Source organism: Vicugna pacos, chromosome 2, assembly GCF_048564905.1.
Source record: "Vicugna pacos chromosome 2, VicPac4, whole genome shotgun sequence".
Classification (NCBI taxonomy): domain Eukaryota; kingdom Metazoa; phylum Chordata; class Mammalia; order Artiodactyla; family Camelidae; genus Vicugna; species Vicugna pacos.
In genome coordinates, this window is record NC_132988.1 from 86,880,109 (window position 1) to 87,006,342 (window position 126,234).

Sequence of the window (126,234 nt, forward strand, 5' to 3'; positions counted from 1 at the left end):
GCTTCCCTTTCAATCAACCTTCATAAACTTTGAGAGCCTCATTTCCATTAAGTCGGAAATACGCGCCACCAAGAGTCACCAAGAGCAAGCCTAGGCAAAGTGAGCTGGAAATCGGTTCTTTTACTCATCACAATATCAGTTAGCCCCTTAAGACAGTGACTTTTACCTTTCTTGGGTCAATCAATTTGATGAAAGTTCTACGTTCTCTCACTTATACATATCATATGTGAGCATTTTTCTTGGGAGAAAACCAACTTTATTACCATAATTATATAATTTTTTCTCTCTCTCTCTCCACACACACACACATTTTTTTGCACCCTTTCAAAAGGTTTCTGACCTCTGCTCCCTCAAAAAACACCTACACTGGGGGAAATTATATTAACTAGTCAACTGGAGGCAGAAGAGACTGGGGTTGGGAGACCAGATCACAAAAGAGAAATTTTACTAGATTCATCCTGAGACAGGTCATTATACTCAGTGTGAGGAGGACAGTAAGTCATCAATATGCAAGAAGCCATTGCAGAGGTGAGAAGTGTCCTGACTAAAAGTAGGAGGTTGGAATTCGGGGCCTTCACCTGAGGGAGAGGATGTGGCATTAGAAAGGTTGGTTGGTCCCTCCCCCTCTCCCTTTCGCTAAGGAACTGTGTGACTTTAAGCAAATCATTAATCGGTAGATTTCTTTTCCCCTTGAAAGTGGAATCTTGTCAGACTTCTCAGACGATCAAAAGAGAGAGAACATAGGAAGGCATGTTTTCCGGTCTCCAACAAGTATGAAGTATGATGATGATGAGTGCACTTGCCATTCCCTTAGCTTCATCTTCAGGCTGCCTGTCCTGCCAGCTCCCAGCTCCACTGTCACCTCCTCCGAGAAGCCTCCATGACACCTAGATCTGTGGCCGGCTGCCCCCGCCACCCGAATTCCAACCTCCTACTTTTAGTCAGGACACTTCTCACCTCTGCAATGGCTTCTTGCATATTGATGACTTACTGTCCTCCTCACACTAGACTAAAAGCTCCTTGAGGGCAGAGCCCTCATCTTGCATTCCCCAGGCCTTTAACAAGGCATGGGAGGTGGTGGACACTCAACATTTTGGTGAGTCAGAAGAGCAGTGGTTTAAAGCACAGATTTAGGAGGAGGACTACGGGGATCTGAATCCTAGCTTTTCAATTTACTAGTCAGGTGACAACAGGCTGGTTATTTAACTTCTCTATGCCTCACGTTCACCCTCTGTAAAATGGAGATTTCTGATAACATAAACTCTACAAAAATGTTAATACATATAAAGTACCTAGAACAGCGCCTGGGACAAAGTCAGTCTTACCTAAGGGCAGTTTTCTACTCTTCAATGGGTAAATAAAGTGTCACTACATTAATAGTGAGGACACGTGACCCTGTAAGTGTATAAGATATGCTCTGTTGCTTTCGGTTCGACAGTAAAAATACACATTCTTTTGGTAAAACTCGTTGCTACGCTCGGCCGCGCCGCATCACCCACCTGGCTCGCCACCACTCAGCGGAAGGGGAGGTGCGATCCCTAATTCCGACAGAGTCCCCAGTCACCCACAGGTGGCACTGCGCGGGGTTCTCTCGGGCCGGCGGTGTCCGCGTCCTCGCGGGGCGGCTCTCCGGGGAAAGAGCCAAGGAGAACACCAAGGACGCTCCTGCGACGTCCTGGAAACTCCGGCTGAGTCGCCGGAGCCGGGACGCGCGTCCGACCCACTCCCGCCTCCCGTCTGAGAACCGCAGCGCTGCCGTGGAAACCGGTCGCTGCCGGCCTCGGTGAGCGGGGGCGGAGCGATCGGGGCCGGGGCGGGGCCGGGAGTGCGGGGGCGGGGCCGGCGGCGCCAGGCTCGGGGCTCGGGACTCGGCGGCGCCCGAGTGTCACCGTCTCCACGGCTCCGCGCGGCCGGTGCGCTCCAGCCAGGTAAGGGCGCCGCGGGCCGGCCGGGGTAGCTCCGGGACGGCTCCGGGACTGCGCCACTCCGGGCGGGAAAGGGTCAAGGACCGGGATGCGCGCGGCGAGAGTAGGCTTCCACAAGCCCAGAGACTGACCCTCGTGGAACGAGGAAGGGTTTTCTTCCCTCCGCGCCGCCGGGAGCGCGAGCGCGCCACGCCAGGTGAGGACCCCTGTCTCCTGCGGTTCAGGAAGGGACAGGTGCGCGTCCCGGCGTAGCCGCGCCTTCCGGCGGCCGCCGCCGCCTCTCCGCCTCCTGAGCTCCGGCGCTGGCCTCTTCCGAGGAGCACCCGCCCCTTTTCCCCTTGGGCCCAGGCTGCCCGGCGGCAAGTTCAGCATTGGGTTCACTTCCAGCCGCGTCGCGGGGCTGATTCCCCTTGTCTGTTTGGGCGCCAACGCAGTGTTGATTGAAAGTTGGCAGAATCCACAGAGACTTTTCACAGTTGGAAATGTCCAAGTGCCTCACCCCACCAGCCTCACATTTTTTACCTGGGAAGTTGTGTTTGAGTCTTGAAAACAGGGGTTCGGTGAATACATATACTGGAAAAAGCTAAGGTCTTGACTCGGGAGTGTGCGCTTTCCCGCGGATCCTGAATTTTCCTTTTGATTTGATTTGTTTAGTTTTCATGGAAGAATAACACGTTGCTGTGTATCAGGTTCGTAAACAGTCTGATCTATTGCCATTCTTTGGAAACTGGAATATTTGATTAGAAAGGTAGATCTGAATGTTACGTTGGAACAAAAGGATGGCTCGTGGCTAAGTGGGTTTGAAACATATCCAAAATAGTTAACTGTTTTGAGCATATACCCTGTGTTTTTCCAGCGAGTGCCCATTTTTCCTCTTAGGAAATTTCTGAGAATCTACTCTCTTCTAGATAATTCTCCACTGAAGATCTGTAGAGGGAGAGTTAACCCCAAGAAACCAGTGGGTTTACCAAATAAGTTCAGGATTCAGCAGGTTAGTTTGTGATGCTGGTAGCTCAGTTGGCAAGAATCACACGTAGTATGGAGTGTCATGATTTATAAGGAAAAAAAGTGTGTGTAATTTTCTCATTTTATATTTGAAAATATTTTTTAGTTTAGGTACGTTTTCATAGTTTAGGAAAGACCTGTACTTTCCCAACAATCCAGTCTGCTCATTGTATTCTCTTGCCAGCTCAGGATGCTGACGGCCTTGTGTTTATGGTTTATGTTAATGATTTTGATGCTTCCCACAGGGTGTGTACATTTTGGTTTGTAGAACCGTACAGGACGAGTGTTGGAAACATGCGAATTGGTGCAGTGCTCTAGTTGGCAACACCTTTGCCCCACATAGGTCCTTGAACTAGAATTTTCACGTCTTCCCAAAAAGGAAATAAATAGAATATTAATATATGTTCTAGCACTGTCAACCTGTTTACCTACTTATTCTGTATCAAGATAGTCATCATGTTTTCTTAGCAGCTAGATACTTAAGGTCAGGGGCTATGTCTTATTAAATCATAGTAGAGCTCAGAGAATGGTGACCTTTGCTTCCCAAGTTGACCTTGACAGGGTGGCTGATGGGGTTTTAGGCAGTGTCTGGCCATTTTTTGCTTGGAGGAGAATTGCTGGTCTTCCTTTCTGTATACAGAGTGCTGGGAGCCTGGGCCTTGGGCCTCCAAGCACACCTCTGCCTACAGGTTCCTCCATGTTGACTCGGTTGGTGCCACCCTTCCCCACCCCAGCTCTTCCAGTTCCTGGGCTTCCACCCTACTCCACCCGTCCTGGGTTCCCACCCTAGGGAGAATCATCTTACTGTTCAGGGCAGAGAAACTTGGTCTACATAGCTGGCAGGGCTGTTGACCCTCAACCTGGTGCATGATGCTCAGTAAATACCTGTCGATGGTGCTGTCACTTGTTTCAGAGCCCCTACTATGCTCTCTTTCTATCTAGTCTACACAGGCAAAGTGGAGTAATTGAAGCTGAACCCAGATAAACTGCTTTGGGGGCCAGCGGCCTTGTTGGATTGGGGTCATAAATTGGGCATTGGAGTCTGTTAGAAAGGAGTGAAATTGGTCCAGCGTTACTGGCAGTTCTAAAATTACCCTGTCCCATGTGATTATGCCAGGAGAATAGCTTTGTTGGAAAGGACCCCAGAGGAGAGAGGCTTAGGAGTTGCCTCCACCTCCGAACTGGCCACCTGGGCTTGCTTTTTCATCTCTGTCCTAGCTCAACCAGTCCTGCCTTGGATTGGATTATACCTATTAATTTTCCCATTGCATTGTACTGTGCAGAGCTCAGGTGACCACCGTTCCTGGGGTCTGGATATAGAAAAATGACATTTCCTTTTGTTTAGGGGAAACAAGGGTGGAATTTTCCCAAATTGTTATTGGGGAAACAAAGCAAAAGCAAACAAAAAAGAGGGTTGTAGAAGCCAATTTTTTTTTTGTTTTTTTTTTTCAGTTTTAAACTTTTAATACAAGTTACATTTCTTCCTCTCCAGAAACAAGCACTTGTGATTCTTTGAGCTGATTATTTTGGTATTTATTGCCTGTGATTGATACTTCTTGCATTTTTCAGTTTGAAGCATTATCTGTTGACTTTCCATTGTGGAAAATGATGACCTGGCTCTTTTTCCCTCTAACTAATCCCCAACATAACCACAACTTCCCTATTTTCCCATCTGTGCAATAGCTAAACAGTAATTTTGGTTAATTGCTTTGTTGCTCACTTGTTTAGTTTTTAATATACTCATCATTAATTCAACCCAAAACTCTTGGCCAGTTTTCTACATCTTCCGTCAGATGCATTAGGTATTCAGTCAATTTCATTTTCTCGAAGAAGCTTCCCTGAGTCTCCTGGGTTGCTCTAGCCTGGACTGATTGCCGTCTCTGCATGGGACACAGATGCCACCCTGAGGACCTCCTGTTGTCATCCCTCTGGGGATCCCCATCATTTCTCTCCTGCACTGGATCTCCTGTTACCTCTAGCACATGTCTTTATCTTGTAGACTCCCTCGTTTTGATTTATCACATCCTCAAGGAGCTTTCAGGTAATGAATGCACAGGATGTCTTTTTTTTTTTTCTGTTCATTGTGTCTATTCATATTTTGTCTATTCATCTTACAAAAAATGCTTGAAAATACCTCTTTTCCATGGACAATTAATAGTTTGTCTGAGTATAGACTTCTAGGATGGAACCCTTGAAGCATTGTTCCACCATTTTCTAGCTTGTGGTTTGCTGTTGAGAAATTCAGAATTGTTCTGATTCCTTAATTTTTGCCTGTAACCTGTCTACGTATTACAAACCTGTTCTTTCTGGAGGTTTATAGAATTTTCTCTTGCCCTTCATGATCCTGGAATTTTCATGATGTGCTGTGTTCTGGGTCTGGTTTCATCCATTGTGCTGCGTTCTTTAAATCTGGAAATCTCTCTCTCCCTCAGTTTTGGAAATTTTCTTGCGTTATCTCATTGATAACTTCTTCCTCTCTACTTTCTGTCATGTCTCTTTTAGAAACTGTTACTGTTATTGTTCAGATGCTAGATATTTTTGGCTGGATATTAGGTATTTTCTTACCTTTTCTTTACTAATATCCATCTTTTATTTCTTGGTTCTACTTTTGGGGGGATTTTTTCAATATCATCGTCTACTCCTTCTACTAAGGTTTTCACGAGTCTAATCATATTTTAAATATTTAAAATTAAAAGTCCTTTTTGTTCTCAGAATATGTATACCTACGTATTTGTGGCAAAATCTCTCTTTAGCCCTGGCTTGAGTAGTATATGGCTTACTGGTCAATTCCCTTTGTCTAGAGGGACTCATTCTGTCACCTTGGCCTCTGAATGTTTTACCTTTCAGTGAAGCTCAGTTTCTCTAAGTCTAATGTTTTCATCTGAAAGGTGGACCTGATGTCATTAGCAGCCAAGTTATCATTATTTCCTTCTGGAGGCCAGTTTATCACACAATTGCCTTACCAGCAGAACATCCTCTCTTCCCATTTCAAAGCTCATGCCTTTCTTGGAATGTGCACCAAGTTCCTGTTTCTGGCTGGGCTGAGCAGAGATGACTGAACTACCCTGCTCCTCGTGGATGATCACAACTTTCCCAACCCTGTTTAACCGGTTAAGAGTCATTCCTCAGGCTCCCTTAATGCAGTGAGATCTTCCAGCCTTGTCTCTTGGTAGCTTGGCATCGATGTGACTTATGCTTATACACAAAGTAATGATGACAAGAGTCAGCTTCCACTGAAGCAGGAAGAGTATTGTTCCCAAACCATCTTACCTGTGCAGAAGCAGCAGAGCTCTATACTCCCACAGTGGCGGCTGTGCATTGGAAATACAGAAAACACGAGTGCTGGCAGTTGCTCCAGTGGAGCAGGTACAGTGGTGACTTGCTTTCTGAAGGATGGCAATGAAGAATAAGATGGTTAGAAAACACTTACTCAGCAGGAACCCACTTGGTACCATTACGATCGAAAGCTCGCCCAGTGGAAATACCTGCAATGCTCATTCCTCTCTGTGCTTCCACTGGCGTCCTTCCCTTTCCTAAACAGAACCTTTGGAGCCATTGCAACCTCTTTTTCCCTCTTTCCCTTTTTCTGAAACAGTGTAGTTTTTCTCTCATGTGCTATGTGATTAACAGAAGTTCTTTCTGTCTTCTGGACAGAAGAGCTGGATTGTGAGCTCTCCTAGGGAAGAGCACATGCCTGGTAAATACCAGATAATTGTGAACACATGGCAGTTTAAAAAAATGTATATATTTGGTCATAATTATCCAAGTTGTATCTGGTCATCTAAATTCATCAAATTCTTGATTAGACTTTCACTTCTCTTTGGTTATATAGACTGAAGCCATAGTATATTCAGTTGAAGTTTTCCCAAGTGTATTGTTATTCATACTATTTGGAAATAATCCTCACTGAAAACATTCTGGAAAGGACATATTTATTATTATTATTTTCCACTCGTGTATTTCTTCTTACCGTAGTGTTGTGACTGTCTTATTTTTTACGGCTAAGAAGAGTGGCTTTTGGAGGAGGGAGGGAAGTGTGTGCTGATTAGGTTGTCTAGTCTGGTAAGTTTTATTTATTATTATTATTTTGTTTTGAGTTATAGTCAGTTTTGAATGTTGTGTCAATTTCTGGTGTATAGCACAAATTTTCAGTTATACATAAATATACATATATTAGTTTTCATATTCTTTAGTCTGGTGTTTTATATAAATTTCTAAAGGAGGCAGATCTCTTTGGATTTCAGCAATATATATTTTTTCCTTTTGTAACTACATGCCATTGATTGATTGATTGTCATTGGAAACTACTTTATCTATTCCCTTAATTTTTTTTCTGTAAAGCTGAAATTTTATTTTAAAATAAAAAATTACAAAAAATCATCAGATCACTTATTAAGTATGTCTCTTTTTTTTTGGTTCTTAAGGCCATCTTTGGAAGCACGTAGTCTTTTTTTTATTGCAGTATAGTCAGTTTACATGTGTCAATTTCTGGTGTACGACATAATGTTTTAGTTATGCATATATATATATATACATTTGTTTTCATATTCTTTTTCATTATATGTTACTACAAGATGTTGAATATAGTTCCCTGTGCTGTACAGAAGAAACTTGTTTATTATTTTTAAAGGTTAAGAGGTTTGGAAATGCTTAGCTGTAGAGTATCAAAGTGAAAGACTTTTAATGGTCATATACTATATGAAATACTTATAATGTAGAGCTGCCTGTCAAATATCCTACTCCTTTGGTCTTTAATTTTTGTGAAGTTCTAATTTTTGTGAAGTTCTAGCCTAATTTAGTGTAGGAAAGACTTTTCGTGTCTTCTCTTTATCCTGAGTAGAGTTCCAGCAGTGTCTTTCTGTTGGCTATTTCCTTAGAAGCTGTCATGCCCTCATGTATTCCCCCAGTATTAGGTTTCAACCACAACTTGTAGGATCTCACATGACTACCCCCAAAATTAAATTGTGGCTTTTTTCCCCCTACAAAGTAGTGATTTCAATGTTTATTTTTCTGCAAATATAATTTAAGCATTCAGTAAAGTTAGTTTTTACCATTGGGGTTATTTTTGTTTCATAGAAGGCCCTTGGCTTTTTTATTTTCCCCCTTTGAGGGATAAAAATGCTTGATTCTTTAACCATGTAAAGAAAGAGAAATACAATTGAACTGAGTAACGGATGCTGTTAGATATGTAAATTTAGGTATGAATGCTTAGAAAAATTTTTTTAAGGAATGTCAACTTATTTGCCACATATTTCAACCAGTTATAGAAGCGTCGCATCCAAGAATTCTTAGGTTCTGGAATCATAGCTGGAGGTTTCTGGGCTCAGAGCTGGTGGCGTATCCCTTTCCCTCCCCCAGACGAAGGATCGATCTCCCCATGCCACTGAGATTCCCCATCTCTCACTGTGCTCTCTGAACTCTCCCTGCCATCATTAAAAAAAAAAAAAAAGCCATTTTACAGAGTTTTATATATTCATTGTTAAAAAACGTAAGCAATACTGAAGCTTACACGAAAGAGATTAAAAATGACTGTAAAACTATTCCAGGGAGAATCTTGGTGAACTCCTTCTCGGTCATCTTTATTATCATTTGACTTTTCAGAAATCTTTAGCAACTTTCTAGCAAGTAATTAGCCTAAGGAGCATTAGGTGCAACCATTTCTGTAACTCCAAATACTGTAATCTTTACGTATATGTATGTGTGTGTGTGTAGGGGTGTGTATGCAGCTACTTTATGAGGTTATAATTAGTTCAGGCATAGTGTTCTTTGGGTAACATTATTTCAAATAGACATTTTCTTTTAGGAATGATTATCATTTAATAGCTAGGTGACAGTCTGTCATGTTAACATGCAATGATATTTTGACCAACTCTCCAACTGTTGGACATGTGGTTTTTTTGTTTTGTTTTGTTTTGAAGTAAGTAGTGTTGCTATACATTTTTCTCTTTGGGGGATTGTTTCCTTGGAAAATAGTTTTCAAAATACCACTCTTGGATTAAAGGGTTTCTAGTTTCTGTTAATCATTTTCAGAGGGACACAAAATAATAATCTGAAAAAGCTCACTGGCTAGCTGAAGTTATATAAAGTTTCCATACCTCTTTTTGTACCTTTTGGATTCACAGTATCTCCTTTGTGTGAAAGTTTATTTTGAGTTATCGAGGCTGTGTATCCAGCTGTAGATCAGATAATAAAGCCAGGGTAACCTGACAGGTTCATTTGTGAGGCTGTGTCTGGTTGGTAAATGTCTGTAGCCTCATTTTATTTTGTTGGATGTCTGGTTGGAAAAGTTTCCAGGGATCAGTAGCAAAAAATGGAGAGGTTTTTATGGTATCTGTGAAACTACATTTGCCCTTAGTACCTAGTCTAGGTTTCATGAACCTTTCTGTAAGCAGGGAAAGGCATTATGTGTTCAGCAGAAAATTCCAACCCTCCCATCTGTTTCCCCATTCCTGGACTGCATGAGGAAGTAGGAGGGGCAGGGCAACCAGTAACAGGAGAGAATTCTGCGTTAATGTGGTTTCTTGATAAAGAACTGGAACGGAGTAAATTCTTATTCAGAGTTTTCCCCTGACGTCTTTCTGTCTAAAGTTTAAAGCCTGGTCTCAATTTTGAAGTCAGCTCTTAATTGGTATTATGCCATGCCTTGGGTTTTCCATCTATTAAACAAAGCGTAATGACACCTAATTAACAGTCCACTTCAGAGAGGTTCACGGCCTAATGCTTGTAAAGGACTTTGAGCTTTTCCCAGGCTATTTCATACGCACTCATAAGTGATGAGATGGCTTGTTCTCTTTAGTGGAGGGTATCTATATTATGCCTATTTTATAGATGAGTAAAGTGAGCCTTGTAGAGGATAATGGCTTGCTGAGAATCAGATGGTAGATTTAGTGTAGTGTCTGGAAATTTTCTTGGAATCACAAGTGGAATCTAAAATAAATTCTGCATGAGTGTATGTGTTGAGAAAGTGGATTTTACAGTTTTTAGGCAAATATGATCCTTTGGGAGGATATGCTCCTCCCTTGTAAGGGAGGAATTATGTTTGACGAATTCACTAGAGTTCTTCAAGGGCATTAAATAATTATGGAAGCTAGGGATAAACTGTGATTTTCAAAGTGATCTTGAAAAGACCACACAAAGGCTATTAAATGAATTGAATCAGTGGGAGGCTGGGAGAAATGTCTTTAAAAGTCAGGAATAGGAAGAGGATTGGAAGACAGAGCAAAAGTTAAGCATAGATGGACATTTCTCAGGATGCAAATGTGAGTAAACTAGTTTAAGTATTATCGTTTTTAAAATAAACCATGGAGAATAGGGAGTACACAGTGTAAACTCCAAGTTTATAGTCAACATGAACCTTTTGGGACACTAAAAAGCCAAATTGCTGGTCTCAAGTTTACACAAAATGGCAGGGAAGTGGTAAAGAATGCATTTAGGTAAAATGAATCCATCCGTACTATGCAGATGGATGTTCTAGTTCTTACTCAGGAAAGAGATTCAGATATTACTGTAGACTCTTAACTGAAGACATTGACTAAGTGTAGGATTTGGAACAAAAAAGCTAACTAAATCTTAGCTGTTGTTACACATAATTTAGAAACACCATCTGACCCCATTTCATGATGCTTCAGCATCTAATATAGTTTCATCAATGTACCTTAAAAACACAGTGGACCTAAGACAAAGCAAATATGTAAATTGGCACCTTCTTAATTCCCAAATAATGCCCCAGTCACCACTAGTCATTGACTGAGCACATAAATTGTGCCAGGCTCTGTGCTTAAGCTCTTTATATTGGATTATCTCATTTAATCATCCCGGCAACTCCCTTCATCAGCAGTTTACAGATGAAGAGCTTGGAACTCAGGGAGATTCAGAGAGATTTGGTTAAGTGGTGGAGCCAGAGTTCAGAGCAGTGTAGTCTGACTTCAGAGTGTACCCTGAGGACTCTGCTGAGCTGCACACACTGAGCTCTCTCCCTGTTATTTTCCCTTCTTGTAAACAGAGTGGACAACCTAGAAGAAAACATAAAGATCTACTTCAAACAAACCTAAAAGCAACCAGTTCCTCTGGGTATCGTTCCAGGCCCCTCAGCACTATAGATCCTAAGATGTCTTCATAGCAGCACTGTTGAAGAGAAATTAAGTGAATCCTTTATGTAATTTTAAAGTTTCTAGTAGCCCCATTAAAAAACCCAAAACACAAAAGGTGAAGTTAATCTTAATTGTATATTTTGTGTAACCCAATGTATAGGAAATACTATAATTTCACCATGTAATCATATAAAAATTATTAATAAAATACCAGAAAAAACTCAGGAGCTTGATATGAGCAATACAGTACAATGCAGTACAATTCAGTATCTTACAAGGTGCAGGGGAAAAAGTAAAATGTACTCCAACCAAAAAAGTTAATGGAAACTCTTTATATTGTTTCAGTTTAAAATTTTAAATTAAAATTAATTAAAGTGAAATACAATTGAAAAATTAGTTCCTGAGTTGTACTAGCCACGTATCAAGTGTCTAATAGCTATTTGTGGTGAGTGGCTACTATATTGAATAGAGCAGCTCTGTAGCAAAAGTTCTTCTCTGTCTCCAAAGGCCTGGGGACTCCCAGGTACTCCATCCCCACCCTATCCCTCGACCCCTGTCAGTCCTCCATGTCATCTTTCCTGCCTATGCCCAGGGCTGCCATGTATAGTTGTGCAGGTTATAACACTGCATAACTCTGGAATGTCATTCACATTGTCGATCCAGTAGATTTGTTTACTGTGGCACATGGAAGTAAAGTTTCTAAAGGAAGAAACGCTTTTTTGTAATTCACACAAAGGCATTTTTGCGGGGGTGATTGAAGTCCTTTTTATACTTTCTTAGCATTCCAGCAGTTGCGCCCAGGTTTGGTTCTCTAGTACACTCAGTGCGTTCCCAGTGCCCACAGCCTGTGGCTGAAAGCAAGGAAGCAGCTTCAGTCAGCACTCCCACACCCCCCAAATAATGTCACAAAGCCACAGTCACCTTGGAGCCATGCATCTCATTCATAATTGTATCCCCAGTGCCTGGCATGTGATAGAGGCTTAACACATTTATTGATTTGAATTGTTATCTCAGAGTTCACTCAGGGCCCCTGTGTTGTATCCTGAGTTGCCCTGATGAATCTTGACCCGGGACTGATTTATCCAAGTGCTGACCTGGCTGTCTCTTTCACCGAGTTACAGCTCAACTTTCATGTGGTACCCTTGTTCCAGATGATAATTGTCATGATTGTTACTATTACTAATAACAGCATTGATCACTTTATGGCAAATGTTGTGCTTAGCAGTGTATGTGCTTTATTTCATTTCATCTTTCCAAACACCTCTAGAAGGTAGGTACTATTATCCTGTTTTATAAGGAGGAAACTGAGGCACTGAGAAATTAAGTAATTTACCTGAGGTCACACAGCTAGTAAGTGTCAAAGCTGAAATTTGAAACCAGTTCTGTCTGACCAGCTCAAAGCCCTTCTATGGTTTAAGTAAGGAGACTGGCCTTTTTTGGTCTCTGGGGCCAGGCTGACCAGTGATCACACTGTCTAGAGTGAACTTATTATTTGTTTGCCCAGACTTCCTTCCTCTGGGGGACCTCTCTGTCCACAAGTCATGTGGTTTGGGTGGGGCTGACACCAACCCCAGCAGTGGTCATGTGACTCAGCTTTGGCCAGTCTGAGACGTGCCTCCTCCACCTGACCAAGTGATCGGTTCAGAGGTTAGCACATGACCCAGGCTCCCTCAATCAGGCTCCTTTCCTGCTCCAATTTAGGAAAGGAGGCATTCTTTTCCTTTGGGATTTTTTTCTTTTTGCTGCTGGAGTGACGTAACCTGGAACTCCTGGTGGCTGTCTTTCTACTACGTGGAGGAAGCTGTTTGAAGTAGGAGAGAATGTACGAGGGCCAGCATGCAGTGAGAAGTAGCGCTGAGCGGTGGTGAGAGCACAGACAGCATCATTTGAACCCCAGGATTCAGATGTGACTGAAGCATCCCGGCACTTCTGGTTATGTGAGCTAATACACGCCTTTGCTTGTTGTCGTGTGCTTAAATCTAGTTATTTGCCATTGAAGACCCTGCGTAATATATAGACTTTGCAGAGGTTTTTGTCTTGGATTCCCCCTCGCCATTCTCTGTCTACCTTTTGGATGAGCTCACTACTTCTCGGGCCTTGGTGCCTACTGCTGTCTGCCCTGAGCCTGAAGGGCTTTGATCCCTGTAGACTCTGTGCGTGTTCAGCTTGCTTCTTCCCTTTCAGGTCTGAGCCCTGCCCTAGTGAAAGGAGATACCACACCCAGCTCCTTCTCAGTATGCCCCCAACTCATTGCCCTCACGGCTCAGCCCACACACAGGGATAAGGATTGTGCCATGAGTGAAACATTAGAGAAATCTGTTCTTTGTAGACATTAGAAGAATTACTCATCAACCTCCTTTTGAACATTGATCAAAGACTGTTGAATGCTTAACTCATCTGGCCTCTGACACTATCTGGGATCTTCGCCAGTTCAGGCCAGAGCTGTGCCTCATATCCCCAGTTCCCTTGGCTCCAAGCCTTTCTTATCAGCTGTCTTCTTATGTACTCTCAACTCCCCTGTGATTCTGAGCTTGCATCCTTCTACTGGCTTCCTTCCCAAATCTTTCCAGCGGCCCTCTGAGGGCATTGTTCCATTGTGAATCAGCATTCCCACACCCTGGCCGCCTCCCAGAGTCAGAGCACTCCCTTATCTGCAGCTCTCTCTGCTGCTGCCTTCTCCTGGCTTCCTCAGGCTGCTTTCAGGTCATGCCAGAACCCATTCTCCTTTAGAGCTCCAGCCATTTGTGCAAATAGCCTCCTGGTTTCTCCTTTTATCACCAACCTCTTGGTCATTCTCCCTGGGAGACTCACCTGGTTCATGGGCTTCTCTCCCAACTCTGCCATCTCCGCATTCACATATACAACTAACTTCACATGTCTGCGGTAAGTTGTGCATGTGCCTCGAGGTAGTTAAGGGGAGTAGCTAATTGTGGCTGGAGTGGGAAATAAGGGAGACTGCTTAAAAGTGATGACCTGTGATCAGGACTTTAAAAAATGAATGGGATTTAAACAAGGAAGGACTCTTCTTGGCAGAGACAGCAACTCGAACAAAGGCATGGGGATTTGAAAATGTTTACTTGCTTGAACTCTTAGAAATCAATCATAAGATGGGAAGAGGGAACCCCGATTAGATTTGACATGATTATATTTACTTAAGATTAAGGAATAACCCTAAGAAGGGTCCAATGTGGAGAATAAAAGAGAAGAACCAGCCTTTATTATAAAAGGGAGAAGGATTTTGAAATGTTTTCAGGCATAGGATTATACTGTAAACTTCAAGACTGAAACCTTGTTGGATTGATTATAAAGGAAGAGGAATAATTAAAGCGGTTTAAGAAAGTTCATAATATGACTAAGGATATAGAAAGAAGGGATAGTGGAAGAAAAGGTGGGAGGATTTGCAGAGCAGACTGGGATATGAGGGAGCAGGACAGAGAAACCAGGCAGGACGTCTGCTGCTTAGGAGGTGGGAGAGACTGAGGCCCTGCCTGGCGACGGGTGGTTTGAAGGTGTAGGATGCTGGGAGAAAACAGCCGCATACTAGATATGGATCAAATTAGTTGGCCTTTTAATTACCTTATATATAAAGAGAAAGATGTTTATTTCATCATGGTAAAAATGACTTAAATTACATAAGCTTAAAATGTTTCTCAAACTGTTCTGTAGATTACTACAACTCTGGGAGATGTTAATAAGGTTCAAAAGAAATAGAATGAGTTCTGTGATCAAATAAGGTTGGGAAATACTGTATTCTGTATGATTCACAGAACCTATTCAGATAATAACTGTTCGGAGAATTGTGCACAAGGAACCAGTTTGACATTGTTTAACCCAGCTTTTCTTAAATGTATTTGTTCATTCATTCAGCAAGCATGCATACTATGTGCATGCTATGATAGTATGTTTTGGTCACTGTGCTGGCTGCTGGTCCTACAGTGGAGAATTAAATCAGCACATGTCCCTGCCCTTGTGAGATTATGGTCTGGTGTAATCTGACAGGTTCCTCATGTTCTGGGAAACACAGTTTGGGAAGCTTTGAATTAAGTTGTTTAGATATTCTTGTTTGTGCTCTGGAATGGAGCAGAGTGATTATCTGCCTGCCTACTCTCTGCCTCCATGTCTCTACATTACACCAATCCCCCCACTTCTTTGCAGAATGTTTTCTGCACCTCCTGCCTTGAGGGTAGCAGAGCTGATGATAAGGTCACTTTAAGGTCTCGGAAGTTGGTGACTTGTCCAAGATCACCCAGCTAGTTGGTGGCAGAACCAGGGCCAGAACCCAGCTCTTCAGACTCTAGGTCCTGTACTCATTACATTTTTGGTGAGAAGGGACAATCTGAAATGCCCAAAAATTGAAAAAAAATTAGGTTGACTCATCAGGTTGAGTGAGATACTAAGGATTATGCCATTTACTCAGTAGTAGCAGGGCTGGTTTAGATACCACCACCACTACCACATCCACCACCGTCACTGTCATCACTGATGTTGAGTAATCACTGTGATCCATGTACCACGCTGAGTACTTTATATATATTTTAGTTTGTACAACTCTGTGAAGTTGTAATTATTCCCCCATTTTATAGATGAGGAGACAAGCTCAGAGAGGTGAGTGGTGTATTGACGTTCATGTAACAAGGAAGGGGCAGAGCCAAGCTTCTGTTCAACGCTCTTTTCAGTGTCTGCACTCTTCACTTCGCTTTATGTTAGGTGAAATTTTTTTCTCTGCTTCTAGAATTCCCTCTCAGAATCAGTCTGTCTTTTCTCCTTTGCCATTTCAGCTAGCCTGGCTCCTTCTCTTTGTAAAAACCTGATTTCAGAAAGGATCTGATCATTTATTTATTCCATGTCAGGTAGCATTCATCAGATATTTAATGAGTACCTACTATGTGAAGGGACTGTTTTAGGAGCTGAGGATCCTTCAGTGAACGTATAGACTTGGTTCCTGCTCATGTGGAATTTATAATAAATGGGGAGATCACACGATTAAAAATAAATATTCAATAAAAATGTCACATAGTGATAAGTATCATGAAATTAAAATATGGATCTGAGAGTGACTGGTTGTCTACTTTAGGCTGTGTGGAAGGCCTTTTTGTGAAAGTGACATTTAGGTTGGTGTTTGAGTTATAAGAAGTTACTGGCTAGAGACCAAGCAAGAAGGAGCGGGTGGGATGATTTTCTAGGTAGAAAGAACATAATTTGCTAAGACTTCCCCATGCCATGAGTTTGTCCTGTGTGAAGGACAGGAAGAAGGCTGGTGTGGTTGACTCATAGTGGCCAGGGGGAGAGTGGTACTAGATGTGGTTGAACAAGGAGGTGGTATGCTAGGTTAAGAGATTAGGTTTTAGTCTAAGTGCAGGGAAGCCATTAGAGGGTTTAAGCAGAACTGAGGACATGAACTGATTTATAGTTTTAAAACTTTGAGTTGATTGATGAATGGGAAAGACTTCTAAGAAGATAAGGAAGGAAGCAACGAGACCTGATAGAAGGATGTTGCAGTAGTCCTGACAAGTGATGATGTCTGTGTCAGTTATTGCCACAGTAATGCCATGTAACAAACATCCCCATAAACTTAGTGGTATATAGGAATAAGGATTTTTTTTTGCTCATGAGTCAGTAGGATGGCTGGGTAGTTCTGGGCCAGGCTTGGCTGATCTTGACTGGGCCTGCCTGTGTCTGATCAGCTGTGGATCAGGTAAGCAGATCTGCCATATTGCCTGGCTCCTCTGATGTGTTTGGGAGGGCCAACTGGCTGTTGCCTGTCTAGGATGGCCTCAGCTGAGATGGCTGGGACAACTCTTCTCTCCTCTGTGTCTATGTTACATCCCTGTGGGAGGCTAGCCTGGGCTTATTCTCAGACTGGCCCACTCATAGTCTCATGGTGACCACAAAGAAGCAAGAAAGGAAGTAGAAATGAGCAAGCAGGTTTTTAAGCCTTAGCTTGTGTCAAATTTGCCAATGTTCCATTGGTCAAGGCAAATTACACGAGTACATCCACAGTTAGTATGGGAGAGCATTGCCAAAGAGCAGAGACACAGAGAGGTGTGAAAAGATACAGGGAAGTATGAAAATCAGGGCCATTAGTGCAATCAACCTATTACACTAATGAGAGAAGAGTGAAGTAGAGACTTGACTATTCAGGTTTAGAATATTTTGGAGGTATAGTCCAAAGACCATGCTGATGGATTAGACTTGAGGTGTGAGAGAGAAGAATGAATCAAAGATAACTCTTAAGACTTTTGGCTCAACAGCTGGGGAGATGGTGAGACCATTTATTCAGATGGCAAAGACTGGATAAAGAGCAAATTTTAGGGGACTATCTAGCTTTCTGTTTTAGCCATATTATGTTTGAGATGCCGGTTGGATATTCAAATAAAGATGTCAGGTTTGCAATTGGATATATAAATCTAAGGTTCTTGGGGAGAGGACAAAAGATGTAGAATTCAGAGTTATCAACATATAGGTGGTATTTAAAGCCATGTAACTGGGTGAGGCCACCTCTGAGGAGTGTAGAGATGAAAAAGCAAAGCAAGCCTGGGAGAGAGCCCTGATGCACACCAGTGTTTATAAGTAAAGCAGAAAAGTAGACACCAGCAAAGGACACTGAGAAGGTACAGCCTCTAAGATCAGAGGAAAATCCAGGAAACTTTGTGTCACAGAGAACCAAGAGTAACGAAGCATTTCAAGGAGAGACTGGTCAGCTGTGTTGAACACTGCTGGAGGTCAAGTGATACAAGAACTGAGAAGTGACCACTGGGTCTGGCAAGAAGACTGTTCCTGGTGACCTTGGCAAATGCGATCTTAGTAGAATGATGAAGACAGAAGCCCAACTGAGCAGTCTGAGGAAAGCACATGAATTGAGAAGCAGAGACAGCAACCCTAATCCTATCTTCCAAGAGCTTTTGCTGTAAAGGCACTCAAAAGTGGCATGGTGGTAGGGGGTGAATGTGGTCGAGGGGATGGTTTATGTTTGGGACATAAGTGATGCTACTGTACCAAAGGGGATGATGAACTAGAGAGCAATCAGGTGCACTGAAAAGAGGAGCAGACCACAGGTCAGAAATGTATGTTTGAGACTGCAAGAGAGGATGGGACTGAAAATTTAGAGGAAGCTTAGTCAGTGTGTTGCCTTCTTCAGGGGTATTTGGGTGCTATGTTTTATTTCTAATTTTGGAATGAAAGGGTATATTTACCACTGGAACAATTTCAGCCATCAGCCAAGGTAGGGAAGAATATGAGTCCTGTTGTAGCACTGGGCAGATTGAATGCCCTCCGCTAGGCTCACTCAGCTACCATTGTAGAGGAGAGACCTCTCTGGAATTATTCTTTCTGTAGGTGGTTCTCAGTGTTTCTTATAATGATAGTAAAGCTGACAAATTCAGTTTCTTAGATTTTTAAAAAATTGAAGTATAATTGATTTACAATATTGTATAAGCTACAGGTGTACAGTAGTTTCTTAGATTTTGATATGGGTAGTAAGTTGGGCAGGTCCTGGGCAGAGCTAAGAACGGAATGTGAATTAATGAGCCACTTCCTTGTCCAGGATTTTGTACTGGTGTGTCAATGCTATGATCACTATAAAGTACTAGTTGCACCCAGCAAGTAGGTATTACCATTTATGCATACACTAGCAGACTTTAAAAAAAGGTGATTGGTTAATGTACTCCAGTAGATCCTAGACCAGGCACGTGTTCTGTAATTCCAGCTGAGTGATAGAAATTTCGCTTTTTATGCTTTTTAAGCCAGTGTAACTTTAATTTTAAAGTATAATGTAAAACAAAAATATTAAATAAATGGTAATTTAAAATGTGTCTTGTATAAGTTCAAGAGTACATTTGGTGGTATTTAAGCAACTATTTTCATCATCCTCCCCAGAGTTTGTGCTCTGTGTGTGGTGAGTGAGGATGGTGGTGTGAAAAAAATGCAGTACCCTGTCTTACAGTGTCTTCACAGCCTTGGGGAGATTTTTGTTCAATTCCTTTGAATCTCCTTTGCTGTTTTACTCATTTAAGATAATGGTGTCTACTCATGTAATTCATACTGTGAACTGAGAACCACCTGTCACCGCTCTGCCCTTTACAGCTTTCTGATTTGGTGGCAATAATACTGAAAAGGACATCTGCTCGGGTCTTCGTAATTCATATTTATAGCAATCTGAGGACTGTTAGTTGAATGTTAGCAGAAATATCATGAAGTTAAGAAGCAAGACTTAAATCAGATGAAGTCAGAATCTCAAAATGTGCATGCTTGTAATGTGAAGCCATAGATCTTTGGGACTGTTGGTGTTTTTCAGATATATCCTCCTGAGAGACTTAATATAATAAAAAATACTTGGCCTATTAGGAATGTCTATTAGCCCTAATGTTTTTTTACAGCAGATATATTGATCATTATTATTATTATTAACGTAATATTTACATTTTTGTCAAATACTGGAGAATAACTGTTAAACTGAATTCCATTCAACTTTTGCAGAAACTGAGCTTAAGTTAGTGTTTAAAAGGTAGAGATCAAGGATCATATTATCTGTTTACCTTTTTCTATATTTTATTTCTGTTTCTTGAGCTAGCAATAAAATAACCTATCTAGCTCAGCCCACACAGAAATGCTTTTATAAGACTATATTTATCTAGCTGTAATCAAGTGTTAATATAAGAAACAGCCAGGTGAGGAATATTTTTTTAATTTCTGCCCAAACTTCTATTGAAGATATATGACATAATATCTTTCATTGTCCTTTATGATCCCATAAACTAGTTTGTCTTTAGAATTAAAGACAGGGAAAGTTTTTCTTTTGATAAGTTGTTGTGTATCTTAAGATAACAAATTACTGTCCTATGAAGCATTATGTTATCCTTTGTTCCCTGGATTTTGAGACGCTCCAAATTTAATGCTGTATTTATCAGCATATAGTAGCATTGTAGCGTATGTGCATTTGACTTGAGGAAATTCAAACTCCATAGGTTAACAAAGAAAAGAGAGAAAGAAACAACAATTTAAAGAGAGTAGGTGCTTTTATTCACCGTTCTACTCTGTGAGCATATACCCCAGAGGGTGTGTGCATTGGGAGTTGCATGGACCTCTTGCTGCCTTGTCCGCCTTAGTGCCCAAAGCTTTTTCCATGAGCATCTCAGTGCTGAATGTTATTTTAGTCATTAAAGGTTGCTCTTTCATACAAACTGTCCCTTGAATCCAAGCCATCTACTTTATCTGATGCTAAACCAGAATACCAAAAATCTGTTTTTCTCTCTGCTAGATTATTAGATTGTTTGCAAAAAGACCTCCATGATTCCTCTCCAGGTATCTACTCCACCTCGAGGAATCACCTCCCATTCTGACTCTGGGCTTGGCCATGTGACTTGCTTTGGCCAATGAGATAATAGCAAAGGTAAATCATTCAGAGATGTGAAATGTGTTGTGTATTGGGGCTTGTCCACTTATTGCTCTTAGAATCTTGGGAACTATACATATAAACCCAAGTTGTCCTGTTGAAGAGGCACATGGAAGAGAACTGAGGTGTCCTGGCTGATAGCCTGCAAGTGCTAGGAATGTGAGTGAGCCATCCTAGACATCCAGAATTACCCACCCAACAGAATTATGAGAAATAATCCATTTTTACTGTTTTTATGCTAGTAATTATGGAGTGGGGTTTTTCGGTGGTTGTTACTGGATATAACTTCCAGTGTTGAACATTTTTGCTGATGCTGGTTGACATTTCTGCTAATGCTCTGCTGCAGAAGAGACAGAGTGGCTGTGTCTTCTGTGGAATATCTGAGGTTAATTTTGATTAATATTCAGTTTTTACTATGTGTGCTGATGTGAGAACCAACCCCCAGGTAAGCTTTGGTTCTACCTGGTTTTTTTCTTCTTTTTGGTTTCTAATTTCTCCTTTTACTTTTAATTCTTATCTGTGTATTGTTTACATGTTGTGTTTTTTCTTAAATTTCTTTTAATGAGAATAAATTCAGGTGACAAAACCCATCATTTGAACCACTTTAAAGAGTACAATCCAGTGGGTTTTAGTATATTTACAATATTGCACAACCGTCACCACTATCCAATTCCACAAGATTTCTATCTCTCACACACACACAAACACACACACAAAAAACCCGATACCCTACCATCTCTCCCTTCATCCCACCCAAACAGTTATCTGCTTTCTTTCTCTATGGATTTGTCTATTCTGGACATTTCATATAAATGGAATCAATAAAACATGTGGCCTTTTGTGTGTGACTTCTTTTACTTATTATAAGATTTTCAAAGTTCATTCACGTTGTATTCTGTATCAGTACTTCATTCTTTTTTATGGTGGGATAACATTCCATTAAATGGAGGTACATATTTCATATACACATATATATAAAACACATATCTCCATTCATCAGTGTTTGGATATTTGGGTTGTTTCCACTTTTGGGCTATTATGACTAATGTTACTATGAGCATTAGTATATAAGCTTTTATGTATGTTTTCAGTTCTCTTGGGTATATTCTTAGGAGTGGAAATGCTGGGTCATAACTTAACTCTATGTTTAACTTTTGAGGAACTGCCAAACTGTTTTTCACAGTGGCTGCCCCATTTTACATTCTCACCAGTAGTGTATGAGGGTTCCAGTTTCTCCACATTCTTGCCAATCCTTCTTATTCTACCCTCCTACCCTCCCCCCCCTTTTTTTTTGTTATAAGCCATACTAGTGTGTGTGTAATAAGATCTCATTGTGGTTTTGATTTGCTTTTTCCTAATAACTAATGATATTGAGCATCTTTTCATATGTTTATTGGCCATTTGTACATTTTTGGAGTAGTACCTGTTTAAGTCCTTTACCCACTTTTAAATTGGGCTTTTAAAAAATTGTTCAATTGTAAATGTTCTTTATCTATTCTGGATACAAGACTCTTAGCAAGTTTCTCATTTGCAGATATTTTCTCCCTTTCTGTGAGTTGTCTTTGCACTCCTTTGATAGTGTCCTTAGACGTACATAAGTTTTTAAGTTGAAGTCCAATTTATCTGTTTTTCTTTTGTTACTTATGCTCTTGGTGTCGTGTTTAACAAGCCACTGCCTATATAATGTGTATGTGCAGTAAAACTGTAATAATTCTACCTAATAAAACTGAAAAAGGGGGAAAAATTTCAAGATTCAAAAAAAAAAAACCCAACCAAAACCATTGCCTAACCTAAAATCATGAAAATTAACAGGTATATTTCTTTCTGAGAGTTTTTGTAACTTTAGTGCTTACATTAAGTCTTTGATCCATTTAGAGATCATTTTTGTGTATGGTGTGAAGTAGGGGTCCAAATTCATTCATATCCAGTTGTCCCAGCACCATTTGTTGAAAAGACTACTCTTTCCTCATGGAATGGTCTTGGCATCTTAGCTAAAATCCATTGACCATAGATGTATGATTTTCTTTCCGGACTCTCAATTCTATATCGTTGATCTGTGTATCTGTCTTAGTGTAGTTCCACACTGTTTGGATTACTGTAATACTGTAGTAAGTTTTGAAATTGGGAATGTGAGTCCTCCAACCTTGCTTTTTTTTTCCCCCCTCTGAGGTTAACTTGGCTATTGAGCATTACTGCATGAGTTTTAGGATCAGCTTGTCCATTTCTGCAAAAAAAAAAAAAAAAAAAGGCAGTTGAATTTTGATAGAGATTGCATTGAATCTGTAGAGCCATTTGGAAAGCATTTCAACCCATGAACATGGATGTCTTTCTGTTTATTTAGGTCTAATTTCTTTCAGTAATATTTTGTAGTTTTCAGTGCATGAGTCTGACACTTCCTTGGTTAAATTTTGTTCATGTATTTTTATTGTAAGTTGTCTCAGTTTCTCTCTGGATATGCACAAGATATAAATTAAAAATCAATAAAAATAAAATTTTTTAATATAGCCTGTCAGCTATTTAATGTAGCCAGACTTTTACTATAGAAGTCTAGGAGTAAGGACACTGGAGTTCTAGTCTCAAAAGTATTATTATTATTATTACTACTATTACTATTACTATTTTTATTATTTTGGTTACATTTCTTTGCTTTTGTGAATTCATTTATAAAATGCTAAGGGACTCTTGGACATTTTAATTTCTAAGTGATTAGTAGTAACACTATAAAAATTAATTAAAGATGGCAAGACTGATAGCAAGCACTTACATGACACTTACGTGCCAGGTACTCTTCTGAGTGCTTTATGTGTATTAACTCACTTAATGAAATTAAATAGAGTGGGGTGCAGTTTTAAAAGTTAAAGGGCTATGTGATTGTGTGTGTGAAGAAACCTTATCTCTTAAATGACATTTAAAAAAACATAGCCTAGAATTCTCAAAAAATAGCAATGGTGAGTGGTTAGTTTTTAATTAAGATATTGATAATAGTGTCAATGACCAAAGAAAGGAAGATTTTTTTTGTCAACTCAGCTTTTTTAAACTCCAATATTTATACCTTTCAATTGAGAGGTTTGGACCTAATGGTTTCTAGTTCTTGGAGTGCCCAGCTCTCATTTTCTGTAATCAGATGACCTGGATACAATACGTCCCTGTCCTCTGTGTGGAAGCTGAGAAGAAGGATGTTGCAGGGGATGGGTCTTTAAGGCATTGGATGGGTCAAAACCCCACTAGAGTGTAAGCTCCCAGAAGATGGTGCCTGTATTTTCCATTGCATTGTTGTATCCCTGTCACACTGCCTAATATAGAGTAGATTTTAAATAAATGTTGTTTGGTTGAAAAATGAATGAACAAATAAACACAAGACTGGAAAGAAATTGTTTTGGATTTTGATTTCTTTTTATTAGTGGAATTAGCATTCTTTGGGTGGGGATGGGGGAGAGGAAGGATTATTTGAAATAGAATGTATTTAAATTAATAGAAATGGCTTTTACTGTTAGTTTTTCTTTAAACTCACCTTGCATTTCATAAGGCTGAGCCCTTGCACTGCGATGTGGCATTGGCCCACCATCTTCCAGAGGTGACAGCTAACTCAGCCTTTAGCCCGGCTCAGACGTCATCTTCTCCAGTTATCTTTCCACCTGCCGCCTCTGGCAGGGCTGAAGCTTGTATCCATCTGTGGTATAATGCTTACTGCATGGTAATGGTATCATTGGCTTCTGTTATGTATGCCCTTTTTCCTAGACTGTGGACACCTTACTGGCTGTATCTTATGCTTTATTTTGTGTCCCAGACCTGATAGCATATCTGGCCCTTACTAGATGCTCAGTTAACAGCTGTCAAATGTGTAGACGTGTATCAGTTCAGAACAAAGATATGGCAAAACCATCTGAGCGGTTGCTTCTCTGAGTATTTGCTGTAAGAAAATTTACGTGCATCTTCTGATTTATGCCTCTTGATACTCCTATAAGATGTTGGTATCATTATTTTCTTTTTAAATAATCTCAAAGGAATTAAGTAACTTGCATAAAGTTATACAGCTAATAAATGGCAAAGCTAAGATCTGGAGCCAGGTCAGTCAGATTTGAAAGTTCAGTTTCCTTCTACTGAATCATGTTGCTTAGCCAGAAGTTCCAACATAAGTAACTGGTGAAATAAGATAACAGAGGGTGACATAGGGAAAGAAATCTTTAGGATAATGTCTAAAGAACCGTTGTTAATGTCTTCTCCTGCTCTGTCAGGGGACAAGTTAAAATTTTGTGAGTTAGTGTATCAAAAGATACAGGCCTACCTTCTAGGTGGTTGAATTTTCTGTGTTTAGTACAATAGTAAAATGGGGAACAAGTGGGTTTTTAGAATGTTGAGCCACATAGAATTTTAGGGCTAGAGACTAGGTCAGAGATCATCAGCTTCAGGGCATTAATCTACCGATAACATCGTGGGGCCTCAGAGTTTGTGAGTTTTGCTTTCAGTTGTATTGTCAGTTAAGGGCAGAGAAGGTTCTTCTACATCGAGGCTCACTTTTATGTATTAACAGGGGATTCAGAGTGGGGAGGGGCAGAGACCTGTCACATGAAAGAGCTGAGCAGGCAGCTGGGAGGAAGCATTGTCATTTTCCACCATCAGAGATGTGTGAGACTCTGGCCTGGGCCTCTGGGATGAGTAAGCTCTGAGCTACCAGCCCCTTCAGAAAAAAGAACCCCTTGCACAGGGCAGAATTAATCCTCAGGAACATCTCAGAGGAGAAAAAAATCCTGTTAGGTTTTTGTTAATTTATGACTCAAAGACCCTGATCGTTTAAAATGCAGACAAATATACTTTTGAAAGATATTTTTTCTTCAAGTCTGTCCAGTGACAATGAGAAACTAAAAATAGTGAAGGGTCTGAAATAGTTACTTCTGTTACCTTTGAGGTTTGGCTTTTGAAGTAAATACCATTGAGGCTTAAATAAAGTGAAATCATTAAGCCATCCAGTACTTACTGACTACCTCCTGTGTCTTAGCAGTGTACTGGTTGCTAGATTGTGCTGAATACTATACTTTCTTTTGCTTGATTTTTGTTAAGATGGAGTATTCAGAGGGGAAAGAACAGTTGGAAATATGCTTTTGAGAAATTGCTTTGAAGTAGAATGAAGATTCATTCATTCGTACATTCATTCATGGAGGGGCAGCTTTATTTATTTATTTGTTTTCATGGAGGTGCTGGGGACTGAACCAGGACCTCATGCGTACTAAGTAGCACTTTACCACTGAGCTATACCCTCCCCTGGAATTGAGAGTCATATGTCTGTGTAACATATGTATATACGTGCATACACACACACACATATATTAACTAATTTATTCTGTTTGGGCTATCTAAATGTCAGTATTGCTTATTTAAGTAAAGCTGATTTTCACAATTTTACACAGCACTGGAAAAAAATGGGGCATCTATTTATAGACTATGGTTTTTCAAATGGAATGTTCAGGTGCACTGAAATATGTAGTCATCTGTTGGTAAAACATGATATTGAGATTTAATGCTTGGATATCACCCCAGTAGGAGAAGTATCTAGCTTCAAAATCTTTGTATGGTTAGAGGATGCTTATGAGTGGGAAACATTTGTTTGCTTTGGAGAAGGTAGTTGAAAGTAGTAGGATGATGGTGAAGTGAAATTTCTGTAAAATACTAGATTTCAGTTCAAACCGTTGACAAATTTTGAAAGTTCTATGAAACCATTTCTCAATTCTTTAACACCCAGAATGGCATTGTTTCTTTCCAAAGATTTGTATCATGTATATTGAATAAATGTTTTTCCCCTTGGAAATATATTTTTAATTCTGCAATTGAATCCAAATAGACAAATTATTCTAGTTAGAATTTATTTTAATTTCAGCCATATATACCTGGAATGCATCTGGCCTGTAAAGGGAAGAATATATAGTTCAAAGAGTCATTTTTCTATAACTAAGACTATTTATTGCTTTTCTGTTCAACCTTTCTGTACTAATAAAATACTCAAAATTAGAACTCATAATGAAGAGCCAGTATAAAACTTCTGAAAATGACATAGTGAACCCCATGTCATTTTAAACTATTTCCTGTTTATGATTCTTATTAAAATCAAGCAACTTTTAAGAAAGACTTTTCATATATGTTATACATGGAAGTGATTATACAGACCAGAGCATTAACAACTACTTTTATTCATGTGTTGATGTATCTCTAACCATCTGTCAAAATTCTGTCTGTATGTCACATCCTCATTGAAGTGGTCCACCGTACTTTGAAGAGGGGTAATTGTTTCCTCTTTAGTGATCATGTGCTAGTGATTTCTAGGGACTCTTAGTGTTCTAAAGCGCTTTGCCCAGTATCACTTTCATAGCCCTCTATAGATTTTATTGTAATGCTTTGTTTTTAAGTCTCTTTTATCTGTGCTTCCCTAGAGCAAAGGTCATGTTTTTCTCATCTTTGTAACCACTTCATTGCCTCATGTATAGTTCCTCATATGTCATTGCTATGCAGTGAATGCCAGAATGAATGGTTATAAAAATGTCTGAAACTATTCCTGTGGACAAATTGGTTCATAAACTGAATGTGGTGAAATGATTGATGAGTGAAGAGGAGGAAACATTTAAGGGAATGAAGAGGGTTGACAGGGATTAGAGATAAATGAAATGAGAATGAGGTAGTCACGAATGATATAGTATATTAATTATATGTTCCAGTTATCTATCGCTGTATAACAAACTACCTTAAACATACAGGCACACAATAACAACCATTTTATCACACTCATTGATTGTGTAAGCTAAGAATTTGATAGCACACAGTGGGAGCATCTCTTCCATGGTATCCGTGCTCTCATCTTGGAACACTTGGTAGCTGGAAGTGTTGGACAACTTGGACAACTCAGGCTGGATTCATCTGAGAATTTCCTCACTCATATGTCTGGCTCCTGGACTGGGATGATTTGAAGGCTGGGCTCAACAGAGTTCTGCACTAGAATACCTATATGTGGCTTCTCAATTCAGTGAAAGCCTCTCTCAGTATGATGTTGAGGTTCCAAGAGGGACTGTCCAAAGAATGAGAAGTCCACAAGAACCAGGCAGGAGCAACTTGGCCTTTTCTGGCCTAGCCTCAGAGATTACGTAGTAACTCTTCTGCTGTACTATATTAATTGAAGGAGTCATAAGGCCACTCAGATTCAACGGGAGAAGTATCAGTGAATTTCCTTCTATTTTTTAAAAAACAGCAGCATTATATATCATAAATGATCTAGATGGTGACCCAGTGATGGGTAGAGCAAAGAACAGGAAAGTACATTATCAGTTTACTTCATTAGAGGTAGGGTGTATGAAAAAGATCCAGTTTCATTCTTTTGCATGTAGCTGTCCAGCTTTTCCAACACCATTTATTGAAGAGACCATCTTTTCTGTCACTGTATGTTCTTGCCTTCTTTGTTGTAGGTTAATTGACCATATGAGTATCACTTTATTTGGGGGCTCTTTATTCTGTGCCATTGTGCCTGTTTTTGTGCCAGTGCCATACAGTTTTGGTTACCATAGGTCTATAGTATAGTTTGAAACTAAGGAGTGTGATACCTCCGGTTTTGTTCTTTCTTAAAATTGCTTTGACATTTTGGGGTCATTTGTGATTCCATACACATTTTGAATTATTTGTTCTATTTGTGTAAAAAATACCATTGGTATTTTGATAGAGATTGCATTGACTCTGTCGGTTGCTTTGGGTAGTATGGACGTTTTAATGATATTGAATCCATGAGCATGGTATATTTTTCCATTTATTTGTGTTGTCTTCAGTTTCTTTCCTTGGTGTCTTATAGTTTTCAAAGTACAGATCTTTCATTTCATTGGCTAAATTTATTTTAGTTGTAAAAGGGATTGTTTTCTTCATTTCTCTTTCTGATAGTTTGTTATTAGTATATAGAAATACAACAGATTTATATATATTACTTTTCTTATACCATATTAAGAAAGTAAACTCAAAATGAGTCAAAAACTTGAACATAAGACCTGAAACCATGAAACTCCTAGAACATATAGGCAGTGATCTCTTTGACCTCTGTCTTAGCAGTATTTTTTGGATATATCTCCTCAGGCTAGGGCAGCCAAAGCAAACATCAACAAATGGGACTACATCAAACTAAGCCTTTGCACAGCAAAGGAAACCACCAACAAAACAAAAAGACAACCCACTAAATGGGAGAAATTTGCAAACCATGTATTTAGTAAGGGGTTAATATCCAAAATACATAAAGAATTCATACAGTTCAATGTAAAAACAGCCTGACTGAAAAATGGGCAGAGGCCCTGAATAGATGTTTTTCTGAAGAAGACATACAGATGGCGAACAGGCACATGAGAAGATGGTCAGTACCACTAATCATCAGGGAAATGCTTATTAAAACAATAATGAGATACCACCTCACATTTGTTGGAACGGCTATCATCAAAAAGGCAAGAAACAACAAATGTTGAGGATGTGGAGAAAAGGAAACCTTGTGTGTGATTGGTGGGAATGTAAATTGGTGCAGCCACTGTGGGAAAAGAGACATATTTCTATGTTCATTGCAGCACTATTTACAGTAGCCAAGGTATGCAAGCAATCTAAGTGTCCATTGATTAATGAATGAATAAAGAGGATGTGGGATACACACACACACACACACACACACACACACACACACACACACATGCATGTACTTGGAATACTACTTTGCCATAAAAAAGAGTGAAATCTTGCCATTTGCAGCAACATAGATGGACCTGGAAAGTATTATGCTAAGTGAAATAAATCAGAGACGGAAAAACAAATACTATGTGATTTCACTTATATGTGGAATCTAAAAAGCAAAACAAACAAACCAAAACAAAACAGATATGGACACACAGATTCAGAGAATAAACTGGTGATTGCCAGAGGAGAGGGGAGTGAGAGGGTGGTTGAAATAGGTGAAGGGGATTAAGAGGGTCAAATTTTCGGCTATAAAACAAATAAGACACCAGGGAGCAATACACAGCATAGGGAATATAGTCAATGATACTGTAATAAGTTTGTATGCTGACAGTAACTTTTGTGGCGATCGTTTCATAATACGTAAAAATAGTGAATCAAAAACATTTTACATGATTAATATTATTTGAAATTTGAATGACTTTGTAACTCAGATACTAAGTACAAGTAATGACCGTGTTGACATAAATTGATTTATTTTTATCAGAAACGTTTTGTCACTTGTTCTAATATTTTAATTGCCTAGCATGGATAAATTTTATTTTAAAGAAGCTAACAAAAGATGGCTTGCGTATATACAGAGGGGTACCTCTTAAGAAATGTTTTATTTCCATTAATTAAAGTTTTAAAAGTTTATGTAAGTAAAGAAAACAGTGAATCACTGTGTTGTACACTTGGAGTTAATATAATACTGTCTGCTAATTATGATTCCATTAAAAAAAAGTCACTGGACATTTTCCAAACAGTAATTAGATCATGGCTTATATCCATGACACTTTTTGAATGTAGTTTGCAACTTCTAGTTGTTACAAGTGACGTATGAGAATGTTTTCTCTGGAATTAGTATTTTTATCAGCCTACTTTTTTCCTCTCAGAGATCAGGTATATAACAGCTGACATTTCAGTTTTGGAATTTCTTCATTCACAAGCTTCAGAAGGAAGGGTAAATAATTCTCCGGTCGTATTTGCCTGCTTGTTTCAGTGTTCTCTGTGGTTTCACTTGCGATGCGTACCTTCGGGGAGCTTTCTAATGATTCTTTTGTAGGAAGGCAGCAGTTAGGGTCTGCTCACTTTACCTGACTGACCGCTGTGCTTTGGCACTTAGTCAATCTGTACAGAATTTTCTTTTCACCATGCTGCAGCCTTGAAAAGCTAACTTCTGCTTTCATGAAATTTGATCAGGGGAGAAAGGAAAGGAAAGAGAGGGGAGAAAAGAGGAATTATAACAAGGACAAATGTTGCATAGACTGTGGTTTTATTTTTGGTTCTGGAAACCGCATATTCCTGTTGGGGAAGAAATAGTATCACATCATGTTATCATGAAGCTCTGCTGACTCAAGAAATCATTGGAAGAGCTTTCATAATGAATTAGATCGTGTAGTAGTAATATCCCTAAGGAAGCAGAGCCCACACCCTTTTTCTGCTTGGATTTGTCTGCCTTGTTCTTTTTTTCCCCTTCCCTCCCTCTCTTCTTCCTCCCATCTTTTTCTTCTCTTTCTTACCAGTCCCAAAATGTTGGATGACAGGGATGTAGAAAACCATGTTATTCCCTTAAACATATTTTTAAAACTTTTTGTTATGGAAAACTTCAAAGACAAACAAAAATAAGAAAGTGTAATGAACCCCTGTGTGCCTCACTTAGCTTCAATAGTTGTCAACTCATGAGCAATTTTATTTTGATTATGAAGCAAACCACAGATATTTTATCCATAAATTTTTCAGTATGTATCTCTAAAAGATAATAACTTTTAAAAAATACAGTCGCAAGAGCATCACCATACCAAAAAACTCCAAAACAACCTAACACTATTTTGATATCATCAAATAAAACTTACCACAAACCTAAATGTCACCAATATGCAGTTAGTATTCAGGTTACCACAGTTGTCTCACATTTTAGCGGGTTGGGATGTCTCTTAAGAGTTTTCCTCCTCAATCTCACTGTTTTTGTTCTTGAAATTCTTTGTTAAAGAAGTTCGCTCATTCTGTAAAAAAACTGAACGCAATAATGACTTGGGTTCTTTATTCCTATTTTGAAAATAATAGGAAAATAATTTGTTGACATAGATGAATGTTTTACGTTGAAAACAGTTTAGATTAATGTAGTCAAGAAATATATTGGTATTAGATTACTTTATGTATTATTTCCAAATTTTATGTTTTCTCCTAGTGAAAGTTGCTGAAAATCACAGTACCTACTTAGAAACTTGTTATTCATGCCTTGTTTTCACTGGTTATTGTTTCTTTCTGAATTAACAAGAAGCAGAAAGAAAAATATTTGTTGTGTATCAGAAATTCTCTCACAGGAAGAGGATTAGTGCCAGAATATTGTCATTTAAAGTGAATCCACTTACATTTCATAGTGACTAGTGAAAAAGGGAAAAAAAAAAGGCCTTATGATTCATACATTATCTTGAAAAATAAAGTGAAAACATGTTTATTTTATCTCATATATGGCACCATTTAGATTATAATTGTTAACTCTTAGAACAAAAAGGGAGTCAAATGTTAGTTTTCTTGAGAATTTTCTGATGAAAATGCGTGATAAAAAATTTTGACTTCCTTCACTTTACATTTGAATTTGTCAGCACAGATCTAAAGAGGGCCATGTTTTTCAAAAGCATTAGAAAGCTTTATCAATTTTTGCAGGGGTGTATCATGAGGTAGAATAAAAGTTAAGTCACTATAACAAAGAAACCACCATACGTCATTTCTAAAATAAGATAAAAGTGTGTTTATCTCTCACAAAGTAGGTGAGCAAGTCTAGACTAGGGGGCAACTCTGCTCCATGAAGTCGCTTAAGGGCTAGGTTCCATCTTGTTCCCTCCTCTACTCCCTACAGTGATGTCTTCAATGCATAAGGAAAGTTGAGTCTACCATGTGCACTTTCCAGCTGGTGGGGAGGTGGAAAATGCCCAAAAAATCCAGGGAAAGTAGCTTGTCTGTAAGTTAGAGGTGACCCTCATATCCCTGGCTGCACACATCCCTTTTGCTTTAACTTAGATGGCCACCTCTAACTGCAAAGAAGGCTGGGAAATACCATCTCCAGCCCATATGGCCAGGAAGAAGGGGAGAGTGGATGAGGACAGGGGGTTACCAGTGGGGAAGGGAGCAAAAAGAAGTCTGCCACCGTGCATTTTAGTATTTTAAGTGTAAATCATCTTTGACACTGTTACTGTGTTATTTTACTTTATTTTTACTAGCTAACTAACTTCAAGATCCTTATTTGCCTGTGGCATTGAGTGTGATCAGAGTATTTCTCCAACATTACTCTCATTTTCAACTTCTTGAAAACTTTCATCTTCTAAATATTTGATATTGTTGACTGTTTGATTCCTTCCTTCAGTCAGAGAGAATGACCAGCAAAGAAGCAGAACGTAGTAATGTGGAAGGAATATTTAATTGGGACCTATGTAGGCAGTTGGTTAATGAGCAATTTTTATGTTATGACATCTTTTGTTTCTGTCTAGAATCACTTAACTATGAATCTCCTGTATAGTTAATATATTTGTTGATGCTTTGAGATATTGTAAGCAGATAGGGTCGGGGTCCCTGGAGGAGAACTAGACATAACTTTCTTAACCAAGGAGAAGCCATTTTAGGCCTAAACCATTTTGTGATCTCAGCCTGCTGTTGCAGAATAGGTCTCAGTAGTTAATAATTTTAAGGGAGTGAAAGAAGATAAAAACAGCTATTACCAGGCCAGGGAGATAACTTAGCCATATTATCAGTTGTAAAGACTCCCAGTTATGTTTCCGATGTAAAGATGAGCCTGAAGCACATTTTTGAGCTGTTCTGCAGAGTTCAACCCCCGCCTTGAGCACTCAGCCACCAGATCAGCTGGAATGATAATGTTGACCTTTGCTGACCCTCCTGACTTCAATCAACTAGGTCCCAGACTCTGTCAACTTTTGCCTCAATGCTATGCTGAATTCTTGCTCCAGCCCCAAATTGCTGCTTAGGGGAAATACTGCTGTGGGAAATATCCCCGGTGTTCTCCTTACTTGCTGCAAGTAATAAATCCTTCCTTCTCCTGTGCTTTGGTTTGGTTGTGTCTTTTTGGCTCAACAGCCACCATGAGGCGAACCCAGTTTTTAGGTGACAGTATTGCACGTGGTTTCTTTTCTCAAAACTTTTTTCTCCATCCGTTGTTATTTTTCTCCCCCCCTCCCCTTTCCCTTTTTAGCAGTCAGGAGGCTCTCCAACCCAATCACAGCCAAAGATCACAGTGGGGACCTTCAGCGTGAAACCCAAGCCTATCTTAAAGAGTACGTGTTAAATCAGTCATTGTACCTGTATTATATGGACAGTAAGAAACAACTATTCTCAGTGCAGCACTGCCGAGTCTGCTTCCAGGTTGACGTGCCCCGCCCAGTCCAGCACCGCAGTCACCCACCATGTGTCAGTGGGCTGGGTGGGGACTGCATTCCTGGGAGAGATGAGATAAGTCAGCTAGCCTCTGTAACTTTTGCCTTTTGACTTTTGAGTCTTCTCTTATCTAGGTTCAGTAGGTCAGCAGATGAGTTGGGGGTTTGAGGATTCTCTTTTTTAAGTAGACCCACAAACAGTTCTTTTGCTTTAAGTCCTTCGCCACTTTTAGACATACCATTGGTTGTTTCCAGGCTTCTCCCCAGCATGTTTATTTCCTTCCAGTTTCTAAAATTTTCTTATCTCCTGTCCTGTTTTCTGTTTCTTTGATAGTTAATTCCTTTGTGACAACAACAGCAGAACTGATTTAATGGGGTTTCAGGAGGGAGCCTAGGCTAAAGTGTACCCTCAGCCCTCCGTCTTTAACTGGAAATCTCCATGAGGAGAATTTTCCTTCATTTATGTGACCTTTAATAGTGTTCTTTGACCAATGGGTTATTAAAACAACAACGAACTTTTAATTGTATGGTACAGAATGCTGGAGGGGGCCCTTCTCCTGGGACCAGGAGACTTCTAGTCTGGGTTTGTGTGTCTTTGAGCAACTCATTAAACTTTCTAAACCTCAGCTCCTTAATTTGTAAGGGGATGGTCACAGATTTAAGTGATGGCTAAGATTCCTTTTGACTCAAACGGTATGATTCTATATAAGACTATTAATCTCTTATACAAAAACGGTAAGGTTTTTTTTTCTTCCCTACACATTCTACATGAAGTACTTCCCCCGTCCTGATGTTGAAACCTTCTGCTTCTAGTCCTGCGGATGAGCCATGCCCCACTTATCTTCCTGGGCTGTCCAATGTCTGCCCTTTGTTTGATAGCTGTGCTATTGCCTGTTGGGCTGGGAGTTCCATATTTGCACGTGGCCTGTTCTTCTGGAGTGTAGCTTGCTTTTCCCTTATACACCACTCTTGAAAGTTGTCATCTTTACCCTACATTGAAAATATGTTGCACAAAGTTGAGAAGAAGATTTCCAAATAAGTCATATTTACACATCCACAGTTTTTCAGGAACAAAAAGATAGAGTGTCAAAATTTTGATTTAAAATAAAGATGACCAACATAGATGCCAAGCAACAAGAGCTTTTCTCTGATTTCTCCGCTTAGGAGAATAGATCAGTTGGGTCTGTTATCCAGCTGCTTATTGAGAGGCTGCTCTAAACACCAAGTGTGGTATAAAGAGAAAGTGTAAGCGCCCAATCTCTTCACTTAAGAATGGGGCTCTCAAATCTACCAGCACATTAAATCCTGATGCCCTGGGACTCACCCCAGACTAATTCAAAGTATCTGGGCGTGGGTTTTGGGCATCTACATTCTAAAAAAATTCTCCCTACGTGATTCTAATGTTAAGGTTGAAAATGATTCCTTTAGGAGCTTAAAATCTAGGTGAGAAGTTAGAATATGTACATCAGTTGCTACAGATCATGGAAGATGATGGTGAGCTCTGTGACGGTGATTCAGAAATCACGGGCACAGGAACTGGATGGTTTTTAATTAATTGGAACCATCCAGAAAGGCTTCATCAGAGAGGTGACTTTTGAGCTAGCAGAGTTTTCACAGGTGGAGAGAGGGGATTTTCTAGGACAGGGAATGGATGCTGACTATTTTGACTAGGGTGTGGAGTGTCTGGGGAGCAGTGGAAGTAAAGATTGGATGTTAGGTTACAGCCAGATTGTGGACATTCTCCAGTGTTTTGTCTAAGGAGTTTTGACTTCATCCTGCATGTGGTGAGAAGGCCTTGGGGAGGCACTGAGGATTTCTAGTGAATGCAGTGGCAGGATAAAAATGGTATCTTTGAAGGTTGATCCAATGGGAATAAGGGGTATGTAGTTTGAATAAAGTGAGGCAGGAGCCAGGGGTGAAAGGAAGACCAGTTGGAAAGCTACTGTTATGACCCAGATTATGATGCTTTGAGCTAGGAAGAGAGCATTGCAATTAGGAAATAACAGCAATAAACATTTGTATAGTGTTTTCATTGTAAGTGAGTTCTCTCCCACATCTCATTAAACCTCACTAATAACCTTGCGGTATTTACTTCCATATTTTGTGAATGAAGAAAACTGAAGTTCAGAGGTTAAGCTGTTGTAAAGTAACTTTGCAGAAATTGGAGGGCCTGACTGGTTGATGACAGATCGGTAACAGGGAATTGTAGGGGTGCTTCTGGGGTGTCATGGCGGGTGTGAAGTTGGTGGAATTCCTCACTGGCAAACTGAGGGTCAAGTTCCTGGCTCTGCTCTCTGATAACCGCTTATGCTCTTCGCATGACTCCTGTTGCCTCTCTGGTTTGATATGCAGTGACTTCTTGTAAGGGTGTGGTGGAGCGAAGGGAAGAAAGGGCTGTTGTCCATTCAACGTGTCTCAAGTAAGAATCTTTGGACCATTGCTGAGTATCTCTGATTTTCAGAGAGTTAAATGTCGTTGAATTTAGACGGCTTATTAGTGTAGGTGTGGATAGTCTGGTTGTGGGGGCTCCAGATATAGGGCTGAGGAACTTATGCAGATGAGCTCTGCCCTTAGTAGGCAGGGAGGTACGGGGTTAGCTGAGGGGCTGCTGTGTGAGGTGGGTTTCCTAGATGAGCTGAGGAGGGTTAGCTGTGGCTGGGTGGGCTTCCTTTTCTCTTGTGGTTGAGACGGGCTGCAGGGAAGAGAACTGTAGTGTAGAAATCAAAGAACATCCTCGTGGCTCTGGTGACTAGGATGCTTGATCTTTATATCTTTTTTTTAGGTTCTACGTGTAAGTGATATTACAGGAGTTTGAGATTAACAGATACAAACTGCTATACATAAAATAAACAACAAGGTCCTACTATATAGCCCAGGGAATTATATTCTTGTAATAACCTATAATGAAAAACCTATAATAACCTATAATGAAAAAAATATATATATGTATAACTGAGTCACGGTGTTGTACACCAGAAACTAACACAACGTTGTAAATCAACTATACTTCAATAAGAAAAAAAAAAGATTACGTCCTTATTAGAGCTGGAGATTGAATTCTGTCCACCACTGTGGTAATTCATTTTGTACTATGTACTCATCCAGGAACCTGAGGCAATTTAAATATCAGCCTAAACCAGCCGTGCAGGTGATGCACTTTTCCATCTGAGATAATTGTTTCCCTGCAATCAAGTGCAGAAGAGTGTGCCACCAAGCTAAGGGATGGTCGGGAGGTACAGAGGAGTGAGTCATCATCACGGCAAACCTTCATTAGATTCTTGTGAAATGCTGGGAGTTGGAGGAACAGGATGGGGCTGAGGGAGAAGAAGAGGCTGAACTCTTGTGCCCTGGGCATTTTCAGTCCGGGTGCATAGAGTAACCTAACAGTCATCAGCTCCACCTATGCTCAGAGTAAAGTCTATTTTGGTAATTTGGAATGACAGTATCCTTGGATAATTTACATGTCACATTTTATTACAACTGTTTATTTTCTCACTTTAGAACACTGGGATCTTCAATGGCAGGAGAAACAGCGATCAGAAGACCGAGATGAATTGTAACACTATTCTAGAAGAGATTCTTATTAAAAGGTCACAGCAGAAAAAGAAGACATCACCCTTAAACTACAAAGAGAGACTTTTTGTGCTGACAAAGTCCATGTTAACCTACTATGAGGGTCGAGCAGAGGTAGGAGACAAAGTTTACTTTGCTGCTTTCTATATTGATAGTATTTTATAATACTGTTGTTCCCCACACCCCTAAATGTTATGGAATAAGCTTTATGTTAATAAAGCTAAGGTAATGATTTGTTATCATTTGGATTTGAAAGATGAAGTTTAGGATATGAATAGAAATTATTCACAAGTCTTGAGTTATGGGTTTAGTATACATAAGTGTACATTTTATATCAGCCTACTGAATTAACTTGTTGGAGAAAACAAATTCCTACATCAGTTTTGGATCATTGTGAAATTCATTAAGTATACTACGTACCTGGCTCTTTCCTGTAAACTACCATATTATGCATCAGAGTCTTCTTTAGCACATATAAACTGCATCTGTGTCCATCACTTTATATTAGTATTTCTTCATTACTAAGTGAAAGTTACTTAAAACTGGTTAGTGATTTGGTGGACCCAACCCATTACTGAAGTTCACCAACAGCAGAACTATTCAGTGTTTTTGTGATGAGCAGCTACTGCAAAGTTCCTTTCACGGAAGCAGGGAGAAGTGGCTCACTAAGGACCTGGTCAGTGAGCATGTGGCTTGGCGTGGGGGGCACGTTGTCAGCCAGCTCCAGGCTTTGCTGTTGTTGTAGTCTCTGGTTTACCACTAGATGAGGTACATGCACGAATATATAGTGGTGCCTGGCCCACCTTTTCCTCCTGACATCTTGTGAATGTGTCATCTAGGACTACGGGTCTAGCCATGTGCCTCCCTTTTAAAAATATTCCTGGGTTCCAGGAAATGGCTGGAGAGACTGGGTTCCCTTGTTGACCACATACCAGTGTCTAGCTGGTTACAGTGGATTGTTGGCGATCTTGATGTTTGCTTTTATTTTATTTAATTCTACTTTTTTCCTAGAGCAGAATCCTCAGAAATGGATTTACTTGTTATTATTTTGTTTCTGTTTTGTTTCGTTTCCACTAATTTCTCCCTGTTTTGGTTCCCCCGATTCAGACAGAATGGCATTGCTTCTCCCTGGTGGTCCTCAACTCTGTTAGTTTCTGCTGTGGCTTGTCGTTGTGACCAGTGGAATTCTGTAGGTTCATGTGATTTATGACTATCGCCCTTTACCTACCTTCCTGAATCCCCAAGTGCTGAAGACCCAAACTTCAAAAACTCTTTCAGTTGCAAAACCTGACCTTAGATGAAGCTATTTTTAGTCTTTATTTATCCTACTCAATGTGAATTTTTTGCATATATGTGTATACAGAAATATTAATGTGTTTAATTATTTAGGGGTGTCCCAGTTCCTGCTGGGAGTGTTATGTAATATATGGTATATATGCTATATTACATTTATTAAATCTGAGAAATTCAGGATTCCAAAAGAGTTTCAGATAAGACTAGAAATATGAATTATTTTAAAATCTGAAATATGGTTAAGGGGAAACATTAATAAATTTTGCTTTATAATAAAGATTTGTTATAATTTGAACTTAAAAGAATACAAATACAGCAGTGAACATGGTAAAGCGTGGTCCTTTACTAACTGAAAAAGCCTCAGAAACCTACATTATTTGCTTAGAAATGTGGACTGATACTATTGGAAGACATTGCAATTGTTAAGTCACTTTGAAGATGATAAATGATGATATAAAGATGATACAAGTTTAAAAGTGCCCTAATTACTTTAGCTTAAGTAGAATAAAGAGAACAGTGGGCCCCCTCTTATATCAGAACCTGGCCCACTGTCTTGCCTGGCAGTAGCCTCAAGCCACTAGGAAAACCAGAAAGGGCAGAATGAGGAGGTTGTCATAACATGTAAAAACCCAGCCTCTGACACAGCATTGATTTACTGTATAGCACAAGGAATTATAGCCAATATCTTGTTATAACCAATCTTGGAATATAATCTGCAAAAAATCCTAATCACTATGCTGTACACCTGAAACTAAAATAATATTTTTCAGTCAACTATACTTCAATTAAAACAACCCAAAAGAATCCATCTCCTTTCTGGCTACTGATGACTGGCCCAGGGAGCCTAGTCCTGTTAGCTGGTCCTGCCTTAACCCCCACTCCTCCCATCAGGTGGCCATGTTGATCCCTCCTGGATGCTGTTCTCAGGCACTGAAGTTCATTGGCATACCTGTGGCCTTCAGTTGGGAATATGGTTGCAAATTTGTTTACCTCCTACAGTTAAAATTAAGTAGTTACCTTTACAAAAAAAGTTAGGAATCTTAAGAATCTGAAGTCTTGAGAAAATCAAGTTCTGACAATACGGGGCTGAGTTCCTTCATGACAACTCTCAGCCTGTTTTCTAGGTAAGCCCAGTAGCACTTTGCAGTTGTGTTTCTTCCCTCCTGGGGTTGACGTGCTCAGTTCTTTGATTTCCATGGGTGAATGTTCTTATTTCCATCTCCCTCTCCCTAGAAGCCATGATCCAAAAAACACTGTGATGTGGGTAACCCATGAGAATCAACAGGTATTCTAAAAATAATACTGTGTTAAAAATATAAGACTCTAGGTGGATCAGAAAAACCATGGGGACCATTCTGGGGTAGCCCCAGAGATACTTTACTTGTTCATAGGCTACAGATGGATCTTGTAGCTCTGATTTCAAGTTTCTTTGAAGCAATTAGGTGACACTAGTCCTTTATTACAACTCTCAGTTGATCACAGTGTGAGTCAGGCATCGGTTTTCTCCTGGTTGTTTGGACCCCAGTTCCTTCAATATGATGGTAACAAGCTTTTATTGAAAATTTTCCTGTTAAGTAAGTTCATTGTACTTTTTGAAGTCTGCTGAGAATTCTGTTCCAGATGATGAGAAATGTAGTCAAGCTGTTTCTTCCAAGTCAGTTGTTGGAAAACTTGTTTCAGTGGCCGCTGTGGGCCATTCTTTGGCTTGTCCTCCTTGCTCTTTCTCACTTAGCTCATGTTTCTGCATCTTCTAGTGAACTGATGGAAGATCTTCCTAGCAATTCATGTTATTTACTCTCACTTATCATAACACAAAACAAAGGAAACTGTGGTCTTGCTTTCTGGTCCAGGAACTAAATGACACATGGGTTAGATCACTTGACATCCTGCTGGAGCCTCTACGTGGTTTTGAGATGGAATCCAGGGAAGAGCAAGGCTGGAGTTTAGTCAGAAAAAAGACCCATTAAATAACAATGAGAAAATGAGGAGTAGAGAGATTTCTATATGTTGAAATGTTGAATACAAAGAACTTCAAGTAGTAGGTAGATCTGCAGCTATCGTTAGCCAAGAAATCAGGAAGTTTTTATAGCTGGACTTTGGTATTACCACTGTGGTTGGTTTGTTGAGTGTAACAGTCCTCTGGTATGGAAACTGGCAAATGGTTTCTACAGTTGAGGGGTAGGGAGACTAGTTGTGTCAGGGATCCCCAAGGCCACCCCCAGGGTCGATGATTCACTAGGAGAACTCATGGGGCTCAGCATGTAGTTGAACTCAACAGGTATGATTTATTTCAGTGAAAGGAGACAAAGCAAAATTAGCAAGAGAAAAGGTGCATGAGGCAAGTCTGGAGGAAACCAGCCACAAGCTTGCAAGAGACCCTTTTCACTGGAGTCACAAAGAGGATGTATAATTCTTCTACCACCAAATTGTGATGGTTGTGAAATGTTTTCTAACTGGGAGCCTCATTAGAGACTCAGTGCCCAAGGGTTCTGTTGGAGGCTGGTCATATAGTCACCTTCTGTCTAGGCATGTACCCAAATTCCAGACTCCAGAAGGAAAGCAGGCGTTCAGCTTAAATCATAGTGTTTGTACAGTTTATGCACAATGAGCTATTCTTATCAGTACTGGGGATGGTAGGATCCTCTGCCTCTCAGATTCCAAGTTTCCAGATGCCAGGCAAGGGCCAACCTTTTTCAGTCTCAGAGGCCTGTTATGTTAACTCTTTTCTGCACATTAATAGTAACTATGATACAGTTTATTGAGTACAAAATACAGGCGAGGCACTGTGCTAAGTACATGCATTATTTTCTTTATTCCTCAAAATGCTGTATAAGTCTTATTAGTTCCCTCCATTTAAAAAATGAGTGACGTGAGGCTCAGGAAGTTAAAAAACCTGCACAAGGTCCGATACTAATGAATTGCAGGGCTATTCTTTCAAAGCCCACCTTTGAAACAACCTTGATATTCCAGGGAAAATTAGAAAAAAAAATCTATTGAATCTCTCTGTAACACAGGTAAAGTTTTATTTTAAAACTTTGAAGATATTTTTATTTGTTACTTTCAGTTATGTTTTTTAAAAACATTTTTTAATTGAATTATAGTCATTTTACAATGTTGTGTCAAATTCCAATTTAGAGCACAATAATTTCAGTTATACATGAACATATGTACATTCATTGTCACATTCTCTTTCACTGTGAGCCACCACAGGATCCTGTATATATTTCCCTGTGCTACACAGTACAATCTTGTTTATCTATTCTACATTTTGAAACCCCAGTCTGTCCCTTCCCACCCCCCCGACCTCCTGGCAACCACAAGTTTGTATTCTATGTCTATGAGTCTGTTTCTGTTTTGTATTTATGTTTTTTGTTTGTTTGTTTGTTTGTTTAGATTCTGCATGTGAGCGATCTCATACGGTATTTTTCTTTCTCTTTCTGGCTTACTTCATTTAGAACAACATTCTCCAGGAACATCCGTGTTGCTGCAAATGGTGTTATGTTCTTGGTTTTTATGGCTGAATAGTATTCCATTGCATGAATATACCACATCTTCTTTATCCAGTCATCTGTTGATGGACATTTAGGCTGTGTCCATGTCTTGGTTATTGTAAATAGTGCTGCTATGAACATTGGGGTGCAGGTGTCATCCTGAAGTAGGGTTCCTTCTGGATTTATGCCCAGGAGTGGGATTCCTGGGTCATATGGTAAGTCTATTCCTAGTCTTTTGAGGAATCTCCATACTGTTTTCCGCAGTGGCTGCACCGAACCCTGCATTCCCACCAACAGTGTAGGAAGATTCCCTTTTCTCCACGGCCTCTCCAGCATTTGTCATTTGTGAACTTTTGAATGATGGCCATTCTGACTGGTGTGAGGTGATACCTCATTGTAGTTTTGATTTGCATTTCTCTGATAATTCGTGATATTGAGTATTTTTTCATGTGCATATTGATCATTTGTATGTCTTCCTTGAAGGACTGCTTGTTTAGGTCTTCTGCCCATTTTTGGATTGGGTTGTTTGTTTTTTTCTTATTAAGTTGTATGAGCTGCTTATATATTCTGGAGATCAAGCCTTTGTCAGTTTTACTTGCAAAAATTTTCTCCCATTCCGTAGGTGGTTGTTTTGTTTTACTTATGGTTTCCTTTGCTGTGCAGAAACTTGTAAGTTTAATTAGGCCCCATTTATTTATTCTTGCTTTTATTTCTATTGCTTGGGTAGACTGCCCTAGGAGAGCATTTTTGAGATGTATGTCAGATAATGTTTTGCCTATGTTTTCTTCTAGGAGGTTTATTGTATCTTGTCTTATGTGTAAGTCTTTGATCCATTTTGAGTTTATTTTTGTGCATGGTATAAGGCAGTGTTCTAGCTTCATTGATTTACATGCTGCTGTCCAGTTTTCCCAACACCATTTGCTGAAGAGACTGTCTTTATTCCATTGTATATTCTTGCCTCCTTTGTTGAAGATTAGTTGACCAGAAGTTTTTGGGTTCATTTCTGGGCTCTCTATTCTGTTCCATTGGTCTGTATGTCTGTTTTTGTACCAATCCTATGCTGTCTTGATGACTGTAGCTCTGTAGTATTGTCTGAAGAGAGTTATTCCTCCAGCCTCTTTCTTTTTCTTCAGTAATGTTTGGCAATTCTAGGTCCTTTGTGGTCAGTTATGATTTTTTAAAAAATATTTCTTCATGGTAGAAGAAAATTAACACTAGACAGGGTTTTTGTCTCATCTCTGCCACTATGTAATTGGACTTCATAAAACAATGTTCTTCAATTGTTTTTATAGTTTAGAAATTACTTTAATGAGTAAGAAAGAGAAAGAAAATGCCATATGATATTGCTTATATGTGGAATCTAAAAAAAGGACACCAATGAACTTATCTACAAAACAGAAACAGACTCACAGACATAGAGGACAAACTTATGATTACCAGTGGGTAAAGGGGGTTGGAAGGAATAAGTTGGGAATTCAAAATTTGCACCTCTTGGGGAGTGATGAAAATATTAGCTATCTTGATTGTGGTGGTGGTTTCATTGGCGTATTCATCTACCAAAATTCATCAAATTTTACATCTGAAATATTTGTAGTTTACTGTACAGGAATCATACCACAGTAAAGGTGTTAAAAAAAAAAAGACATTACTTTCATGTATATTGTCTATCTCTTTACACCCTTAACTCCTCCTTTGCCATCATTACTTCAACCCAGCATACATCAGATCTCTTACCAACTCCTATGAATTCTCCTTCCCTTCATTGCAACTTTATTGCAGCTCCCAACTCCATTCTCTTGGTGGATCGCTGCTCTTAGTTGATTCTACTCTTGGACCTTCATCTTCAACTATATAACCATTAGAGGGTTATTTAAAACCTATAGCTTTACATCTGCTCTAGGATGAAGTTAAAACTTCTTGGTGTAGAATACAAGGTACTTGATGCCTGTTTTCCTTGTCTTCCCTCTCTCTTTCCTCCACTCCCAGCTTGATCTTCTACCCACAGTTACTCTTTCACACTGTGCCTTTGTTAATATTGTTCAATAACTGTGGAGTGATATAGCCCTCTACCTGCCTGCCAGGATTTGTCTATCCGTTCACTATTTTACCCATCAAAAAATGTGCTGAGTGGCTGGTAAAACACTTAGTTATCTTGTCTGACTCAGCTCAGTCCCCACCTTCTCTGAAGCCTTTCCTGTATTCCTCTCACCAGTGGTAGAATCCCCAGTCCACCTCAGCCCTCTGTGCCCATATTTTTATTGTGACATCTTGGTTGTTTGACTTTATTTACATACCTGTGTCCCCATTGGACTTTCAGCTCTTTGAGGGCAGGGTTCGTAGCTTTCCTATCTTTGTATTTCTGGGGGTTTAGTGCTGAATTGAGTACTCAGTACATGTTGGATGGCTGGATGGATCAAAGGAGACATAGGGAGACCTTAATCGTAACAATCAGGCAGGGCAGGTTTATCCTATACAAACATCATACTGGTAATTAGTAGAAGATTAAGGATTTGAGCCTTGATATTCTGACTCTAAATTCAGTGCTCTTCCTATAACGCCTCCTTTATCATTTTATTCTAGTTGTACTGAAATAAAAAATTTCATGTAATGAGATGCTTGAAAATTTAGCCTTTTGCCATTAATGGTTAACCATTAGGATGGTGGAGGCAATCAGTTGCAAGTATGATGACAAGACTCTCTTAAATATCCTGGGCAACCTCAAATATTTCTGTAAGGCCTTCTGGGCCATACAGGGTTGTATTCTTGACCAGCCTGGGAACCTGGAGACTGCAGAGAGATAGGAATAAGAGTTTATTAAGGTTTTGAGATGATTAGATATTTCTCCTTAGTTGTTCCCTTAGACCAGGTGGATCCCCCAATGGGAAGCACAGGTTTACCCTTCTAATGGCTACCTGAAATTTTATCTCTTCCAACACTTTCTAGGATTCTAGGGGTGAATGTGGTGTGGAAGAAATAGTTTCTTTTACTACAGGACAGTCGGAAGCATTTGCATCAGGCTCCCAGACAGCTCGCCAGCCTGTAAAAAGTGGGACAGCTCTAAGTACTCCATAGACAGTGTAGTGGTTAGTGTACTAGGGGATTTTTCTGGCTTTGAAAATGCTCAACTCTATTATCCTGCAATAACTCATTTTCTTATTGTCAGTTGAGTTTCCTTGTTTCTGCAATAAGGTAATACCAACTTCCTGTTTGTGTCTCAATTTCCTTTTTGTGTCTCTTCTCCCACTTTTGATTCATATCTGTTTCCTTATTCTGCTGTCCTGGATCTGACTTCCTCATCCTTCGTCACCTACAAGGGCCAAGATGCAGGTCTGAAGTCCTAGGGTCTGATATACCCTCTTAATTTGATAAATTGTCCATTTTCATTTAATAACATTCACTTCTTTTTTCCCCCTCTCTGGGAGGCAGAAACCTATTTAAGACAGAAGGGGGGAGAATGCCATTTGTTCCATCTACATTCCTAAAAATTTTTTTTTGCAACTGTAAATTTTGCTATGGTTTCAAACTTGCAGAAAAGTTGCAAGAATAGTACAGGGAACTCTCAAGTAACCTTTACTCAGATTCACAAATTGCCTGTGGTTTCCCCATTGTTCTATCACTGTTTTGGTCTTTACCTTTGTCTCTTTCTCTTTACATGCGTGTTGTCTTCTGAACCATTGGCGAGTGAGTTGTAGATAGCGCCCCTTTTACCACTAAATAGGTCGTTGTGTATTGCCTAAAAGTAAAGCATTCTCTTGTAGAACCACAGAACAATGGTCAAAATCAAGACGTTAAACACTGACACAGTACTTCTATCTGGTCCAGAGTCTGTAGAAAAATTTCATTCATCATTCCACTGATGTCTTCATAGCTCTTTCTCAACCTCCCCTCCTTGCCCAAATCCAGGATTTAATCCCTGGTCACATATTGTGTTTAGTAGGTCAAGACATAAAATTTGTAAATTTCCGTGGTGCAAGGAAGAGAAGTGTATGGAGGAAATGCTGTCCCTTGTCCTTTGTTATAGAATGCCAACTGTATCATGATGACTCAGTGATTATATATGAGAGTCCACAAACATGAAATCAGGTTTTAAAACCATTGTAGTTGTTCTCCTACTCTAATTCTCATGATCATCCTTAGGAGCTGAAGTTTACCTTCCTGCAGAGTAAGTTATTTTAGCCTGGTCCTCTAGGATGAGTACAAATCCCTTATCCCTGTTTTCCTTCCTGTCTCCCGCATCTCAATTTTAACTTTTTATTCTTCTGTGTTAAACAATTTTAGACATGTAAAGTGTTTTATGGAAAACAGTACAGGATGAATAAATTACTAGTAAGTGAAGAGGGAGTTTAATCAAAGGTTTGGTCCTTGTGCTACTTAAAAGTAGAAATAATAAAAGAGTTCTAGATCTCGAAAAACACTCTTGGGTCTGGCTCTGATAGTTGTGGTGTATTCATTGATTATTTATATCGTGGTGAGAGAGACAAAGGCTGTACAGAAAATCAGCATTTCTGCTCAGAAATGGTATTACCTAGTTTATTTTATTCATAAGACTTAGCTCTCAGCAATTTTTAGTGATATCAAAAAGTCAAATTTCCACCAAAGTTTTATTTAGCTATTTTAGCACTGAATATATTCAAAAAACTGCTGTAGGCACTGAAGGCAATTATGAAGAAACAATTCCCAGAATGTTTGGGAAATGGTATAGTTGAAATAAACTGTGTTTCTCCCTACCTCCTTTTCACATCTGCCTATCTTGAAAGAGACCTGTCTTAATCAGAAGTATGTGTAACGTTGCAGTTAAAAAAAAAAGAACTGTATTTGACATCATGATTTTTGTAACCTGACTTTTGTTTTTCTCTGCATCATGAACTATGGGGCAAGGGGCTGTTAGAAATCTTTGAAGATAGTTCTGTAACTTGTAGTTTCTGTTCAGTGTTTGTTGCTGAGGATAAGTATGATAGTATCTATCCTGAGGGACAGTTGAAAAAGAGACCAAATTATATGAGCCGAGAAAGCTTTGGTGGTAAAAGTGTAGACTGTGTACATTTTTGGCGAGGAAGTGGGTGGAGGTTGGGGAGGGGTTGGGGAAGGCCTCCACTTGGCCAAAGGTTGGAGTATGGGCAGTGTTGGGCAGAAAGAGCTCATTCATACTGTGGAAACATCATGTGCAAAGGCCCTGGGGTGAAAGAGGGATTGGTGTGTTTGTGGCGCTATTCTGTTCTAGGCCTATATAGATTTATTATACTGATAATTACCCATCCAAGGGGATGATTGATTTGTTAGTAATGAAGAAGACTTGGACAATTTTAGAGCTTGAAGGAATTTTAAAGAATAGCCCCCAAATTTTTCATTTGAGGAAACTGAGGATAAGGAGATACTTTGCTCCAGGTCACCCAGTAAGCTAGTTGTTAAGCCTGGACCAAAACTCAGATCAGCCTCTCTGTTTGCACTGCCTTTGTTCTGGAAAGAATGTGTTTGGGTTTCCCTAGGAGGCGAGGGCACTTATACAACTTAAATAATGTGGTTGTTCACAGAATGGACTCCACCTATTGACTGTTCAGACCGGTTGGCTTAAAAATACTTGTCACTTTTCTGTCTTTGAAGCTTTGCTCTTGCTGTGCCTAACACTTCTCCTTCTGTTTATCCAGATCCCATCTCAAGTCCACTTAAGTGAGATGCCTTATTCACCTCCCCACCCTCCAGCTGTAAATGCCAGCCTTTTCAGAATTACTGTTAAATTTATATGCATTATTATCATTATTGCCTTTTTAAATCACCAGCTACATAATAATCTCCTTGAGAGCAGAGGTTGTTGTCCTGTAATTTGAGTATATCACATAATGTCTTGCACCCACTAGGCTCTCAAAATAATTCTTGTTGGTAATAATTATACATAGCCATTTAAAACTACAATTTGAGTTGTTTCTAAAACCATTTTGAACATGGTTTAGCCACTGGTTAATACTGGTCAGATACAGGTAGAGAATTACCCATAGAAGGGAGCTGAGAAACACCTGTGTTATCCAGTAATTAATTTTGTGACTCTTTTAGGAGAACTCCTGACATTATTGGCCTTGGGTTTTGTGACTATTACTATACTTCCGAGATAAATATTAAAGTTTAATGATTACGACTTCAGATAATTAAAAACATTGTTGCAGTCTTTTTACCAAAGCTCTTTTTTTAGACCTTTTTAATTTTTAGTCTTAGAGCGCTACCTATAGTATTTGCATAATTCCACATTGGTAAACACCTGAAGTAAGAAATTGCACACAATATGTGCAATATAGTTGTTTAATAAAATTAAGTGAATAAGTAAGAGACTTAAATGAAATATCTAGTGAATTTTAATAGATTGTGGGAAAGGAAACCTCCCCTCAACAACTCAGTCCAATCATCCTGGTTGTATGAGGAGACTTTTGGGAAAAGTTCTATTTTTATTGCAAGTAATCACATAGATGTAGCTGTTCTTAATTGTATTTGCCACTGCAAAAAGTAACATGGATAGGTGTAATTCCCTGCTCATGAGAATGTAACATGTGAATTTTTCTCCTTGTAGGGGACTATGTCTGTCTTTATGTGTATGTGTGTATATGTATATGTGTGTGTGTGTATTAATATTTATTTTGTCTTTATGTATTTCCTGACTTTTTTCCAGCCCTCCAGGCCCATGTTGTTTCCTGTGTCTGGAATGACCCCTGTCTACCCACCCAGCCCTGTTTCTGCATGTTCAAGTCTGTCCGATGTTCAAGTCTGTCTGTTCTTCAAGGCCCAGTTCACTGCCCTTTCTCCTCCCTAAAGCTTGTCCTTCAAAACCCTTGGCCAGAAGGCATCTCTTCTGCTACTAAACTCCTCCTTGTGGTGCTTTTTTTCTTGCATTATGGACACTTGAGGATTTTCTCCTCTCTCAGTCTAGGCTCCCTAAAGACATAGGCTGTGACTTATGTGTGCTCGCCTCTTCCATAGCATCGAGCATAATGCCATCAATGCAGCTAAATATGAAATGAATGTTTTCTGAATAAATTCAGAAATTAATGAAAATTTACTTTAGTTTCCTCAAATGTGTTTTGGTTATGTCTTACTTGCTCTTTATTCATCCTGAAAGTTCAATAAAATGAATTTTCTTTTTCTGTGAGTATATACCAGGCATGCAGTAAATAATTTGAGTCTGAGTATAATAAAATTGCATTGGAAGTAGGCAGGAGAAATGCTTATGTTTATAGGCATATTTTCTTAAATGATATACAAAATTAATACAGTGCATTATCCATATGGAAAGGGATCTTCAAAAATTGAGTGTTAAAATGTCATCTCCCTTATTTTACTTCTGATAATAAATTATCTAATGGTGTCTTTCACTGGTAACTCACATGGGGAGGAAAGAATACAGGTTCACACCTGGGTCGGACCTCAGATCTGCCATCTGCTGATTCTGCCATCTTGGCCAAGTTACTTAGCTGCACCTCAGTCTTCATCTCTGGCATACACTTTTACTTGTTATATGGGACTCAGATCATTTGTTTTTCTTTATTCATCATTTGTACAACAAAGATTTAATGAGTATGTACAGTATGGTAGGAATAGAGGAATTAAAAGATGTATGATTCTGGCTTCGTGAAGCCTACAGTCTGATTCAGGTACAGTTCTGCCATTCTGGGTTCATGATGAGACGTTTCTATGCTACATCCAGTCTGTTTCAAAGGGGGCCTCTTGAGATCTGGAGCTCTTACCTTTGTGTACCCCTGTTGTTTGCACTTGTCCATGCATTTCTGGATGACCTGGGACTCTTAACTTCCCTGGCCCTTGAGTTTCCCTTTGTTCTTAAATTTTGCATAGCATAGGTTTCGCAGAAGCACAGGAGTTTTGCATACTTGCTTATAATGCTTTGTTCTCTGTAGCATTTCCACAGAGCATATGTGTGGGTAACCAGCACATTGGCCACCATCTGCTTCACAAGTGAAGGCACTGGGGGACAACCAAGTCAAGTACCTTCTCTGCAGTGACATCCTATTTGACTAGGTGAACCAAGGTGTCTTATCTTTCTCTCGAGCGTACTGTTAAACCACATCGTGCTACTTCCCATAAAGGGGGACTTCCTTAAACAGTAAGTTCACTGACCACCTCTGCACATACATTTCCTTCCTCCTTGCCTTCTTTGGCTTATACATGGGACCTTTTAACAGTTGTTGATTTGTGTTTGTTTTTTCCTCGCTGTACCCCTGTGAGTTGGTGGGGACCCTATGAATTTCACTAGACTATGCAGAAAAGAGACCCACAGGAAGAAAATACTCCTGTGAATGCTTAGATAAAAAGAAGTTGAAATGGTTATATTGAAATTGTGACTCTTAAGAAGTTTAAAATGGGTTTGGTTAAGTAGATCATTTCATAAATACATGATTCTTCTTCACAGAGAAAACTCCCAGGTAACTCAATTAAAGGTGAACTGATTCACATTCATTGTCTATCCCACCGAGTAGGGAACAGGGTCATAGCTGAAGAGGACGCCTCTAAGTCTACTGTAATAAGTTGTTAGTTCAACGCTTTTTAAAATAGTAAAGGAAGCTGATATTTAGGTTAACTCAGTTCTGACTAGGATTGATTGTAGTACAATATCCAAAAATGGCAGAGATTTGACTTTTCTTGGAAAAAGATGAGTAGCTTGATGCTAAAAATCAAATATGTAATTCAGAATTTGTTTCTAAACAGGGTCCTTTTATTTTCAAACGTCACACTTAATCGCTTTCTAAGGATGGGTGTTATGACTAAAATATCTGTAGGAAACGAGATCAGTATCCACTGGATGAGATAATGGGTTTCTTGAGGTGCTAGAGCGAGCTTTTCAGCAGTTTTCTACTCCTTTGTTATTTCTGTTGTGGTCTAAGGTCCGTCTCTGAGTTAATAGAATTTCTGTGACCTAGAGAGTGTACTATGGACTTTGGAGCCAGATTGTCTGGGCTGAAATCCTAAATTTGTTACTTATTAGCTGTGTGACCTTGGACAAGTTACTTAATCTCTCTGTGCCTCATTTTCCTCATCTTTAAACCGGGGCAAATGATAGTATTTCCCTCACAGGTTTTTGTGAGGTGTAAATGGATCCCTAAACATAAAGTCATTAGGACAGTTCCTGGCAAATAGTGTCACTGTAAGTATCAGCAGTTGTTACTATAATTAGTAGTTTGCACTTTCACCCACTTTTGTCTTTTTAGTATAATATGTTTCAGAGTTTCTGCTCTTGCACCTGACTTTTCCCAGATACAGACATTTTTATGGTACGCATAACCATTTCATTCTCCTAGTAAGCCACTAATCATAGGTGATCCATTCTTTAAATTGATCTCCGTGGCTTGTAGTCCAGTTGCATTGCAGAGTCCTGGTAACGGGTGGAAGTGGATACTTTGGGGTAGGGCCAGTTCACGTTCTTGGCATCTCTGAGCCTGTATTGGTGGAGCTCTTGTTGGATCTGCTTTGGGTGTTTCACTCTGGAGGTTTGTCCGTGGGGCACATGACAGGGTGCTGGTTGTGATAAACGTGTGTTACTGCAGTTTTACATAACACCAGGGGGGGATCTATCGGGAAGTTAAAGGAAAGTAAGCTTGAGAGCCTTTCAATTCCGTAGCCCTTTCTAAGGCCCCTGGAAGGGCCTGAGTGCTTTTGTATTTATAGTTTTGCACTGAAAAAACAAAAACAAAAACAAAAACAAAAACAATCTTCTCCTCAAAATGTATAAGCTTTATGCCACTCAAAACCTGGATCTGCTTCTGCAAAGCACGTGGAACTTTATTTGTTCTAATATCTGATATTATCAACAGATTCTACCAGTAAAATATCCTCAGGCATCTCCACTGTAAAGCAACTAAAAAAAGCACATTTCTGATTTATTTACGTTCTTAAAAGTTTTCCTTTCAAGAGCAAAGTAGCATATCTACTTTAATCTGTTAAATTTATTTTTCCTTAATAAAAAAAGTTTCAGAGTTGCTTTTCAAAGTCCCATACTTTTCTTGCTAAATGTTTTCCTGAGTAGTTTATGGTTGTAGTTACTCTTGTGAATAGGTGAATTTTCCTGATATGTTGTGATTAGATATTGTTGATATATAATCAATCTCTTGATTTTTGTAAATCTATTTTGTCACCAACCAGTATACTGTGCTTTTTCCAAATATTACATAGAGGCACAATTTTCTGTTAATAACTTTGCTATAAAAGGGTCATTTTCTATTAGATTTAATCCAAATTATGAGAAGAAAATAATTTTAAAAAATATTAAGAAAAATAAAAGCATTTTAAGTCCTAAACGAGAATACTCAAAAGGCCATGTGGCTCTTGGGGGAGGGCATTCAAGCAGGGGAATCCAGAAATGCAAGGCCCCAGAGAGGGATTTCTCCTTTGCTCCAGGAACAACCAAGAGGCTGAGGGGGAGTAGGGTGGGGTGCATGGGGGAAGAGGCTGGAGAACCAGGTAAGATCATACATGGATCATTGTGGGCCATGGAAAAGACTTTGGATTTTGTTTTTTTTTAAGTGTGATAGAAAGATTTTGGAGGATTAGGAGTAGAAAGTGACAAAGTTTGACCCTATGTTCATGCATGACAAGGGGCTGGGCTCAGTGGAACATGAACTGGCAGTTAGAAGGTGTGAGGTTTGGTTCCAGCTCCACTAACCTGTGTGATCCTGGGGAGGTCACTTATCTAGGCAGTGCCTCAGTTTCCACTCTAAAATGAGGAAATTGGATTGTGTGACCACTGGAATGACTTTCATGACTAAATATGATTCTCAAATCTTAAAATAGTTATTAAACATTCAACATGTATTGGCAGTGGTTGTCGGCTGTGTGGAATAGAACAGGAGACCTGCGCACCCCCACCCTCCTGCCTCCCCAACTCTCCGCTCAGACTTGGACGGACCTTCCCTCTTCTTAGTCCTGAGCCTCGCCTCTGCCCCTGGGTGGCCAGGTGCTTGTGTGTGCACAGTGGTGTTTCACTGTTCATTTCTCTGATTATTAAAGAGGATGAGCAAGTCTACTTCATTTCATTGTCTGTTGGCATTTACTCTCTGTCGAAGTGCCACTTAGATTTCCTCCTTTTTTTTTTTTTGTTAGGTTTTCTGCCTTTTAAAATTTATTTTTAAAAGGTATAATATATATATTCTGAATCAAACTCACTATCTGTATATCCTTTGCAAATACTTGTTTGTGCTTTGTGGCTTGTCTTAACTCTCTTAATGATATCTTTTTTCTTATTGTGGTAAATACACATAGCATAGAAGTTACCAGTGTAACAATTTTCAAGTGTATAATTCAGAGGCGTTAAATAAGTATATTAATAATGTTGTGCAACAACCACTGGTATTTAGTTCCAGAACTTTTTTATCACTCCAGATGGAACTGAAAATGTTCCATGTGCACTGAAGAAGAATGTGTATTCTGTTGCTTTTTGGATGGAATGTTCGGTATATGTCTGTTAAGTACATCTTAGAATGCATCATTTAAGGAGTTGGTTCCTTATTGATTTTCTGTCTGGATGATCTATCCATTGATGTAAGTGGGGTGTTAATGTCTCTTCATCTTATTGCATTACAGTTTCTCCTTCTGGATTGATTAATATTTGCTTTATATATTTAGGGGCTCTTATTTTGGGTGCGTTATTGTTTATAAATGTTATATCCTCTTATTGGATTGACCCCCTTATCATTATGTAATGATAATTACATATTCTTTGTCTCTGATTATGGTCTTTGTTTTAAAGTCTATTTTGTATAATATAGGTAAAGCTGCCCCATTTTTCCTTTGGTTTTCATTTGATGGAATATTTTTTTCAATCCCTTCACTTTCAGTCTGTGGTGTCCTTACATCTAAAGTGAGTCTCTTGTAGGCAACATAGATGGGTCTTGTTTTTTTTTTTTTTTTTAATTTTTATCCATTCAGCCACTCTGTCTTTTGACTGGAGAATTTAGTCCATTTACATTTAAAATAATTATTCATAGGTATATACTTACTGCCCTTTTGTTAATTGTTTTCTGGCTTTTTTTTATAGTTCTTCTCTGTTCCTTTTTTCTCCTCTTGCTCTCTTTGTGGTTTGATGACTTTCCTTAGTGTTATGCTTAGATTCCATTCTCATTACCTTCTGTGTATTTACTACAGGCTTTTGCTTTGTGGTTAACATGAGGCTCACATGTAACGATCTGTAACAGTTTATTTTAGGTTAATAACATGTTTGATTGCATTCTAAAGCTTAAGATCCCCCCCCATGCTTTTTGTATGTTGATTTTACATTTTATATCTTTTATCTTATGTATGTATCCCTTAACTATTAATTGCAATCATAGTTATTTTTACTACTTTTGTCTCTTAACCTTCATACTAACTTTATAAGTGATTAATCTACTACATTTATTATATATTTACCATTCCCATGAAATTTATTCTTTCAGATATTTTTCTTGTTGCTCATTAGCACCCTTTTCAGCTTAAAGAAGTCCCTTTAAAATTTCTTATACATACAGTTTAGTGATGATGACTCTTTTAGCTTTTGCCTCTTTGGAAAACTCTTTATCTCTCCTTCAATTCTGAATAACTTTGCTGGGTAAAGATTTCTTGGTTGGAAGGTTTTTCTTTCAGCACTTTGACTGTATTGTGCTGTTCCCTTCTACCCTGCAAGGTTTCTACTGAAAAATCTGCTGGTGGTCTTATGAGGGTTCCTTTGTACATAATAAGTTGTTTTTCTTTTGCTGCTTTTAAGTGTCTTTCCTTGTCTTTAACTTTTAACACTTTAATTTTAGTGTTAAAATTTTGGTATAGGTCTCCTCACGTTCTTATCTGGAATCTCTGAGCTTCCTAGTACCAGATGTCTGTTTCTTTTCCCCAGGTTAGGAAAGTTTTTAGTCATTGTTTTTTCAAATAAAATTTCTGTGCCTTTCTCTCTGTCTTTTCCTTCTGGGAGCCACAAAATGTGAATGTTAGAGTGTTTGCTATTGTTCCATTCATCTGTAAGCTATCATCACATTTTATCATTCTTTTTTTGTTTTGCTGCTCTGGGTGAGTTTCACTGTCTTGTCCTCTAGTTGACTAATTCTTTCTTCTGTTTCATCTAGTCTGCTGTCGAATACTTCTAGTACACTTCAGTTCACTTATTGTATTCTTCATCTCTGTGATATCTGTTTGGTACTTTCTTTTTATTTTCCATCTCTTTGTTAAAGTTCACATTGTGTTCATCCATTCTTCTCAATTTGGTAAACATCTTTATCACCATTACTTTGAACTCTTTATCAGGTAAATTACTTACCTCCATTTCATTACGATTTCTTTTTCTGATATTTTATCTTGCTCTTTCATTTGGAACATGTTCCTCTGTTTCTTCATTTTACTTGACTCTCTGTAACTCTAAAACAACCACCTCCTCCAATCTTGAAAGAATGGCCTAGAGTAGGAGATGAACCTTGTCAATCAATCTTGCCCAAGCTCTTGGTTGTTTCTCAAACTTTTGTGCTAGTCCAAGCAGCCCATTATATTTTTAATCTCCCAGTGGTTGACGATATGCTAAGACCTGTCAGTATCCCAAAGAGGAGGACCTCAGCATGTAGATTCAGGCTAATTGGAAGCCAGACTTGTAGGCAACAGTTTTTAAGACTATACAAATATATATAGTCCTATGGGACTACAAGTGTAACACTTGCTGCCACCAGAGCCAAGTGACCTAGAAGTGTAACCCTGGGCAGGAGTCTCAAAAATTGGGGCTCCAGATGAATATATGAGCTGTTTTCTGGAAGAAGCTTTTTTCTGGGATAGATCATATGTTAGGCCACAAAATGAGTTTTAATAGTTTAAGAAGACTGAAATCATATCGAGCTTCTTTTCTGATCACAGTGGTAGGAAGCTAGAAATCAATTACACAGAGAAAGCTGGAAAATTCACAAATATGTGGAGATTAAACAACATACTACTGAACAACCAGTGGGTCAAAGAATAAATCAAAAGAGTAATTGAAAAATATATTGAGACAGATGAAAATGGAACTATGATATACCAAAATTTATGGAATGCAGTAAAAGCAGTTCTAAGAGGGAAGTTCATAGCAATAATTGCCCACCTTAATAAACAAGAAGAGTTTGAAATAAATAACCTCATCTTACACCTCAAGGAACTAGAAAAAGAACAACAACAACAAAAATCCCAAAGTTAGTAGAAGGAAGGAAATAACAAAGATTTGGTCAGAAATAAATAAAATAGAGACCAAAAAGTTAATTGAAAGAATCAGAGAAATTAAGAGCTGTTTCTTTGAAAACCTAAAATTGATAAAAACCTTCGTTAGACTCATCAAGAAAAAAAGAGCACTCAAATAAATCAAATCAGAAATGAAAGAGGTCTTAAAACTGATACCACAGAAATACAGAGGATCATAAGAGACTACTGCAAACAATTATAGACCAAAATTTTTGACAACCTAGAAAAAATGGACAAATTCCTAGAGATGTATAACCTATCAAGACTGAATTATGAAGAAATAGGAAGTATGAACAGATGGATTACTAGGAAGGAGATTGAATCATTAATCAAATAACTCCCAACAAATAGAAGTCCAGGACTGGGTGACTTCACTGGAAAATTCTACCAAACATTAATAGAAGAATTAATGCCAAACCTTCTCAAACTATTCCAAAAAATAGGAAGGAATTATTCCAAACTAATTTTATGAGGCCATCACTACCCCAATACCAATGCCAGACAAAAATGCCACAAGAAAAGGAAATTGCAGGCCAATATCCCTAATGACTACAGATGTGGTAAGCTCCTTGACATAGGCCTTCATGATGATTTTTAAAATCTGACACCAAGAGAAAAGGCAACAGAAGCAAAAATAAATAAATGGGACTACATCAATCTAAAAAGCTTCTGTATAGCAAAGGAAACCATCGACAAAATGAAAAGGCAACATACTAAATGGGAGAAAATATTTGCAACTCATATATCTGATAAGGAGTTAATATCCAAACTGTATAAAGAGCTCATACAACTCACTAGCGAAAAAACAATTCAATTAAAAAGTAGACAGAAGATCTGAGTAGACATTTTCCCAAAGTAGTACAGTACATGGAAAGGCATTCAACATCACTAATCATCAGAGAAATGCAAATCAAAACTGCAGTGATATATCACCTCATGCCTGTCAGAACAGCTATTCAAAAGGACTAGAGTAACAAGTATTGGTAGGGGTGTGGAGAAAAGGGAACTGTTGTGCACTTTTAGTGGAAATGTAAATTGGTGCAGCCTCTATAGAAAACTATATGGAGGTTCCTTGAAAAATTAAAAATATAAATACCATATGATCCAGTAGTTCCACTCCTGGGTATTTATCTGAAGAAAATGAAAACGCTAACTTGTAAAGATATATACACCTTAGTGTTCATTGCAGCAGTATTTACAATAACCAGGATATGGAAACAATGTAAATGTCCATAAGTAAATGAATGGATAAAAAAATTGTGATACACACACACACACACACACACACACACACACACACACACAGGAATATTACTCAGCCATAAAAAAGAAAATGGAACCTTGCCATTTGTGACAACATATATAGACCTCAAGGGCATTGCTAAGTGAAAGTCAGTCAAAGAAAGACATGTAGTGTGATCTTTCTTATACATGGACTCTAAAAAAATTGAAGTTAAAAACCAAGCTTATAGATATAGACAAGAAGTTGGTGGTTGCCAGAGGTGGGAGGTGGAAGATGGGAGAAATGGGTGAAGGGGGTATTTAAAAATATAAAAAGTAAAAACACAAAGTGATGGGGCAGGGAAGAAATTATAATAAAACTTAGAATACATAGTTTCCCTTATTTTACATTAAAATTTCATTAAAGCATTTTTTGCAAATAAAAGTGACTTGCTTCCCATGCATTCTGAGAGAGCCCTAAATTGCAATCAAATATTTTCAGCACTAAGATTCACAAACATTACACCAAAAAAAACCTAAACGAAGCTAACTTAGTATGTCAACATGTAGCTTTCATTTCCTCAGAGAGGACGCTGGTGTGCCACTAGAAATATTTTTTGTTTTGTTGTATTTATTTAGAAGGAAGTTGAATTAAATTCTTTGCTAATAGTTTCTAGTCTATGAATTTAAGTTAATGAACTCTACACATAACATCCTGCATTTCTACCTTAACCTTTTGATAGTGCCTGAGACTGTCAAATACAAGGATGGGGAGTCAGTAAACCCAGGGTCTAGTGTTTATTTGGTCTGTGGGACCAGGGAGTCACATAATTATTCTGAACTTCAGTAATCCCATGCATAAAAAGGTTGGGGTGGGGGAATAGCATCTGCCTTACCTATTTCATACAGTTGTGAACATCCAGTTAAAACAGGGTAGTGAAAACATTTTGCATCTTTAAAAAAATTAGCTATCATTATTATTATGTTGCTGAATTGATTATCATTATCTATAGGGTGTCTGGAAAGTCATAACATATTAGGTCGTGTAAATCTAGATGGCACAAAATTACATAATTAACACTTGAAGAACTACGTGGAGTTTTGGTCATTTCTCAAGACAAAAAAATTGGAAACTAGCTGGAAACTATCAAGAAGGGTCACTAAAGTGTTCCAGGGGAAGGACTCCCAGTGTAAAGGATTAGACTAACATTATAAAGCTTTAAAGACTTCTACAAGGAAAGTCAAGAAAGGAAAGCAGTGGATCTTTAAAACAAGGAAACAAGCAAAGAAACAAAAAATCCTTGTACTCGTTAAGCAGTCAGTCCCCATGTTGCTTCCTCCCAGCCCCTGGCAACCACTCATCTGCTTCCTGTCTCTAAGAATTTGCCTGTTCTGGGTATTTCATATGAATAGAATCATACAATATGTTACCTTTTTTTTGTATCTTGCTTTCACTGAGCATAATGTTTTCAAGGTTCATTCACTGTTGTAATATGTATCAGTACCTCATTCCCTTTCATAACTAAGTCATATTACATTATAGGTATAGACCGTATTTTATTTATTTACTTGTCTGCTAATGAGTATTTGGATTGTTTCCACCTTACGGCTATTGTGAATGGAGCTGCTGTGAATACCTATGTACAAGTTTTTGTGTGGACATATGTTTTCATTTCTCTTGCTGGGTCTTTGGGTAACTATGTTCAATGTTTTGAGGGACTGGTAGACTGTTCTCTAAAGGGGCTGTGACATTTTACATTCCTACCTAGAGTGAATGAGGGTCCAGTCTCTCCACATCCTTCTTGTTAAAATCTCTCTTGTTGATGTAGCCCTTCTCATTGGTGTAAAGTGGTATCTCATGGGTTTGAGTTGCATTTCCCTTATGGCTAATAATGTTGAGCATCTTTTCATGTGGCCTGTTGCTTTTTAATTAATTAAATTGATTAATTAAATTTATTGCTGTATGCTTGCTGTCTTTGGTTAGGCAATAGAACTTCTCCGGCACGAATTTCATCTTTATTTGATTTTTTAATGAAGGGGACAGTGATATGCTGGTAAATGCTTAGTGATTGGGGGTCATGGAAGAAGCCCGTATTTTTAGTGTTTGCCGATTTCTGTGGTTTAAGTACTTCTACCATAGCAGATGTCCAGCCACCAACAAGACATTGAAAGTGAAGCAGGGAAATGGTGTGCACAATAGGCTCTCATGAGCTGTCATGAGCTGACTCCAGCCCATCAGTGGAAGGGATGGATGGGTGAAGTGAGCTGCACTGGGGCTGCCTGGTGTTGCGCAGGCTGGATTCTGCACAACTGTAGGGGTGCCAGTCACATGTTAGTCTAAATTAGAGAAAAAAGCATATAGTATTTACTGAGTGTCTACCACATGCTTAATCTTCACGACAATCTTCTGAGGCAGGTTTTACTGTCTTTTCCCCAAGAATTACAAGGCTTAGGGAACTTTATTAACTAACTCAGTGATTCACAGCTAATAAGTGTCAAAGTTGGGATTTAAGTCAGGTCTTTCTTAATTTAAAGCTCATTCCAGCATTCCAACTGTTGTGGAGAGTTACAGGGACCTCCAAGACAACCTCTAGGTTTGATTAATTGCTGCGGGGACTCGCAGGGCTCAGCATATGATTGTATTCATAATAATCATTTATTCCAGCAAAGTAAAATCAGCAAAGGGAAAGGCACATATAGGGGGAAGCCCAGAGGAAACCAGGCATGAGCTTGCAAGAGTCCTTTCTCAGTGGAGTCATATAGAATGTGCTTAAAAGCTTCAGTAATGAGTTGACAGCACGTGAAATACCGCCTACTAGGGAGCTCAACAGAAACTCATTGGAGGACTGGTTGGTTATATAGGCCCCCTCTGCCTAGCCTGGGCCAAAATTCCAGACTCCAGAAGGAAAGCAGGTGTTCAGCATAAACCATATTGTTTATACAGTGCTGGGAACAGTGGGACCTTCCCAAAGTCCAGGTTCCTAGATGCCAGCCCAGGCCAACTGCAGAATGGCAAGTAGGCTTTTCTAAGAATAGCAGTCTCGAGCCTACCATGTTAACTCTTTCCTGCACACTAACCAAGTGCAAAAATAGGACAGAAAGTTGGGAAAAGGTGGAGACCATGTCTGCTTATCATCCCATCCCCCTTCCGCTCCCAGTGCCTGCAGAGGACTTGATACGTGCTGGGTTTCTAATAATGGCGCACTGAGTTCTGCAGATCCTCGTTAATGCTCAGCCCATGTGTGTGTCTGTGTAAGGCCCCTGTGTTTGAGAAGTTCTCTGGGTTCAGCCAGAACCTCCAAATCGTGATTAATTATGACTGCTTGGCCCAGTGTAGCTTGATAACCCCTAACTCTTGACTTCTCAGGGACTGTCCTCTGTTGAAAGGCCTTCATTTGAAAAACTGAGGTCTGCTATTTGTGTCTCCAGCGGAAATATTGGTACTTTTGTTCCAGTGCCCCAGACACCTTGCCTCAGACTCACTTTTACTTCTGTCAACTTTGACTAAAAGTGGAACAGTCTCCCACACCTGACTTCCTCTGTGTCTTGGTCACATGTCGGAGTCACACCTTCTTTTGTGCTTATGGACAGAGGCTGACGGAGTTGTCTGCATGTATCCAGTTGTCACAGGCACTTCAAGGAGCTTTGCTGTAGAGGAGAGGTTCTGGGCGAGAGTTGACCAGGCTGCCACGCGCCGACAACAGCCCGGTTCCTTTCATTCTGAGTCACCAGACAGACCAGTTAAAGAAAAGAAAACAACTTACCTTTCTTTGGCCAGTTCCCTCAGCTTTCAAGTGAAGTAGAGTTATTCTCCTGCCTATGGCTTTACATAATTATTTTCCACTAGTTACTTTAATATTGTGGCTGGAAATGTTCTTTTCTAGAGTTGAGAAAAGCAAACTCTCCAACTACAGCAAAAAGCATTGGTTCTCATGTCAGATGGCCAGTGTTCCAATCCCAGGCTCTGTCATTCACCAGCTCACATGACCCTGGACAAGTAAATGTACCTACTTTGTGCCTCAGTTTCCTCACCTGTGAAATGGGGACAGATATAGTTACTACCTCATAGGTTGTGAGAATCGATTGAGAGAATGTGTCTAAAACACACACTAAATGAATTTAAAACACAAGCTGCCAAATAGTCAGCCTTGGAGAAAAGTTAGTAACATCGCTGTTATTGTTAACCCTTGGTATATAAAAATCTTTCTTTCTTTTTGACTGCTCATGCTGGTTTGAGTATATACATTTTCTGACCCTCTACCCCACACTCCTTTAAAACTTTATTTAATTGACAATGGGAAATTTAAGATAATGGTTTGATAGGAGTTCCAGGGTGGTGGACGAAGTCTTTCTACCTTAAACTAAGCCACGATGCGCTGGGGTCCACCTGTGGCTCTCTTTGACTCTGTGAGTGGAGGAACCACTGACTGGGCTCTTGGTTTTCTGGGAGGGGAGGGGAAGGGGGGTGATTTCTCCTCCCTCCCTGGAATGGGGGCCTCTCCAATCTCTCTCCAATCTCAGAATTCTTCCCACTATGCCAGACTGTGTCAGAGCATTCTGCTTCCCCTGTTCCTTTTTCCTCTTTCCTTGTCCTCTTCCTGGCCTGTCTGTGTCTCTTTGATCCTGCTTCCTTGTTTTTACAGCACTAGTTGGAAGTGATCTTTCTCCTCCTTTCATGGCCTCTAGCCCTCTTCATTATGCGGTGAGTATTTGGCATTTATCTCCTCGTGTAGACTCCCTGGTTGTCCTGCTTCCTTTCTGGCTGCTTGTTCTTGTCTCCTTCAAGAGTTAAGTGTTGCTCAGGGTTCTGTTCTAAGGCTTCTTTTCTTACTCAGCACTCAGCATCCATTCCAGTGGCTTTGAGTTAGCACCTGTGTGCTGGTGGCATCTCCATGGTGATTCCCAGCCTGATAGCCATTCTGAGGTCTAAGAGTTTCAGTAGGTATCTCAAATTCAAAATGTCTGAAAAGAAACTCAAGATGTTGTCACTGTCTCTACCTTGCTAAGTCTCCTGTGGTCTACCCAGTGCTTGTGCCAGAAACCCAGGAGTGGGTCTAACTTCACCCCTCTCCCTGAGCCTCTCTCATGTCTGAACTCAACAGGATTTGTTGATTCTGACTTTGAATAAATCTCATTCCTGCCACTTTTCCCATTTCTACCACCACCATGATCCAAACCACCCCTGCCTCTTCTTGGGTAAGTACAGTAGCCTCTGTATCAGTTAGGATTGAGTTGAGCTATATAACACACAAAATCCCCACATAATCGTAGCTTAAGTAAAATAGCTGCTTTTTTTTTTCTTTCTCTCTTACAATGTAGAAGAAAGAAAAGACTGGAGGCAGGCTGTCCTGAACTGGTCGGAGAAATCCAATCCAAGGATCTCAGATCCTGTCTTTCCCTTCTGTCTTCTTAGCTTGTATCTTTTATGTTGGCCCAAGATGGTTGCTGGAGCTCCAGCCATCTTATCTGAATTACAGGCTGGATGAAGGAAGAAAGACAGAAAAGCAAGAAGGTGCTTCTCCCACCTGAGTCAGTTTCTCTTAACAGCCTTCCTTTATGTTCCATATAAGACTTCTGCCTACATCTCATTGACCAGAACTTAGCCACATGGTCATACTTAGTTGCAGAGGGAGCTGAAAAATAGTCTTTTATTCTGAGTGTCAACATATCTAACCAAAAGTTAGGGTTCTGTTACTGATGAGAAGTGGATGTTGTAGGTAGACAGGAATTTCTGCCTCATCCTAGTAGGTGCCTCTTTCCACTCTTGCCCTCTCAAGTCTGTTGTACATAATGGCCACAGTGATCTTTTGCCATCTTTAAAAAATTTTTTTCTGTTTATTTATTTTATTCTTATTTTTTTTGAAGTGTAGTCAATTTACAGTGTTAGTTTCAGATATACAGCAAAGCGATTTAGTTACACATACATATATATTGAATATAGTTGAATTGAATATAGTTGAATTGTGTTGTTACAGTAGGTCCTTGTTGTTTACTGTTTTAGATACAGTAGTACGTATCTGTTAATTCCCAAACTGTCCCTTCCGCCACCCATTCCATAACCACAGTTTGTTTTCTATGTCCATGAGTCTATTGGCTGCAGTGATGTTTTGAAAACACAAATACGATCATGTTCCTATCCTGCTTAAAACTTTTCAGAAGCTTCTCATTACTCCCAATTTAAATCTCGAAAGTCTTCAACAGGCCTTTGGTCCAGCAGCCTGCCCACCCGTCTACATTCATTTGCAGTTCCTTCTCTTCCTCACTGCTGACCTCCAGCTCACCAGTCTTTCTGTTCTTAAAGACACTTGGCTGCTTTCCACCTTGGAACATATGCTTTATGTATGTCCTTCATGTAGAATCCATGTCTCCCTTCTCTTGACTGGCTAACGCCTTCAGGTCTCAGCTTCAATATCACTCTCTCAGTACAGCCTCTCTGATCTTCTAGGTTAGATTAATTTTCCCTGTATAATATTATCTTGTGCTTTTACTTTCTACCACCTCTCTCTCTTCAATAAATTATTGGTACAATTGTATTTTCAGTCTCTCTCTCAACTAATCTGTCACAGGCAGATGAAGGCACTGCTTAGCCCAGTACTTGACCTGTGGTAAATAATAGTTGGTTATTAAAATGATTGAATGGGATTCAGGTTCAAGGATGTATATGATGGATTTACTCTGAATCATGTTAAAAGGATGTAAATGAAAGACATAAGGAGAAGGGTCTTGCTAGGTAATCAGAGATACCCAATCAGGCACAGGTGAGAAGCTGGGACTAGAGAAGTAGATTTGAAATCATCAAATCTAATCTGTTTATCCTAAAAAAAGATAGCTTCCCTAGTGGACACGCAGTGGGCTTTGAAGTCAGACAGATCTGCTCTGAATCTTGGTTCTATCACATATCAGCTGTGACATTGGGCAGTTGATAAAACTCTCTGAGTCTCAGTTTCTTTATCTCTAAATGGAGAAAACACCTACTCTGAAAGGCCATTTATTTGTGTGCTGACAGAATATTTCAAACGCTTCTGTCTGGTTGGTTCAGAAACACTTTAAGAAGGAAGATAGTCCTTCTTCAAAAAGAGAGAAAATGGAAAACATTCTTTTTATCCTTTCCTGGTCATCCTGAACGCACATCCTTTTGGACAACGAAAATCAAGATTGCTGTCTGAGCTTAGGAACACAGGGGCTTCGGGACCTTTCTGTGGCCTTTTTTTTTTTTTTAATTTACCAAATACTTTTATATTGCTATATGTCATGCATGGTCTTAAGTGCTTTGCAAGTATTACCTTTAATTCTCTGAACTTTATAAGTAGATGCAGTTATTCCCATTTTACAGATGAGGAAACAGACGGGGAGGTTGAGTACCTTACCCAAGGTTGTAGAGCCAGTATGCAGCAGAGCCAGGAAACCAGCTGAGGCTATCTCATTTATACATAAGGATATATCAACCTTTATATTCAGCAGAACATGAATTAGCCCTCAAAAAAGCTGAGAAGCCGGTAAAAATATGTCTCTGTAATATTACTATTATGCTTTGAAGGAAGAGAAATCTTTGGCTGAAGGTGCTTTTTGCGGTTGTGTGTTAAGACTGTGAGTTACCGGAGATCAACTGTTTCTAACATAAAAAGGAAGTGCTAATATAGTTGCTTGCTGATTCAGTATTGGTTTTATACTGTAAGACAGAGAAATAGCCTTGAAGGGCAAAAATAGTACAGTCACGTGAAGCATCAAAAGTCCTTTTTAAAAATAGAATTATCAAACCCCTGAAGTAAAGGTTAATCTTTTTTTCTGGGTGAAAAGAGTGGATGTAGGTAGATACTGGTCATTTCTGTTATATCCCCCTGTAATTTTAGGGAACTGATATTTGTCATGATCCAAGGAAGAATCTCATTCTTCTAAGACCCAGTCAAATTTGACATCAATTCTCAGAAGATCTTTCCTCAAGTCTAGAAGGTAGGTGTAAGGGTCTTTCCTTTGATAGAACTAGTGACTTTTGCTTTATTTTCCCTAAGGACTAATAATGTTTAAAAGAATAGTATTAATAGCTAAACTTATTAAGCATTTACCATTTGTCAGCTTTGTTCTGAGTGCTTAACATAAATTGACTCTAATTCTTATAACAAACTTAAGAAGTTGTGGTGCTGTTATTCATCCCATGGGACAGCTGTAGAAACTAAAGCACAGAGAGGTTAAGTAACTTTTCCAAGGAGGCACAGCAAGTAAGTGGCAGAACTGGGATGCAAACTCAGGCATTCTAGCTCCACAGTCTTTGCTCTTAGTTTGAATGAGATATAAAATATATAAAACAAAGTAAAAGTGATTTGTTCTCTTATTTTTGTTTTTCAAAAGCTACCCAGGTTTCTTCCTCCAAAAAAGAATAGCACACCAGGTAATAGAGCCAAGCTTAGCTTTCTGTTTTTAACAGCTTGGGCCCTTGCGTACAATTTAAGGCCAAGGATCCTCATAGCCTTGAAGATGAAGTGCAACGCCATAGCCTGATATATAGAGCACTTTGTAATCTGGTCCCTTCTCAGCCTCCTAGTCTCTGATCCTGCCTCTCCCACCTGTCCTTCTCAGTACATCTGAACACCCCAGTGCACTGGCATCCCTAAATCTGCCAGGCTCTTTTGTAGCTACATGCCTTTGCTTATGATGTTCTACTTGTAGGTAATATTCTTATTCACAATTTAAGGCTTAGCTCGAAGAGGCACATCCTCTGTGCAGCCTTCTTTGACTCTTCTTCTGAAAGAATTCACCTCTTTTCCCTTTGTCCTACTGCATTTTGTTCCAGGAAGAGCATTCCACATTGCCTTATGAGTAACCATCTCTTCCCAGTCTGTTGGAAATTCCTGAGAACAGGAGCAGATACTACATAAATGCTGACTGTAAGAGCTGGAGGGGTGAGGAGATGTAGGGGAGATAACAGAAAGGTATGAGGGTATGTGAGTTAATTCCTGACCTTGGATAATATCTTGTGTATGAAGTGTAAGACTTTCTGACTTGAGGACATAAACTATTCAGTGTGGCCTTCTTCCTTTCAAAACTAAGCATGAAAAGCTTACAAATTGCAAAGTCCACAATCGTGATACCCATGAAACATGCTACAGTGAAACAACTATCAATTTTTAGCAATTGAAATAGTTTTTAAATAATTACTGTTATTCCAGGTTAACTGTGTGATGCTTTAATTTGGCTAAGTTAAATCGAATTCAAATCCCAACATTTTCCTAGATTGTCTACACCAAATATTGGTTGAGTTCTGACTGTGCTGGGTGCTGGTGGTGACACCCCAGGTGGGCGTCATCCCCTGCCTGTCTGTTATGAGCATCTGGCCTTTGATAAGAGCCTCACAGATAGTAACTGCATTTATGATATGTAGAAGTGAGAGAAAGTACAGGGTGCTTTTATTTCAGAGTACAAGATATGTAAGTAGGACCAAAATATTCTAAAGATACAAAATGTATTAAATTGAATCATCTGAAATTACCAGTATTTTGATAGTTTTTGACTCCAGAAATGGCAGTTTCATATGGTTTGCCCTAATAGTATTTTCATGGATTGATGAGAAGAGCCACTTCTCTTTCTGAATCCACTTAGCTGTGCTTGGTAATATGGAGGTTTCAGATATACTCACTGGAGTTACTACTACAGTAACTCCTACAAGTTCCTCAAAAGCCTTCCAAGGCTGGTTGCTGTCTAGGTGGTGTGATGTGGTACCTCTGCACCCGTAAGGGCGGTGACAGGGTGAGGAAGAGGACAGTCAGACAGGTAGTGCCCCATCGCAAGTGCTGGTGGGCTCACAGTGAGCAGAGCCTGGCTGTTGGGCTGTGAGGATCTTATATTTGGCATTGGGGAGCATCTCTTGGAATGGCCATATTTTCTGCAACATGGATTAATTTTTCCTAGAATATTTGAGAGTTAATTACATTCACAATAGCAAACTAAGAGGAGATGAATTGTTAAATGTGGCCCCCATCTATGACAGCCAGTACAGAGTGGAGCAGTGCAGCCCAGGGTTCTGTATCTTCTTCATCTGCCCTTGGGCAGTTGGTTTCACCTCAGTACCCCATTTACCCAGTTGTAAGATGCAGATGCTAAATAACTCAGTACTTCAGCAGGATCGGTAGCTCTGTATTTAATTACAGAGTACCTAGAGGTTGATGGATGCAGGGAGCTGTGTAGATGTGACCCCTAAGAGCAGTTGCGTGGACAGCAGGGGCTGTGTCGCTGCTTCTTCTAAATCCAGTGTGTCCGTTATACAAGGACAGCTGAAGCTTTTTTAGCAGCAGTTAAGTGATCTGCCCATCTCTACTTTTTACCAGTTTTTTATAAAGGACCCTTTCCATATTCTCACAAAAATTTTTGTGAGAAGTAGATCCAATGACAGGTTTGATCAGGATTCAGTGAAATGAGATGGGAAGAAGTATTTTTTAGACTTTTATTATGGGAAGTTTCAAATATACTCAAGAGTAGAAGGAATAGTACAGTGATCCCCCCCCCCCCCAGGTACCCAGCACCAGCCAGATGACCCTGAGTTATACTCCTCCCACCTCCATTATCTTGTAGAAAATCCTCTCCACTCTCACTGTCTTGTAGAAAGCACACCATTTCTTCTACAGGTGATTCACTATCCATCTCCAAAAGGCACGGAGTCCCCATCTAGGTAGACCCTTAATACTATCACCACACCTCAGCAGAGCTTCCTGGATGTCATGAAGCACATCCAGTTAGTGGAAGAAATTGTTTTAAAAATAATTTTGGTTGCCTATAGGATGTTCCCAATTAAGCAGTTATGCTACCAAAGTTTTCTGTAAATTGATTAATTGTAACACAAAGCGAATATTCCTACAAAAACCGTAATAAAAGCTATGATTGGCAACCATTAGGCCCACAGAAACCCAAGGAACTAGGCAATTATGTATATTTCTCTTTGAATATCTTACTGTGAGGAGAATTGATGGGCAGGTCACTTCTCTTGTGAGAGACCTTGATCTAATATACACATTTTCCCTCTCTTTTTTTAATCTTTTATGAGGATTACACCCCCGCCCCTCCCCCAGTGGGGAGGCCATTTGGGTTTTTTCCCCATTTTTGAAAATTGGAGTATAGTTGATTTACAATGTTGTATTAGTTTCTGGTGTACAGCATAGTATTAGTATAGTATTCAGTTGTATACATATATGTGTTCTTTTTCATATTCTTTTTCATTATAGGCTATTACAAGATAGTGAATATAGTTCCCTGTGCTATACAGTAGGACCTTGTTTATCTATTTTATATATAGTAGTTTGTACAGCTAATCCCAAACTCCCAGTTTATCCCTCCCTCCCCCCACCCCCATAACCATAAGTTTGTTTTCTGTGTCTCTGAGTCCCTTTCTGTTTTGTAAATAAGTTCATTGTGTCATTTTTTAAGATTCCACCTGTGAGTGAAATATGATATTTGTCTTTTTCTGGCTTACTTCACTTAGTATGGTAATCTCCAGGTCCACCCGTGTTGCTGCCAATGACATTACTTCAGCACACTTTCTCTTTCTTGCTGGTGTTCTCATGGTCATTCCTTCTCCCCATATCTGCCTCCTCGCTCTCCTCCTCTTCGTCCCCATTCTGTAGGCCCTGCTAGAAGCAAAAGGAAGGAACTTTCCCCAGCATGACGGATTATCTTTATTGCAGAAAAAAAAAGGAGAGATGTTGCTTTCTCAGGGGCAGTGAGCAGTCTAGGGAAGCTATCATTACGTGCAGTTGAATATTTTTAAGGTATTTAGAAAACAAATTGCAGGGTGGTCCTTTTAACACTGGAGAGGACTAGAGAAATATTGTACATGGTCCAGTAGAAACTTATTTAAAGACCAAGTGAATGCTCTGGTTTTGCAGTACCCCAGCAAAGCTCAGTTCAATTTTAAATACATCATATTTCCAATTCATATGTGTATGCAAGCACCTTTGCCCTCCGCTAACATCGCATAAGCAGAGAGAGGGGTTTTTCTTAGAGAAGGAACTGGTATGGTGTGGACAGTGTAGGGGTTCCTGAGAGGGTGCAAGCCTCCTAGCTTTTTCCCTGCCCAGAAACACAGTCCTGCTGTTAAGCCTCGTAGGGTGAGGCTGTGGGGCAGTTGCCACTCCTGGGGCTGTCCTTTTTCTGGCTTGTCACTTCATCAGTCCATTTGGCCAGGATGAGACTACTGGGAGTGGGGGTGGAAATTGTATCCCTACTTGTGCTGGAGTTGTAGGTTCATACCATGCGCTAAAGCCACAGTTTGCCTTGTGTGGTTGCATTACTAGTTGCCCCTGCCACCCACCACCTACCCCAGAAATTGCATTTTCTCTTTTGCCCTGTTTGCTGTCTGTAACTCTCACCCACCAGAAACTCCCAAAGCTTATCTCTCCCAAGTTCCTCTTGCTAAGATATCATGTTTGTGTGATTCCAGTTATTTCCACTTTTATAAAGATGTAAAATGTCACTAAAAAACAAACCTGAAACCATGAAGGGTCCACTGGAGAGCCGCAGAAGACGCACACACACACACATGCTCACACACACACACACACACACACACACACACGTACACAGAATCCCTAGTACAGAAGCCAAGTGTTGCTTACCATAGAAACTGTTAACCATAGAAACCTGACAACTGAAACCTAGGGTAAAGGAACTTCCTCCTCTCTTTTTCCCCTCTTCCTTCTCTTTTGCTGCTTAAAAAAAAAGAAGGCAGACATTCGCAGGGACACCTCCAGTGATTACCACCTCTGTGGTTGAGAAGGGGGTCCCATGATGGAAGTTGTATCTCTGAGAATTACAACCTGACAGTTACTCTTTAAACTGGGGTTCACACATGCAGCAGTGTGCTTTGATTGAACAGGAGGAGCGGAGGAAGGGCCTCTTGGGTCCTGGCGATTTGTGGCATGCCTGTGGCCACCTCGTACAGCATATGTCTGAGAGAGCAGTGGCGGAAATAGAGCTGGCTGGGACTCTTCTCTGAAACAGCATAGACACAGAACAGTGGTGACTCTGACTGGATATTGTGTAGTTAGATCCGAGGAAGGCCTTCTCTCCACTTGGCCCAATCCCCTCCTGTTCATTCATGTCCTCATTCATTCATGCACTTATGCAAAAAGTCAGTGGCACCTACTAGGCGCCAGGTGCTGGGGAGGAAGTGGATGTGTCTTCACTGACCCTCCAGTGGGTGACCTCTACCATGCCTGCCTTGACGAAGAGGGTGATGAGAAGGAGAGAACGAGGAGGCTGGGACCAGACTCCAGCTTTGGGGGAAGGTATTAAAATAATTTTATTTCTTAACCAGAAGTTCATTTAGTACTGGATGAGTCGGGTGGATGGATTAGTTTTTTTTACATCAGAATAAATACTGAGGCAGAACCTTCATTTAAATGAGAATTGATGGATTGCCTGCTTCTGGCCCATTATAAGCTGAAGTTAGTTTGCTTTTTTTTTAACATTTTTTATTGATTTATAATCATTTTACAATGTTGTGTCAAATTCCAGTGTTCAGCACAATTTTTCAGTCATTCTTGGACATATACACACTCATTGTCACTTTTTTTCTCTGTGAGTTATCATAACATTTTGTGTATATTTCCCCATGCTATACAGTATAATCTTGTTTATCTATTCTACAATTTTGAAATTCCAGTCTATCCCTTCCCACCCTCCACCCACCTGGCAACCACAAGTCTGTATTCTCTATGAGTCTATTTCTGTCCTGTATTTACACTTTGTTTTTGTTTGTTTGTTTGTTTGTTTCTGTTTTTGTTTTTTAGATTCCACATATGAGCGACCTCGTATGGTATTTTTCTTTCTCTTTCTGGCTTACTTCACTTAGAATGACATTCTCCAGGAGCATCCATGTTGCTGCAAATGGCATTATGTTGTCGGTTTTTATGGCTGAGTAGTATTCCATTGTATGAATATACCACATCTTCTTTATCTAGTCACCTGTTGATGGACATTTAGGCTGTTTCCATGTCTTGGCTATTGTAAATAGTGCTGCTATGAACATTGGGGTGCAAGTGTCATCCTGAAGTAGGGTTCCTTCTGGATACAAGCCCAGGAGTGGGATTCCTGGGTCATATGGTAAGTCTATTCCTAGTCTTTTGAGGAATCTCCACACTGTTTTCAATAGTGGCTGCCCCAAACTGCATTCCCACCAGCAGTGTAGGAGGGTTCCCCTTTCTCCACAGCCTCTCCAGCATTTGTCATTTGTGGATTTTTGAATGACGGCCATTCTGACTGGTGTGAGGTGATACCTCATTGTAGTTTTGATTTGCATTTCTCTGATAATTCGTGATATTGAGCATTTTTTCATGTGCCTTTTGATCATTTGTATGTCTTCCTTGGAGAATTGCTTGTTTAGGTCTTCTGCCCATTTTTGGATTGGGTTTATTTTTTTCTTATTGAGTTGTATGAGCTGCTTATATATTCTGAAGATCAAGCCTTTGTCGGTTTTACTTGCAAAAATTTTCTCCCATTCCATAGGTTGTCTTGTTTTACTTTTGGTTTCCTTTGCTGTGCAGAAGCTTGTAAGTTTCATTAGGTCCCATTTGTTTATTCTTGCTTTTATTTCTTCTAGGAGAAAATTTTTGAAATGTATGTCAGATAATGTTTTGCCTATGTTTTCCTCTAGGAGGTTTATTGTATCTTGTCTTATGTGTAAGTCTTTGATCCATTTTGAGTTTATTTTTGTGCATGGTATAAGGCAGTGTTCTAGCTTCATTGATTTACATGCTGCTGTCCAGTTTTCCCAACACCATTTGCTGAAGAGACTGTCTTTATTCCATTGTATATTCTTGCCTCCTTTGTCGAAGATGAGTTGACCAAAAGTTTGTGGGTTCATTTCTGGGCTCTCTATTCTGTTCCATTGGTCTATATGTCTGTTTTTGTTGAAGTTAGTTTGCTTATATCAGTTATTTTCTTTCATTGTTGTTGGTTTTTCCCTTTTAAGCCTATGATTTAGAACACTAAATTATTAGCAGAGACTTCCTTAGTTTTCAAATGTTCCCAGATTACAAGGTTCCTGAGGGCAGGGGCTATATTTTTTTTTCAGGTCTCTTGAGGTTATAATCAATCTGTAATAAAATCTATAATAATAATAATCTATAATAAAATCTATAGTAAAATGTGTATATTTCAACTGTGTTATTTGAGGAGTTTTGACGTATGTATACACCTGTGAAAGCATCGCTACAGTAAAATAATGAATGTATCCATTACCCCCAGAAGTTTCCTCATGTCCCTTCTGTAATTCATACAAAATGAATTTCTTTCTCTTTTATTCCTACTATCCCTAGGTAATCACTGATCTGATTTTTGACCCTCTAGATTGGTTTGCATTTATGAGAATTTTAGAATTAACAAACTCATGGAGTTTTTTTTTTTTAAAGCTAGCTTCTTTCACCTAGAATACTATTTTGATACAAATCCATTTTGCTGCATCAATATTGCATTTCTTTTTATTACTGTGAAGTATTTCATTGTCCAGTCACCTATTGATGGACATTTGGGTTGTTTCCAGTTTTCAGCTACAACAGATAAAGCTGCTGTGAATATTGTTGTACAGGTTTTTGGTCAGATGCCATTGTTTCTCTTGGGTAAATACAGTGGCCGTGCTTTTAAATCTCCACATCTCTTATGCTGAGCACTTTATGGTAAATGCTCAGCATGCATTGTCCTAAGTAATTGCTGGACTTTTCCTACATTTCTATGGTAATTGATATATAGGACCTAATTACTTAAAAAAATAGCTTCTTAAAATACTATTTTATTTCAAAAGAAAGGGTGTTTTGCTATTATCCTTTTTCCCTAGTTTGTTTTGTGATACTTTGTGCACTATAGTTAAGCTTCATTGTCTATTCCTTTATTTTTTGAGTTTTTGAAATATTTGAAATATTTGCTGAATTCCACTGAGAAATCCTGCTATGTTACCTAAAGATACAATGTAAAACTGAGTAGAATACTGTAAAGATCTCTATTAAATCCTTTTTCCTTGTTGAATTCTGTAGCAATTAGAAACTATATGGTTGAAAAAAATTAAGGATCTGTTTGTGAGAAAAAGAGTTTAAGTGCTGAAAAATTTTAGAAATATTTTATCTAAAGGGAAAAAAATTATACTAAATAACATATTAGTGATTGCGATGGGCCAGATATTGTGCTGAGTGCTTTATGAGAGTATCACAATTAATCTTCACAATAATCTAGGAGATAGGTTATTTAATAGCCCCATTTTACAAGTGAGGAAATGGGAACTAAATGAGATTAATTAATTTGCATGGGACCATGGAGCTGGCATTTAAATCCAGCCACTACTCACTTTAATACTTAGGTTTGCAGGCACAATAGCATGACCTCCCATGAGGTCTAGCTCAGCGTGCTTAGCATATGGTAGGCATTTCATGTATTAGATCCTGGCCAGGGGCTGTCTTTCCTCAGGTCTGCCGTGTGACCCAGCTCCAGATTTCTCTCAGGTGTTTTTTTCCTGACTTTTTTGAAGCTGTAGGATGGTGTAGAGGTTATTGGAAGGCTTAAATGGGTTGATTTATGATAGAAAGCCTTGGCACACAGTGATGCATGTGTGTTGCCTGTTACTATGTTAACTACTCAAATATGGGTTAAATCAGATGCTCTGATTTAATATATTTAAGTTCACCCCAGGGAGTCTCATTATTTTGTACTTTTGCTGCCAGATTCAGAGCCCAATTTTCAATACCGAGTTTCTTATGTGTTCTTATTTCCTAGTAAAATGCTGCCCTGTGCACCACACTAGGCAGAAAATGTGTCCAGGTGCGAGTTCTGCCCCAGAAGTCAAATGTTGCTATAAAAATCGAGTCTCTACTTCTTCATTTTCTATACCTTATCAGTAAGGAATATTGAAATCTGGTGGGGGTGGGAAAGAGTAGGCATTTGGGGTTTGTGCAGAAATGTGTGTCTCTGAGGAGAGGTGGCTGAGAATCATTATTTGTAATGTCTGTGGGGGTTTTAGCTGAATATATACCTTTGGACTGAATCTTGGCCCACATAAGTGTACTCTTAACTCATGTAGCAGGAGGTATACCAGGCAGGCCAGGTAGTGGAGGAGTACAGGTACAAATAACAAAATAACAAAAATCAAGGAATGTTAGAATTGGAAATGAAGTGATAATTTAACCCAGTGTTGTCCAAACTTAAGCCATTATGCATATTACTTACATAATTTTCACATATATATGTGCTATCTCATTCATACTAGTATTAACTTAATACTAGTTTTCCTTTAACTAATTTCCCTTAAATATACTGATTTTGAAAGGAAACTGTATCACTCAGTAAATGGTAAACCATTAATAAAAGGTAACCATAAAACTAAATACAATGAAAAGAAATGTTTGTCCAAATTCTACCTAAAACCACCTCCCAGAAACCTCCATAGCATACCCTGGGAAACACTGATTTAGTTCAACATGTTCCCTTTCTGGATCTGGAGTCTCAAGTATTGAGTAGCTGAGATGTGAGATCTTCCTGTTCTAGAATGTATTGTTCAAGGTAGCAAACTATTGTAACATACAACCCCCGAATCCAGTGCATTAAACACAATAGAAAATTTCTTGCTTGCCAACATTGTATATAACTGCCTTCCACATGGTGATTCAGGGATCCAGGCTCCTTCCATCTGGTGGCTCTGTTGTCTTTTTTGTTTATTTGTTTTTAGAGACAACGTTATTGAGATATAATTCACATGCCATACAGTTCACCCACTTAAATTGTGCAATTCCATGGTTTTTAATATGTTCACAGAGTTGTGCAACTATCACTGCAATCAACTTAGAACATATTCATCACCCCGAAAAGAAGTCTTGTACCCATTAGCAGTCCTCAGAATCTTCCACTCGACCTTCTACATGTAGCTGGGGGCGAAGGAAGCGATGGAAGATAGAGGGTGGTCTGAGAGGTTTTAGAGGCCCGGAAGTGGGGTTGCATCACTTTCGCCTACAGTCCTTTAGCTAGAGCTTAGGAGCACGGCCTCGCCTAAATGCATGGAGCTGGGAAAATGCAGTCTTGCTGGGCACCCAGAAAGAAAGGCAAAATGTGGCAAACCAGATTACTAGCATTGTCTCTGCTCCCAGGGATTTGTCGTTTTTGGATTGAAATTATTAACTCTGGAATTCCTTGAATTTGGGAGTCTGTTCCATGAAATTTATGAAGTAAGGGATCTGTGTATGTTGATTTCTACATAACTTATTCCAATTTTTACTAATTTTAAGACTTATTTCAAAACACTTAGGTTGGTAAGTTTTGTTTTCAACTATAATAAAACATACATGGTATTTGTTTTTGAAAGTGTCCTTGGGCTGCAAAGGGAAGTTGGGAAATGGGTTGCCAGAAGTATAGAAAGTAAGAGGAAATGACCGCTTGAGGGGAGTAAAAACTTTAACTTTGAATATAGTGAAAAACTAGCTCTAGAAACCTTACGATTATTTGTGTTGGCAAAATCTTACATGAAGATTATTGTTACATTGGAAATGGGATTTTTTTTGCCCTCAGATTCCTTATCATTTATGGAGGTTTTTCAGCATCCTGTTTTTATTCTGGATGTTATGTTAGAAACCACAATCTTCATAATTAAGCTACTCGTTTGTACATTAACTATTGGCTTCTTAATGTAAAAGTTCTCTTTTTGTTTGTTTGTTTCTTTAGTATAAAAAGCACTTTGTAAAATGTAAAGTGCCCATGTCAGTTATTATTTGGTTGGTTGGTTAAAAGGGAGGAAAAAGTATTAGGAAGCCAAGGTTTTGTTTTTGCTTTCTTCTATTTTTCACTAGAATTTAGTACTTGGTAAAGAGGGGGCATTTCATCATAGAATCACCAAATTCGAAATGATTTTATATGTTATTTGTTCTACTTCTCCTGATACTACAAAGGTCTATGTCAAAATTATTCCCAGTATCCACAAGAAAAATGCTGCATGCATCCTGACGTTGTCCTTGTTTATGTGATTAATGTGTCCTGCTGCACTGGAGGGCCCACTCCTCTAGCTCTGTTCTGAGTGGAAATGGAAAAGAACCTTCATGTACAAAGCAGGCCTTTTGGCTCATTTGAGATTATTGGTAGAATTCATAATTTTCTTTCTTTCCTTTTCAAGGGTTGACTAGAATGCTTTAGCCTTTCAATACTGACCCATCCAAACTTTCATTGTCAACATTATCCTTCCTCTCCTTAAGTTTAGCAAATGTCTGGTTGTAAATTACTTAAAGGCCAGAAATTCTGTACTTTTAAAATCTCTATCATGGCTCTTGGGTATCTGTGTCTTGCCTGTGGCAGGAAGTCAGAATCAATCTTTGATGAGTGTGGCTGAGTGAAGGAAGGGACATGATGACATGGCGAATGTCAGTAGTAAGTTTTGGTCCATCTGTCCACCTGCTGATGGCTGCAAGTTCTAGCAATTTTATTTGTATATTATTGTATCTAAATGTCTTTTGTCTGTGTTCTCTGGATGGTCCCTTGTTACTAGACATGCCGTGTCAGCAGCCATCTTTGGGTTTGTATTTATGGTCTGTTTTAATTGTTGTCTCTCTTGAGAAAGAACAGAGGCTGACTGAACACTGATCAGTTTGGTGGGGCCAAGCGGAGGCCTCGTGTTAGGCTGGCAGTATGTGTGCAGACAGGGGTTCCCCATAGTTGAAACTGAGAGAGGGTTGAAGAGGGCACCACTTGGCACACAGGCAGGCACATGGACGCCAAGGAACTAGTTCTGGGAGAAGGATTCCATTCCAGCACACCCTGTCCTTCATGTTCAAATAGGTTGTTAATTTAAATCTTATTTATTGTGCAGTTTTGTTTGTATTTAATTTGTGAACTCTCTTTGGTCTGATAGTTGTCAAGAGCTATGAGCATGAGAAATTTCCACTCAGTTTATATTTGTACTTGGTTAAGTGACATCAAGTTACTCAAGTGTATGTGGCACTTAAGAATTCAGGGTTGGAGAAATAGACTCACAGACATAGAAAACAAATTGTGGTTACTAGGGTGGGAGAGGTGGGGGGAGAGATGGGTTAGGAGTCTGAGAGTAACAGATACACATCACTATATATAAAATAAACAAAAAGGACTTACTGTACAGCACAGGGAACTGTATTCCGTTTCTTGTAATAAGCCGTAATGGAAAAGAAACTTAAAAATATATGCATGACTGGGACAATGTGCTGTACTCCAGAAACTGACACATTGTAACTGATGGTAGTTCAATAATAATAATAATAAAAATATATATATATATATATATATAACTAAATTGCTTTGCTGTACACCTGAAACTAACGTTGTAAATCAATTACACATCAATAAAAAATAAGATTAAAAATAAAAGAATTCAAGGTTGGAATTAGACAGAATTCAGTTCCTGGTTTATTGTGTGACTTTTGGCCATTTAATTATCTTCTTTAAGTCTTGATTTCTTCATCTGTAAAATGAGGTGACAAATGTTCACATTCTAATGCTGTGAACATTCATTGAGTCATCATGTAAAGAGATGAACCTAGTGCCTGGCTCGGAGTGAGTGTTCTGTACTTGTTAGATTTTGACATAAGTTAATTTTCTTCTTCTATAATAAGAGTCCCCAAATATTCAAGCTTGAGAGGCAGGGAGTCAGGTGAAAGCCTGAGAGATCTGGTTCAATTCTGACTCAGCCTCTCAGCCCCTCTTGTAACCTCTCGCATGCTCACGTTCCTAACAACTTCCCAGGGTTGTTGTGAAAGCTAAATAGTAAATGCTGCCATTTAGGGAGTGGCTTCCCTGTGCCAGACACCGTTCTGAGCACCTATATGTCTCATCTTCATTCCCGCGTAAAGCTTAGCAAATCGAGTAGTAATATCCTGTTCCCACAGACAAAGGAACTGAAAGAGGGCAGAGCCCGACTGGACTCAGGATGCCGCCTTACAATACACAGGTGATTCATCCAGTAAATTTCTTCTGTGGCGGGCAGCTGGGAATAGCGACCTTAGATGCAAGTTGTGATATGGGGGAAGGGTGGATCATTGACAATATTGGAGGGGAATTCTGGTGAGTCTCTCACTGTGCATAATAGGTCTCAGGATGCTACGGGAGAGGGTGTAGAAGGAGGGCCCGAGGGTGTTCTGACTTCTCAAATTCACCTGAGGCCAGCCCTGGATATTTGTATACATTAAAAAAATTTTAATTTAGGATTGATGTTGAGACTTTAAAAAGTACTGAGTATCCTGGAAGTTAAAGGAAACCAGTGACTCTTTTAAGACAGGGGGACAGGATCTCTTTCGTCTAATTCCCAGTTCTGCCATTCAGCTGATGTGTGATTTTAAGCAAGTCATATTTCATCTCTGTCTATAGTTTCTCCATTTATGCAGGTTTACAAATGGGTGAAATGGCCATTACTTACCTCATTTTCAAGCTTTGTGAAATATACAGTAGATGTGCAAGAGAAGAGATATATATATCTTAGACACACACACACACACACACACACACAGTGTCACTCATACTTCTTTGCAGACTGTCTCAGCATACTATTTAATGAACACCTACTGTCAGTTTTATCAGCTCAGAGGATTCAAAGATGAGTAAAAGGAGAGTCTCAGCTTAATTGTGATTTTTCAGACTGGTGGGCAGGGTGAAGGTTATAGAAACTTCACATGAAAAAAATAATAACTTTTTGGGCCACAATATTAGCACACTTCAGTAATTATCAAGTAATTTTCTTATTAAAGAAATTCTAAATAGTCTAAATGGAGGAAAACAAACTATGTATGTCCCTTCCAGTTAACCAGTGTGAAGAGCAGGTGTTTAGGAGAGACCAAGTGGTAAGAGGGCACATGGCTCTTTCAGTAACTCTTAGGTTCCTTGTGTTTCTTTCTTTCTTTTTTTTTTTTTTTACATTTTTTATGGAATTACAGTCATTTTACAATGTTGTGTCAAATTCCAGTGTAGAGCACAATTTTTGTTATACATGAACATATATATATTCATTGTCACATTTTTTTTCACTGTGAGTTACCATAAGATCTTGTTATATTTCCCTGTGCTATATGGTATAATCTTGTTTATCTATTCTACATTTTGAAATATGAGTTTCTTAATCCTTCTGAACCTTTTCTTCCTCAGCCTTGCCTAATCTCCCAGGGGTACCGTATGCTGTGGCTAGAATAATGTTCTACTGTATATACTGTATATGTGTTATGAAAAGCAGAATTCTCTTTATAAAGAAAGTGCTAAGTAGTTCTGAGTTTGAGCCCCTTCTGTTCAACTCTCTGCAGACATTTCCACCTGGTTGTCCGACAGTCAACTCAAACAGCATACCCCGAGTTTGCCCTCTCAAACCTGATTTTCCTTCTTTCCTCATCATGGTTCATGCTGCTGGTGTTTACTGGTCACTCAGACTCAGAGTCCCTGAGGCTCCCAAACTTCTCTCTTAGTCCTCACATCTGACTGATCACAAAGTTCTGTGGACCCTGCCTCTGAATACTCTGGCAACCCTGCTTTCCTCGTGTACCCGTAGAGATATGAGTATGGATGCAGAGACTGACTGCTGTGGACTGAGTTCACAGCCTCATGAACCCCGCCCTGAGCTACTGCAACATGTCTCGTGCCTTCCTCACTCCGCCGTGAATCATCATCTTTCCAAAAACACGCCTCAGTCCTGCACTCCTCATTCCCCACTTCAAACTGCTCAGGATAAATCCAAACTCCTGAGTCTAGCGGGTAGGCTAGTGAACACCCTGAACTTCAGCCACCGTGAATTTCTTTCTGTTCCCTAAAGCACTGCTTTGTTGTTTTTGCTGCCTGAATTCTCTTCTCCACTTTCTCTATAGGAAAACTCCTACGTATCCTTTAAGAACCAAATCAAAATGTGACTTCCTCCCTGAAACTTCCCCAGATTCTCCTGGCCCAGTCCTGGCCCCACTCCACAGTGCACTGTGAGCACACATGACTTCATCTTTATTTGATAATGAATCAATCCCCTCTTCCGCTGCCACCCGCCATAGATTGTGAACTCCTCTGAGGGAACCCTCAACCCCCTTCCACGGTGTTGAAGCTACAGCATGCAGCATCGTGCCTGGTGTCTGACCAGTGTTGCTGGTGAGTCAGGTAAAATAATGAATGGGCCACTTAAATATGAACCTTTATCTGCAAACTTCATAGTAAAGTATTTGCAGTAATAAGCCCAAATATCAGTACAGTGCATGAATGGATTATATATCACAAAACATGAATTTGGGGGGCATAAGTCAGCCCAGGTTTTCCTGTGCAGATTGATCCATATCTGACAGCTGCTTTCAGTCGCAGGGGCAGGTGGTGAGTGGAGATGCATGTCTTGGAAGCTGACCAGAGTCTGCTGCTCAAGGGCTAAGGGAGCTGGCAGATAATAGATGACCCCAGAGCAGTGTCTGGAAAAACTCCATGATGTCAGCAGTGATTTTCTCCAGGACTGGGGGATTAGGGGTCATTTGATTCTCTTTGTGCTGTTAGTGTTTTCTTAGATTTTTATGATGAACACGCGTGGCTTATTAATAGGAAGCTAGTCCTCTGGCGGTTTCTTCTGCCCACTAACTGGCACAGGCCCAGGAGCAGGGTGGGTGGCCTTGTCTGACGAGACCCCTTGGCACCGTGCATCAGGTTCTTTACAAGCTGACCCCTCTTCCATCCTGCCTCAGGCACCTTTTTTTCCTTATTTATTTCCTTATTTATTTTATGTAGCAAACACAGATATCGTATTACGGGTCAAACATTCTTCTAAGCACTTGGCAAACACTCATTTAATTCACATAACTGTCCAATAGTATCAATGACGTGGATACTAGTATTGTTCCCATTTTATAGATGAGGCAACTGAGGTCATTCTGGAATATGTTTTTCTTTCCCCATGCTGTTCATTTCCTTCCTAACAGGTTATCAGAATTTCTTTTCTGAAAGTGTCATATAAGCCTGGGTTCCTCTGTATTCTCTTAGCATCTTTTTTATATCCAGTACTTAATACGTTGTGTAATAAACAGTTACTGTGTATGTCTCTACTGTGTAAACGTGGACAAGTTACTTAATTTTCCTTTCTTCCTTCTGTAAGATGTGTCTAATAACGCATACCTCACAGAGGAGCTGTGAGGATTGAATGGCACGCTACTTGGCTGTACGCTCAGCAAGTGAGCTTTCCCTGTCTGGAATCTGCATTCCTTGACACAGGAAGTTTCTGGCACAGGAGAGGTGTTGTCCTGTGAGAAACTGAGGGGAAGACACAGAAGGAGAACCAGGGTGACCCAAAGTCAAGGCCGCTGAGAGAGAAGAGAGTGGAAGTACCCCCAGGTGCCTCAAAGGCTTGGGCGGAAGACAGCTGAGCTGAGGCCGTTGGGTTTGGTCATTGGTGATGTTTTTGAGAACAGCTTTAGCAGCTGTGGTGAGGGGGAGGCAGCTCGCAAGTGGTTAAGGAGGAGGGGTGGGAAGGAAGTGAAGGCTGAGGGTGTAATCATCTTCTCTTTCGGGAAGGGAAGGGCAGTAGCAGGGCCAGAAGAAGGCGCTGGGTAGGGTCGGCAGGAGGAGTAGAGGCCTTAGAAGAACGCACGGGGAGAATGGCCCTCTCCCTGTCATGGCCGAAGCTCTGGCCGCTCTCAGACTCAGTGTTGTCTTCCCAGGGACTCAGCTCTGTTAGTCCTGTCACCTGTTTGCAAGGATCCAAGGTCCAGGGGGCTCTAGGGCCAGTTGGGATCCTTGGGTAATGGATTTAACCTGTCTGAGCTGCAGTTTCCTCATCTGTAAAATGAGGAGAATCGTGAGCATAAAAGGAAATGGCAGCTGCTAAGTGCCAGCTACAGTGTCTTTAACTGTTGTGTGCTTTTAGTGTCCTCTGAAAGACAGGGTGGAAAAGAATAAAAAAGAGTAGATCTTAGGGTGCTTTTGGCCTGCTGAAGGAGGAAGTCCAGGGTGTGCTCATGGGACGTCCGGCTGCTCTCGTCCCCACGAAGTAGTGAGGGAGCGTGTCCGCTGGGGCGAGGGGAACGGGCAGGGCTTGCAGTTCCGACGAGACTGGTGGTCTCCATGGAGGGTACGCAGAAGAACCGAGGATGGCAGGGAAGGCCTGGCTAAGCACAGAGAGGACAGGATTATTTTGTGACCTTGTGCGGTCAGGCATGCAGGAGGAGGGGGAAGGTGTGGGTAGAACTGGGAGCTGACAGAAATGTCAGGGGGGTATGGGGTGTGTGTGTGTGTGTGTGTGTGTGTGTGTGTGTGTGTGACAGAGAGAGAGAGAGAGAGAGAGAGAGGATGCACTAGTGAAAGGACAGCCAGATAGTCCAGTCAAATGGGAGCTGATGGCCTGAGAGGGTTGGCAGGTCTGAAAGTCCTGTGGTGACAGTGGGCGTGCAGATCTGGTAGAGGCCCCAAAGGTTGTGGCCAGAGGGGGGTTTCAGAGTATTAGATGAAGGAATTTTGAATGCCCAGGGCCAGGGGATGGGCTGGCTCATCCCAAATACTGCAGTGTTCTTCTTCATTTCTCTACTTTCCTTCTGTTCTTTATTATATGAGTATCTACCCTCCCCCCAAGTAACCTGAGTCTTTATACAGCTTTTCATGTGGGATGTATCAGTTAATATTATTCAATAAACATTTTTTATTTCTGCATTGTGTTTGTGGTGATTTTTAATGGAAACAATGTATCGAGTGACCTTTGCACATACTACTTCGTATTCTTTTGGTTTTTCCCTGGGATAAAGTCTCAGATCTGAGAAGACCGTGCTCAAGGGTGGGAATGATTTGGAGGGGGATGTCTTGGTATGTCACTAGTTACTTGCTGTAGGGAGGTTTGCAGTGAGCAGGGAGTGAGGGCCAAAGGGAAGGGGGAAAAAAAAAGAAGATTCAAAAATCGAGTCTGAATGGAGGCTTTATGTGAATGCCCTAAGTCCGCCTCACATCCTCCTGAGTTCTGGGTACCAGAGTGGAAGATGTAACTGTCTGGAGTTTGCATCTGTGACTGAGTGCATGGAGTTTTGCTTAGTTTGGTCTCTGACGCTTTCTTTTATGGGACTGTCATCAAGAAGCTGGAGAAGCTAAGGTGTGTGTGTGAGAGAGGAAGGCAGCAATCAGAGGGAGTCCCTCAGTTCTAGAGCTTTGGGGATAGGGCAAGGACAGAACAATTTCATCTTTAGAAATTAAAGGACTTAATTATTTTTATTACAATCCTCAGAGTGTTAGTGTTTTGAATAATTTTAACAATAAAGGGAGACATGATGTAGGTAATTATTAAGGAAATGGTAATGTTTTGAATCTGATTTTTTTAAAACAAATATTACTATTAACATTTTTTCTTTTATCTTATGATTGTAATGGTTCTCCTTTTTTTCTCTTTTAACAGAAAAAGAACAGAAAGGGTTTTATTGACATTTCAAAAATCAAGTGTGTGGAAATAGTGAAGAATGATGATGGTGTCATTCCTTGTCAAAATAAATATCCATTTCAGGTGAGCTGGCATATTTTTGCAGGGAGTGAAATTCTGGGGTTTTAGTCATGGTTACTGTTTGACATTAGAGTTTCTTGTCATTGCTTTATTGGTTGATTTCTTTAAGCTTTGCTGAGGTGAAATTGACACGTAAGAAATAGATATATTTAAGGTGTACAATTTGATGTTTTGATATATGTAGACATTGTGAAATGATTGCCACTAACAAGCCAGTTAACATATGCATCACTTCCCGTAGTTACCATTTTCTCCCCGTACTTTTTTTTTTTTTTTGGTGGTAAAAACACTGGAGATCTACCTTATTGAATTTCAGATGTTAACTGTAGTCACGATGCCGTACTTTATATGTCCGGAACTCATTCGTCTTACGTAACTGAAATTTCTACCCTTTGACCACCATCTCCCCATTTCAACCCTCCTGCCTACCCCTGGCAACCACTTTTTTGCTCTGTGTATCTATAAGTTTGTTTAAAACTCCACATCTGAGATCATGTAATATTTATCTTTCTGTGCCTGGTTTATTTCACTTAGCAGAATGTCTCCTAGGTTCCTCCATGTTGTCACAAGTGGCAGGATTTTCTTCTTTTTAAAAGCTGAGTAATAGTTCATTGTGTGTATATATCTGTGTGTGTGTGGGTGTGTATCACATTGTCTTTATCCACTCATCTGTCTACGGACATCTCCACATGTTCCAACCTGGAGGCTCATGGAACCCTTCTTTTTTGGGTTTTTATAGAGGCTTCATTACATATACACGATTGATTACATCACTGTCCATTGATGACTGAACTCAACCTACAGCCCCTCTCCCTCCCTGGAGATGGGGGGGTCGTGGGACTGAAAGTTCCAACCTTCTAATCATAGGGTTAGTTTTTCTGACAACCAGCTTCCCTCTGTAGGTGCTCTCCCAAAGTCACCTTATTAGCATAACAAAAGACACCTTTTATCATTCTCAGTACAGGAAATTCCAAGAGTTTTTAGAAACTCTGTGCCAAGAACCAGGGCAGAGACCAAATACGTATTTCCTGTTGTAAACCACAATATCACAGGTGTGAAAATCATGGGCCAACTGAGGCAATGGACACCTCCTCCCCAATACATCTCTCGTAGCGCTTGATCTTTATGTCTTTGTCACGTCTCACCTTCTGTCTTGTAATAAGGTATTTCTTTGATTTATTTTTGTATTTTATGTAGTCCCAGCAAAGTGCTAGTTAGATGACTTAATCACTGAATGAAATACAGGCGTATTTGCTCTGTGGTGTTCACGTTGCTGTTAGATTGCATTTATTTGATTAAAGTGAACGAGAAGGGATTATCTATTGAATATGGTCAGAAGCAGCCATTTATCAATGGAAGAACTATTTGTGTCCAGTCCAGTGACTGTTGATGTGGTTAAGGGAGGTTTCTAGCCAGATATTTCTTTTTAGTGAATCAAAGGTGTTTGTGCCCTGTGACAGAAGGGTAAATTGACAGACCAAAGACAAAATTCTTGGGTTAGTTTCCTATGCTTAATTTTATTATTCATATTAAAAACATTAAGCATAAGACTGTAACTGCTCACTAGGAGGTATTTTTAAAAGAGGTTTCTGTGGTTAAAAGTTTGGACTCTGGAGTCAGTGTGATTGGAGAGCAGGTTCTTGTCTTGTCGCAGAAAGAATTCAGAAATGAGACACAGAGAACAAGAAAGCAAAGCAAGGATTTATTGAGCAATAGGTGGTACTCTCTCAAGGGGAGAGCGGGCAGACGCAGGTGGGTAGCTGCCCCGAATGTCCTTGCCAAGTTGGTTGTATGGGATGTAAAAATGAATGGATTGAATATTCGTTGGTGAGGAGGGGTTTGAGGTCATCTTTCCCGATCTTTGTGCAGATCCACGTTCCCAAGGTGGGGGGGGGTGTTTTGTCCTGATTTAGTCTTGATTGGGAAGTCAGATGAGAGCATAATGAGTGGAAGGGTACGTTCAGATAGGGGTGTAATGAGAGAGAGGTTACATTTGGATGGTGGAGATTCCTGTCTTGTCCCACCTTTCTTTGTCTGCCTCCAGGACACTTGTCAACCCACAGTGTCTGATTTCTTATCAGTCCAGAGGTTCCTGCTTTTCTTGGCCTGCCTAAGGACCCCTGTTGTTAACAAGATGTGTGGTTTCCTGCCATTTGGCCCGTGTCCCCCTTTTTCTGCTCGTATAGAGCTACTTGCCTCCTCTGACATCAGGATCCTGGCTTTCTGGATGAACAGCCAAATGCTGATGGGCAGATAAATTAAGGGCACCATTTCCAGTGCATTCTGTATGAATGGTGCCTCCTGGAGTTCTGTATAGGAGTAGAGGATCTGTGGATGGCTCGTCTCCTCCTCTGTATGATGGAAATGCCAACACCTTGATGGCAGGATTAATTGAGTTCATGTCTGTAAAGTACGAAGTATAGAGTTTAATAAAGCTAGATACTCCGATTACTTATAGTGGCAGAAGGAAGGTCAGGAGTGATATGGAAGGAGTAGTCCATTCATTTAAAATATTATTTAGAAAAGTATTGGGTTGGAGTAATCCTTGTACCAAGTGCACCTGAGGAACTTTAGTTAATTAGATCCAAAGAAACGACGAGACTGGCAAAGCATCCTGTCCTCTGTATATATATTTTTCTTTTATAAAAACACAGTTCTTTGCAAAATATGTATCTCACTTGATGTAGACATGAAGAAACAGATGTGCTTTTGTAAGAAGGGAACCTAGGTTGTTTGGATCAGAAGTAATTGACTTTTACTCAGTCGTTTCAGAATCCTTTATTGGCACCTGTGGTGCCAAGGGCCCTGTGCTGGGCAGAAGTGCCGTGTCGAAGTATTTTTCACCTATCCCATCTTTTGTTTTATTTCAGGTTGTGCATGATGCTAACACACTTTACATTTTTGCACCCAGTGCACAAAGCAGGGATCGGTGGGTGAAGAAATTGAAAGAAGGTAAAACTCATATATTAAAATATTAATCTGTTTAAAATGTTAAGATATAACATTGTTATCACTAAAATATAAACACGGCTAGTGTGCTCTGCATTTCTAATCTTTCAATCTACAGTGTTTCTCCAAGGAAATTCTGTTACTGTAAGAGACGTATCGGAGATGTGTCCTTCCTTTTTTATAATTTGGTTGCTAAGTTTCTAAGAAAGACATGCTTTCATTTAACATGTAACACAATAGGAGGTGACTAAGCACTGGGCCTCTATGATAGCAGAATTTGGTATTTTCTAAGACATTGCCTATGAAGTCAACATGTGTTTTGGATGAACTGACTTATGTGTAAAGTGTATTAATCGGTGATTTGTCCTGCACAATCTTCATCGCTTCTTCTGCAGAACAAAATCGTGGTGGGCTGACTTTTCTGTTTATCCATCATGGTGCAGCAGAGTTCACTTCTGCCAACCAGAGACCCTCACCAAAAAAAAAAAAAAAAAAAGAAGTGAAAGAAAACCATGTGAATTTTCTGAGTGTGATAACACCCTAATGTTATGAGAGTGTCGTTATAATAAACATGGTATCTAAGAAAGAAAAAATGACCAACAGTGTTACTTAATGAAACATTCTGTCATCTCTGTTTTATTTCTCTAATCACTTTATGTGTCTATGACTTACAGAAATAAAGAACAACAATAATATTATGATCAAATATCATCCTAAATTTTGGACAGATGGAAGTTATCAGTGTTGCAGACAAACTGAAAAACTAGCACCTGGATGTGAAAAATATAATCTTTTTGAGAGTAGTGAGTATTCCTTTTATTCTGTACTTTATTATGCTCAGGATGTACATATTATTGGTATAGCAAGAAAATGACATGATTTTGATTTTTATGTTGGTTAAATATGGCTTTCACACTTTCTAGCACAGCATAAATGCAGGGTAGATGTACTTTGTAAGAATAATTTCATTTAGTTAGCAGTGTGACCGTCTCGTGGACTCAAGAGGTCTGTCATTGGGAGTTTTTATCACAATATGAAAACCTGCTAAAAATGACTGTTACAAGTGTGAGCCTAGTTTAGCACTCTCAACAGCTTTTCTCTTTTTCTTTTTGTCCCCAGCCTTACTGAGGTATACTTAACAAAACTGTAACGTTTAACAATTTTACAATGTGATGATTGAGTATCCTTACCCGTTGGAAAGGATTCCTCCTATCAAGTTAATTAACACCATCACCTCATACGTGTACCTTTGTGTGTGTGTGTGTGTGTGCGTGTGCGTGTGCGTGTGAGAGAACATTTAAATTCTACTCTCTTAGTAAACTTAAGTTGTACGTCACGGTGTTATCAATTCAAGTCTCCATGTAATACATTAGATACTCAGACCTCATTTATCTTTTTTTCTGCTATATATAGATTTAAATTGAGTTATAATTAACATACCTTATTAATCTTATAACTAAAAGTTTATACCCTTTTACTGGCATCTCTATTTCCTCTACCCTCCCTACCAGCCCCTGGCAACCATTTTTCTACTCTATTTCTATGAATTTGACTTTTTTTTTTTTTTAAGATTACACAGATAAGTGATACCATGTGGTGTTTATCCTTCTCTGTCTGGCTTATTTCACTTAGCATAATGCCCTCCAAGTTCATTCGTGTTGTTGCAAATGACAGGATTTCCTTCTTTTCTTTTTTAAAGGCTGAATAATATTCCTCTGTGTGTGTGTGTGTGTGTGTGTGTGTGTGTGTGTGTGTGTGTACACCACATTTCCTTTATCCATTCATCTGTTGATGGACTCTTAGGTTGTTTCCATACCATGTGAATAATGCTGCAGGGAAGATGAGAGTACAAATATCTCTTTGAGGTACTGATTTTGTTTCCTTTATGTATATACCCAGAGGTGGGATTGCTGGATTATATGGTAGTTCTATTTTTAACTTTTTGAGGCACCTCCATACTCTTTTCCATAGTGGTCACACCAATTTACATTCCCAACAGCAGTGCACAAGGGTTCCCTTTTCCCAACATCCTCACCAGCATTTGTTACCACTTGTGTTTTTGATAATTGTCATCCTAATACGTATGAGTTGATAATATAATTTTATTTGAATTTCCCTGATTATTAGTTATTTTGAGTACCTGTTTATATACCTGTTGACTATTTGTATGTCCTCTTTAAAAAAAGTCTCTTTATGTCCTTTGCCCATTTTTAATTGTTATATATTTACTTTTTCTTTTCTTTTTTTTTTTTTTTTTTTTTGCTACTGAGTTGTATGAGTTCCTTGTATACTTTGAATATTAACCGCTTGTCAGATAGGTGATTTACAGTGATTTTCTCCCCTTCTGTAGACTGCCTTTTCATTTTGCGGATGGTTTCCTTTGTTGAGCAGAAGTTTTTTTATTTGATATAGTCCCACTTGTTTACAAAGCATGAAACACGGGCCTCCTAATCCCTATGGCTTTTACAGTCAATTTAGGAAGGCAGAAGGACAAACCAGCTTGCATTTTAAAGTTCTGTTCTAAAATAGGAATACAAGCAACGTGCCCCACAGTGAGAGAGTCAGGGTGGGCTTCTCGTTATGGTTTCGTTTTTATTTTTCCTTAAAAGTGTCAGTCATTGGCGGGTGGAATTTTGACCTATTTTTGTTGTTGTTGTTGTTGTTATTTTCAGGTATAAGAAAAGCACTACCTCGAACACCAGCACCAGAAATAAAGAAGGTAAGTGGTTTTTAACCTTTGGAAGCATTTGCAGCTTATCAAGTATGTTTATATTATTCATGCAATGCTCCCCACTGCAAGGATCATATCAGAAATGGATATACTATGGCTTACTGGGTTTTTTCTTTGTGTCAAGCTTTATCATTTAATTGGATTATATATCATTGGGGACCCTCTTTATCATCTTGCATTTTGCCAGATTTTGGCTTCAAGAATTACACAGGAAGTGTGGATCTTTTAAGGAATATTTCAGTCTTAGGACCACAGTATTGTGGCAAAGGAGTGACTTCAGTGATTAAATGATATGCCTTGGAAGAGTGGAGTATGGTAGAAAATGCATGTACTCTGGACCCAGACAGGACTTGATCCAATGTGAATCTGATATGGTGGGTTACTTAAGCCATTGTTTCCTCAGTTGTAAAATGGGAATTATATACCCTACTTCATGGGCTCAGTATTAAGAATAAATGACAAAAAGTGTGCTAGGTACTACGAGTGTGCCTTGCACATAGTAGGCACAAAGAAGTGCAAATTCCTTGGAGTGGGAGGAGGCCTGATGAGAGACTACTCTGTAGTGCGCTTTCCCACTGCAGACTATTAAATGGTGGGTCTGCCTTTAGTCCTTCTGGTTTCTACTCGCGCTACCCTTGCTTCTCCCTGGAAAGCTAGCCCTGATACTGAGCAGATGCCTTTTGGTGTTTAAAGACAGCTTTTGCTCTTGTCCTATATTCTGAAACCCATGAGAGGTCCAGTAGCATCGTCATCACCAAACTCATGGGAGGGCTCACCAGATTACCTTAGGTAGGCTGTATTCTGTGGTGATGTGTGCATCGTTTAGTGTTGAACTTCACACCCAGTTTCAAACAGAAGACTAAACTTTTACACGTTATCTGTTTTTCTCAGCGAAGGCCTCCCCCACCAATTCCGCCTGAAGAAGATAATAGTGAAGAAATAGTTGTAGCCATGTATGATTTTCAAGCAACAGAACCTCACGATCTCAGATTAGAGAGAGGTCAGGAGTATATCATATTAGAAAAGAATGATGTTCATTGGTGGAAAGCAAGAGATAAATATGGGTACGTATTCCCTCTCTGTGGATGATACACAGTGGGTGGCTGGGAGTTAAATACTGAGTTGAGAAGAGGATAATCTGTAACTATCATTTAATGAGACTAGTTCAGCAGCTGTAAATTAAAGTGCACGTTACTTTGCAGTAACACAATGTATTCTTAGTAGTGACTCAATAAATGTAAATGGATTAACCACTTCTTTCCAGAAATTACAATCCATTTTATGTTTTTTTTCCTCATCCATTGTATGTTTAACTGGATTGTTTTGATCTTGGGGGAAATTACATTTTAGGTTCCCATCCCCCCGCCCCAGGTAAATAAGTAATCTTAGATTTGTCCGAGAGAGGGAATGTGTGTGTGTGTGTGTGTCTAGTCTAAAATACATACATTCAGTAAATTTAAAAATGAGAATTATTTATACATACTAATTTAGGATTTAAAGGGGACAGTCCTTTCAACCTTTTTATTGGTACATATGGGTAAATGTGGATAAACATAGGGGATGAGTATCTAAGGCTTCATTAAGAAAACTCTATCCCATGCTTACCTCTGACATATGATCCTGTTTATATTTTAAGTTCCTGTGAATAAGAAGAGGAGGCCTCTTTGTCCTGTTCAGAGCACACCCTCCCTGCTAGTCTTCTTTCTCACCTCCTGCCCCACCCCCAGCTCCAGTTCTGTGTTCCTCTGGTCAATTCTGGAGAAGCAATGGAAGCCTCTGCATCAGGCAGGGACTGTGTCTTCTGCTTACTTCTCAGCAGTGGTGGATCTGCTGAGTGCTTGTTTGCTGTGCAGTATTACCTTTTGGGGACCCTTTTAATCTATGTTTACAAGAAGGTCATCACTGTTTTTTGTTTGTTTGTTTGTTTGTTTTGTGTTTTTTTGCCAAACACTGTAGAAGATTGATTGTAACTTTTTATTACAGAAATTTTCAGATGTCCATGAAAGTACACAGCAGTATAATAGAGTCTCTTGTCACTTGACTTTAGAAATTACCCACATTTTCCAGCCTTGATTTATCCAATCCTCCCAGTTTGTTTTTTCGAGTATTTAAAAGTCAATTCAAATCATCATGCCATTTCACCCCCTAAGTCTAACTGCTAAAGATTTTTTAAAAAATAGCTGTTGTGTTAGTATCATACTTAATGATAGTTAAAAAAAATACTGTTTCTGACTTCCCCCAATATTTTGGGACTAGAAGAAGAGTACAAATGAAAGCCTAGACATTGTATGTCTAAATATTTAGAAGTTATAAGTAACAAGTAACAAACTGATAAGTACAATTTCACCTCTAACTTGACAAACATACCTTGAAAATGACAAGGAAGGCAAGATGTGAATTAGACTTCCCTGCCAGAATGTGACAGGGCACAGAGGGCTGGCTTCCTGGGGTGCCTCCCTTCTCTCTCCCCTTCTGTCCAGGCTCCATCTCACATGCACCATGTGGCTCTCCTGGCCACACATCCAACCTCTGTCCATGTTGCTTGCAAAAACCACCCCCCAGCTTGGCCACTCCTTGGACCTGGGCTGGAGGGGTGCACATGACCAGCATCATTTGCTTTTCAGTGGATGAAACCCAGTGGAAAGGCCCAGGTAGGCCTTGGCAGTGGGCAGAGAATTCTGGGCTCCTAGTTACCTAGATGATGGTCCAGAGGAGGGCTGAGGGATCATGGGTTTCAGCATCTTGAAAGCACGGGGTTACAGCAGGGGCCACTCTGGCCTAGGTCTAAGGGTGGCACCAGCTGTGTAATTCTCGTTACCCCGACTAGCTCAAGTACGTATCTTTAAAGTTTAATCAAGATTAAGGTCCACACCTTGCATTTTGGCTGCTGTATCTCTTATGTACCTTTGTTATTCCACAATAGTCCTCATCCTTTTTTTTTTTTTAATTTATAGTTTCCGATTTATTGATGAAACCAGGTCATTTACTCTATGAAATGAGCCACAGTCTAGATTAAGCTACTTGTGTGGAAGCACATGGTGTCATTTAATATGTCACTGTGTCCTGCATTTCTCAAAAACTGTGATCTGCAGGCTTGATCACATTAGAAGCCGGCGTCAGGCTGTCCTACTTCTAATGATGCCAGGATTGCTCAGTGGTTCCGGTGTCAACCTTATTCCTCCGTCATAAAGTTCTTCATCAGCGTTGCACCTAATGACCATTCCTTAGATCCATATTTCATTAGGGATAACAGAATGGTGAGTTTCTAATTGTGTCATTCCATCTGCATTTATTAATTCTCTAAAGAAGCCCTGCCTCAGGAAGCAGTTCATTTAGTTCACACAGGAGAGGCAAGATAAGATTTGGATCCTTCCTCTTTACCACTTGTCAGAATCACAAGTTGATGACGGAGCTTCCTCTGTTGATAACATTGGGAACCAATCATGTTCTAAGTGTTCTTAGAGTTTCAGTCTGTTGCAGTCATTTTGCTTTTTGCCTGAATTGTCACATCTTAGGTCAGTGGTGGCCGTTTTTGATTGGGAACCCCTTTAGTTTTTCTTTCTCAGCCTCCCTGTTTCCTGAATAAAATGAAATGGCTCAAGGTCACCCTGTAGTTTCCCGGCCAGACCCGCGATGTGCCGCTTCCCCAGGGAGTGCTGGCCCCTTTCAGCCGGGGTAGTATTTGAAGACAGCAGTTGGGGGCTTCTAGCTGCTGCTGGGTTGTCATTGATTCTAGGCCTTTCTCAGGGCAGCAGAGCCATGTACATGCACTTGTGTGTGTGTTATGAGTTCTTAGTAATAGTTCACATTTAATATTACAAGGCTTTTACTCAACTTAGAAATTTTATACACGTATCTCTTTTATGCTAAAAGTCTTAGCGCCAACCAAGATTCTACCTACTGAGATTGCTTCTTAAACTGTAATGTGCTTAGGAGTCACTGGGGTGAAATACAAGATTCCTCAGCCCCACACAGGCCTTCTCAGTTAGCTCCCTTGGGGTAGGACCCAGGAGTTGCCTTTTTGACAAGTGCCCCCGATGACACTGCTGTAGAGGTCAGGGGTCACCTGCCATGAAACAGCGCACTGCGCAGACCAAGTATTGGAGTGATGGGTGTTTTTACCCAACATGTCACCTTTTCTGAAGTAGTGGTTTCTTTAAAACATCCCAAGAAATTATGAATTCAAGAGAAGCATCATGGAATATTAGGGAGGACTCTGAACCTAGTCACAAGTTCAGAGTTCAGGTTCTGGCCCTGTTGCTGGCTGGCTTTGGGACTTTGAGAAAGTCCCTTAATCCTTTCTAAGTCCTGGTTTCCCCACCAGAAAGTGGTTACAGTAGTACCTGCTACCTCAGAATTTTTGTGAGGATCAGATGAGGAACGCCTTTGAAAAGCATCAAATGCTATAGATCTGTTGGATTATTGGGAGTCACCTAGACTTCCGGCAATATTACACTTTAATTATTTCAGAAAGGGAATAATTTTTCTTTTAATAATCTGTCAGTAAAATAATTTCAGTTTTTCTAAAGTATTTTTCTTATTTCTAGGAGGGAAGGATATATCCCAAGTAATTATGTAACAGGAAAGAAGTCAAACAACTTAGATCAGTATGAGTAAGTAAAAGATTATTTTGTGAATGTGGAGATCCAGAAAATGTTTTTATTTTCCTAATTATGTCAGGCATTTTGGAGATTAATGGTTATCCTCCATCATCCTTAGAAGGTGGTCCTAAATTATCCTTCACTCATTTGTCTAGAGAGCTTAAAAACGTGGTGAGAGTTGGTTTCTATAATACTCTTTACCTGAAGGTACTGTGTGTGAATGGAATTACAGAAGCAAATACAGCTGAATGGATTTTAAACAAATCACAGCTTAGCCAACTTTGAAATGTGGATGATTGTTTATTCATTTAAGAAATCAAAATACAGCTTCCCAGAGTGGCCTTTAAAAAAGGTTTAATGGTTTCTTCTTTCTAATTATAATGACAGCATGTGATTATTGTTTTAAAATTGTTTGAAAATACGAAAAATGTTAATAAGAAAAATTACTGATAAATCTACCAGAATTGACCTCTGTCAACAAATTGATGTATTTTCTTTCAGTCTTTTTACTATTCAAAAAAACCAGAATCATGCTGTATATACTGTTTTAGATCCTGTTTAATTTACTTGACAGCATATTATGAGTGTTGAGTATTTCCTCATGCCATTAAATATTCTTTGAAAACACTTTCATAACTGCATTATATTTCACTCAGTCGTAAATTCTTCGGATATCATCTGAGACTTTAGCATGTGTCCGGCAGTGTGCTAGGCCACAGGGGGCACAATCGGGCGTCTGGTGCGTGGATGTGCAATAATTTATATAATCACTTCCTTATTTGTGTGGCAGTATGTTGTTTTTAAAAAAATATTTCTTTTAAATTTATTTGTTTATAATTTTTTTTTGGAGGGGTGAGGTAATTGGGTTTTTATTTGCTTATTTTTAATGGAGGTACTGAGGATTGAACCCAGGACCTTGTGCGTGCTAGGCACACACTGGGCTATACCCTCCCCCCTGCATTATGTTGTTTAAGCATCTTGGCTGTATAAAAATACTGAGATACCTTGTCTTGCTTACCGTCTTAAACTGGGTCTGTAAAAATCAATGTACTGGGATAAAGGCTAACATGAACTTCTTCAGACCCTAATGCATGCTGTCAAATTACTTCTCAGAGAGAGCAATGGGCTGCCATTTATATGCCCCCTAGCAGTGCATGGCCAGGTTTGAGTGAGAGGCTTATATATACCAAATACTCTTTTGTGGTCATTCTGAGGTGAGGCATTAATGCTTCATTCACTTCTTTAAAAACAACACCATTACCACCACTACCCACGCAAAGCTGTTTCCTCTGTCCATGTCACTTCCTGTCATGTGAGCCCCAGAGAAGGATGAAGAGATGCAAAAGTCATAGCACCAGTGGTGTGACCGCGCAAAGCAGTTTTAGAAGTAGGTGAGGGTATAAAACCCATAAATAAAACGGTATTTCTGTTCTTAAATAAATTTCAAGAAGATACAACTATGGAAAACTGTATGGAGATTCCTTAAATAACTAAAAATAGAGTGGGGAGGGTATAGCTCAGTGGTAGACTGTGTGCTTAGCATGCGTGAGGTCCTGGGCTCAGTCACCAGTAACTCAGTTAAAAAATTTTTTTTAAGAAAACTATAGCAAATCCTCAGAATTAGGGAAGACGCTGAAAGATGAAAACTTGGGCCTGATTTCAAAGTGATCTGACTGAGAGCTAACTGGTAATTTGAGGAGGGAGTGTGCTCGAAAACCAAATAATCCCTATTTAAGTGTGAGAATTCCCCTTATGACTCATGGGATTAGATTAGGGTTTTGGGAAGTTTCTGATTCATTGCCATGCATGTTTTATGTGCATGACTCTAGCTCTGTATGGCTAAGTGAATGTGCTGTGAGAGTCCCCTCAGCCATCTGCCCAGGGGTGGGGATTCCATGTGGCGTTGAGCCAGGCCTGGCCAGATGAGAAAGGAAAAAATCTGTTCTCCGTGCTCACAGAGTCCACATCTTCTCCTGCTGTCTTCCCACTCCGTGGTTTGTGTTGGCTTTTGTTGAAGTTCGTCTTCTAACACGTCTTAAATGTCTCCAGGGTTAAAAACGCTTTTGCCAGCTGCTGAATCCAGAGCCCTTCTCCTGTTCATTTGGGCCTAGGAGGAGCCCCAGGCACTGACTGTCCCCTGGGACAGGACTCAGGGCTGCTGGCCTGTCGCTCCTGGGGCTGTAGGAAAGCTAGTTCTGACCTCCGCACCCAGGTCCCAGTTTGGGGAGGAGAGGAACAGAGGAAGTGCTGCAGGAAAGAAAGTGGGCGCATCGTGGTAGTCAGCAAGAGGTTCCGATGGAAACATGTTAAAGGAAGCAGGTGATGGGAGGGAAAGGGCCCTTAGAACAGGGAAAGTCCAGGATCAGGCTTGGAGTGGGTGATCAGGGGACAAGGGCCAGACTGAGAACCGACAAAAGACTTATAGCTTGTTGGTTGGTTTTCTACTTTTCATTCTTTTATACCTGTTTCTTCTTTTTATGGTTTACCCAAGCCAGTCTCCCTAGAAGCCTGGCCCAGATCCATCCTTTCCAGAAAGGACTAAGGGTCCCCAAATCTCCCTCTTCCCTCTCTTCAGACACACTGTGAAGCCCTGTTCCTCCGGAGTGTTTGCAGTGACAGAAAAACCCCCTTCACAGTAGGGTTTTGATATCTAGGAACAGAATGACAAGTTACTTACGAGTCCTAGGCAGTCTTTCTGGAGGCCTGTCGTTCCTTCCGCAAAAGGCGCTGACTAGCCTCCAACAGGTGTTTCTGTGATGTGCTCATGAGAGACGCACGCGGGCTGGCATCTGGGCGGCAGCTCCCCTCTGCTCACCACGTGGGCTCCTTCATGTTCTGCCTGGGGGTGTGGTTCTTCCCAACAGGACGACTCAGTAGAGCCGCTCTTGTCTTTCCCCGAATGCCTGCCAGTGGGTGTCTTAGAAGAGGGAGAGAGGCCGCGCAGAACCGTTAGGACATACGCACCATGCGTTGATTCATCTCTTGATTTGTTCATCATGCCTTCCTGCTTTCCTTCCGTCAACAGATCCTTTAGGGTCTGAGTGTATATCCTGTGGAGGGAAAGCATCGGGGAACCTACAAATACCATAAAAAGGACCCATCGGAGCAGAGGTTCTTTTCACAGAGCCTGCCCTTTGTGCCGTAGATTCCTTTTCTTGTTTCCTTCACCCCTTCCCAGGAGCTTGAATACAGCAGAGATGAGGGAAGGACCTCTTTACTTCTGGGTGTCTTATATCTGATTTCCTCTTGAAAGCCACAATTTAGGTTACTGATTTCTTGTGTCTGAATATGGGACAAAACCTCCATTGCTTACCCTCACTGTGAATGTGTGGAGTTGGCACTCCTGTAATTAATACTGAGAACTTTTTTTTCAATCTTTCAGGCCCTGCTGGTTCATAATACATAATGAGGGCTCCAGTTGCCTTTCTTTAATTAATTTTTATGACTGTTTTGGTGTTCTGACAAATACTTCTTGTATCAACAGAAATGTTTTTGGGACAGAATCCACTCTGTTCTCCTCACTTGTCACATTTCTCAGTTGCATTCAGAAATTGATCAGAACTGCAGTTTTGTTGAATTTGGTCTCAGTGCAGAAAGTGGGGTCCACAGCAATGACATTTCAATACCCACAATTTTGAGGCCTGGTGAATCACTTCAGGCTCCAAATAAAATAATAGTTGTCGGTTTGGATTGAGTTTGGGCCACTACAACTGCATAAAAGAATCCAGACCAAAAAATAACTTGTATTTTGTTCTTTGTATTTTGGCCTTCCTCGATCAGGGAAGGCCTTTATGTTCCCTTGTCTCAGGGTGTTTGCTGGGCCCAAAGCAGGTGCTGGTTCTTTCATAAAAGGCTGAAACAGTGCTGGAAAATTCATACGTTTAGAGGGGCCAGCTGGTTTCATAAAGGCTTCATTGGAAGCCTCAGGAATTATGACTGTGGTGGAGGGTTCTCTGTCCACTAAAGGCCATCTAAAGCAAACAAACAAAACAACTGGGTCCAAGTTCAAAGCTGAAGGCCAAAGGAAACAGTCTGAGTTCATGTTCTTTGGCCTGCTGGCTTATAACCCATGGAGAGAGTATGCTCTGGGAAGCAGGGAGAGGGCAGCATCTCTCTCCCTGGGAAAGATTTCCCAAGGATAAAGAAGGGACACCATATGCAGGGGCTTGGGGTGGTGGCACATAGTGGTGGCAGGACCTGGTGGAGGACAGGTACCACTGCTTGGTCCTGGTGGGATTCCCACAGTAGAGTTTTGGATGACTGCTGGGGGTGGGGGTTAGGGCTGTGTTAGAACCAGTAAGTCTGGAAGATGCAGGAAGTCAGCTCTTCTGTTTTGCTTCCGTTTCTTTCGACACTTGAGACCTTTGTGAAATTCAGTGAGGGAGCCTTAGTAACGACGTGATACGGAATCTCCTGCCTGTTGGTGGGGTGGGGGCTTGGGATTAGATTTAATTTGAATGAAAGACAATAATATAAAATAACACTTCCTGCGTATTTGAGTCTATGGAGTAAAATTCATTCTTGCTGTTACGGTAATATGATTTTTGTGTTAAATAATAAAGAATTGCTTAAATAAATTGTGGCACATCCAGACCATGCTGCACAGACTATATTGCTTTGCCAAGATGTCTGTCATATACTGTTATATGAAAAATTCAGGTTCTGATCTAGCCAGTATAGTTTGATTCCACTTTAACAAAAAAGTAAGAATGTCGGTGTATATGTGTCTTCATAAAAATATGGATGGGAAACGTCTGCAAGTGTGGACATCCAGATGCTACTAGTGGTGGTTTATGTCACTGAGATTATGAATGATGTTTTATCCTTACTTACCGTGTTTGTTTTTGATGAGCAGTATTACCTGGCTAATTCCAAAAAGAGTAAAGAATAATTTTTAAAACCCAAGGCCTTACACATATCTTTTCTCTTCAGGTGGTACTGCAGAAATACGAACAGAAGCAAAGCAGAGCAACTCCTCAGAAGTGAAGTGAGTGTCTGTACTTGTTTTGTGGGTTTGGTTTCAGCGCAGATTAATTGTAATGCATCCCGGATTAGTAATTCCACATACCTCTGTTTCTAAAGCCTAAAAAATATTATAAGTACAGGTTTTGGGGTTTTTAAAAATCATTTTAAAGTGAAGACTGGTGTACTAGCTTCCTGGGGCTGCTATAACAAATTCCTGTAAACTGAGCCGTTTAAACAACAGAAATTTATTGTGTCACAGATCTAGAGGTTAGATGTCTGAAGTCTAGATGGCAGTGGGCTTCTCCCCTTCTGGGGGCTGTGAGGGGAGGATCCTGTCTTCCCTGTGTTTCTTCCCTCTACGCACGTCTGGTCGTGTGTCCAAATTTCCCTTTTATAAGGACTCCAGTCATAATGGACTAGGGCCCACTCTGTGACTTCTTTTTCACTGGGGTTAGGGCCCTGGCATATCTTTTTTGAGGGGGAAGCAAACCCATAACAGTTGGTAATAGCTGTACATGGGTAACATTTTCTTTACTCTCCTTCTTACTGATTTATCATTTGTGGCCTTGATTTTAGTACGTAAATGTGTCTTTCCTTTTTGCTTGAAGTTGCTTTAAAATAATTTACACCAATATTCCATGCTATCTTTTATAAATGAAGTTTTAACAAAATATGTAGTTGCCTTTAGGAGGAAATGTGCTAAAATTGTTATACTTTAGAAAGAAACAAAGTCAAAGGAAGAAATCTAGTGTAGAGGTAACTTCGTGGACTGGGTGAGGAGACCCACCTGAGTGTGTAGCCCTGACTTCTCTAGCCTGCTCTCCACATCTGTGAGACAAGGAGTTTGGATTAGAAGACCTGTACAGTTCCCTGCATTTGTGATCTAGCTCTTCTGTTTGGTTCCTGGTCTTTTAAACCCATGCTCACTCTTTGAATCTCCTGCTTGTTACCCCGAGTCGAGGTTGGGCACTTATTTCTGTAGTTCATGTTAAGAGAGCAGTAGCAGGTGACTTTGCATGATTTGAATGACATGGTCCCCCCTTCTCCCCCCAACACACGTGCCTCCCTGGTGACTGCACAATGAGAGGCAGCTCCAGGGGAATGGGTAGCTGGAAGGCCTGGGGTCCAAATCCTGGCTCTGCTACTTGCTAGCGTTTGACCTGGGGCAAATTCCCAACCTTTCTGTGCCCTATTTCCTTATGTGTAATATAAAGCGGGGGCGACACTAGTACTGACCTCATAGGACTGTTTTGAGGGTTGAGTAAATCCCACACATTAGAACATAATAAAACGGATTCAGTTTCAATAAATCTGTGTAGCTGTTATATTTTTTTCTGATCAGTTAACTGTTATGATCATTGTCCCTCATTGTTCTTAACGGATTTATTTGTGGGGCTTTATTCGATTCCATTGTCTTCACCAGGAATAAGAAGGAAGCTTATTTTCATCTGTTAAGCACACTTTCATTTTAAAGCAATTTCAGTGCTAGAGATTGATTGTGTGGTGTTGATGGAGAGGCATTTGAGGTTCCTAGCCCCTGTTTCTTGCTCTTTGGCTTGCAGCCCAATGAAGATTTATCTTTTGGTCATTCAGTGTTGCTGCTGTCTTTTGGTCTTCTCTGCTTAAGTTGCTGTGCCTCCATCTCTCCTTTTGTAAAGAGTGGTATTTAGCATTGATTTCCAGGGAATTAAGGATTTTTTTTTAATGTTCCTATGAAGAGCACTGAGGTATTTACAGAAAGAAAGCTATATGGATTATATGGATGGAAGATGCTATCGAGTCAGGATTCAGAGCCTACAGCAAATATGAAAAATGTATGAAATGAAACCCAGCCATTAAGAAATACATTTTTTCAGTAACTATTTCCCCACATGTCCAGGACTTAAAGGAATTGCAAAATCTTCTCTGTTAGTTCTGGAAGGGCCTTGAGAGATTATCTTGTTGAAATGTCTTACACGAGTGTTTGTGGTGGTGGGAAACTACGAGTGTGCTATCTTTAACTAATCTCACTCCCAGTAATGTGAAGGGAAAGTCGTGTTGATGGGAGAAAGTCACATGGATGACTTACCTATTGGTAAGGTGCGCTTCTCCAAAGCAGATTTTCTGGGCAAAGGATTATAATCATAAAATCATAAGAGTGGGTTCTTGAATCTTCTCCATGGCGTTGATATTTGCTATTGGATTGAAAATTTTTTTCTTAACTTGGATTTTAGGATAAAGAAGGTGGCTTTATGGTAAGGGATTCCAGTCATCCAGGCATGTACACAGTCTCCCTTTATACAAAGTTTGGAGGGTAAGTAAACCCACTCTCTCGCTCCTTTTTTTTTTTTTAAATTCAAAGTTTTTGTATGAAGTTCCTATATAGTTTGTATGGATTCCTAATTTTCAAACAATAAGCTGCATTTCAGCATTAAAAAATAAAATCTGAACTTGATTTCTAAAGTCTATGACATTTTTATATTCATATTTAGTAGTTTTCCACATTGTTTTCCATATATATTTGTTCAGAATAGCAGTAGAAACTTTAGCAACATTCAACAGACAATTACTTTGTGCTACACTAGGCACTAAGGATACTGTAGTGAGCAAAGCAGACACAGACCCAGCCCTCCAACAGCTTAGGGGGGCTTCTTTCAGACAAGCAGACAGGTGGTGATGGTATACATGAGTAGGTGCTGTGTGGGGAGGGCAGTGTGTGTGTCTGTGTGTGCCTGTGTGCCTGTGTGTCTGTGTGTGTGGTGGGGTGGGGGTCCATAGCCCAGACACATCTGAGTTAGTCATTAATGTTGTCTTGTGACATCCAAGCTGAGACCTGATGGGTGAGGCAGGCAAACGTTGAGGGGACGGGAAAGCGTGTTTCTGACCCAGGAAACTGCCTGGACCCAGAAACAAGGGAGGATATGGTGAACTGACAAAAGTGTATTTCAGCAGGACTGTAGACTGGGAGGGATGTGGTGAAGGGAGGGGAGAGAAGCCTGAGAGATAAAAGTGGAGGACAGATCATCTCAATGTCAAGGAATCTAAGCTTTATTTTAAGAGCAGCAGGAGTTCTCTTGAAAGGGTTTTTAGCAAGAGATCTGTGTTTTAGAAGGATATCTAAAGTAGAATTTGTACATACTTTATAAGTCAAGTTTATTCACTTTTAGAGGTGTAAGTCCTCTAGACATTTGCTGGTTTACACCAACAGCAGGGCCAAAAAGCAGTAGCTAGCTAATAGTTATTTTAAGACTTTTAACTACTGGCAAATGGAGTTGGTAAATGTTCTCTCTCACAGTCTCATGCAAGGGAGCCAAGTATGTTATCAGTGACTACTTTAAAACTTGCATCTGTTAATGTGAAAAGCAAACCTAAGAAGAATATAAGGGAAAACAAAATTTGTGCAGAGAATAAAGGGGCCATATGTAGGGACCCTGCAAGTTACCTGGTAGAAAATGTTTCTCTTAAGAGTGAAGTTACATTATTCCAATGTGGTTCTAACACATTTTTTTCTTTTTATAGAGAAAGCTCATCTGGTTTCAGGCATTATCATATAAAGGAAACATCAACATCCCCAAAGAAGTATTATCTGGCAGAAAAGCATGCATTTGGTTCAATTCCTGAGATTATAGAGTATCATAAACACAATGCAGCAGGTATGTGAGCCGTTAAAGCCTATTTCAGATATAAGGGAGTAATTAAAATTGATTAGACGTTGTGATGAATTCTTCCTTGAGCAGTTTTATATTGTAGCTAATTGCAGAGTGTGATTTAAAATGATTGCATACTAAGGAAATGATATATACAAAGAAAAATCAGAAATAATATCAACTCTAAAAAAGCCCTGACCTCAAGACATGAGTTATTCTTACTGTATGTGGTACATGCTCGCATTTCTGTGGTTTATTTCCTTGGTACTGACAAAGATTCTTTGCTTGACCCAACTTTAGTCAGGCCCCTGAACCATCTCATAGGCCCATCTGTACACTTTCTTGTAAAATATGGTTTCAGCAAGAACCCTGCTAAGTCAGTTTAACCAGAACCCCTTACCCTCAAGCTCTTGATATCTGAGCATCCTCAGTATTTGGTCAGGTTCTCCATCTTCCACTGTCCTCCAGATGAAGTCTGGTCACCCTGGCTTGTCCTCAGTAAGAATCTCAATAGGCTGGTTTAGATAATCCATCCCCCCACCCCGTGTTGATGTTCCTTTTAGTAATTTTCCATCCACTGATCCCCACCTTTCTTCGTGGCTGTAAATTCCCATTTGCCCACAGCTGTGTTTGGAGTTGAGCCCATCTTCCCTGCTCCACCCCCGACTCTAAAATCCCATTGCAGTGGTCCCTATACCTGTCACAGTGGTCCTAAATAAAGTCTGCCACATCATCTTTTATTGGGTATTTTGTCTTCTTTAACAGCACTAACCTAAAATCCAGTACATGTCAACGTCAGCGTTGTCACAGAAGCTGCCAACAAGCAGCACAGGTTTAGTCTACGTTACAGGCTTCAAAAGACTAGAGTGCTCGTGTCCCAGATGCTTCCCATCTTCCCGAACTCTGCTCCACTTACCCCAGAGTGGGAATACACCAAACACCGAGATCCAAACCGCAGACCACATTTACGCCCATTGAGGCTGCACAGGATGAGACAGAAACATTTCTAGCTTTTGACTTCAGAGATGTAACCGAGGAGGAGTTAGCCGAGTGTCCAACCCAATTTATGGGAAATTAACTTTTGAAATTTTATCAAAGGCTTTTGCAGAGTCTGTTGCTATTTGTGTTCACTCTTCTCAGATAATGATAGAACGATTGCTGAGACATAAATTACACACCATAAAGTTCATCCATTTAATGTGCACAACTCAGCTGTCTGTAAATTAGTATATTGACAGAGTTGTACCAACTATCACCATAATCTAAGATCATTTTCACCATCCCCCGCAAAGAAATTTTGAGCCCATTAGCAGTCCATTAGCAGTGGGAAAAAAAACCAGACACCAGGAACAGAACCAGAAACCGCATTTATGTCCATTTGGGTTGTTTCCATATTCTGACTATCATAAGTAATGCTGCTACGAACATTTGTGTACAAGTTTTTGCATGGAAACATGTTTCATTCCTCTTGAGTTCTTACCTGGAGTAGATTTGCCAGATCATATAGTAACTCTGTGTTAAACATTTGAGAAACTAGTTTCATATCAGTTTATCCTCCAAATAACCTTTTCCTTATCTCTTATTCTATTCTTTTTCAGTGTTCACATTCCCCTATTTCTTTCTTTTTGTCCTTGTAAGAATTTTATGCTTCACCATTATCTCCATTCATTTAAGAAACATGGATTAAGCACCCGCTGCATGCCAGGAGCTGTGCCAGGCTCTAGGGGGAGTATGGTGAACTAGAAGGTATTGACCTTGTCTCTCCCAGGTCTTGCCATCTGGTGGGGGAGGCGGAGAAATGCATGATGGCTTGGAGTTACTATGAGATACGTAGTAATAGAGGAAATACGGAGTACTGTGGGTGCTTATAGGAGAGGTACCTGGGATTTCTTATTTAGTGCTGTAAGCAAGTTAACTTGAAGGATTTGATGTACCTCAGTGATTGCCAGTAGCTGATATTCCCAGTCGTTAATATTGTAGAGCCCAAGTTTTTAATGCTAAGATTACTGAGCTATGTCAGGTGAATCACTTTAATTTTTAGTAGACTACTGTAACTCCATTTCATAATTCAGATCTCATACTAGAAAAGAACATGAAATAATAATTGATAATAACTGTTGGAAACCTTTTAACGTCTTTAAAAATGTTTGCAAAGACAGTATGCTAGCTTGGTGCCTGATAAACACCATATATATTTTTTAAAGACAATGTTGAATGAATAAAATGATACATATTTTAAAAATTTTTTGTGTTTCATAAAAATATGAAATTGTTAATTTAGAGAGTAGCAAAACCAAGCAGGACTCTGTGGGGCCTTATTGGATACAAAAGCCCCTCCACGTTCCATGTTTCTTGTTTATTAAAAAACAAAAGGCTTTAGTCTCCTAGGCCTTCCTTAAGTTCCAAAGAACAGCCTCAAGCATTTAATAATTAGAGTCACAGGACTCCAGAAGAGACACAGATGACAGTCTGATGTGTATCTTTGAGCTGTTCTGCAGGAACTAAGCTCCCCACCCGGGTGGAGGATGGTGACTACATGGTGGCCACAAGCAGGTAGAACTTGGGCTGTTTGGAGTCAGAAGGTTGATGACTGAGAATCCCAAAATATTACCCTGTTACCTCACCACCAGCCAATCAGAAGAAGGTCCATCAACTGATCACACACCTTGTGGCCCTCTCCCTCACACTGTCTTTAAAAACCCTTGCATGTAAGCCACTGGGGAGTGTTTTGAGTACAAGCTACCCGTTTGCCTTGCTTGGCCCTGCAGTAAACCTTTCTCTGCTCTGAACTCCGACGTTTCAGTTTGTTTGGCCTCACTTTGCATCAGGCACATGGACTTGGTTTCAGCAAGAGTAGGATCATCTTCCTTCCTGCCTTCTTTTCTGGTAATTTTTCTGCTAGCGTGTAGCACAGTGCTGTATGTACACACAGAGAATGAACACTAAGTGAATAAATGGATGAACTTTGTAAGTGAGTTTCGAGTTTAGCACTTTTCCCCGAGGAATGATTAAGAGTGAATTCAACTGCAATGCTCCCTTTGACGTCTAGGACTTGTCACGAGGCTGCGGTACCCAGTGAGCGCGAAGGAGAAGAGGGCGCCCACCACTGCCGGATTCAGCTACGGTAACTCCGTTTGTGGTTGCCTGGTTAATTCTCCTCCAGAAGAACCCGTTATCACAAGGTCAATTTAGATGTGTAGAATTCCACAGAATGTAACTTATTTTAAAGTTTATAGTGTGGGTTGTTGGATGATTATATTTATAGCTGTCGTAACCCTAGATTTTCTGTTTTCATCATTATTCATTATTGGACAGAAAACTGTCAGTGAAAAATAAGCATTACCTTGTTACATCTAAAATAAATCAGAGCCTTTCCTGGTTCACACCGGCCTTACTGGCCACTCAGAGGAAAGTAAAGATGGAGTTAATAGAGACATCCAACTTGATTGTCTTCGTTGCTTCTGGTAGAAGCCTTTTAAACAGGTTAAACTCTTTCCAACTTGAAAAAGAAAGAAACCTGATGGGGGAAGAGAGGTAAAGGAAGGTTTGGGGTTTTTTTTAAGTACCTTTGACTTCCCAGCTTTGTTATTATTAGCCTATTACACAGCTTCGTCTTGCCTTCAGTTCACTTTGTGTGCATTGTAACAGCTTAGAAAGGGGTACATCCTCCCCCGAGTGGAAAGCCACCCTTTACAGTTTACATGCAGGTTGCAAGTCTGCTCTGTGTTTTACTGGCAGTGGTATTATCATGTGACTTTGAGATTGACCTTGGTTATAGTTTCTTTGTTTCCCACTGATTCATGTTATGTTCTCCTTAATACATGTTATCACTTTCCCCCTCTATCTCACAGAAAAATGGGAGATTAACCCATCAGAGCTGACCTTTATGAGGGAGTTGGGGAGTGGACTGTTTGGAGTGGTGAGGCTTGGCAAGTGGAGAGCTCAGTACAAAGTAGCAATCAAAGCTATTAGGGAAGGAGCCATGTGTGAGGAAGACTTTATAGAAGAGGCTAAAGTGATGATGTAAGTTTCTGTGTTTTTTCCGGTTCCCCTTTTCGTGTTAAAAAGTGGCCCCTCACCAGCTAATACCCGTGGTGGTTTCTTTTCCTACAGTAACTCTGTGTATGCATGACTTCCCTCCCAGGAAACTGACACACCCGAAGTTAGTACAGCTTTATGGAGTGTGCACCCAGCAGAAACCAATTTACATTGTTACTGAGTTCATGGAAAGGGGATGCCTTCTGAATTTCCTCCGGCAGAGACAAGGCCTTTTTAGTAGAGATGTGCTGCTGAGCATGTGTCAAGATGTGTGTGAAGGGATGGAGTACCTGGAGAGGAACAGCTTCATCCACAGAGATCTGGTAATCATAACCCCGCCACATTCCCATTCACTGGCCAAATTCCTTTGTAATCTGGGTCAGCAAATGAGCCATCATGGATTTATACCCAATTTTTGTTCTCGACAGTATTTCACCATTATTTTTAAATGCGGTAAATTTAACTTGCCCCATAATTTTAACAGAAAGATCTTTAATAAGTCAAATTTATATAATACATAATTACATACACACCTGCAAAAGTCATACATAACTACATAGGTACCATTTCCAAGTAAGTTACCATGAATTAATATTTTATCTCCATAAGAATCCCATGAGAATCTAGTCATAAAAGATTTTCTGACCATCATTGTCTTATAGAAAATTAGCATCAGAGAAGTGAAATGACTTGCATATGATCATAATTGAGGAAGTTAAGAGTTGACTCATCCTTTAACTAAATCCTAACCTTTTTTCCATCTCACACACTATAAGCAGAAACTATCACAGAAATCCTTTGGTTCATTTCTTTATCTGTCAAATCACTGGGAAGAGACAGAGGTGCATGATAACTCTGGAAAATACCAGAAAAAGTAATCTTCTATTATTGATCCTAAATTATGATGGAGACACTTCTCAATTTTTTCTCTCTCTCACTCTGTTTCCCTATCTCCTCCAGCCTTTCTCTTTTTCTTCTCTGCCTGTTGTTCCCAAATGTGTCTATTTTCAATATGTTGGTAGAATCATTAGTCCCAGTTAAAGTACACATACTCTGTTATTAACTGTAGTTATCATGCTATACCTTAGATCTTCAGAACGTATCTTGTAACTGAAATTCGTACCCTTTGACCAATCTCTCTGCATTTCCCCCCACCCCCAGCCCCTGGCAACCACCAGTATACTCTCTCTGTGAGTTCCACTTTTTTCCCTTTTAGATTCCATATATAAGTGATTCCATGTAGTATTTGTCGTCTTCTTCCTGGCTTGTTTCACTTAGTGTAACGTCTCCTAGGTTCATCCATGTTGTTGCAGCTGTTGGGATTTCCTTCTTTTTATGGTTGAATAATATTCCATTGTATGTAGTATATATAACACATTGTCTTTATTTATTCACCCACTGATGGGCATTTAGGTTGTTTCCATATCTTGGCTGTTGTGAATAATGCTGCTATGCGTGTGGGAGTGCAGATATTTCTATAAGACACTAATTTTGTTTCCTTCAGATATATACAAAATATATATCCTTCACATAAATCCAGAAGTGGGATTGCTGGATCATGTGGCAGCTCTTTTTAATTTCTTAAGGACCCGCCATACTGTTTTTCATAGTGATGGCACCAATTTATACTGCCACCAATAATATACAAGGGTTCCTGCTTCTCCACCTTTTCTTTCTTGCCAGTGTTTATCTTGTATTTTTGTTGGTAGCCATCCTAACAGGTGTGAGGTGATAATCTCATTGATGGTAGTTTTGATTTGCATTTACCTGATGATCAGTGATGTTGAGCCCCTTTTCATGTACCTGTTGGCCATTTGTATGTCTTTTTTGATAAAAATGTGTATTCAGGCCCTCTGCCCATTTTTAAATCGGGTTTTTTGCTTTTTGACTATTTTGTTGCATGTATAAATATATTTTAGACATTAACTCTCTATCAGATATATGGCTTACCAGTATTTTTTCCCATTCTGTAGATTGCCTTGCCATTTTGTTAATTGTTTCATTTGCTGTGAAGAAACTTTTTGTTTTATGTAGCCCTAAGTTATTTATTTTTGCTTTTGTGGCCTGTGCTTTGGTGTCATATCCAAAGAAATCATTGCCAAGACAAGAAAGAGCTTTTTCTTTATGTTTTCTTCTGGCAGTTTTTATGGTTTCAGGTCTTCCATTTAAGTGTTTAATCAATTTCAAGTTAATTTTGTGTGTGATGTAAGGTTAGGATCTAGTTTCACTGTTTTGCATATGGATATTCAAATTTCCCAGGAGCATTTATTGAAGAGATTATCTTTTCCTCATTGTGTGTTCTTGGTGCCTGTGCCAGAGATTAGTTGACCATATATTAGCTGACCGTTTATTTTTGGGCTCTCTATTCTGTTTCATTGGTCTATGTCTCTGTTTTTGTGCCTGTATCATATTGTTTTGACTGCTGTAGCTTTGTAATTTAGTTCAAAATCAGGAAGTGTGATGCCTCCAGCTTTATTTTTCCTTTCCAGGATTGTTTGGCTATTCGGAGTCTTCTGTAGTTCCATATGAATTTTAGGATTGTTTTTTATATTTCTGTGAAAAATGGTGGTAGAATTTTGATAGGAATTGCATTAATCTGTATATCATTTTAGGCATTTTAGGTAGCATGAAATTAAAAAATTTTTTTGTGTTTTTTTTTGGACTTTTTAACAATAGTAATTCTTCTACTCCATAAACACAGGATCTCTTTACATTTATTTGTGTCTTCTTTAGTTTCTTTCATCAATGTCTGATAGTTTTCAGAGGGCAGATGTTTTGCCTCCTTGGTTAAATTTATTCCTGTGTATGTTAATGTTTTTGATGCTATTGAAATTCACTTGCTTTCTTAATTTCTCTCAGTTATTTCATTGTTAGTGTATAGAAACACAGCTGATTTTTGTATGTTTGTATCCTGCAACTTCACTGAATTTTTAAATTTTAATAGCATTTTAGTGGACTCTTTAGAGTTTTCTATGTATAAGATAATGTTATCTGCAAACAGAGACAGTCTTACTTCTCTATTCCAATTTGGATGCCTTTTCTTTTCTTTTCTCATCTAATTGCTTTGGCTAGGACTTTCAGTACTGTGTTGAATAGAAGTGACAAGAGTGGGCATTCTTGTCTTGTTTCTGATCTTGGAGGAAAAGCTTTTAGCTTTTCACCATTGAATATGTTGTTAGCTGTGGGCTTGTCATACATGATCTTCACTGTGTTGAGGTGCGTTCCTTCTATAACTAACTTGTTGAAAGTTTTTCATCATGAAAGAGTGTTGAATTTTGTCAAATGCCTTTTTTTTGTATCTACTGAGATGATCATATGATGTTTTATCCTTCATTCTATTAGTGTGGTGTATCAAATTTTGTTTTGCATATGTTGAACCATTTTTATATCCTGGGGATAAATACCACTGGATCATGGTGTATGATCCTCTTAATGTGCTGTTGAATTCTGTCTGCTAATATTTTGTTGAGGATTTTTGCATCTGTATTTATCAGGGATATTTAATTTTCTTTTCTTGTTAATGTCCTTATCTTGCGTTGGTGTTAGGGTAACTTTGATCTTGTGAAAAGAGGTTGGAAGTATATACTTCTTAAAATTTTTTGAAAGAGTTTGAGAACTCAGGTTTGATGTTAATTCTTCTTTAAATGTTTGGGAGATTCACCAGTGAAGCCACCTGGTCCTGAGCTTTTCCTTCACAGGACTTTTAACGATCACATTTATGTTATGATTGGGGCAAAGGACTTTGTAAAATAGAAGATGTGACATATATATATATATATTATATATATATATATATATATATATATATATATATAATATATATATATATATAACATTAATCATTGTTATAACAGTAACTCTCTTTGCCATGTTGAAACTTGTGAACTAAGCACTTTCTTCCTTTTGCACTTTTAAAAGTTTTAAAACTGATGGAAATTGTCTACATAGTTATGACAGATTGCACCTGTCTGCACATACCACATCTTGGTGAAAGCAGTTTTGATATGTTTGTGTCTGTGATACTGATATCATTATGGTAGGTTTTCATCATCCCTTAAGGGAAGATTCTGATGCTTCTATCTCCTGGGTGAAGAATCCTGGTGACCATCAAGTAAAGGCATTATGGGGTGTCTTTATAGGAAGATGGAAGTAATCCAGGGAATGGGTGTTAATTCTCACTTTAGAAAAGACTCTTAAAATGCACTCAGCCATAAGTAACCTCATATAAATGGAATTTGCCACATACAGAGAATAAAATTCTGAAGCATCAGGAAGAAAAATACATTCTTAGTCCATAGGTTATGTCATTAAAAGTATTATCATGTCTTCCTTCTATGTGTTGTTCCAAACTATTTTTTTGACCCTTATATATATAACCTTAAAGAATGGGCAAGAAAATAGAAATAATCCAGAATTGTATTTGACCAATTTAGCATATCATGTTATAATATACTGGAAACATTACAAATGACAAAGGAAACTATGTTACACATGGCTGTTCTTTTGACTGTCTGAGATTGGGAAGACCAGTCACCGAGCAAGGTCACTGGGTAAAAGATTGTTCACTCTTCACTTTGATGGTTGTGTGTTACTAAGCTTGCTCGGTAAGAACCTGGATGAAGGACTTTGAGAAGTTGTCACTATCAATAAGAAAATCAAATAATTTATTAGAATAGAAATGGGGGGGGCAAGAAGCTGGTTGACCCTTCAATTAGTCCTCATGTACGTATAACAGTTGGCAAAGATTACGTAATAATGCCTTTTTGCACATATGACTTTTGACCTGTCTTTCTACCCATTTTTTCAAATACACGTTGAAGACATTTTCATAGGGGTAAAAATAATTTATAAAGAGACACCTCTGCAGATGTTGACTGGGTTGAACTAAATTTAATATAAACTGAACTTACATTTTTTCTATTTTCTTTTTGCAGCTTTGTAACAAATATATCGTTGTAATGTTGTTTTCCAGGCTGCCAGAAATTGTCTAGTAAATGAGGCGGGAATTGTGAAAGTATCTGATTTTGGAATGGCCAGGTAAGGCTGACTATATATAAACATTTTCTACAAATTTTGGGTTAAATGAATATAAGGCTGTGACCTTTCCCTTAAAAGTACAGAAAGCCTGATTTTTTTCTTTGCAGTTTGACTGTGTCAACTTCTTCCTCTGAAGCTTATTTAAGAGCTGTTTTTAAACATCTTTTGTCCCGTTGGCAAAACAGTACTAGGACCTGTCATTTTCGCATGGGTGAACTAATTGATATTTCTGCTTCTTAGCGTTTTTGATTTAAGGTTAGAAAATAAATTAGATCATATTTTGAAAGATTTCTATGCTGAATTTGTCTTTTTACTATTAGCTTTGGCTTTTTCTTAGGTAAGCTTGAGAAATTGTGATTACTTAATGCTTCATTATGTGGCTTTAGGTGATATTCACATTAGTTTAGAGGACTGATGAGCATGGAAGTAATCTGCGCTGATGAAGCGGTAAGGAGATCGTGTTAGCTGTTTTGAGATAGATAAATATACTAAATTAACAAAGTATACATTATGTTAATCATTGTTAATCACTCTCTCCACTAGGTGGTGGTATAGCCTGTTAAATACACTGCTTTGTTTTCTCCCTGGTATGGATTAAATTTCTAGAATCTTTTGGTTTTACAGAAATGTGCTTGGGGTAGAGTTTTTAGAATACCCAAATCGGTAGTTTTTTAACTTTCTTAATTTTTGTAATTTTAACAGGGTGTTAGAACAGACCTTTAAAAAGTATTTTGTTTGTCCTTTCCTTCCCTCCTTCCTTCTGTCCATTCGTTCATCTGTATGTCCATCTGTAAAAACCTCAGGGCCTGCTGTGTGCCAGGTCCCACGTTAGAGACTGAAGCCCAGCCGAGGGTGAGACATACGAGTCCTTGCCCACGTGCAGCGTATGTTCAGGAGGAGAGAGAAACTTACACCTGAGACCTGCTGAAGTTGGGAAACACAGAGTGAGGGGACAGAGCAGAGGTCAGCAAACCAGAGGCCACATCTAACCCACCACCTCTGTTTGCATGACCTGTGAGCCAGCCATGGTGTTCACATTATTTAATGGTTGGAAAAAGACTTTAAAATATTATAATGTGAAAATTACCTAAAATTCAAATGTCAGTGTCCATAAATGAAGTGATACTAGGATGTAGCTCATTTGCAGATATGTTGTCTGGCTGTGTTCACACTACTGCAGAATCAAAAAGAGTCATTATCTGGCCTTTTGCAGAAAAAGTTTACCGCCCCCTGTGATAGTGATAACTTGGGGTTGGTGGGTGCTGAGCGATGGTGCAGGGCAGGGTGCTGAGCGATGGTCCTCTGAAGTCCTCTTTGAGACTGGGATGTTTGAAGAGAGACTCAAAAGGCAGGGAGTAGTCAGGTGAAAATCTGAGGATAAAACATTCTAGGTGGCAGGAACAGTGAGACCAAAGGCTTGAAATTTGGGACAAGCTTAGCTGCTTAAGAACCAAAAGAGGCCAGAGGGTGGGATGGGAGGGCTGGGGGAGGCTGGCCCACGACCAGCGTGAGGAGCAGTTACAAAGGCCGGCAGGGGCCAGGCCACCCAGCTCCTGGGAGCTCGGGCCCAGGGAGCTTAGGAAGCCAGTGCTGTCGGAAACGGGATCAGGTCTGCTGGCTGTCAGGGCAGTAACGACCCAGGGCTCTCTGTTGGCTTTCTGCGTAGATGTTGTGTATGTGACTGGCAGGCCTCCAACATCATGTTTGGTTTTCACGTGTTTGGCTTTCAAAAAACCTGTGCTTTTGCATCAACCCCTCTAAAACACTCATTAGATGCTCACTCCAGACTCCCCTGATGGACAGCCGCCCATGGTTGCGTTGTCACCGTGTTTGTCTATGCAGCAAAGGAAGTTTGTGCAGTTCTTTAAATGTTTTCTCATGGAGCTTTTAGAAATTAACTTTACATTCATATAATACATAAACACATTCCTCTTGTAAATACATACTGAATACATTACAGGAAGGGCTTCAGGACCCATGTTTACCACCCCGATCAAGGATCCTCCGCAGGGGTAGCCAGTGTTACCAGCTGGTGTGTGTCCTTCCAGGAGGTTATAAGTAAGCTCCCATAGGAAAATATGTAGTATTGTTCTGAGTGTATGTGCAGGGAGGAGGGATGTCAAGGTGTGTAAATATACTCCACCATTTACACACATCATTTTGCAGTTTGCTCTTTTTATTTGCTGTAATTTTAAGTTGTGTTCTGTGGAATCGTGGGGGGGGGGTGTGTGGGTGAAAGCACGTGTGTTCCAAACGCTTTGCACCACTTCCTTTCGAGCAGCTCTGCTTTTTAGATGTTTTTCATGTGGGGCTTTTGGGTAAAATTTTGTCTAAAGAATAAAATTGCTTGCCAAAAAAGAGTTTGCCAACTCTCTTACTGCATTCTGCCTCCATCACTTTACACAAAGGAAAACCAGAAAAGTGAAAGTGCAGCTGCTGCCGGGGCTGCACGTCCAGCTGAAGCACGGGAGGAAGATGGCGATCACCAGGCGGGGCCGCGGAGACCAGCGCTGAGCTTCCACCGGATGCTTGTTGGCCTTCAGTCAACTGTGTTTCTGATTCTAGGGGGGGAGAAAATTAAAAAACACGTGCAAAATACAGGTCGTAACTCAGTATGCTACTCTAGGTATGTTCTGGATGACCAGTACACGAGTTCTTCCGGTGCTAAATTTCCTGTGAAGTGGTGTCCACCCGAGGTGTTTAATTACAGCCGCTTCAGCAGCAAATCAGACGTCTGGTCATTTGGTGAGACCCCTGCTCCACTTTTCCTTGTTCTGCTCTGAAGAGGAAGTGGATACATCGTTTGGTAATCCTCATCCTCTTCCAGGTGTTTTAATGTGGGAAGTATTCACTGAAGGCAAAATGCCCTTTGAGAAAAACACCAACTATGAAGTGGTCACCATGGTTTCTCGCGGCCACCGACTCCACCAGCCGAAGTTGGCGTCCAGATACGTGTACGAGGTCATGCTGAGATGTTGGCAGGAGGTATAACATTTTTTTGTGTGCTTCTTACATCTTTAAAACATCCAGGGATCTGGACTTGGTAGATTAAAAGTGTGTAGTCCTTCTAGCCTAGTGAATTGCTGCATGTTTTTTATGATTTCAAACCCTTTGGAAGGATTTTTCTCAACTTAGACTGAATAACAGGAAGAAGATGTGAAGAAGTGGAAAATAATTAAGATACTAAATTCAGGCTGCCACCACACTCCCAAGTGGGAATCCTGCCACAGGTGCCTGAGGCGGGGACTTGGGGAATAAACCCAGAGAAGTAGCTCTTTTTCAGTAGGCTTCTTATCATGGAATTATCACATTTTCGCCAGAGAGGGTTTCTTTCTCCAAACCTCAGCTTTCTCAGGTCTCTTGACTCACAGTCTTTGGAATTTTCCCTTCTCCACGTGTTGCAACATCACTTCATAGAAGAGGTTAGACACCAAAATGACTTTTGAAAGATAACAGCGATGCTAGCTCACAGGTGTTGTGTGCTGGGCACTGTGCTAAGTGCATTTGATTGAGTTCTCAGAATAACCCTCTGAGGTGTGGATACTTCTACTGTGGCCACAGTGTGGACGAGAACACCAGGTTGATGCTTGCTCAAGGCCACTTAGCTCCAGAGAAGAAGAGCCCTGTCCGGCTCAAAGCCCAGACCCTCGGTCACTTGCTGTAATGCCTCCTGAGGGCATTGACTGGGATGAGCAGAGGCCTTCTGGCCAGGAAGTGGCGCTAGTGGGAGAGAGGGCAGCGAGCAAAGGAAGGTGACAGCAATGAACTGGGTGTATACACTGGGCAGCAGTTGTTCTGATTGAGCCTGGGGCACATGTTGGGGTTTTTGTGGGAAATAAAACTGGGTAGGTAGCAAGGGAATAGGGGTGGGGCAGGTTACAGCGGGCACTGAAAATTAGCAAGACTTGAGTTTGCAGACAGTAGGGTTCTCTGTTAGGTTCTTGAATGGGATGCAAAAGCCACGTGGCAGGAAGGTTAGTCGGGCAGCAGCACATGCAGGATGGAGGAGACCTGTTGGAGGTGCCTGCAGGTTCCAGTCCCGAACTAGTGAGTCCCCTGCGCTAGTACACTACGCTGTCTGAGTTTGAGCAGTGAGGAATTATTCTGGAGGATGGATTTTGGAACCCACAGATTCTCTTTGATTTTGAATTGTAGAAACCCGAGGGAAGGCCTTCCTTTGAAGATTTGCTGTGCACGATTGATGAACTAGTTGAATGTGGAGAAACGTTTGGAAGATAAGTGGTACTGTGACCAGCGGCCTCCAGACTCCAAATCACAAGGAAGAAACGGCACTTTGTGGCAGAGTTTTAATTTATTTAGCACTGGCTGTGTAGATGGTTTTACTGATTGAGTGGAAACACCTAAACCATTTACTCCTAGACCAGCCTTAGCTCTGTGACTGAATCTTCTGGATTATGGAAATGCTGCAGCGGTTAAATGCTGCGGTGGTTAAAAACACACACTTTTATTCCTTCTGCAAGTACAGGGGTGCCCACTGTGTGCCAGGTGCTGTGCCCAGGCCCCAGGGTCTGCCCATTTTAGGGGTGCACGTGGGGCCATGTTAGCTGGAGTCAGTGGTAATTGGGAGGGAGGGGTGTCAGAACCATGTTCCAGCCACCCCCCTCTTCCCTTTGACTTCTGCAGAAATCTGGGCTGGGGTATTGTCTCGAATGTGGGTTCTGGATGGATCAGAAACATACCTGGGATAAGTACCCACTTTTTGTTTCGAAAACATTTGTTTTCAAGACTGCGTTAGTATTACATCACCACATATTTGTATGCTGTATATATTGTAAATATATATAATATATAAAGTTATATATTTATAAGAAACATGAGTTGTCTTTTAATGGAAACATTTAATTCTGTAGTGAATGAGCCAACCTTCTTAGGACTAGGGACTGACCCTTACAGCTGTCAAATCCTCTTTCCCTGAGGATCAGATATTCCCTACTGGAGAGAAAAACGCCTGGACCCTTCTACCACTAGGCCCCTTCCTCACTTTGGTAGACATGTGTGGGTTCGACACCAGTTGTGGGTTCTGCCCAGCAGAAGTCCCACCGAGACGGAATGAATTACTCAGGACTCTGTGGAAAAGTCAAGAGACCGAGAGGGAGTCAGGAGCCAACTCCCCGAGGGTGGGATCACAATGAGTACAAAGGCTTTGTTTATTGTTGGTGTTTGGCTCAAGGTCAGAAGACCCTTTTTGGTGAATCATGTTCGTGTTGAGCCTTTCAGCTTATCAGGGCAGAACATATAAGAATCAGCTGCTTAACAAGATTTTTCTTGGACTCAGGCTGTGCCTGTCTTAGGTTGCTGGTCATTGGATCTTACCCGTCACTGGCTAACCAGCCTACTCACGTCTGAGTCTGCAGCTTTTTATAAGTTGTTTACCATTCCAGCCCAAGGCTGTTTCGGGGATAGAAGACTAACAGCAGGCACGCCCAGCATTTATAGCCCGGGGCCTGGGTCATTGCTAAAACCTCAAGGCAGTTACTAAGCACATCTTCTTTAAGGAGATAAGCGGCTGGGATCTGTTACAATTTGTTAACCCAGTCATGGGCTCCCACAGACATGTTTGGGGGTACCTGTCCAGCTTAAGCCCCCAACAGGGCTTGTGTTGGGGCTAAGTGATCCTGCCCATGAAATTCACAGCTAACTGGAGTTGGATGGAGAATTGAACTAGGGGCAGTTAATCAGTTTCTGTGTCTTAAGAATCTGTCCCTGGACCAGAAATGCTGTCAGTGGAGGTGTGCTGGGCTCTGGGAGCAGAGGGATCAGATGATATTCACCACAAAGGCTGCTCCCACCACTAGCAAGACCCACGAGCAAGCCAAATTCTGGCCACGTCAAGGAAGCAACCAGGAAAAACGGAGAGCATGGTGTTTTGAGCTGTCTGCCGGGTGGTTCTCAGAGGCCTGGTCGGACTTGGGTTCCTGGATCAGAGAGCTGATGTGTTATAGCCTCACAGTAGACCCTGTGACTGAGTTCGTTTGAGTGGGTTCCTGACCCTTAGAGTTCCCGATCAGGACACCCTCTGGGTTAGAGCCTTCGTTGACTCATGAGTCTCCATCATCAAAGCAGAGCCCATGTGTCTCCCAACGCAGTGTTGCTGGTTTTGTGGGCACAGAAAACCCAGGAAGACAGGGGCCTTTCTTGAGGAGTTTGTCTGCTCTGGGGACTGGGGTCTCCCACAGGCTGTGGCGTGTCGGGGGAACATACCTGAAGTCATGTTCATGTCAGTAGTTCTTATGTGAAGAAGCTGCTTAATGCCCCACAGTGAGTTGTCTTGGTCAACAAGACCCTACAGAATGTTCCCTGGAAACCACTGAGGCTGCTGAACCACACGATGTTGCCAAGGAAACAGCTCGCAGGAGGGCAGCGCTGGATTCAGGAGTTTACCCGCCAGGCTCCCCAGGCAAGTACCAGGCTGGAAGATGGCCCACGGCCTCGGAACAGCGCAGGTACTAGCCCCCAGCTGCCTGCTTCCCCCAGGACTCCCTGTAGACCTTGGAACGTCAAAAGGCAGCTCTGTGTTTTGTGTTTGAAGCACTGAAAGCCATCCACTTAGGTAGGACCCAAAGACACCTCTGTACAGCAGGACTCAGGATCCCAAAGGGTTTATTATGGCTCTTGCTTCCAAGAATGAGCTGAGGCCTCTACAGTTGATTTTTTTTTTGCTGCATATTCAAGGCCCACCTCCTCTACCATCTTCAAGCCTCGTTAACCAGGAAGGGGCTTCCTCTGTTCCATGCCAGGCTGTGTGGACCAGGGCCGTGTGTCCCCTATGTGTGACTGCTTGTTTTCCTTTGTATGGAGGATTTAGAGGAGAGGGCAGCCAGAGTCAAGGTGAATGACCCATCTACCCACTTTCGGTGATTGCAATGGCTTGAATACTATAGCAGTGTGACTGGAACCATTTAATTCAATTAACGCTTAAATGGTTAAAAAAAATGATAATGCATGCTGTACTTATGGAAAATCAAGACCCTTTAAGGAACACAAGTTGAGGCTGGCTTTTCTGAGCAGCTCTTTCATACGACCCTGGAGATTCATCTTTTCATTCTGGTCAGGTCATCCCCTGATGGCTGTCTTCAATTCCTCCCTGTCCCCCTTACAATGGAAAATAATATAATGGAAAATAATAAAATATTTTTGTATGTTTGCCAGCTTCCTTGGCATCTTCCTGTTTAACTGTATCCTCATCACGAAAATGTACACACCTTTTCACTGGGTCGCTCACGAGCTTTGTAGTTCCTTGAGGGAGTCGGTCCTACGTGAGCTCTACCCTGCTGTCACTGTCACACTTTCCTCCTTTCTTCCTCCCTCACCTTGACTCCTGCCACCCCTCCCAGCCCCAGCCCACACTTCCCTTGACCTTGAGGAGCTGTGTCTCAGTGCTGAGTGGCTTTGGAAAGAGAGGAGAAAGTACAGCCCTTGCCCCAACAGTCAACTTAGATTTCTGATAGGAAAACAAGATTAGATAAGAAACTTGTCAACATTTGGGAACATTTTCTTCAAATACCTTGAAATATTTCACTAGAACTGAAAAAAAAAAAGTTTTTGTATAAAACCCTAGCTACGGCAAAAGGAGAAATAAAAATAGAAGAATCCACCCTGAATGCTTAAAGAGATCTTAATCTCTAACGCAGGAAATAGGAAGGGCAGTGTGAATCTGCTGTGTCTTCAGACACTTGCCCCTTTCAGTTTTTGTGAATTTGGGGCTTTATTTTTCAGTGGGATGGAGTGAAACTCCTGTGTGCGTGTTTACATTATTGATGTTGTTTTTGTATTTCTCGGTCACGCCCCAGTCACCTGAGGCTGGACTGGTTTTCCCTCCCTCGTCCCCTCCCCACCCAAAATAAACTTTCCTCATCTGCTGCCTCAGGTGTCAGTACTCAGTGGGAGGACAGAACGTTCTGGACTTGGTACTTCCGAACGTAGAGTCGGATTCTCTTTCTACAACACACTGTGTGCCCTGTTCTATCTGCACCTCCGTTTCCTTCTCTGTCCGAAGGGAGCAGTTTGAATTCATGCTCCTTTTAAGGGTTCCTTTTACCAAAACCTTGTGATTTCTTGAAAATGCTGTTTGCTGGCATCACCCACACGGTCGAGGGTGAGGCTGTGACAGGCGCTCCCCGCAGAGATCTAGATGTAGGTGATTGCGCTTTCTCTCATGTAGGCCACCCGGCTGTCATTCACACACTTCTCTGAGGTTTTCAGAACAGGAAAATAGGTGGGGTTAACTCTGCCCGTGAGAAACATCTTGGGCGAGCTATGATTTCAGTTAAAAGATGTGTTTTTGTGATGGGGGCACCGCTGAAGACCTGAAGGCTGTGTTGTATGCTCCCCGCACAAGTGCAGCCATGATTCTGTCCACCTGTAAGTAAGATGGCTTTGACCTTTATCTCCAGGGCTTCCTCTGGGCATGGTACTTATTCTTGAAGCCAGGGATTGTGAAATTTGGAAGATAATTTCCCCAGGTGTTGTGACAAGAATTTTGTTTGTTATTTAAATAACCATCGTGGTGATGGGATTTTAGTTAAATGTTTGGGGTGGAGAACACAGGAAAACAAAATAGTGTCCTTAAGTCTACGTGTGTGTGTGTGTGTGTGTGTGTGTGTGTGTGTGTGTGTGTATAGAAATGCAATCAGTTTGAAAAGTGTTTTGTTTTTAGGATGATGTTTAGTGTAAACAACTCAGGTCTGAAGGCTAGGAGACCAAGTTCTAGTTAGAGATTTGCTGTAACCTTGGTGGGTCACCTTTGGTAACTTCTTTATACCAGGTCCCCATCCTTACCATGGGGCCTCTTTTTGCCAACCTCCCAACGAGATATACAGAAACAATAGATAAAGATGCTAGGTTCTCCATGAACTTAATTTTGGAGTTGCTTTGGAAGACTGTTGAGGCCCATGTACAATTTTTGGAAATGCTGAATTTAGCTCTAGGACTCAAAGAGCCTTATCGTGCAAATAATTACAAATTCAGAAGAAAAAATACTGCCCAATTTTAATCCTGGATGACTATAGAACCAAGTTTCAACAAAGCTCAGTCATTTTAGAATAAAGCAATAAGGCCAGCTGACAATGTTTTTGCATTTCTGATTTTTAAGTGGCATTAGGAAAATTTGATTCCAGTTTTTAAATGTCATCTGCTTAAGCCAGATCACCTCACAGGACCCAGCACTCACTGGTAGAATTTGTAAGAAATAAACCAGGCTAGTCCACATGTGCCCTTCTGAAATGTAACTTGGAGTCCCGGTCCACACACACATACCATCGGGGGTGCTGTTACCAGAAATACAGGCCAAGCAGAGCCGAAAGAGCTGAGAAGCAGCAGCCCATGTCCCCACCTCCCCTAATGACAGGACACAGATAAGCAGTGATTTAATGAGGATCTTTTTATTAAAAGCTCTGTGGGCATCTGTTCTTCTTCATTTCTCCTGAGGGCAGAGCTAGAGAAAAGCATGTGAATGATAACTGGAAGGATTCAGTTACATAGAAAATAAGTAACAGTGAGAGACAAGGGTTAGATGGCCTGAAGGACTGAATAAGAGGCCAGCTATCAGTGGGAGTATTTGGGGGGTCCTTCTGTCTGGTCTGGAAGGGCAGGGACTTGATGAACTCTTACTGTCCCTGCCAGCTTCTGACGATTTGATTCAACGGTAAGCACCGCCCATTTATTGCTGCCGTAAATTGCACTTAGCTCTGGTTCCATTTTATTCTGAGTAAAACTGAGTGTTTACTGTTGACAAGAGAAAGCCAAGAGGTGCCCCAAGGGGTATTACTAATCAAAAAATGTCTGTAGGTGTTTGCTAGGCCAGAGTCATTGGTTGTTTTAAGGGCTGTCACAGAAGTCTGGCCTCGCAGGCTGCTGTGGGGCCAGAGGAGATGGTTGTGGCAGGAGAAGTACTGATCATGGTGGGGAGAGCCTGCGCAAGGGACCAGGGTCAGTTTGTGAGATGTGATTGGTTTCCCTGTGAGGGCTGCCTTAGAGTAAAGAAATCATTTACCCTAAATCACTTGGCTCCACATTTGCTCCTGTGGTTTCTTTGACTTAGAATTTTCTTCCCTTCGTTCTGATACTCCAGCTGGTCTTAGGAAAGTCAAAATCCAACCGATTCTTAAAGACCCAGTCAAAATGTAAACCTTTGTAAACCTTTCAAAGCCCCCTGTTTTCTCTTCTCTCCATCAGCCACTGATGAATTTATTTGCTAGACATACAATTTTTTGTATATATATACACATTTATTGAAGTATAGTCAGTTTACAATGTTGTGTCAATTCCTGGTGTACAGCGCAATGCTTCAGTCATACATGGATATACATATATTCGTTTTCATATTCTTTTCACAATAAGTTACTACAAGATACCGAATATAGTTCCCTGTGCTATGCAGTATAAACTTGTTTATCTATTCTATATATATCAGTTAGTATCTGCAAATCTCAACTCTCAGTTTATCCCCTCCCACTCCCCTCCCTCCCTGGTAACCACAAGTTTGTTCTCTGGCTAGACATCCAATTTAAAAACAGTGAAAAAGTGAAGAAAGCTGAAACCCAGCTCTCTGGGGTCAGGGGATGGTGCAAAGAAAAGCAAGCCCACTCATCACAGTGCCCTGGAAAGACTCAGAAGCTGGAAGCCCAGTTTGCAATCATGCAGTGATGGGTAGGACTGGAAATGTCAGGACTGGTTCAGAACCGCAATGAAGGACAGATACCTAGAGTCCTACCTTCACCCGGAAGAGCGAGGCAGCTGCCTTTCTCCCCCTGGGTTTATTCTCCGGAGAAACCAAGTGAGAATTTTCTGTGGACAGAGGAGGGCAAGTGGGGAGCTCCTTGTTGAAGTCAAGGGGGTTAAGTGCACACTGAACAGTGAGACACCCATGCCTCCCCTCTCTGGTGAGGGTCACTTTGTGAAATGTGATTGGCTGTGTCTCCCACCTAATGGTTCCTCTGAGAACAGACCCAGCCCAGCATAACTATTTAGAGGACAGGGACCAGGGAGGAGAGCTGGGGATCCAGAAAGCTCACCACCTTTCTACCCTGCTCCCCCCATCATCACCTGACTTCTCTGTCTTTTCCTCCCAATTTATGAAGTAAAGAGAAAATAAGTAATTTATATGAGTGGTTCTTAAGTCTTCATGTGCCTTCAGGGGGCTTGGGGTACTGTTAAAATGCAGTTTTCTGGACTCATCTCCATAATGTGAGCTAGGGGCTGAGGTCAGGACCCCTTGATCACACTGCCTTTCTCAGGCCTCTGCTTTCAAAGCCTCCTCTTACTCCTTATTGTGTTTGAGTACCACACCAGCCTCTCCAAGTTAATATCTTCTGTCATTTCTCTTACAATTAATTTGAGGATATGGAGAATGGCAGCACAGGCCATCCTGTCTCTGAGATGCCCAGTGATGTCCCCCACCTGCTGTTCATACCCCTATGCATCCTTCTCCATGAGCATAAATGAATATGATACAAGGAGGGATGGAGTGTTACCTGGAGATTAGGTTACAAAGGACTGTGGCTTCTGTCTCCATGCTCTTGGGCTCTCTGTCTCCTGGATAACCAGCTGCCAGGCCTGCAACATTCTCGGGTGGCCTGTGGAGAATCCCCATCACGAGGAACCACGCCTGGCACCAAGGCCAGCGACAGCCATATTTATGAACTTGGCCCTGGGTTCTCCTGCTCAGTCCAGCCGAGCTCGACAGCAATTTCATGAGCTTTGTGAACTTCTCAGCCTGATTCAGAGGCGCCCAGCTAGGCTGTGCCTGGACTCCAGACCCGCAGAAACTGTGAGATAATAAACGTTTTATGCCTCTACGTTTGGAGCTAATTTGTTTCCAACAGTAGATTACTAATTCAGCAGCAACAGCGGGCAGAGCCACGGACCAAAACCAGACTTGGCCACTTTGACTGCCATGTGGCCTCAGGCTAGAGTTGGTCCCCTTTCTCAAAAATAGGCTCAGTGTTAATACGGACACTAGTATATGTCTTTTGCTTCTAAATCACTTCACTTTTATCCCCTGCAACTGCCTGAGATCTGGAGCAGTAATGCTAACTACGGCCACCATCTGGAACTGCATCCGGGAGGTTTCCACGCCTCCTCGTGTGACCCGCAGGTGCTCAGCAGACGCCCCTGCTGTGCAGGGAAGCCCACTGCCCCGTGTCTGTCCCCTTTCTGCCCAGAGGGCGCCCTGCCCCGTGCTGGCTGCCAGCGGGTCTGGTGACCAAGCACTCACATCCCAGGTGGGCCAGATGTCTGGGGTGTGATGTCTGTGAGCCCCTCATGAACCTTGGGCCCACAGATGACAGTCTTCTAGCAAACACTGCTCTGAGACCTGGGGGCAGAGGAGTTGTGTGCAAGATGCCTGCAAAGTCTGCCTCACACCAGCTCACGACCGGACTGGGAAGGAATAAAATCCTGCATAGAGCAAACAAGGATGATGGTGGAATGTCTGGTGCCTGGGCTTTGCCCGGCTGAAGCTGTGAACACACCAGCCGTCAGTCTTCAGGGAGACCCTGCCTTTCCTATCAGCACCTTTACTCCCAGGACACTACCTCCCCTGGTGCCCAGTGCCCCGTCCAGCTCCCAGGGCTTCCAGAGTCTCCTGGCCCCTTCCCCACACACAGCACCCTTCTCCTCCACCCAGATTTACCAGTTACTGTCCCATGAGCTGGCTGCCTGTTTCTGTCAGGAACAAATAAATCTCCTCATGTAGTTGTTCTGCTTACTTGGAGGTTTCACAGACAGGGTAAGGTCAAGAAACAGTTTTGGATCTAACCTAGGGTTGCTAACTTACTTTGTCAATACATTCAAGAACAGTAACATCTCTGGTGACTATCATTTCTTAGAAGAACGGACATTTTACTATCGAAAGGAAACAGCGGTCTTTTAGCAGTTCTGATGAAAGGAGCGTCCTTTTAATACCAAAGGAGGCACACGCACAAAACAAGGATAATTTTAATGCTACAAATACGCAGAGGGCATAAGCTCAGAATAAAGGATAACTCTACACTGAATGAATAGTTCTGTGAAAAACTCACTGTCCGTCCGTCAGTCCTTCCTCTCACTTGCTCTCTTTCCTCCCGCTGTCCCTCCCCCTCTCTCCCTCCCTCTATTTCCTTTTCTTTCTTTCCCTCATTGGTGTGGATTCTTGGTTTGGTGTACAGAAAACCTTTTCTGGTGCCTGCTCAGAAGTAGAAATCCAGGCTAAAAAAAAGCTAGCTTGTGTCACACCCCCCAGATGACATGGGTTAAGTCCATTAAAATGTATCTGCCATCAAAAGTCCCTTAAATAGATCTAGTGGTGGAAATTATTATAGTCGTGAGGAGGTTTGGCCTTTTGTAGATTTCCGGGAAGGAAAAAAGGGGGGGGGGCGCTCTTGTAGTGAACTCAGAGATCAGCTCTAATCGCCCAGGGCCATTTTTCCAAAGCCACAGGTTTTCTAGGGGTTTCCGACCCCTGAGCCCTTCAGCTGTGGCTGCAGCTGCACCAGAATTCCTTGCCCTAAAACCACAGCCTGGATCGTGTGGGTTGGGCGACAAGCCTGGTGTTTGGCTAAAGGCAGTTCTTAAAATGAGCCAGTTTTCAAATAAAAATCAGCGGCCATCTGCCTGTCATTACGATCAAATTCAGGAGGAACGAATTTCACTTGCAGCACTGACTCAAAACGAAACTCTACCATCGGAAACGTCAGAGGATGAACGCGAGGTTACGCTAATAAAAACCTGAAAACATTAGAAACGGAGGGAACGCCACCAGCTTGGCTCCCCCGACACCGGTGGTCCCACAGCTCTTGGTCTGTCGGTTATCCGCTGGGCTGAGGGCCGCCGGGGGAGCTGGTCCGAGAAGCGGAGCGTCCCCATCCGCTCCCTTCCGGCGCCCCCTGGTGGACACCCGTTCCCAAGCAGCACAAGCCCGGAGGTGGAAGGAATGCTCTTAGGAGCCTTGCACAGATGGGAGCGGAGGGAGCAAGACTTCCCAGGAAAGAACGCAAATACCAAATAAAATGAGAGGTTCGACTCTCTTACCCAGATGTGCCAGTTTCTAAAGGTCACAGAGATTACGCCGGGATGCAATGCCCTTTTCCTGGTTTGCTGGTACACGATATGTAATTAAAGTATTTGCTGGGGAGTAAGAAGCAGATGAAAAAAACAGCGCAGATGTAAGCCTGGGAGCGGAAGCTCCAGATCATCGTCAACCCCGAATATAACCTTCCAGCTGGTAAATAGTCACTGCCCATCTCTGGGGCATTTTGGATTTTCTCTGACAAAGGCCAAATATGCATGAATTTATGCCTAAATTGGGAATTTTTCCAAAGGTGCCAAAGAGCTTTCTCGCTGCAGGTTAATGAGCTAAACAGTTGAAAGAATGGCTTCGGTAATGGCATGTGGAAATGACTCTTCATTTACCGCTCACCCAGAAGACCCTTGATGATGTAAATGACCCTGAATCGAATAATCACTGATACCTGCCTTGTCGTGAATCAGTGCTTCAGTCTGTAAATAAAGATGCCTGGTGACTTGGAGAGCCACACC

At 40.4% G+C, this 126,234-nt stretch overlaps 1 protein-coding gene across 6 annotated transcripts; it reads left to right on the forward strand.

Annotated features, from left to right (window-relative positions):
• The first annotated feature begins 1,584 nt into the window (after positions 1-1,584).
• TEC (tec protein tyrosine kinase) lies at positions 1,585-116,710 on the forward strand. Of its 6 annotated transcripts, none has more exons than XM_031687656.2 (18): positions 1,585-1,783; positions 37,013-37,198; positions 83,651-83,755; positions 86,623-86,704; positions 87,376-87,504; positions 89,374-89,420; positions 90,324-90,496; positions 93,980-94,045; positions 98,966-99,020; positions 101,212-101,291; positions 102,497-102,630; positions 105,674-105,748; positions 106,476-106,647; positions 106,769-106,985; positions 111,635-111,699; positions 114,326-114,444; positions 114,527-114,684; positions 115,855-116,710. In XM_031687656.2, the coding sequence occupies exons 2-18, from the start codon at positions 37,061-37,063 to the stop codon at positions 115,936-115,938; spliced, it is 1,899 nt and encodes a 632-aa protein (XP_031543516.1). In that variant the 5' UTR covers positions 1,585-1,783; positions 37,013-37,060; the 3' UTR covers positions 115,939-116,710. The 6 variants fall into 6 exon arrangements, with proteins under 6 accessions (XP_031543516.1, XP_006198172.1, XP_015105538.1 ...); XM_006198110.4 differs by lacking the exon at positions 1,585-1,783 and adding an exon at positions 1,820-1,928; XM_015250052.3 differs by lacking the exon at positions 1,585-1,783 and adding an exon at positions 1,939-2,121.
• The last annotated feature ends 9,524 nt before the right edge of the window (positions 116,711-126,234 follow it).

What these genes read in the sequence shown, in the direction of transcription:
- TEC (XM_072944392.1), top strand. An exon ending in AAAGCAAGAGATAAATATGG is followed by an intron (nt 90,497 to 93,979) that starts GTACGTATTCCC and finishes TCTTATTTCTAG; the next exon opens with GAGGGAAGGATATATCCCAA. An exon ending in AACAACTTAGATCAGTATGA is followed by an intron (nt 94,046 to 98,965) that starts GTAAGTAAAAGA and finishes TTTTCTCTTCAG; the next exon opens with GTGGTACTGCAGAAATACGA.